Source organism: Alnus glutinosa, chromosome 8 (genome assembly GCF_958979055.1).
Source record: "Alnus glutinosa chromosome 8, dhAlnGlut1.1, whole genome shotgun sequence".
Classification (NCBI taxonomy): Eukaryota; Viridiplantae; Streptophyta; class Magnoliopsida; order Fagales; family Betulaceae; genus Alnus; species Alnus glutinosa.
The window spans coordinates 5530985-5675163 of record NC_084893.1 but is presented as its reverse complement, the minus strand read 5'-3'; the positions used below and the strand labels follow the sequence as shown (position 1 = coordinate 5675163).

At 37.7% G+C, this 144179-nt stretch overlaps 1 protein-coding gene and 1 long non-coding RNA gene across 2 annotated transcripts; one reads left to right on the top strand and one right to left on the bottom strand.

Moving 5' to 3' along the window:
* Positions 1-31533: 31533 nt before the first annotated feature.
* LOC133874481 (uncharacterized) lies at positions 31534-33342 on the bottom strand. The gene is made up of 2 exons (XR_009901303.1): positions 33255-33342; positions 31534-31832 (listed from the first exon to the last, which is right to left on the bottom strand). It is a non-coding gene; the product is annotated as an uncharacterized LOC133874481 (long non-coding RNA).
* A 3900-nt stretch (positions 33343-37242) lies between these two features.
* LOC133875070 (serine/threonine-protein kinase ATM) lies at positions 37243-143645 on the top strand. The gene is made up of 79 exons (XM_062313067.1): positions 37243-37558; positions 38394-38502; positions 38601-38744; positions 39461-39622; positions 39728-39923; positions 40062-40218; positions 40730-40869; positions 41390-41477; positions 41945-42048; positions 47695-47793; positions 48454-48510; positions 48767-48851; positions 51433-51507; positions 51818-51859; positions 52020-52090; positions 53966-54014; positions 54861-54932; positions 63269-63424; positions 63520-63609; positions 63690-63877; positions 64464-65076; positions 65187-65258; positions 65391-65555; positions 65898-66023; positions 66869-66996; positions 68077-68233; positions 74408-74454; positions 74540-74603; positions 75172-75246; positions 79831-79950; positions 80214-80399; positions 81272-81393; positions 81478-81547; positions 81744-81871; positions 95402-95543; positions 95636-95776; positions 95877-95975; positions 96083-96129; positions 96404-96596; positions 96681-96902; positions 98247-98318; positions 100074-100143; positions 100452-100569; positions 100688-100811; positions 105972-106106; positions 123892-124002; positions 124154-124201; positions 124319-124423; positions 124619-124705; positions 125856-126173; positions 126313-126428; positions 126842-126908; positions 126990-127064; positions 127404-127526; positions 131396-131560; positions 131632-131730; positions 132541-132692; positions 132784-132985; positions 133061-133108; positions 133234-133317; positions 133615-133698; positions 134028-134108; positions 134217-134306; positions 134382-134444; positions 134751-134891; positions 134996-135052; positions 135188-135247; positions 136491-136585; positions 136701-136809; positions 137377-137466; positions 138052-138131; positions 138221-138299; positions 140784-140830; positions 140932-141031; positions 141585-141716; positions 141835-141969; positions 142056-142121; positions 142662-142805; positions 143287-143645. Exons 1-79 carry the CDS (start codon positions 37490-37492, stop codon positions 143362-143364), a joined length of 9120 nt encoding a protein of 3039 aa, XP_062169051.1. The 5' UTR covers positions 37243-37489; the 3' UTR covers positions 143365-143645.
* Positions 143646-144179: the final 534 nt, after the last annotated feature.

Here is a 144179-nt window from a genome sequence, read left to right as displayed (position 1 = left end):
CACTTTTTATAAATCTTAAACTTTTGTGGTAAGTGGTGAGCCACTTGAGCCATAATACTATCAATTAACGTGTTGCATGGAGAAAGCATTGATCCATTCGCATGGTAATTGGTATCCCTATGTTTCAAACGAGTAATGATAGAAGTTTCTTTTATCTTATGTCATTTTTATGTTCTTCAAAAAATAAGGTGACTTGTAAAATCATCATTGAACTTATTATTAATCATTATTAAATTTTAATTAAATAATAATTTAAAAAATCACCTTATTTTTAAGGGGACACATAAAAAAAAAAAAAAACTCTTAAAATTTCTCGTTCCAAAGGCCTCCATGCGTAATTTTCACAAGAAAGAGAAGTTTGATGTATATCTTCATAATACGTCAATGTAGCCAGCCCATGCATGCAGCTATTCAACAACAAAATTGACGGCTAATTGGATCAATCGTACGTGGTGGAACCCATGGATTTGGTTCTTGGTTTTGACACGCATTAATTATATCGTAATTATCGTCCAATTTGGCTAAAAATATAAAAAGGCTAAACGACAAATATGAAATCTTGGTCTGTTTTCTTTTGGTTTTAGAAAGAAGAGTATGTCACATCACTAATCACGTCTTAATTAATTAATTATTCCAACTACTAACATTTGTTATTAGAGTGTATAATTTTTGCGTGTATTTTTAAACATGTTATAAAGGCATATTTCAGTTTTTTTTTTTTTTTTTTTTTAAAAAAAAAAAAAAAAAAAAAAACATTTTTACCAAATTGTACTGCTACACCAGTCTGTGTTGTCGATAATGTCAAGCCCATTGGGCTATTGGTTCCAAACTACAGTTCTCTAGCTTCGAGCTTTTTCCTTACTCCTTGGTACTATACCCACTTGTGAGTATTCATTTTCAAAGCCCATTGGGCCATTGCTTGTTGTCACCTTACTTATTTTTAAGCCCATCCTTAGGCGCGCAACAGTATTTAATTGTCTCTAACAATTAGTTGTCCAAGTGTAGATAGACTTGCATTTGAAATTCCTTTCTAGAAAGTTTAGTTGTATTTTAACACAAACTTATGTGATGCATGCAGATGCTCTATAAATATTTGAATAATATAAGTGTTGCTTTGGCAAGTTGACCTAAACACTTCACAATCATTTTTTTTCGCATATGCTTTCCCAATTTTCTGCTAGCACATTTATTTAATGGTTGATTCTGAATTGACATTATGCTATTGATGACATTTTCGTCACATCAAGAGATGTCTAATACATGTAATACAAGGAGTGCCAATTTTGGGCTTGGCCCCGGAGACGCAATAGGAGGTGGTGGTTGAGGTACTACGCTTGCGATTAATTTTGTCAAGAGCAAACGTCGGCTTTTCCCTTGTTTTATGGTAACATTTTTGATCAGACAACTCTTCTGCATCCCTTGCATGAACTAACTTCTTCGATTTCTCACCTGATTAAAGTAATCACCACCGACACAAGAAAAAAGTAAAGAAAAGGTAGTGCTAATTGGTGTTAAAAGATCATAAATATAGGGCAATTAATTGGAATTAGCAAACATGACATAAAATTGAGTGTCAAGTTTATCATTGTTGATTGCAAAGTAAAACATGCATTGTAAATTATCTTCCGTTCTAGTAGCCTTCAAATTTCTAGTAGCCTTGTATTATTCGATCTTCTGCATAAGCTTTCACTATATTTTTTGGTTGTATGGCTATTCTGCCTCCGGTGCCACAAATTTTACTACACATTCCATCAAGTTACATATGGAGGTTACAGGTTAGACTGACATATCAAGGAGAGAAATTCTTGATGAATATTGATGGAGTGGTGACATGGCATGTGGCTAAATCAATATTATACGCTATTCATTAACATCTCTACTGTTCACAGTTCACACGCACACCCACAAGTAAATAACACAAAGTGTGAAGCAATAGCCTATCCATTTACAAAATTTAGAGAGAAAAAGGTGCCTTCTCTTACCGGTGACGATCAACAAGCTCCCTGCAAGGAACAAGGTAGTAAGCCCAAGAAAACCAAAGAGGAAGTGTCGACATGCACTTGACCTCAAACCCCATATATGTTGGCTTGTGGAAGCTAGAGAGTTGCGAGTATCACGTACACTGAATATATATAGCCAGTACTCCTGTTTCACGCCTACCCCATCTTTATTCTTTAGTCCTTTTCCCTAGCTAGCTTGCTCGATCGGTCAAAGCGATTATTTTGCATCGAAGACAAAGAACCTCTGATCATCTCTGTGACTGGCTACGGTCTTCGTAGTGTTCGCTTTTGGGACATTGTATTTCTACAGCCTAAGAGTTGTTGGATATATATATATGTTCAGTTAAAGAGTGAGTTGTTGGGACGCAAGCATCATCGATCATTTATAAAAGCAACTAATTAAGGCAGTTGTTTCAGACCATCCCTCATCTCCTTCCTTCCCTTAATTTTCTTTTACCTGGCCTAGTCGTGTTCAAAAATCATAATCTAAAATCCAACAATAGAAAACATTTTCTTATTAAATTGTAAGAGTTTTTTTTATTTCAAATCTTCGGAGTTTTTTATTCTCATTCACCAAGTCAAGTTGAAAACCCATTATCTAAATCCAACAACAGAAAATATTTTCAAAAGGTTCAATGTTCAAGAGAGAGGGAGGTAAAGCCTTTTCTTTCAACTGGCTCTGTGTACATATTAACTTTGAAGCTTCAGACCTCAACAAAGATAATTGGACTGCTTTCTGACCATCCAATCAATAAATAGCATATATAATATTGAAGGATACACTTTTAACCACATGACTCCATTACGTCTGCTTTTCCCAATCAGCAATGATGAACCTGATCCGTTTATTTCATGTCTACTTCCTATTACACTTTGCTTATGATCTTTTTAAATCCAGCTGCTACTTATGGTTTCTTTTCTTTATATTTTTGCTTGTCTAAACATGTGATAATTACTTGGTAGTTGCTACACCCAGTTGGGAGGATGGAGAAGTTAGTCTATGCAAGAAGAGCTCACAGGGCCAATCCCCTAATAGCTAGGCAAATCCCTGTATTTCATATATATTAGACATCTCTTAGTGTGGCATAAATGTCATGGATAGGCAAATACCAAAATCAAAATACCGTTCAACTGTAAATGCCATTTCAGCATCACCGATTTAATAAAGTTGTTAGCAGAAGGACCATGAATTTAATTCTTTGCATTGTGACATATTTTCTCCTAGTTAATTGTACTTTGAAGCAACGAATTCGACTCCAACAACCTATGGGTCCAATATTGCCGTATCATGTGTCCCTCCATATAGGTTATGGGTCTATATATAATTCTTCTCCTTTTTATGAGATTGTCATAATGTATCATGTCCAACGTAACGTGTGCGTGCTGATCCTTTGCTTTCAGCATTTGAGTCCTTTGTGATGTTTGGATACTCGAGCTTGCACAAGGTGTTTTTCTTAGTGAGGTGAGCCGATTTATGCTTTTAATTAATACTCGTCTCAAGTTCGAGCTAAGTTCAAGTGTGAGTATAGTGTAAACAAGCCGAGCTCGCACGGCCACTATTCACCCAAATTCGGCTTGTTTATAGCCCTATAAGTTGTACTTACTATCCCTAGCTAGCTAGTAACATGCCTCGGCCCAACACATAGTGTGTCAATGTTGGCTCCAAGGCCATTCACACCCAACCCAAGCGTCAAGCGATACAAGCCAAACGTACGTGAAGCTCATGGCTTTAGCTTCTTCAACCATCCGCTCACTGAACCCTTTATTCTCAATAACATTTTTGACCCAATTAAGTGTCCACAATCTGGTCCAAGTTCCCCAGCACCTCCTCCCTTTCCAAAGCTTCCTCGAGTCTCATACAATCTCCAATCCTCCATTACCTTTTCTAGTTCTTGGGTCCTAATCACATCCAATTCAAAAGGCCCAGCAGTCGAAATTGGATCCCATAAATCATAATCCACTTGGTGCATCCGCCGGTTGATTCAATTTAGGCGTAGACATAGGCATTAATTGTGAATGTTTCTTTTCAATGGACCTACGTTATTACAAAGAAGACAAAGAAGAAAAAAAAATTTAAAAATTATCTTACATTTTATATTTAAGATACACAACATCAAGAAATGAAAATAAACGAAAAAATATTAATAATCACTCTTTTCAAGAAAAGCCCGTGGCAACAAAGGTTACGCATACATGCAGAGTACAATGAGAAGTACAGAATCAGAAGCAGAATCAGCTTGATTATTAATATTTGATTTGGGGAAAGTTACAAAAAGATTACGAGCCCAACGATCGCCTGTATCTCTTTACTCTAATTCGCTCAAATTTTACAAATCACTAGAGCAATCCGCTTGATGTTTGGTATGCAAATCGAGGAAAATTATGAAAGGAATACTATTGTGTTCATTTTAAGGATAAACAGGATGCAATTATGTTACGATTCTAAATTGTTGCAGCTTTAATTTTGGTGAGACTGAGACACAAACAGTTTAAGGGTATGTTGTAGGGCGGTAATTAAGGTTGTAATCGAGCTGAGCAATGAATATAATGTTCATGTTTGGTTTGTTCAAATTTTTTTAAACACAAGACGAGCTCGAGCTTATCAATAAACTAGATAATTTGTTTAAGCTCTGTTTATCTATTTTTCAAACGAACTTGTGCAAAAAAATAAATAAATGTCATTATGATTTAATTTTTTAAAAAAATTAATACTAATTATTAGTTATTTAATTATGGTTAGGATTTATTGTTAGAGTAATAAGAGAAATTAACTCAAATCTTAAATAATGTAATCCTAATTTCATATGTTTATCTTACGGTTTGTATAGACATTCATATACACACATATATACATAAACAAGCTCACTCATATATACACAAAAGTATTTATATCTATATTTAGACTTACAATTACAATAATTCAACTTATATCTATTACATTACTAAAAAAAAAAAAATCTTAAATACTAAACATGTTCTCCTTACAAATTCAAAAAAAAAAAAATAAAGTTGTACGATCTTATACGAATCGAATCGAGCCGAGATAAATGAATCGATTCCGAGTATGTTCATGTGTATATTGCCCACTTACAACCCTGGCGGTAATCCAAAGAAAATGATGCCAACTGTTGTCTTCCAAAAACTAAAAAAATAAATAAATAAAACAAAGAACACAGTGGGCCATTCCTTATCCTACTCCCACCACGCTAGTCCATGTTATCAAGTCTTCTTGATGCCAAACTTTTCCTTATTGTGGACCTAAATTAATTATTCTTGCACATACCTAACCTCGGGATTTAATGGAGGCGGCTGGTATGTTAAACATAATGAATCAATAAGATAATGTTTTCTTTGAGGGCAGTTCAATTTGTTAGAGATTATGTCTCATAAAGTAGAGATTATTAGTTTGAATTTTCCTCCCCTCTTATGTGAACATGTTAAAAAAAAAAAAAAAAAAAAAGTAAATTCTTAGGCTATAGTCTATTAAATTGATATATGCAGTTAAAAGTATATGATTTTTAAAAGAAAAGTAATCTTAAAAAATTATATTTTTATTTCACAATACTGTAATTTTAATTTTAATTTTATATATATATATATATATATATATATATATATATATATATATAATGAATGAGTAATTTATATTGATGAAAAACTTATCAACACCACGCAATCTGCATAACTAACTCAACTTCTTCAACCAACAAACCAGCAATTCTGCAACCCAGCAAAAACAGAGCACATAGCAAACCACCAAATGACCCATTATCAGAAACATCACACTCTCACCGCCCCCAAAATCTTCAATGATAAATTCCAGTTGTGACATAAATCTAAATTCTTTTTTATTAAATACCCAATTAATCAGTTGATCAATCTTTGTTTTCTTTTTTTAAAAAAAATATCAAAATATTGATTAGAACTGTCACGTCAATATTGTAGAATAGTTGTGACATAAATCATTTTTAGCATTACTTTTTAAAAAATACACGTGAAAATCACATACTCTATTAAAAATACATGTGAGAATAAACACATGTCAATCCTTTAAAAAAAAAAAAAAAAAGCGTATTAATTTAATAGACCGAATACTCTCCTATGTTATAAATGACAAGAGAAGCTTCTTATGTCATTTCTTTGTTACTTGGCAAAGAAAACAAACAAGAAGACATAAAATTTTCAAGAAGTTGTTTGGCAAGCAACCTTAAAATTTTCAACACATTTTTCACTTTTTTCAAAAAAAAAATCAAATAAAAAATATTTTAATTTTTTTACACTTTTTACATCACGTTAATAATTTTTTATTACTATTCAAATAAAAAAACTCACTACAAAAAAAAAAAATCACTTTTAAATAAAACATTCTTTAATTTTATATTACATCAATTACTTATTACCATTCTTCAAATAAATATTTCATTATACAATACCGAACATCATTTGAAAAAGAAAAAAAGAAAAGAAAAAAAAGAAAGGGGTTCAAAAAGAGGTCCAAAAGGACAACTGTCTCTACCAATTAAATCTAAAAGCAAGATGCCATTGTTGTCAGGTGGAAATTCTAGCGAGTCCGCGTTTTTAAGATTATCTCAATCATCAAAAGAAGGAAAAAAAAAAAACAAACAAACAAGAAAAACAAGAAGACGTAAAAGAACTGTCTCTACCTATTAAATCCAAAAGCAGGATGCCATTGTTGTCAGGTGGAAATTCTAGCTGGTCCACGTTTTTAAGATTATCTCAATTATAAAAAATAAAAACATATTGGTGTTATAATATAAATGATTAAATTAATTTCTTTTTATCGCTTTAAATTTTTATAATAAGTAGTAATTTAACATAATATTAGACCAGGTGTCCTGATCGAGTTCGAACACTGTCTCTATCATTCACTTCTCAATTTCAATTAAAATATCTAACTATTCTCCTAAAAAAAAAAAATCACTATTAAAGAGTATTATAAGAGTTTGAACTCACACGTGAAGGGGGTGTCGTGATTTAACATTTGATTGTAGGGGTTAAAGTCCGGTCATTTTGATTGTTTGGTTGGAAAATATTTTCCATATTTTTTAGTGTTTAACAGGAATGAAAATCGTAGTCAAACCGGAAACATTTTTTGTTGAACAGAAAAACCATCTTTAATTTTCATAAAATAATTTTATTTTTTAAAACCGTAAACTATTTTTCTAATAAAAAAATATTCCATGTAAAACCACTAGACTTGTGTCATATTGGAAGGAAAGAGGAGGGTTGAGAAATGCTTTCTTGTATTCTCTTATCTTCTCATTTTAAAAATTAATCATTAGAACTGTTACATTTGAGTCATACATAGGTCCAACAGATCCAATAATTAATTTTTAAAATACGATGATGGAGAAACCCACGTACACTAAATAACATGCCTTACTTTTTATTCGTCACCGGTAAGACAGTAATTAAGGGTCATTGTGATCAATGACAACTCACTACTATCCTTTTCACAGTCAATGAATTTATATTGTCATTTTAGTATAATTTGATAGTTGTAAAATAAGAATATAATTTTTAATCTTAGAATAAAAATATAATTTTTTAGCATTACTCTTTTTAAAAAATGGAAGGTCGATCACTAACCATATACTAAATGAATTGTAAATTAATGGGAAATTCTCCTACTTTGACCGAGTAAAGGAAAACGACTGTAGTGGATAAGTTTGAAATTGCATGGAATAATCAAGCAGAAGTGGCTGTATAAATATATAATATAATTGTGATATTCGCAAGTCTCTTCCACAACTACAAGGCAACATGAGGTTTGAGGTAGTCAAGAGACGTTTCCTCCTTGGTTTTCTTGTGCTTACAACCCTGTTCCTTGCATGGAGCTTGTTCGTCGCCGGTAAGATTCTGTATATATTGTTTGACATATATATATATATATATATATATATATATATATATATATATATAGGCTATTGCTTCACATTTTTTGTTGTTTACTTAGATCATGATTATTTATAATTATATGTCCAAATTTAAAAGAATTCGGACGGGTGATTGTGAGAGATTACTTATGTTCAAATTTAAAAGAATTCGGACGGATGATTATGAGAGACTACTTATGAAACTCACGTGACCGGAAAAGTGATTGGGTAGTCCAATTTTTAGTTGGCTAGGTAGATCCCATAAATAGTTTCTTACAATCACTTACTCGAATTCTTTCAAATTCAGACAAATAATTATAGAGATCTTAATCCGTTTACTTGTGAGTGGGGGGGGGGGGGGGGGGCGCGGCGGCTAGTGCTCTGTTAAACCTCCATACTAACGCAAATGGTAAGAATTAAACATGACTAGAAAAAAGACAATTATCAAATATTTTCTCACAGTTTTCTTGTAGGAATAATAAATGATATGGGTTTAAATTAAGCAACTCTGAAGTCTCAGGCCTCGAAATAAAAATATGTCAAATTTTGTCCTGACTTCTTGATATATTAGTCTAACCTCCATAACTCGATTGAGAAATTCTTGATATATCAGTCTAATTTCTAAGTTGGAACAAATAACTCATATTCTCTTGATTAGAGAGAATAATACGAGAGTACCAATATACTAGTAGCCATAGCTGTTCGTATTTTTGAGATTTTTTATATCTATCCATACAGTAGGGTTTTATTATAAATATGTTATGCTGTAACCCTAAATATTATTATTGAATATAGTCGCACTCCTGTGGACGTAGGCACATTGTCAAACCACGTAAATCTATATCTTGATTTTTTCTTACTCTCTCTCTTTTCATATTATTAATTCATTATTGTTGTGGACCGTAACAACACTCCATAACTTGATTGAAAGTGTGGAGAAATTTGTGGCACGGAAGACAGAATAGTCTCATAACAAAAAAAAAAAAAAATAGTGAAAAATTATGAAGTACAATACAATGCTACTAGAATTTGATGAACTTGACACTCACATTTATGCATGACACGTTTACTTCCAATTGCACTGAATGATGATCCATCTTTTAACACCAATTAGTGCTATCTATTATTTTACATTTTTCTTACCTCAAACTGTTGGTGGTATTTACGTTCTGATCAGGTGAGAAAATGGAAAAGTTAGTTCATGCAAGAGACATGGAAGAATTGTTTGGAGCTACACCACCTCCGCCGGCTAAGTTGTGGAGACGCCGAGAACCTGAACCGCCGCCGCCGCCTCCTGGAGCGTCCAAAGGGCATCACCCCTAATAGGCATTCTTGGTATTTCATATGTATTAGACATTTCTTGATGTAGCGGAAATGTCATCACTAGCATAATATCGAAATCAAAATAATATGTACTCTACTCTATCACTATGTGTCAGTTCAACATCAACTATTGAATAAATATGTAAGCATGCAGAAGACCTGTGATTCTTCTTTACATTCTGAAAGCCTATGCATGTTAGAAATAATTAAATAACAATTATTTCTTTAACTTAACATGCGCAGCAGAAAATTAAATAGAACAGTTTTAGGCTTACCTCTAGCCATATTTGCTCAAGCGTTTCCACGATCCATCTGAAGAACAAGAAAATATTATTTGAGGGATCTTCTAACCTATGCCTATTACCGAATTGACGTACTGATGGTGTACACAGGTTGTTTATTTATAGGCTAGGTCAGGGACCCTCAAATATGGTAAGTACCGTATTGTTCCTCCCATCAAGGAAACAATATTATTAATTGATTTTAAATCAATTAATCGATTCCATTACGGTAATTTAATTAATTAAATTACCTAACCGTAATACCGTATATACTATTCATTTATTAAATTATTAATAAATGTTTCCTTATGCGGCATATAGGCCATATATGGAGATAAAATCTTACATTCTCCCACTTGGCCTTTATGACACATGACTTTATGGTATTAGGTTCCTTAGTTTGGCCAAATCACTTATGGAATCCTCCCACTCAGATAATAAATGTTTCACACGAATCATGGCGGTAAAACCATTATAAAATTAGGTCGTCACTTCCATGTATCACGATGTAAAACACTCCTTACATGAGTACCTTATGGATAATCAAGCTTTATGAATGAACTTCCTATAAGTCATTCGGGTCCAACTTTATTTATCCTCATGGATAAAATAACAAATGTGTACAAAATCTTTATAATAACTTTATGTCTATAGACCAAAAAAGAGACAAACCAAACAAAAAATGAATTAATGAGTCTCATATATTCCACATGACTTTATTCTTTCTTTACCGGTAAACTTTAAGTCATGGGATCCGCAATCATTAATTCAGTACTTATATGCTCAATAGACCCTTTATGTCTCTTAATGTTATCTCTCGTACTGAGATACTTAATGTCGATTTACTTCTGCTTCTACTCTTTATTCTTATAAAAGAAGATTATAGTAGAATTACCGCAGAGTATCTTTACGGTCTAAATGTAAAAAAATCGACAAGATTGAGACTTTCAACAAAATGTCTCAACCATCATGCCTGTGTACTAAATCCATAGCACGCTAGAATTTTAGCTTTCTTGGTAGACGTAGCAACCATAGTCTGCACATTGCATCTTTAAGATATATGTCTCAATAAAAAGATATATACCCTAAAGTAGACTTTCTACTATCTACACAATCAGCATAACTCAAATCAGAACAACTAACCACCTCCAAATGGAAAGTGTATCTTTATGTTAAGTTGTACTTCTTGGTTCCTTGCATATACCGCAAGACTTTATTTGCATCACTTTATTGACCCAATATTCTTATTGTCAGTCATATGGTTATGCATAATGCAGACGCTTAAAAAACTTTTCATCTGCCCTTATTCCAATACCTTTTTGGACATTAATCTGTATTTAATTGGTCCCTCTTAATTGCTACTGAAGGTGCATAATCCTTCATTCTAAATGTTCCCAAAACTTTTTCAATGTAGACCTTCTGAGACAATGTTAATATTCTTTATGTCTCTGTGAATCTCTATGTCAAAAGACATAAGAGGTTTCACCCAAATCCTTCATTTCAAAGTTTTGTGAACTTTATGTAGCAAACTTAAATCACCACTTGCAAAAATAATATCTACATATAGGACTAGAAAGATTACTGTACTCCCACTGACCTTAAGGTATATATACTAATAAACAAGGTTTTCTATAAACAATAACCTTGTAAAATGTATATTACCATTGAGAGATCTATCACAGCCCATAAATAGAATTCTTTAATTTGCAAGCTTTCTGACTGTTATTTATAAAACCTTTTGATTGTTTCATGTAAACCTCGTCTTTAAGATCCCCATTCAGAAAAGTCGTTTTCGCATCCACTTGATGTAGCTCTAGATCAAAAAATGAGCTACTAATGCTATGATCATCTTGATGAACCATCCTTAGACACTGGAGAGAATGTTTTACGATAATTAATGCCTTCCTTATGAGTAAAACCATTAGCTACGAGTCTAGCTAGATTGTTGAGCAATGGATTTAACTCTTACTTCATGGCACTGAATCTCAATGTGGAGTTTTCTCCACTCATAGCATGTGAAAACAAACTTGGATCATCTTTATGTCCAATGTCAACATCAGACTCTGGGAGATATACAACATGATCACTAAGAATTGTTGATCTCCTTATTCTATAGGATTTTCTTAATTCTACTTCCTCTGCATTTTTGCAATGGAAGAATAGACTTTTGAACCTGTTCTGTATGAGTTGGTTGTTCTAGAAATGATTGTGGCTCAGGATAATCAATCTGATTTTCCCTGAATACAATCAATCATCCTCTATGAGGAGGAGATTTGGCCAACTCTAGTGCTTCCTCAAATTCCAATTTATGTGAATGAGCACTCCCACTAGGTTCTGCATCCTCTAGAAATTTTATAATCAACAACCCTAGGATTATATGAAGGATAATAAAACATTAAAACCCTTTAAAGTTTACTAGATAGCTTATAAAAGATCCGTTGGTTGTCCTTGAATCTAATTTCCTAAGGCGAGGATTATAAATCTTCTCTTTAGCAAGGCAACCCCATATGTGTAAATAATTTAAACTAAGCTTCCATCTATTTCATACTTTAAAAGGTGTCTTATGGACAACCTTAGATGGAATACTGTTTAACATATACACAACGGTCTTCAAAGCTTTACTCTATAAGGGTAATAGCAGATTAGTATTACTAATCATTTCCCTTTGTGTGTACCTACCTTAATACTCTATGCCTATATTAGATCTTATGATCTTCATATTGTTTCTCTTCTTCTTCCTTATAGATATTGAAAGCATTCAATACCCCAGCTTTAATATTTAGAGGATAGAGATACACAAAATTTATATGGTCATCACTAAAAAAGATAAAAAAATATCTCTGACCATTTAGGTAATGAGTATGAAAAGGTTAACACCTTTCAATGTACATGATCTCAAGAATTTTAAAAGGCTCTCTTTGGCACCTCTAATGGTCTTGTTGATATGCTTTCCCTTATGCAGTCCACACAAGAACCAAAGTCAGTAAATTACCGACTTTTATTTACTGTATGGAGATATATTTCAATCTCCAAAGCCATAACCAGAGCATTTTAAATTCTCAAAGACTCTACTTTACGTCAACATCAGTATGCAGAAATAAACAAATAATTTTGTTTCAAAAATTGGGATGTAGGTCAATTTTAAATAGACTTTAAATAAACCCCAACCAATATTCCACCAAAAATAAGAAAAATTTCAAGTTAAAAATTGAAATTTTTAATAAGCCAAACTAGTAAATAGATTTCAAAAAGATTATGGAATATAAATCATTTTTGAGGTCAAAATTATAACTGAATTTTAAAATTAACCTATAGATCCCAACAAGCTCAAATTATAAACACGTGTTATCCATTTTAAAAAGGACTTTGCATTTGTGTTGACAATGTGAATTGTTAAACCATAATCAATCCACAATATATTTGATTGAGTCACTAAAAGAGATTCACGACATACTAGATATGGAGATTATCTTTATTTTAAGTCATTTCTCATACTTCACGCAATCTTTCTTTATATGCCCTTAATTTTTCTTATTGCATGAGAAATAGGTATCTTGATTGCCATAATACTTTATTGGCACCTTATTCTCATGCTTTAAGTGTTGGGCATGATTGCATTTATCGGTCTTTCCCTTAATATGAGTAATCATGTGAACACTTTATAGATTCTCTTGAACACACATGGTTAGAAGTTCACTTACTAACCATTTATCCTTATGTGTAGTAAAAGATAAAATTATACACTTAGAAGAGAGAATTCAAAAATGAAATAGACCAATAATGACTCAAAAAATCTCAATCTTTAGGGACTTAAGCTAAACTACAATATCCTTCATTCCCATAATGGAATTAAAAACACTCAAATGAAAAAGTATATTAATTTTTTTCCAGTCAAAAATATTATCATAATGTATTGGAATATAAAACTACTAAAAGGTAGAGTAACAGGAATAGCTGCAATGACCAAGAATATAAAAAATAAAAAATACTTTAATGCTATGAAGTAACTTTATTTTAAATTAACCAATGCCAATTTAAATAGTAAATTTCAACCTACCTTTGGGCAAAGGTTGCATCACGCATGAAATTTACTCTTTATTGATAAGACTAATAAATTTAAATATTAATAAATAAAATTCTTCGTACCTTTGGGCAACCGAAAGAAAATTTTACTTTTAATACTAAATTTGTTATCTTATTCTAATTAAGTCATAAAAATAAAAACTTCCCTTTGGGGATAGGTAATTAAATTTATGAGTTAATTACAATACGATGTTAATTTTTCTATATGAAGTTTATGTGTACGATCCTTATGTAATTATTACAAAATTAGGATGTTTTGGCTCTCCCAAAATCATAATAATCACGCTGTAATTCATGAACATCTAATAAATCTTTATGAGGTTCATGCGTGTAATCCTGATGTAATCATCATACAAAAATGGGATGCTTTGGCTCTCCCATAATTATTATGATAATTACGTGTGTGTAATCTTGATGCAATTGTCATTCAAAATTGGGATGCTGTGGCTCTCCCAAAATTATCATGATAATTGCTACTTCATTAACATCTAACAACTTTATAGATGCCCCCTTAATAGCCCTAGGAATATAACAAACCAATACTTAAATGGGGTAAACAACATTTTTCAAGGTGCAAACAGATGAGCTCCCAGGAAAGTGAGGGGGGTCACACCGGACACACTTAAATCCCAAGACTTTCCTTGCCAGAACTTTCCCCGACATTGTATTCTTAGATATTACTGTAAACACACCAGTATAGATGGTATTGTTAATTATTCTTAGGTCTAGGCATCAAGCAATTTATATTTAAACAATATAAATTCAACAATTAAAATATATTCCTCAATATATGTATTAAAGAAACAATAATCTTAAAATACAACACTGTAAATAATAAGTGGAATAAAACTGCAATATGAGGATATAATAAAAAACATGGCCCAATGGTTTAGTAGGTGGCCAAGGCCATTTACACTTGGTGAACCCAAGTTCTAAACACCATAAGGCCTAAGTTCCCCTTTTAAAAAAGAACTTGATGGGTTGTTGCAATGGGCTAGTGGATCTCTTTATAGGGCTGGGTCAAACCCACTTAAATGGGCCCTTTTTTTTTTTTTTTTAATAACCGGATAGGGCCTATTGGGTTTCTGGATTGGGCTGACCCGAATGGGTCAACCCACTTAAAAACTGGGTGGGCAAATGGGTTTAAACCCAAGCCATATATCCGATACCCGACCCGGACCTTATTCCTTTACAGGTCGAAATCATACCCGGTGGCCCAGGCCCTGAAATTAAGTCCCAGCCCGAAAAACCCCAAGACCCGAAATCAAACAAACCCTAACCCATTAACCCGCTTTATGACCCGGAAAAATAAGAACCCTGCGCCGCCACCCTGCCTCCTTCCTGCCGTGTATCCTCATGCGGCGGCCACGGGAGGCCGCCGCTTAGCAGGCCACGGCGACCCATAGGGGTCGCCAGTTGCCCAGAACCCAGGCGGCTCGTAAGAGCCGTCGTTGCTGTCACGGGAAGGTCACGGGCAGCAGCCTAGCCGCGCCACCACCCTGCCTCCCTTTTAACTTTCCTTATGCGCCGGTGCTCGCCCCCACTGCTTTTTCATGTCGCGGCCACAGGGGCCGCCGTTCAGCATGCCACGGCGACCCTTGTGGGTCGCCGTTCACCCAAGTGCCAGGCGACCCGTGAAGGGCCTACTGGCCGCCCATCGCAGTGATGGGTAGAGGTTGCAAGAAGTGGCCTCCCCTCGCTGGGCAGCGACGCTGCTGTGCCCAGCGGCCAGCGCGTCTCCTTATGGCGTCCGTGATGGGGAGATGACGCTCGACGCCAGCGGGTGGTTCTGGAATGGCCGGTGTGGAGGAGATGATTCTCCCGGCGGTCTCTTTCTCACTGATGGGCTTCTTGAGCATACGAGGGCAAAATTGTAAATTTCACAACAAAAACAGTAAATGTCACAGCCCAAAATTTCCGAAATAATGCGTTTCTTTTGGTACAAAAAGCCAAAATATTGTTTATGACAAACAATAATGCACCTTCAAAACCAGAATATGCGAAGTGCCAAAATATTCTTTTACTCCAGAAAATTTTGAACCACTTTCAGTGGGCAAAATATGATTGCAGAAAATACTCGATTCAACAGCATCCAAACAAATCGAGAATTAAAGACAAAACTTAATGCTGAGCAAAATAGCATAGAAGTTGGCTCTGATACCACATGTTAGAAATAATTAAATAACAATTATTTCTTTAACCTAACATGCGCAGCAGAAAATTAAATAGAACAGTTTTAGGCTTACCTCTAGCCATATTTGCTCAAGCGTTTCCACGATCCATCTGAAGAACAAGAAAATATTATTTGAGGGATCTTCTAACCTATGCCTATTACCGAATTGCCGTACTGATGGTATACACAGGCTGTTTATTTATAGGCTAGGTCAGGGACCCTCAAATATGGTAAGTACCGTATTGTTCCTCTCATCAAGGAAACAATATTATTAATTGATTTTAAATCAATTAATCGATTTCATTACGATAATTTAATTAATTAAATTACCTAACCGTAATACCGTATATACTATTAATTTATTAAATTATTAATAAATGTTTCCTTATGTGGCATATAGGCCATATATGGTGATAAAATCTTACATATGCATGTTCTTCCAGCTGGCACTTCTGATTAACTTGGATGCATGCAATGGCCTTCACGTCAAAAATATATCCTGTGTGACTGTGTCCCTCGATCGCCGGAGATCCTAGTCTATGGGTTTTCCGAAGCGGTCAGTACTGTACTACAAAGGAAAAGGCCGGCCTTTCCAAATGATAAGTTTGAAACTATTGCAGCACCAATACCACCATAAAAAGCCGCTGCCGAAACGACCTTGGCTAATATCAAATTAAACAAAAGAAACATTGCACCAAGCACACAACCACTACAAAAAAAAAAAAAAAAGGAAATTCTGGACGGTTTTAAACCGTCCAGAAATGCAAAAAAACCGTCTGGAATCAATTCCAGACAGTTTTTTTTGGACGGTTTAAAACCGTCTAGAATATAACGTCGTTAAATAAATTTCTGGACGGTTTGGGCAAAACCGTCCAGAAAAATTATGGACGGTTTTGCCCAAAACCGTCCACAATTTGTTATTTTTTTTTAAAAAAAAAAAAAATTGTTTTTTGTTATTTTTTTATTTTGTCCAGTGGTCAATAAGCTTCTACGCGTGTTCTACCGGGAAATCCACCGGAAAATTCATCGGAGAATCAAGCTTCTTCGGTTCAGCTGCACCATATCTCCTAGCTCCCTTATTTGCACAACCCAACAACTACAGCCACGGCTAAACACCCCCCCTTTTCACAAATCAACCAAAAAATATACCAACCCAAAACGACCCAGAGCCGGTTTCGGTCGGATCTGGCCAGAAACCCCAACGGCCTCGCCAGATCGGCTAGAAACCCATGCACTGATCTCTCTTTCAGAAATGAGGAAGATTATTCTCGTGATATGGGCAACCCATTCGACTCTGTAATAGACGCAGTAATTAGGGGAGAAAATATACCGATCCCTAATCGCTTTGATGGCAGAGGCGTGACTCCGGGTATTTATGGCGTGCTAGGCGGAGGCAACGATCTTTCCTTCATAAACGAGGATGTTTCTTCGCGTGATTTGGGCAACAATTTCAACTCTGTAAACGGCCGCAGTACGTAGGGGAGATGATATGCAGATTTATGGCAAAGGCATGATTGAGGGGATTTCTGAGGGAGGTAGCGTGAAGACAGGGATAGACGCAGATGGAGGGTTCAATGGGCCGGAGGAAGAAGAAGAACGAGAGAGAGAGAGAGAGCTAGAGAGAGAGAAGAGATTGATGGTTTTAAGAATACAGTGTGCGTGGGTTTTCAATACAGCTAGTGGGCGTGATGGTTTTAATCGGACGGTTGTATTTTGGTTAAGAAAGAAATCGGAAGGCTGCGGTGAAATAAGGGGTATCACGCGGATCGATGACATGGTATGTGCAAAAAAATTTCCAGACGGTTTGTTAAAAACCGTCTATAAAATTTCAGACGGTTTTAACTAAACCGTCTGGAAATAATATTTACAGACGGTTTAAAAAAAACCGTCTAAAAATTTATAGACGGTTTTTATAAAACCGTCTGGAAATGAAAATTTCCAGACGGTTTAGTTAAAACCGTCTGTAATTTTATGGACGGTTTAATCAAACCGTCCATAATAAATTTTTTACAGACGGTTTTGAAAAAACCGTCTGCAAATTTTGTTTTCTAGACGGTTTTAGAAACCGTCTAAAAAAAAACCGTCCATAAATGCCATTTTTTTGGTAGTGAACGCCGACTTCAGTACGTACTGCAGCCAATTTAGTCTAGATCATGAGTTATTAGTACGCTAAAATCAGATTGTCCTAGGTAGTACTCAAGGTCAATGGTATGATCGAGATCTATCTTCGGGAGGCCAGTGGCTTGAATTCAGAGGGAGGGTCCATGAAATTTCATGCACCACATGTACACCGTAACACCAACGTACGCATCAACATATTTTATTCCTAGTTCTGCCGTGGAAAAAAGGCTTGTTAAAAGTCCTTCAGGAAAAGTTTTAAAAATACTCATGCTTCCTCAAATTATTCTGATTGATTGCCATTGTATCCGGCCGGCCCAAACTATCAATTGCTCTATATCGCTTATAAGCATAAAAAAAAAATGTCAATATTTTCTAGCGACAAAAATATTTTTAATAAAAATTTAAAAAGACACGTTAATAATTATTGACATGTTAAATTTCGCCATGTTACTAATCATTTAAATTTCAATATATTTTTTTAAAAAAATTCTGTTGACTTAAAGTTTAGCAACGTGACAATATTTGACACGTCACTAATTAGTGATGTGTCAAATTCCATAGGTCAATAAATATTTTATTGACGTGCCACTTTTTGACACGTCACTAATTAATGACATGGCAAAAAGTGGATAACTGTAAACACGTCAAAAAATACTTATTTTTTTTTGTAGTGATTCTTGCATATACCTCGGGTTTCAATGGAGGAGGCTAGGATGTACAATTGGTCTGAGTAAATTCTTACAATATAATCTATTAAATTGATTGTGCACTTAAAGCATGCAATTTTTACATACATTTTAAAAACAAAGTAATATTATAAATTACATTTTTATCTTACAATACTCACTTAGCAGTCCTAAGTTTCAACACTAGTTTTTAAAGGTCATTAATGGTGGCTTTGGATTCATTTTGTATTTGATTGATTGAACGTGTGGCCTAAGATTATCAACATTTTAAACTAGATTGATTTTATTTATTTTATAGACACATTTTAAAATTGGTTTATTTAAAAGTTTACATAATAGGATATTTCTTAAACTTGTAAAAAAAACATGTCAATATTAATTTCATAAACATGGTTAAATGTATCCGCTTTAAATTTTTATTCTGTATTTTTGGGGTGGGATGCGATTAAGGCATCAAAACATGTCTACCCTTTGTAGACATTCATGCGTAATTATATTAATTTTGAAATTATTTTAACATAACACTAGTGCGGGAAGCAAGATTTTTTATTTTTTATTTAATTTCACTTGATAAATGATTTTTCTTAAAAAAAAAAAAAAAATCTATGTTTTGGAGACATACTAGCTAGGGACGGTGCAGAGTCTGCAGACGATGGGAGTGGCTGGAGCGATGTTATATCACCATGTGATATTAACTGTTTTACTGCTTCATACTATATGGGGTTTGAAGTTATATATATATAAAATGTGATTTGCGAAATAGCTATAACGTTCAAGTCAAGAGTCTCTACAGATTGCTTTAAATACAAAAGCAATAAAAAGGCTTTATTTTCTTGGTGAGAGAACGTCTGAAGCTTCTAGAGAGAGAGAGCTTAATGAGAGATGATTTAGTCGGAGGGGAGGCATGGCGCTGGTTTTCCCCCTAGCCTTCGTGGGCTAGGGTGGCTTTTGTTCCCCCTAAGTTGTGTCCAATGGTGGCTATTGTCTCTCCCAACCATTAAGGTTGTGGAGCTTTTGGTCCTCCCAGAGCAAGATCCAATGGAGGTTTTTGGTTTTTTCTTTGTTTTGTTATTGTGTGTTGGTGCAAACAGGATTTTTCTGGTTGAGGTCCGTGGAGAACGGCGGGTGTTGGTGGTTTCCAGTGGAGATGTCGTCAAAGCTAGATCTACAGGACTCAGCTGGAATTTCTTCAACAAGGACCTTCCTGTTGCGGTTGCCGGCCTTCTTTGGTTATAGTGGTCGCTCGATGTGTCCATGTGGTTCGCTCCTGTTCGGCGCGTGACCAACACGAGCTGGGAGTTTTCTCTCCCTGGTCTTGCGCGTGTGGGTCACTGTTTGCTTCTCCAGTCTCGGTTGGTGATGATCTGGACTCCTGAAGGTTGTCCGACGTAAGGGGGGTTCCCGAAGAAGGCCCGTGCTTTACACGCGTTGGCTCCGGCAGCGATTTTTTCTGGAGCTTGTTTCCGAGGATTTCTATTTGTATTTGGTTGTATATTCTTGTCTTTAGTTACAGTCAACCGTTTGGTAGCTACTTTAAGTCAGGTTTTTTCCTGGCTTAGTGGGTAGAGATTATTTATCTCTAGTCACTATATTCGCCTTCGGGCATTGATGTTTTGCCTACGGGCTTTGTAATCGTCTTCGATAGCTTTGGATCTTGTATTTGGTCTCTGGTCTTTGTAACCTTTTGGGGTCTGCTTTTCTAGTAATGAAGAAGGTTTTCGTTCAAAAAATAGCTATAACGTTCAATAAACCCATTTGTGAAAATTTGATCTTTAGTTGTCTTTTCTTATTTTCCTCTTTTTGCATTATCATGATATATATGTTAATAAGTATTGCCCATATGTGTGATGAATCAATTTCCTTCTTTTGTATGGTTTTTGCAAGTTTTGTATTTATTTTTAGTTTCATGGATTTTCAACGTCATTATTATCTTCTTCTAAGGCGATTTCTCGAGATATAAGTTGGTAAATAGTTTTGTATTGTTTCTATAGTTATTGAAAAAAAGAAAAAAAGCGTGAGAATGTAAAAAGGAACAGTATATTAAGCTGAAAGTTAAATAAACCTGGTTAAACTCAAATATTTCAATGATAATAATATTACACATAATCACTAAAGAAAATAGTGCACTAAAAATAATAATAATAATACATCCACAATAACCAAAACTTAACGTTTTAAATGGTTTTAGAGTGACTAAAATTGTTAAATAGGCTAAAACTTTCCACAAGTTTTATACTTGGATGCCTATATATGCATTCAGTAGATCTGTAAAAATTTAACTAAGAATGATTAATAAAAGGTAGGTGGAAAAAGAATAAAAATTTAATATATAAAATGAATTTGGTGTGGCTAAATCTGTGATAAGTAGCATTTTATGAATAATATTTCTTCTTGTTTAATTCGATCAACCCATCCGTTACTATACGACAGAAATCAACAATTATTTGAATTTCATGAATTTCTCTAAAATATTTCTTTATTTAATTTTTTTCACAATTATTTTTTTAAGACATTTTTACAAACAAAAAATAATAATAATAAATTAAATTATTAGAAAAAAAAAAAAAAAATTCATTATTATTCACAAGACGGTGAAGAAGCAAATCAAAATATCTACTTCATTAGGCTTAACATAGAATTTGGAAGACTTTCGTGGCAACAACTTGAGCAAGTAACTGACAATTTCAATAAAACCCAACTTGCTAACCAATGATAAGTAATAGATGGGACGACTAAGAAATTTCTGTCTGGGAGTAGGGACCACCAAGAAGTTTCAGAGTAGAAGGGAAATTGTCATCGAAATTGTTTGGAAAAATTATCATCAAAGTTGAGTGTTGATTGTGTTGAGACGCCGGACTTGACATAAAAAAATGAGGATGCACACTACATGCAATATGGATCCCGTTGAGGAAACTCTCTTCGACTGTATTCATTGGTAATCGAGAAAACCCTTAAACTTTTGATTAATTAAGGGAAACTCTTATCCTACTGTATCGATTGGGAATGAGGAAACTTTTACTTTACTGTATTTGATGAGAGAAAACTGATCTTATTCTACTGAAATTTATTGATCAGTGAGAATTAAACTCTTTTTATACTGTTTTCATTGATATCCGCAAGTGTCTTACGCAGGTTATCTTTTGATAGTTATTGTTTTACATTACCATGGGATAATGGATATTATATATATCTAAATGATTAGAAAAGATATGCTAAGAAATTGATTCTTGATGTTGCCAATTTGAAAACCTTTGTATATCATGCCAAAACCAAGGATAAGTAGGTGCTAACGACAAGGGTTTATATATATACGGTTGTGATTAATTCTTACGCAACAAGATTTATACAATTTTTACGTAATACATTTATATGGGTAGATCCCACCTCATGTATATATATAGGACGACCATTGCTGTTAAGGACTATCGACAAGTTTCAAAGTAGAAAGCTAAAAAATTAATGCCTGAACTTGTATTAGGATAAGATGCAATTACTTGTAGATATTTCAAACTTTCTTCTTTTTCTTTTCTATTTTTTTTCTAGATTTTTTATTCTTCTTTGCTTTTGGTGCAGGAGTATTTTTGCTTTGCTTTTTAAATAGTTGCTACAATGCAATCTGATTTTTATTTTTTTTCCTTTAAAAAAAAATTTATATATTTTCCTATTACCTTCGGCTCCATTAGTTTAGGGCCAAGGAACATTTTCTTTGGACTGAATTTTTGAGGTCTAGAAAACCAAGAATTGGTACGATGACAAGTCATTGTATTTCAATGGTTTTAGTTTTCTATTTAAAAGTCACTTCATTTTTTAGTAGACATTTAACGTATATATATAATTACTCCTAAATACAAGAAAAATCAGAGTAATTCACCATGTGCATTAAGTGTCCATAAAAAAATAAGGTGGCTTTTAAAATTATTATTTGGCGTGTGATTGATCAAATGATAATTTTAAAAGTTACGTTATTTGTTTTTATGAACACTTAATATACATGTATAATTACTCCAAAAATGACATACCAAGTTGCCAACTATTGTCTTCAATTAAGGTCCACAGTGGGCCATTCCTTGTTCTAGGCCCACCCAGGCTAGTCCGTTATTTCACATTAGGTTGTAAAAGTCTTCCTGGTGCCAAAATTTTCCTGTTGTGGACCCAAATTACATATTCTTGCATATGCCTCGGGATTCAATGGGAGGAGGCTAGTACGTTAAAGATAAATGAATTAATAAGATAAAGTTTTCCTTTAAATTCTCACAATATTGGGGAGATTAAGTTGTCAGAAATAGCTAAAAAAAAAAAGACATTGGGAAGATTAAGTTGTCAATAATGTAGGATCAAGGCTAGAGTTTTTGCAGTGGATTGCTGACAAAAATATTTTTGGATCAGCCAGAAGCTCTTGGACCAGTTCATCATATCCTCTTTTAGTTGAAATTTTTTGTTTACTTCACATTCTCTTTGTCTCTCTTCATAAAGGTATAAATTAAATAGACTTTGGGTCATTTATGAGGATCCGAATAAAAAAATATAAACTAGAAAGCTCTAAATTTTTTTGATTATATATTGGAAAATATACTTGTTACCAATTTATTTGATCATATCATTTTGTAAGAACTAATAAGAATTTAAAGAGATATAAAGAAAACAGGGAAAACACAGATTTTAAGTGGTTCAACCTATAGCCTACATCTACACGTCAAAATCTTTTGTTGGTTACATCTTTTCTTTATTTATTTTATTGTATACAGGACTCTATTTATAGAGAAAATAGTCTAAACGTTACAAGTCTCTTCTACTTCTACATTAACAACAATAAATTTAATTTATCATCTTGTAACTCTTGTCTCTTGAGTACTTGTACCTCTTGTCTCTTGAGTTCTTATAACTCTTGTCCCAATACGCTCCCGCAAACCCAACGGTAGATCACGAATGTTGAGGTTTGATCTTGAACATCAAAGGGTTAAAAAAAAAAAAAAAAAAGAGGCTACTATAGCCTAAATTGAAACATCGATTTATATGACCAAAACTTGGACTACGACGACGTTGGCCGGCATCGGCTACTATGGCCAGAACTTGGACATCGAAGACTTTGGCCTGCATCGGCTATTATGATCGGAATTTGGACATCGGCAACTTTGGCCGGAAGCAGCTACTATGGTCGGAATTGAGCCAACTATGGGCATGAAACATCTTTGGCCACTTTTTTTTTTTTTTTTTTTTTTTTTAACAAGAGAGAATTGGGTAGTGGTATTTGCTAGTAGAAGAAACAATGACAATGCGGCATGTCATCTTTACAAAGAGTGAGACTCATGTGGGTATGTGAAAAGAAATAGCTCGGGTATAGGATGAGAAAACTGAAGAAAAGAAAAATTTGGCACACAATAAATATTTGTGGGCATTTTGACTTTGTTTATAATTGAAGATGCAAAATGAAGTGTGAACGAAGAAAACAAAAAAAAAAAAAAAAAAGGCATCTGATCGAATACTGGCTTTAGGGTTTAATTTTAAACATCAAAGGGCTAGAAAAGAAAATATGGCTACTATGACCTAAATTATAACATCAGTTTCTATGACCGAAACTTAGACTTCAGTGACTATGCCAGGACTTGGACATTGACGACTTTGGCCGAAAGCGGCTAGCATTGCCAATTTGTCACCAATTTATTAGTTGAGTGGAATTTCCGAATTTATCACCAATTTGTCACTGGCTAAATTTTGTAACGGAGAAAATCAATTTGAAGAAAGAAACAAGTGAGACTGTGTGGTAGTGGAATTCGTTGCGTCAAAGTTAACCGGAAGTGTCAAGTTGGAGAACATGTGCTTTCATAATGTGAAGAATAATCCAGGTCTTCTGCGAATACATTTATTTAATGGCTCAAGAGATGTCTAATATATGAAATACAAGCAATGCCTTTTAGGGGTGGGGTTGTGATACATGCATTACAAGTACACAACTCTAAAGCACATTGAGGTGAGATCTACACTTGTAATGTACTTATTGTAATTTTAGCATGACCCATTAGGGGTGATGCCCTCGGGGGCTTATAGAAGATGGCTGTGGTCGTTCAGCCCTTCGGGAGGTTTTAGTAAGAATTGGCAATAGTCGTCTGGCACTTCAAGGAGCACTAGGAGGTGTACAGCCCCTTTGTAGTTTTGCTAAGAGCAAAGGTGAGCCTTTCTTTTGTTTTAAGGTAATAGCTTCAAAGTACAATTTTTCTGCATTCCTTACATGAATTAACTTTTCAATTTTCTCACCTGATCAAAGTAATGGCAACCGACAGTTTCAGGCAGGAAAAAGTAAAGAAAATATAATACTAACTAGTATTAAAGAAAAAAAATATGTAATTGGAAGTAAAAATCACATAAACTCAGGTGTCAAGTTCTGCGAAGTAAACATCACATAAACTTCATTTAGAATAGCCTTCAAATTGCTAGTGGCCTAATTTTTCACTATATTTTTCGGATGCAAGGATTTCACCACACATTCAATCAAATTATATTAAGAATGACGAGTATTTTGCGAACGTTTTGATTAATGCTCCGTTTGTTTCGACGTAAAATGATTTCCGTCGTAAAATAATTTCGACAAAATAATTTTCAGGAAAAATGATTTTCTTGAAAATATTTTTCGGTGTTTGGTTCGCACGAAAAAATTACGAAATGCAAAAATCAGAGTTTGGCAAATGTCGCCGGAATCCGGCAACGTCCGGTCGCCATCGCTGGATTCCGACGAAAAGTTTGACCGGATCCGGCCAGAATCTTCCAGATCCGGCCTGATAAATGGCCGGATCCTGGCCATTTTGGCCAAATCCGGCCGGAATCTTCCGGATCCGGTCATATCCGGCCGGATTCTGGCCGTTTTGGCCAGATCCGGCCGGCTTGCCTGGAAACCGGTAAATTCCGGCCGGAATTTGGTCATCCCGTGGCCGGATTCCGGCGCCGGTACAATTTCGGCGCCAGCAGGATTCCGGCGACCGGATGTTCTCAGACTCCAGCGCCGACTGGATTCCGACGACCGAATGTTGTCAGACTCCGACGCCGACCGAATTCCGACGACCGATAATTGTTAAATTCTGACAATCGGATATCAAACATGCATGTAAGGACGAAGAGTTTCATTTCGGAAAACGATTTACGGTTTTAAAAATCGTAAATCGTTTTCCGAAAATTAAAGAAGCTTTTACGGTCAAACCGAAAATGATTTTCGTTAACCATTATTTTCGCCCCTACCAAACACCGAAAAATGCTGAAATCGTTTTCCAGAAATCATTTTACACCGAAACAAACGGAGCATAGTTTTCTTGAGATTGCTGTAAAATTTTGAGCAACGTAAATAATGAAGAATTTTGCTTGAAACAGAAATTTGTAGAATAAGCATACGCGTCACGCAACAACAGAATTCATCAAAGAGCCACCAAACTTTAATCAGCTAATTAGCAAACGTAACGTAATTATCAGTGTTTTCTTCTTTTTATCTCGAAGAAATTTATACTCCATTTTGTTCGACGTAAAATGGTTTTTGAAAAAATATTTCAGCATTTTTTGTGTTTGATGGGGGTCAACATAATAGTCAGCCGAAAAATAATTTTCGTTTGACCAAAAATATTTAGTAAATTTTAAAAAATGATTTACACTTTTTAAACGACATAGACGCAATCGACCATCTTTTAAACGACGTAGTTGACCTTCACGCTCAAGCAATCGACCATCACCAGAATTCGGCAACCATCGCTTAATTCTGGCATCGGTCGGAATCCAGCAGGTACCAAAATATGAAAAATTTTGCCGAAATCCAGCGACGTTCGGCCACCGTCGCTAGATTCCAGCGATACTGTCCCAGATTCCAGCCAAACTGGTCGGAATTTGGCCAGAATGGTCAGATCCCGGCCATCTAGCCAAGATCTTGCCAGAAGATCCAGCCAAGATGGCCAGGATCTGACCATCTAGACGGATCTGGCCATAACAGTCAGATCCCTGCCAATTATGGCTGGGTTCTTGCCAAAACGGCCAGATCCCGATCAGTTGGCCGAGATTCGACAGTTCTGCCCAAATTCGGTCAGCTTCAGGCCAACTGGCCGAGATCTAGCACAAATGGCCAGATTCCAGCCACTTTAAAAATAATATTTTAAAATAATCCCAATTTGTAAAATATATGATTATTGTTAGTCAATGTGTATATCTTAGTTAAACATAATTTTTTAGTTGTTTTTTTTAATATTTTTATGTTGTGAATACAAATTGATTTTTATAAATTAATATGATTGAATGAAAATATAAAAAATATTTATGATTTTTCGTACAAGCCAGATACCGAAAAATGTTTTCGGTGGAAAATATTTTCCTGAAAAATGATTTCCCATAAAATATTTTACGATGAAAACCCATTTACGCCGAAACAAATGGAGCATTATATTCAATTTTGCATTTTAGTGTTAGTTTTTGGAGTATTTTATCAGGCCTCAAAGGTAGTTTTTGGACTATTTTGTCTCTAAAGTCCAAAGTGGAATTCACTAATTTGAATTCTTTATTCTTTTTTTTTTTTTTTTTCCTTAAAGACAAAAAAAAAAAACGAAAAAAAGAAGGCCTCGGCAGAAAGAGCTACTGCTGAAAATAGTGCCTTAGAGCATTCCAATAAGCTCTCTAAACTTTAACCAAATTTTAACTAAAAAATCTACTTTTGTTATTTTAACTATTAGTTTTAACAAATTTCTTACACCAAACTTTCCAAATATTTTTTTATTTTAACTAAATATTAATTTTTTATTAATTTTAAGCAACTACTCCTAACAACTTTAATTGTCATGAAATAAATAACCAAATGGTTTTGCCTTACAATGTATACGAGAGAGAGAGAGAGAGAGAGAGAGAGAGAGAGAGAGAGAGAGAGAGAGAGAGAGAGAGAGAGAGAGAGAGAGAGAGAGAGAGAGAGAGAGAGAGAGAGAGAGAGAGAGAGAGAGAGAGAGAGAGAGAGAGAGAGAGAGAGAGGCATAGGATTGTGAAACTTGTGTTTACTTGTTTTTAGTACAGTGAAAGGGAAATCAACTTTATCTCAAAAAGAGATGAAAGAACATAGCCATAACTCACCTCATAGGATTGTGAAACTTGTGTTTACTTGTTTTTAGTACAGTGAAAGGGAAATCAACTTTATCTCAAAAAGAGATGAAAGAACATAGCCATAACTCACCTCAAAGATTTGAGTTTAATTCATGTGCATGACTAAATTGTTTGTCAGTTGTACAAAGCAAAAAATGTAGAGATGGAGAGAACAGCAAGTAAAAAGTAAGAAAAGTGAAGTGAAAGGTGAGAGAAATTCTAAAAAGTGATAAAATAAAAAATTGAATAGCTCATGGAATTTGTGAGCCAATTTTGGAGTGGAATTCTAACAAGAGATAATAGAAAAATTATAAAGAGTTTGCTGAAATGAGTTTTTTTTTTTTTTTTTTTTTTTAAGATATTTACCAAAATTTAGTGAAAATTTTGAAATTGAAAGCTTGTTGGGGATGCTCTTAATACAATCTTTAATATTGTGGTTGTCAGTTGTGCAGATGACTTATATATATATATATATATATATATATATATATATATATATATATATATATATATATATATATATATATATATATATATATATATATATATATATATAATATTTAATAATAATAATAAAAATGAATATTGCTGGAGTTGTGTAGTGGTTAATTAAATATTAATTAAACGAGTAATGCTATATACTACACAAACATCTTACAAATATCTCGTAAAGTTGATGTGATAAAGTCTAATGACCATTGAATATATATATATATATATTTATATAAAAGCAATGACTAATCAAAGTGTTACTAAACCTTATTGAAAAATGTTAGTTTTTTATTGGCTGTATTCTGTTGACAAAATCACTATTATGTAATGTTGTTACTTTCACATGGATACCTTTTAGTTCAGAGTCATTCAGAGTTTGTTTCTCTATTATGGAAATAGCCTCATTATGACAGTTGCAAGTGTCATAAGCTTTAAGAAGGCTATTTCAGTGTTCAAGGAAGATTCTGTGCAGATTCTTACTCAGAAAAGTCGGATCCCAAGCTTCCGTTCGGACGACGTGGTATTCCGTCCGGACGCTCATCAGTCAATAACATTCGTCCGGACGAAGAGAACTTTCCGTCCGAACGCCCATCAGTATCTAGAAACTTTGAACTATTTAAGATTGCATCCGTCCGGACGTAATGGCAAATTGTTTGGACGCCATTTAGTGTTTGACAAGCATTAGAGTTTCTACCTCAAGACACAATTATGGGAAGACGGCTGCAACCGTCCGAATGATGTGTGATCCCGTCCGGACGATGTCCTCCATAAGGCAAGTCGTGCATACCAAGTTCAACCATCCAGACATCAGTCTTCAGGGTCCGGATGCTCAAAGCCTTATTATGAAAATTGGATTTTTCAATTGTTAAAAATAAAAAATACATAAAACTAAAAAAATTAAAAACTTTAAGAATTTTTAATTTTAATAAAAATAGAAAGAAAAAAAACAGGAAAAAAAAAAGAGAGAAAAAGGGGGGGGGGGGGGGGGGCGGCTAAGCCACCCCCAGCCCATAGGTGTGGCCGATGAGCCACCCCCTTTTTTTTCTTCTTCTTTTTTTAATTTTATTTTAAAATAGGTTTTTAATTTGTTTAATTTGTTTAGTTTTATATATTTTATATTTGTATTTGTATTTTTTCTTTATTAAGTGTGACATGTCGCCATTTTATTGAAGCTGGTGTGGTATGCTAACGGAATCCATTAAGTATTTGACGGAATTTGACTGCAGGGAGTGATTTGTTTTTCAGCATACCACATAGACTTCTGACTTCATTTTGATACCACATAGAACTAATTAGAAATTAAATAAACTACACGGATTGATTTTATATTTTTCCCTAAAAAATATTGGATAAAAAAATAAAAGTTTTTTTTTTCGTTTTTGATGAATCTTGTAGTATCCTGTCTTTGTCATAAAAAATGAAAGTCTATTTCATTTGAAGAAAATGGATAAGAATTAAAAGAAAAAAGTACGGAGGAAATTAAAGGAATTTTCGTCATTTTCTTCGAAGAAAGTAGAGCAATCATTCATAGGAATATGAATAAAAGAAATATTTCAATATATTTTGAAAATTATAACCTAATATCTTGATCTTTGGAAATAATTTTGAATTTATTTTGAAGTAGTCAAATTCTAGTTACATCTAGGTTATAAAATTGAGTTTTTATATCTGTTGAAAATTTGATCATGTTTTTGTTGAAAATTATCTAAATCTTTCATATTTTTCACCATTAATTTCGAAAATTGGAAGCCATACAAATTTGCGTTTCAACAAGGCTATACAAGTTTGTGTCAAGCTCCACGATCAATTACTGAGGTTGCTTCAAAATAATCATTCAGTCATATGCGTATGCAAAGTGCAAACAGTCAATCTGGTGATCAATATTCACCAAGATTTTTTTTGATTAGTTGAGTTGAATTCATTACCAATTTGGCACTGACTAAATTTTGTAGCTAAGAAAATCAATTTGAAGGAACAAGTGGGTCACGTTATATAAATTATCACATCTTAATTTATGATAATGAATAATAAATCAAGACTGTTATGCATGGCAAATAATATTATTGTATCCTTTCTAAAAAAAATTTAAAATATCCACAAATTGAGTCTCTCACGGTAGGTCATACCTACGAGAGAGAGAGAGAGAGAGAAATTGAAGGCTGGAAAAAAGAGGGGCCAAAGTCAGCAGACAAGTTCTTCTGCATTTGGAGAAAAAAGAAGGGCGGATTGTTTTCCACTCCAAGGTTGGCTAGGATTCGTTTTTACTTTTTAGGTGTAATCAATGCATTTCCACCTGTCAGTCCATGTTGTTTTTGTGTTTTTGAGTATTATTGCTGTTTTTATGTCTTTTTATCTTACGTAGGGTATTATTTTCTTTTTAAAGAGGCTTTTGTATTTGAATATGTGTTGATACTTTTTTTTTCGTAGTTTTAGATTTGAGCTTTTACAGTGTTTTTACCACTTCAACTTCTTTCGAGTAATTGTTGTTGATTTCAAGTGGAGATGTAGTTAAACTTGTCTTATTCTGTACCTCTTTGACTTATAAAATCGCATTGTGTGGCCTCTTGAAATGACCAAGTCATTTATTTGTTTCATTTCCTATTTTTTGTAATTATTTTAATACGATTTTAATTTGTTTTAAGTCTATTGTTGAGAGCCTATTCTTTTTTCTCTTACTCATCGGTTAGTTCTTATTCCTTTCTGATTAGGCGTGGAAAGTTTTTCCACGTAACCTTTTTCTTAATTTAATTAAAATAAATAAATAAAAATGCATTTCTACCGAAAGGAGAGGAAAAACTTTACGACTCTTTCCAAGCCTTTTCCAAGCAGAACTAGGATTAATAAATATGTTGTTGTGTGGGTGTGGGTGTGGTACATGAAATTTCATGGACCCTCCCTCTAAATTCAAGCCACCTCCTGAAGATAGATCCCATATCAATTATCTTGAGTATGTACCCTTGGATAATCTGTTTTTAGCGTACTTAAGAGTACTAAGTAGCAGATTTTCAATCATTTTTTTTATATTTAGGGAACAAACCTATTTTTTACTTTCCTATAAAAAAAATATCACAATAAATTTCCTTACCTTTCCCTATATCAATTAAATATTATTATTTTACTCTTATTTTATTATTTTTCTCTATTTTCTATATCAATTAAATATACTTTTTTATATTAAAATAATACATAGGGAATGAATAGTAGACATGTATACATAGGAAATTACTATTCATTTCCAACCCCTTCATCTAAATACAGAGCATCTGTTGTGGGAAGTTTTTTTTTATGTTTTTCAAGAAATTTTCTTTAAATATAGAGAAGGGAACCAATATAGAGTAACTGCTGCTAATGCTTTAATTCATAATATAAAGAAGAATCATGGGTCTCTTTTGGTAACACATTTATTCAGTGTTTGATGCTGAACTGACATTTAGAGTAGAGTACATATTATATGGATTTCGATCTTATGCTATTGATGACATTTTTACCGCATCAAGAAATGTCTAATACATGAAATACAAGGAATTCCTACTATTGGTGAGGCCCTGGGGGTGCTGTAAGACGTGGCGGCGGCGCTGGAGGTGCTCGTTTTATCGTGACTGGTCCGGTTATCCTTTGTTTTACGATAACAACTTTAGGCAATTCTTTTGCACCTCTTGCAAGAATTAACTTCTTCATTTTCCCATCTGATCAAAGTAATTACCGCCAACAGTTTTAGGTAAGAAAAAATAGTAAAGAAAATATGCATTAACACTGGTGTTAAAAGATTATAAATACAGTGCAATTGGAAATAGACGTGACATAAACGTGGGTGTCAAGTTCATCAAATTCTAGTTCATTGGTTAGGCTAATTAGGCAGCCCCTGCTCTCAATTGGCAATAATATAATTAAGTTTTGTTTAACAAAAAATCTTTTAGGGCCCCATTGTGGTAAAATAGTTAGTCAATGCTCTTTAATTAAGGCTCAATTATGGTAAAAAAAAATTAAATCACAAGATATTGAGATTTTATAGGGAAAGAAAGAGAAAAATGAAAATTTACATTGATGGCACCTTAAAGCAGTAAGTAATTTTGTTTTAACATAAAATTAACATATTGACTAAGTTCCTTCGTTAAGATAATGTTTAGAATAAAATAAATTTCGTTTCGTGCAAATTAAATTCTATATAAAATGTATTATATGCAAAATGTCATTAATTGAAAGTAAATGTCTTGTAGAAGAGATGAATTCTATATATTGTTTGGAGAAAATTAAGAGCAAGAAGCAATAAAAATGATTTATAAATAAAAATATAAACAAAAAAATAAAATAATATTATTTAAATATTAAAAAAAAGGTATCACAACAATTTTGCCGCCTTATGTCTCAAAATTTATTGAGTTAATCCTGATTGTACTTTATAATTTTTCACTATATTTTTTGGTTGTGAACTGACTCAACTGAGGCTATTCCGCCTTTGGTGCTACAAATTTCACCACACATTCAATCAAGTTATATATGGAAATTAGATTTATATATCAAGAAGAGAAATTCTTGATGAATATTGATGGAGTGGTGTGGTTAAATCACTGTACGCTATTCATTAATGCATTGGAATTTAATGAGTAATGCTATAAGGAGTCTTCCTTGTGTCCTTCTAAATGTTATGTGGCTTTTAAAATTACCATTGAATTTGAGATGATTATTATTTAATTTTGATCTAATAATAATTTTAAAAGTTAACTGAGATTTGGGAAGGTAGGACACAAAGAGTATTCTAGTCCCCCTTATAACATTACTCAAATTCAACATATATATCTATATGGAGGCTTGAGACTTCAAAGTTACTTTGAAGCCATATCATTTATATTATTCCAACTAGAAAACTGGGAGAAAAATATTTGATTATTGTCTTTTTTGGGGTCATGCATGTTTAATTCTTACCATTTGCGTCTGGTATGGAGGTTTAACAGAGCAGTTCAAAGAAAAGGGTTCTTCTTTCGATCCTCTCTCTCTCTCTCTCTCTCTCTCTCCAATGTTCACCCACACACCCACAAGTTAACAACACAAAATGTGAAGCAATAGCCTATACATATATACACGTAAAAACTAAATATACAAAATCTTACCGGTGACGAACAAGCTCCATGTAAGGCACAGGGCAGTAAGCACAAGAAAACCAAGGAGGAAGCGTCTCTTGACCTCAAACCTCATGTTGCATTGTGGAAGAGACTTGCCAATATCACAATTATTATATAGCCACACCGTTCTGATTATTCCATGCAATTTCCACCTACCCACTTCGGTCCTTTTCCTTTTGCTCGGTCAAAGATGGAAAATTCCCCATTCACATGCAATTAATTGGCCTGTAGTATATAGTTAATTAGTGACCTCTATTTAGAAAGAATAATGTTGTAAATTACATTTTTATTATATAATTATTTTATTTTGTTGACATGATCACACATGAAAGGGATGGTCTGAGTTATGTTGATCACCGTTTACTTTTCTTTTCTTTTCTTTTTTCTTTTTTTTTTTGAGAATTTGGAATAAATCCACACAACTAAGTTGAAAGAGCAAAAGGTTTTGAGGCAAGTACTTTACAAACTTAGTCCGACACATCTCACCGAAAGGGATCTCCGTTTACTAATGAAAAAAAAAAAACTCTAATTTTCTTCCAACATGGCCCAGGTATAGTGGTTTTACATCAGCGCGTGTAAGAATTTTTTTATGTTGTTTTTTTGGTCTGAATTTATTTATGTTTTGAGCTGCCATGAAAAGGCTGTGAAGATAGTTTACTCGTTCTTTCTTTTTAGTCTGTACAAGTTGTGATAGGAATGTGGACGCACTGGTTGAAACTTTGGCCTTGATCGGTAAGGGAAGGAGAATTGGTAGTGGGAGTTGAAAATGATAAATGTGATATAAAGTAAAAATAATTTATATAGAAAAGTGAAAAAGTTTTGTTTTGTATTAATTTTTTTATTTAAATAATAATAATAAATTATTGATGTGATATAAAGTTATAATGTTTTGAAGTTGATTATTTTTTGAATAAGTGAAGAGGGAAAGGTAAAATTTTAATACCCTTACCAAACAAGCCCTTTAGTCTTGTAACTGTTGTGTTTGCAAGAAGTTTATGGTATTGGAATTTCAACCGGTACAAACGAGTAACTTCTCTCTCATCTTGTGAGATGGTCGACATATTTTGATATGGAGTGAATACAGCTCTTTCTTCTAAATTCTTTGGGCTTTTTTCAAAAATTCTACAAAATCAACAAACCTAAGAAACCCTTTTCAGGAGTCTGCTCCGATGCTTAAGTTAATTTATGTTAAAGAAAGAGAGTGCTTAATTCTCCAAAATTCAGTTTGAGTTTATACTTGGGGTTGAAGCCTATTTATGGGCTGAGATCTGTATCCCTTTTTTTTTTTAGATGGATAAAATCTTTCATTGATCACCAAACAAAATACACTTCAAAAAACCTGGAATTCTGTCCCAAATGGAACACAACACCCTAAGGCCATAAAACAAGCCAAACTCCCAAAACAACTACAAACCTCACAGGAAGTAGAACACAAACGCCCAACCAACACCAATCAAGGCTCACGTCTCAACAACAAACTAAGCACTTGATCACAAATACAACAACTACAACAAAACAATAGAGACTCAAACGCGCACCAAACTTCAAAACAGAGCACACTAAATCAAATTTTGCAGATTCCATCTAAAAACAAGAAACAAAGATTTCCAGAGGTTCTTGAAATACCCTTTAGCCATGAGCCTAGCCCGGAATTCCCACCTAATTTGAGTCAGGATTGCTTCCTCAGTGCATGGAGTATTGTTATGCAGAAGATCATTTCTCTGCCTCCATAAATTGTACACAGTAGCCCTAAGACACAATCGGCCCAAGCTAGCCTTTGAGTTTTTACCTTGCAGCACCTTCAAACTCCATTCCTCTATATTCTCCCAATCTAAAGGCACATTGAAAATAGAACAATCAGCCGTGATTCCAATCCAAATCTGACGACTGAAGTTGTACCTAAAGAAAAGGTGTTCGCGGCTCTCTTGAGCGCCATAACATAAAAGACACAAAGTCTTTTCGGTATAACCCCATCCACTAATTCGCTATTTTGTGACCAACGCATCCCGGAAAACAAGCCAAATAAGGAAGGAGTGACGATGGATAGAATTGGGAAACCAAACTATCTTCCACCAACTGACAACCGGATGCACCTCTCTTAACTTTTCTCAAGTATTTGCACAATTATATTGACCACTTCGAGAGTTCCACACAGGTAAATCAACATCCCCTAACTCAACTGCATGAAGCTTGACCTGCACCTCAACAAGAGCATCTGATCAAGCGTGAGGCCAAAACTAATTTCCATTTTTAATTATAACATCAAGCTTGGAATGCAGAGATAGGCCAGAATCATAAACAATCCTATATCTAAAAGTATCTAGGAGGTAGCCTGCAGGGTGCCAATGGTCCAGCCACAAGAACACTTGAAAACCATTCCCAACCTTAAAACGGATGACACTTTTGGCTATATCTCGGAGCTTAAGGATTTTCTTTCAATTCCAAGAACATGAGGCTGGGATAGAAACCTTCCAAAAACTTCTACCCTTCAGCCAATTAGCTTCAGTCCATGCTACCCACAAAGAACCAGCTTTTGAGAATAAGTTCCATATATGATTAAGCATAGAAGCCTGATTCCAAACTTCAATGCTTTTGATCCCAAGACCCCATTCTTTATTATGAACACAAATCTTACTCCAAGCCACCTTAGCATGTGCCTTAGTGTCTCTACCACTCCAAAGGAACCGATTGAGTTTATGCTCAATCAATTGGATAACCCTCTTGGGCAGAATGAAGACCTTAATTAGCCCAGAAGACCTGCATGCTTAGAAGAATAAAAGACAAAAGTTGAAGGTGGCCAGCAAAGGATAGATTCTTTACAAGCCAAGAATCGATTCTAGCTGTAATCTTATTCACCAAACACTCACAATCAGAAGAAGATAATCTTTTGGTGATGAGGGGAACACCAAGATATCTAATTGGCAGAGTACCTTTCGGCATGTGGAGATCTGTATCTTTGCTGTTAAGGTTTTGGGATTTTTGCCAACAAATCCGCGATTAGCCTCGATCTCGAATTTTCGGGTACTGGACACGATTTCAGGAGATCGTCCTCGTAACGTCTATCTTAGTTCGTGGGATTCTCATTCGGATTTTCGGGGCTGCGGTTAATATTTGAGTTCCTGGGACAAGCCTTAATGAGTTCTTAGGACAGGCTTGTCTCGAGCCTTAGCTATAGCTTGATAGAATATTGGTCCCCAGATGTCTAATTCTCGGGACCCAATCTGACTATACCTCTTGTTCTGTATTCTTGGGAATAGCTGTTTGGTATCTATGTCTTGGGATTAGATTTTTTCGGGAGTTCTACTATTTCTCCTTCTTGGGCCGATACTAATCCGGAGTCTGGTCTGATTGGAATTATTCCCAACACTTATTATTCTTTTACATATATACAATAAAAAACACTTTGCACCAGTACCTAAAGAAAATTGTTTTGGTGCTGACCTCTACTCTATATGGATCTTGTATTGGTGAAATTTATCACTTTTTTGTCCGTGAATTAATGTCTCACCCTTCTCCATTATCTGCGCACCCTCAAAAGTTTAGAGCCATCACCGCATGGTGGTCCAAAGTTCTTAGAGGCCAATGCAGAATTGTTGAAAATTTATAATAAGTATTTTCGGTTTTATTTTATTTGATATATTTTTGTGAAAAATAATTTTATGTTTCGAGAAGAATTTTGTGATTTGTTTTAAAAAGTGTGTTGGTATAGGGGCACATCAAAATTCTTTTGCTTAACTAAAAGAGTTTTCAACTTTGAAAAGTGAAAAAGCTTTCTTCAAAATAAAAGAAAGAATAAAAAAGAAGACATTCTCCAAAATTAAGAATGGCATGTAAAGCATTTTTCAAAATAGAAAAAATGTGGTTATTCTTCAAATTTGATTTTATTTATTTATTTATTTTTTTTTGTGAATACTCTTTTGAAATTTCGGAAGACAAACGAAGAGGAGCTTTAGGGAATGAATAGGGGACCACTGTTAGTGTAATTTTGCAATCGTCTCTCCCAAGAATCGTCACACCGTAGTAAATAAATACCTACAAAACACGAAACTCAGCAAAAACGTCCTCGTTCTGTCTCTCAAAAACCCTTCACACTAACAAGTTCTGTCCCTTCTCTGAGAAAGTCCAAACCCTCCCCCATTTTCCCGCCATTTCTCGCTAGCCAAACACCTGAGGGACACTCTGCGATTCCATCGAGCATCGCTTTCGGAGCTCCGAAGGCGGCGATGGTCACTTCGAGGGATGTGCAGGAGATCGTCTCGAAGCTCTCGTCCGATAAGGCCAAAGCACGCGAAGTATACTCCCGTTTCCTTCTGTCGATTTTCTTTCCCCGCTCTCCGTTTGGTTGCCGAGAAAATGCTGGAAAGGAAAGAAAATCAATCATGGTTTCTTAGGAAAAATGTTGACTCAACCAAGTTAAAAACGAGTATAATAGGCTAATTTAAGTGGATGTTCTTATTTATTGGTATGTTATAATGAAATTTGAAATTCGGCAAATTTGCTTACCGAAAATTTTTGGTGAAATTTCTCGGGAACCAAGCAGCTCCACTGTGCGTTTATTTTTGATTATTTCTTACGAAGAAATTATTATTAGAGTGAAATATTCTGTTGTACGAAACCCTATAAGGCTCCGTTGAGTGAATGCGGTTGTTTTCTCGGGGTCATAGATTTTATCAGGAACTAAGAATCTCATTTTGCTTGGTTTTACTACATTTTATTGTGAACAAAACAGAAAACGTGTACTTTTGTCTCTGCTTGATTTCATTCAGAAACCTAAGAAAAAAAAAATCAACTCAATTATGCCAAATAGTTGCATGGTGCTCCGTCCAGTGAATGCTTTTGTTTATCGGGTCCCAATCAGCCACATCGTGATACAAATCCTCATTTATTATCTATGTTTTTCTTGGCTAGCAAAAAAGTTTTTTCGTGTTAGCTTTATTTGGAGGAATGAATACAGTACTCTACTCAATTGAGCCAGTTTGCTTGGCTGTGTAAATGATTATGTTTTCTTAGGAGAAGAATTCAAAATATGAGTTTGGCATGATTTCCTTTAAATCAATCGTATCAAATGAATGTTAGTCTATGTTTCTTTTTGTTTAATTCTTGTTCTGATATAAAGTGTGTGTATAGGAAGGGATAAAGTTGTTGAATACGTGGTTAGAAGGAGAAAGTTCGGTTGCCTTTTCTAAATTTCTTGGTCAGAACACTGCAAGGCTAAGACCTGATGAAAGCCCTCACTGTAAGATGTATTTTTCATCAAAAGCACACCTATTTTAATAGGCATTGCACAAAGAACTGTCAAAAGCAAACGTGAGTGGTTTTATATTGTTTTTGCAGCTGAAACATGGCCTTTTCTTGTTACTTTGCTGATTCAATGTGCATTGTCGGAAATATCCTCGAGCAAGCGACGATTGCCGAAACCGATCTATGCAAAGACTCTTCGCATTGTTGTGCAACGAGCTGAGGATACTAAATTTTCAGGTAGTGATTGAATGAGATAGTTTTATATGGTTTATATTATTATTGAACTATGTGTCAAGTAATTTATATGAGAAAAGTTGTCTGCCTCAGTCATTGAAATGACAACAGGTGGCCAGTTTTGGAATCTTATTCATTCAGCCTTTTTTTAATTTTTTTGTTTGAAGAATTATTAGACCTTTTTATTTGTTTTATTTTTGTTTTGCTTTAAGAGTTATTAGGGGAATCATTTTTGCTGTTGAATTCTGAAAATTAATTTCAAATGTGTATTAAATTGACTTATAGATTGATATACAATAAATGTTTGTTAGGAAACCGCTTGGCTTCTCATTGGAGAAGGTCTTTTGTACATTGCAAAACTTTGACATTGGAAAAGGTTGAATTGAAAACTTTTGTTTCTGTGAAACATTTTAATCAAACAAATGAAGTCTAACAGGGTTGCCAGTTTTTTGTTAACTAATGCTCCGTTTTCTTACTTACAGAGCACAGTGTATTATAATCTGAATGTGACTTAGTTGATGGTGGTTTCTTGTATTGTAATCGAAACTTAAGATCACAATGTTCAAAACACAAAATGGGGGATCGTTTAAAGAATTCTATGTTTCATCATCCTGACATGCTTATTATTTATGGAGCTATATGTATGCTTTAATAGATTTAATTTCTTCATGGTATTGATGTTAGGAGAAAATTCATAGTTTTTGTGTTTACCATTCCAGGAAAAGTGTTGCCTTTGTTCTTTGTGGTAAAATCACTTTTTAATCACATCTGGGATGTCTTAAGCAATGTTCCAAGCTTTCAGTCAGAGTATGGGATTGTTCTCCGGCATCTTTTGACAGTTAGAGATTATCGTTTTCACATGAGAAAGCGCATATATTGCAGTAAGTTATTCTTTTAAATTAATACTGAGGCAAATTTCTTTTATAGTTGTTAAAAGAAGTGCCATTGTTGAATCTTCTCTCACTTGGGTAGTTTCATTTTCAAAGGCTTGGTGCTTCTTTACATGGAGAAGGTGGAAACTAGCTTGGCTGGGAAGAATGATAATCAATATAATCCCAAAGAGGAGGTATTTCGATGCATCCTTACTCTCCATTCACTGTTGGAGAATCCTCCTGGAGATTTCCCTGATAATCTTAGGGAAGATATTATTAAGGAGTTTGTTGCGATTTTCTCTTTCATAAGGTAAGTCATGAATTCTGCCTGCTCTTTTTTTGTTTTTTTGGTTGGGTTTCCTATTGAAATGTAAATGTTTTATTAGGATTTCTTTTTGCTGATAATGGCTGTGTACATGCTGTCTTTCCCTTTTTGTTGCTTGTACAGGGACGAGGGAAAGATTTCGCGCAAGCTTATTGAGTGTATCAATACATTCTTGTTAAAGGATGGTCCAAATTTAGGTTGTCAATCCTTGGAAATCCACAATGCTGTGCAGCAATTTGTATTCCGTTGTTGGCTGACAACCCATGATCGAACACTTAAGGTTTTTATGCATATTCTGGTGCTTTATCTATTTTTTATGGCTGGAGTCTAGTTTTGGTCATTGAAATTTGTGATAGGTTCCAATTTGTGCATTCGATTTTAAAAGTTCAAATTTTTTCCTGATATGAAAAGAGAGAAATCAATACCTTGCTTGATCCATTAATGGTCAACAATTTTTCTTTGAAAACTGAAGTGGATTTTAAAATGTTTCAATTTTTTATTAGAATTTTGAATTTTTGAATTATGTAATCCTTGTTTTCAAATTGTTGACAATGCCGTCATAAGAATTGCTGATAATCTGACCATTAATTATTGTGACGGGTGGATGGAAGGATTACATTGCTCAGAATTTTCAGGGATGAAATTGATTTTTTTTTAAAACTTAGAGAGAAAAATTGGAAGCTAGCCTGTGTCAAAATATAAAGTTTAGCCATTTTTAAGTAACACATGAATGTTTCAAAATGCTAATGTGTGTGTATTACATATGAAATGGGCATATTTTTCTTTTGCAGGATGCTCTTATTCTCTATGCAAAGTTACAACTAAATTTAACTAGAGGTGGTGCAGATGGGAGTTCTTTGGTTGAACAACTTCTGGACGTAGTTTGTAAGGATCTAGATCAGAGCAATATATCCAGCACTGTTGTGCCTTGGTGAGTGTTTTTTTTTGATAAGTAATATATATTCATTCAAAGCGCAAAGGGACAAACCTTAGTACACATGGAGTATGCAAGAGAACCCCTAAATTATAGAAAAAGAAAAACATAACTCCAAAAACCCAAAAAAATTAGCGACATGCACACTATTCCAGACCACTTTCCATGTATACAGGGATTGTAGCATCATATTCTTTATCTCTAGCAATCCACTATCATGATTTTCAAAACTCTTCGCGTTCCGCTCTTGCCAAAGACACCACATTAAACACAAAGGAACCAATCTCCAAATTTGCAAAGCATGGCGATTTCCCAATTGTCCCCTCCAACTTCCTAACAAATCACTCACCCTTCGAGGCATAACCCAATCAACCCCAAACAACTGAAGAAACGCACTCCACAATTCCGTTGCAACCTGAGAGTTTTTATTACCTTTCTGATCTTCTTTTATTTTGTCAAGTTATTATTCCTGGAGTTTTTTGATATGCTCTGATTGATGTATATAATCTGTGTTCAGGAGTGATGCAACTAAAGACGATAAGTTTGGGACGTTAAGCAGTTCTCAGTGTGGTTTGGTGGAACTTGCAGCTGTTGTATTTTTTCGGGTAGTTATTCCACAAGCTCTGTATACCTTGTACCTGCTGGGTTTTTTTTTTTTTTTTTTTTTTTTTTTTTTTATGCTTTCTGATCTACTCTGATTTATCTGTATTGCGGACCTTCTTGTCGATCTGAAGGTTACATAAAGTGACTTCAAGGGCCTTTTTTAACAATTGGTGGATTATAAAATTGGCTAATTTATTTAAGGATTTAGATTTATTTGGTATGCTCTTGTAAAATTGCCCTTGTTGGTCTTGCAGAATTTCTGCTAAATTTCATTGGTTAAATTTTGTGTCCTGCAATTACCATCTTTATCATTTTTATATATTAATTCTCGACTCCCTAGTATTCTTCGTTTAGGTACGTTAGAGAAGGAGACATCTTAAGAAGAGTTATGAGTTATTTTTATTTGTCTTTTATTTCATGTGGTGGGAGAGAAACCCTGGTTGCTGCCTAATATGATTTCACTCCTCAGGCATGTGTTGACACAGCCAAAGCACCATCAACTCAAAAGCGGGTTAAGAGGGAGCATGCTTCTGCCCATCTAAAAGAGGCTCTCATGAAAGGAAAATGGCTATGGTAAGTTTTAAGTAGGTATGAAGTCTAATGTTGTTTAATATGCCATTTGACGTATTTATTTATTTTTGTCAGATGGATCAATAAATTTAGTTCTTATCCCATTATCTTCCAATGTGACACAAACGTTACTGCCTCCATCCCTTATTAGTTGTCCATCTTTGTAAACTTAATTAGGGACTTCATTTGTTGCTTTATCTCTTACAGAAAAATGCATAGATTTCCTAAATTAACGTTAAATTTTTTTCGTCTTTTTAAATAAGACGACCTCTAAAGTGTATTTGTAAACTTTACATGATAGTATACACTTGTTTTAGATAGTGGACATATGTTTTGGGACATCTACAAAAGGGAAGATTTACATGTAATATGGATAGAGGGAGTACTATGGATAACTAATGATTGATATGTCACTAACGCATTTATATATTGGATATGAGGACGTGCCAGATGGAATCATTATTTTATTGGATGCAGATGGAAGATTTTCCCTATCTGTATATTCTCTCCTCTCGATAAAGATGTAATTTGGTAAAGCTTGGTATTAGAAACAAGATATTGAATTAAAATAATTGAAGATGGATTAAGATAATCAGTTTATTTATTTATTTTTAATATTTTTATAATTTTTTAGATGAATATATATATAAGTAATAAAATCTCATTAAAAAGCACAGAGGAGTGCAACCCTAGCATACATGAAGTATACAAAAGTGTCCCTAATAAGAGGAAACAAAAGAACATGAACGTAAAAACTTAGCAAACATAATTTGATATTTTTAAATTAAAAGGGAAGCGGTTGCTCAATACTTTATATTTTTGGATAGCGCCCCATCATAGTTTGAGTGCTTTTACTTATGTAGACTTTTTAAAATTATTCTCTGTTCGTCCCTTTTAGGAGTTCTCTTGTATACTTCCCATGTATAAAGGTTGCGCCCCTTTGCGTTTTTTATTTAATAATTGCAATTACTTATCAAAAAAAAAAAAAAAACTTAGCAAACATAATACGACTCGGGCTATGAGTTGAGACCCATACATTTTTTTTTTTGATAAGTAAGAAGAACTTTATTAAAGAAAGCGTAAGGCGCTCCTAAGTACACAGGAAGTATACACAGGAACAACCAGTGCTAACCCACAAAAACCCGCAACACAAAGGCCCCAGAACACAAAAGAACCAAAACAAGCTACAAAAGAACCCAACTAAGAACAAGACTACCCACAACCCGTCAAGGCACAACAAACCTACAACATGTGTGCCTTGCCTTTCCTATGCCTAGAGGGATAGTTCGCGTCACCATAGTTGATGGAACTATGCAAATTTAGAAGCTCCCTTTTCCCTTTAGACTTCTGTGGCGCAAAAAACTGGAACTCCTCTTCCATGGCATCTTGAATAGCCAAAGCCTCCTCCCCAAAATCCCCATCCATCGCCCAATCTAAGGGCAAACCATCCCAATAATCATCTTCATCCTCCTCCCACACCACAATCTCCCCGTTATGATCAAAACCAACTGGCCAATTCCGAGATTGGGAGAAACCATTAAAGCAACCACTCGAAGGGGAAGAATGACCTACCACCCCGCCATTGTTGACCTCCTGAAGCGACACGGGAGGGACTGATATCGGGGGAAGGTTGAGAAACCCCTTCCTAAAAAGGCCCTGATTCACTGGCGTCACTGATTTCTTCATTGCAGGAGGCTTTGCCGCCTTTTCAGCTGGCGGCTCTGCACCTGAAACCCTCTTATCAACGTAGCCAATTGACATCTTCAAGGCTTCCAGTGAGTCAAAAAGAAGCACATCATTACACTTCACAGAATGCCCTTCCCTCAATTTTTTCGCCCTCCTGTAGTAACACTGAAAAGGCTTAGAAACCACCACAGGGAGGGGAGAATGCAGCTTCTCTCCTAAAAAAGCTGCTCCAGCGAGAGACGGAGGGACCGAAAGGGGTTTAGGAATCTGAAGCTTCCCCAATGGAGTGAACTTAAAAGAAGCAGGACCCGCCGGAAAACCCAGATCCAGTGCCGGAGAATGGGGGAAACCGAATAGATTAGAGGCTGGAGTCCGGCTAGAAACCGCCGGAAACACCTAGGAACTACTTGACTCACCCCCGGAAGAAGACTCCGTCCCTGTAACTGTCCCTGTGACTGCTGCTGACGAGGGCTCCAACCTAGAGAAATCCCAACAAAAGCCGATGAAGCTGGACTCGCACCCTCTTTGGCTCCCAACACTGTAACCTCCAAACCCCCAGGAGGAAGCCGATTTAGAACCAACCCAGAGGACACCTCCATTGACGTCTCTGGCGAGAAAGGCGGCGGACAAGAGACTTTAGGTTTCCGCTTGAGTCAGGCCACGCGAAAACCTAAGGGTTTTCGAAACAGCCCCGACCTGGCAAACCGGATCAGAACTCTCCTCACAGCCCAGCCCAATGCCAAATAAAAACCGGGACCCAACTTACGCCACGTCCGCAATCTCAAATTTTCAAAATTCAAACGAGAGTACTTACCCTGCGGACGTACAATCTGGTCTTTGTCCAACAGATCAAGTTGGTGAGACTCCAATGAGAAGCAATCCACCGCCGATCTCAGAACAGCCTCTGCATGCCACACCGTCGGAAGAAGATCAAGTTCGCAACGTGTCGCCAACGAACCCCTTAACCAGGAACGACCATCACCCACTATGGGCATCGTCTTCGCAGCAGTGGTCGAATCCGACCTTAAAACCTTCGCAAAAGAAAGCCCCGACCACTTTGGAGCCAAGCCCAGAGTCGGCCGAACATCCTTCACAACCCTCTTCTCCGATTTAGATGAGGAAACGAGCCCGCAAACCACCGAGACTGAGAAAAAGTCTACAACCTTTCTCAGCTCGTCGGAGAATTTAAGCCATCCCCACCCTCCACGGCCCTCTGGGATAACAATGGACCCTTTCCGACCGCCTAACCCGAACGTTGTCGCCTCTAAATAGCGCCCAACTTTTTTCCCACATCTCTGAGCAATTAGGACCTTTGAACCTTCTCTGAACGACTTAACACAATCTTGCTCTGCTGGGAGATCCAACAACACTTACAACGTCGACGCAAGCCACTCGGAACTCTGAGCATTCAAGATGACCACACCCAGGAAATTTATCCTCTTCTCCTCCACCCTCAATGTCGACACCCCACGCAAAACCGAGAAGGTAAAAGACTTCGACTCCACTAAGAAATTCTTATCCATCTATGACACACCCGGGACTAAAATGACAACCCAAAAAAACTACATCGCCGAACAAAGAACCACCCAACGAAACAGATGACCGAAACACAAAGCTAGAGGACCAAGCATGAGGCTATGAGAGAAAGAGAATGTGAGAGGACGGAACAGAAATCGAAATTCGCGCAGTGAATTAGAATTGAATTGTGATTTCAAAAAATTCAAGACCTAAACAGACAATTAGGTTTTCGTGTGGCCTGACTCATGCGGAAACCTAAAGTTTCTTGTCCGCCGCCATCCTTGCCGGAGGCGATAACGGAGGTGTCTTCTGGGTTGGTTCTGAATCGGTTTCCTCCTGGAGGTTACAACGTTGGGAGCCAAAGAGGGCGCGAGTCCAGCTTCATTGGTTTTTGTTGGGGATTCTTCTAGGTCGGAGCCCTCGTCGGCCGCAGTTACAGGGACAGAGTCTTCTTCCGGGGGTGAGTTAAGCAGTTCCCAGGTGTTTCCGGTGTTTTCTAGCCAGACTCCAGCGTCTAATCTTTTTGGTTTCCCCCCTTCATCGGCACCGGATCTGGGTTTTTCGGCGGATCTTGTTCCTTTGGCTCCTGTCTTTAAGTTCACTCCATTGGGGATGCTTCAGATTCCTAAACCCTTTTCTGCCCCTCCGTCTCTCGCTGGAGTAGCTATTTTGGGAGAGAAGCTGCATTCTTCCCTCCCTGTGGTGGTTTCTAAGCCTTTTCAATGTTATTACAGGAGGGAGAATAAATTGAGGGAAGGGCATTCTGTGAAGTGGAATGATGTGCTACTTTCTGATTCTCTGGAAGCCGTGAAGATGTCTATTGGGTACGTTGATAAGAGGGTTACGGGTGCAGAGCCGCCAGCTGAGAAAGCAGCAAAGCCTCTTGCAATGGAGAAGTCAGTGACGCCAGTGAATTAGGGCATTTTTAGGAAGGGGTTTCTCAACCTTCCCCCGATAATTTCAGTCCCTCCCGCGTCGCCTTAGGAGGTCAACAATGGCGGGGTGGTAGGTCCTTCCTCCCCTTCGAGTGGTTGCTTAAATGGTTTCTCCCAATCTCGAAATTGGCCAGTCGGTTTTGATCATAACGCCGAGATTGTGGTGTGGGAGGAGGAAGAAGATGGTTATTGGGATGGTTTGCCCTTAGATTGGGCAATGGATGGGGATTTTGAGGAGGAGGCTATGGCTATTCGGGATGCCATGGAAGAGGAGTTCCAGTTTTTTGGGCGTCAGAAGTCTAAAGGAAAAAGGGAGCTTCTGAATTTGCATAGCTCCATCAATTATGGTGACGCGAAATATCCCTCTAGGCGTAGGAAAGGCAAGACACACATGTTGAAGGTTTGTTGTGCCTTGACGGGTAGTGGATTGTTCTTAGTTGGATCCTTTTGTAGTTTGTTTTTGATTTTTTCGTGTTCTGGGGCCTTGGTGTTGTGGGTTTTTGCGGGTTAGCTATGGTTGTTCCTGTGTATTCTTTCTGTGTACTTAGGGGCGCCTTACGCTTTCTTTAATAAAGTTCTTCTTACTTATCAAAAGAAAAATTTGCATTAGAAGCTTCATTTAGACTGTTAATTATTTCATAAACTTCGGTCTCGTAAACTTTGTTCTTCTTCCTTGGAGTTCATTGTTCATTTTCATTGTGAATTAAGCAAGATGTTTTTATCAGAAGTTGTTTAATAGGTTTATCAAGCAACCTTCATATTTTGCTTAAGGTATTATGAAGTGAATCTATAACTATGATGGGGAAATCCTTCCTTAAAAGTGTAAACTACCAAGTTATTAGGGGCACATATTCTCGATAACTATGCATAATTATAAAATAATATGCTGTACATTTTGCAAGTACTTTTGAGTTTATAATTGTTAAAGTATTGATTGAATGATTGAATTTATCTCTTCTTATCAGCTTAAACTTTTAGGACTAGTAGTGATTTAACATGGTATTAGAGCAGTGGTCCTGAGTTCAAATTCTGTCTCATTCATTTACCTCATATTTCAATTAAATATTTCACGTGTTGAGCTTCACTTATTAAAAGGGAGTTTGAGCCTACACGTGAGGGGGAGTGTTAAAGTTTTAAATGATTAAATTTATCTATTTCTATCAGTTTAAGCTTTTGGGATAGGTGGTGATTTAACAATAATGACTTTCTATTGGTTAATGAGACATTTAATGATTTTTGTCTTGAGGTGGTTGTGGGTGATTGACGTGAACTAAGCTTCATTGATGTAATTGGAGTTTTTACAAATATAATTACATGTTGCTTGGATTTAGTCATATTTGATTAGATGCCTGTATCATCGACAAAGTTCTTTTGGACATCTTTTGATACATGCACTTATTGGTTTATTCACGGATGTAAGTGCTGACTGACTTTTTTTGTTTTTCTTCTTCTTCTTTTCATATGCTATATTTGTTATCATATCAAATTAATGTGAAGAACTGTACTATAGGAGTGCTGCATTCTGTTGTCTTACTCGCTACTACCACACCCGCATTAGCAAAGATCTTTTGGTCTACTGGTTCAAGGGCATATGTTCAAGCTTTGAAAGGTAATTCATTGCATATTATAGATAGGGGTGATGGTGCAATGATTGTGTTCTTGGCCTCTTTTTATTAGATTTATTGTCTCTTTCAATGTTTCTCTCTTCCCGGGCTTAATGTTGTTGCCCTTGAAAATAGTACTGTATATAAGAACAAAGGAATGCTAGAGTCTTCTCCAGTCTAGTTTTACGACTTCCGTTTTCTTCTTCTTATGAACTATTATCACATATGAAGTTTGAACTCATTAATAATTTCCTTTCATATTTAATTGAATATTTTTGGAGACATACAGAAAATCTTTGAACTTCATGATCTTTAGCAGATGAAAATCTGTTCTTGATCATGCTTGCCTTTGGTGAGAAAAGTTTCATATCTATGTATCAAGCAGTTAATTGAGTTGCATGTGTCCATGCACAATTTAACTTTTTGAGCGTCCATGCATGAATTTGAGCATCCATGCATCTTTGTTTAGATAATTGATGCTTGACCATAAATTGTTTAGGATTTTTCTTGGTTCTATGATGTACTAGATTTAGTGTAACACAGTTACAAAGGCTCATTTGGTTATGCATTCCCATGCTCCATAGCCATACATGTCACTATAAAAAAGAATTTGAGGTTGCTTTAGTTCTGTTCTTTATTGGACTGACAAGTGGAATATATTACAGAATTTTGAATGATGCAAACATGGGGCATGCTTATGATGGGTTGCTGTGGATACTGCGGTACATACTCTGATTTAGTTTAACCATTCATTACTTTTTATCTAAAATCTTTGTATGTCTTAAGCACGTCTGTTATTATGTGATGCACTGGTTGCTTGTTGGTTTCAATTTTCGATACTGTTAGGAGTTCACCCCCACTGTATGTCCATATGTCTGCATCAGTGGCTATTGGTTAATTTGACTAGCACACTTAGATTCTTCTCTGCACCTCACTTCTTCCCTTTGAGCTCATAGGTATATTTAATTGTATGAAAAGGAGTTTGCAGGAACTCTCTTCTGTACTGCTGCTTCCAGATTCAAAGGGGGAGATATCATTTATGTCTTCTTCTACTTTGAATGAGGTATTTTTTATTTCTGCCTTTTCTTGAATGTATCTATAACACAGCACCTGAAGTCACAGATTTTCAGCTTTTGATCTTTTTTTAAAAAAGGGTTTAGAGTGTTGATGTATTGCTGTTTAGGGGTGCTCGAAAATTGTTTGTGTGGAGAATCAGGAAAAGAAACTTGGGTTGGGCTATTTGTTCATCTGGTTGTGGGGTTTGTCAAAATCCTAATCACTTAAACAGTGAGTAGTTGCAGCAATTAAGACAAGGGAGAAGAATAAGAAAGCAAGCCAATGGCTTTTAGCCAAATGGTACTTCCAGCCCTCATAAGAATGGGGTGGTGGTAACATCATAGGTTCTAGTCTCATGGGTGTGTGAGTTGTTTACCAATAAAAAGAAAAAAATATTGAGAAAGAAAGGAAAAGAAGAAACACGAAAACGAGAGAAAGAGGGCATTCATCTCCAATGAGAGAGTTGACCTTTTGTTGGGCTAAAGCCTCCAAGAAAACTTGAATTCTAGTCCTTGAGTAAATTAAACCACAACCATTGATTAAACTCTCGACTATAAAGCCAAAATTGACAGAAATGCCCTAATATCATATTTGGAAAACCTTTAGTCCTTGCTTTATATTTGGGATTTCTCTTTATATTATATTGTCCTTTGTAATATTTTTTAGGGAAAAGTAAATATATCCCCCTCACACTACCACCCAATTTGTAATGCCCTCCAAACTAAAGATTGTATTAATGCCCCCCCAAACTCTCAAAAATTTGCAATGTAACCCCATGACTTGTAAAAAGACAAATGACCTTTATTATTTTAATATGAAAAAAAAACCTGTAAATTTTTTTAAAAAAAAGAAAAAAAGGAAAACTAAAAACTAAAACTAAAAATTTCAAATAAGGGGACTGTAACGGGGGTGGCTCAGTCCCTTTTGGCCAAATGGGGGGTGCTTGAACCACCCCCAACGACCACCACCCTCAAGTCCATGGGGGTTGTTTGGTCACCCCCTTCGGCCATATCTGGGGGTTATATAGAGAATTAAAGTCGGTTTAGCCGACTTTGTTTTCAATTCTTAGTCAATCCTCAGAGACTCAAGTTAAGCTCCGTCTTGGAACCTTGTGGGGTGGCCGAACCACCCATTTTGATTTTGATTTGTGAAATCATGATTTATCACAAAAGTTTAAGTTGATAGGAAGAGTATATTTAATCACAATGATCTCAAGAATAAAGATTTATGTTGAAGGATGGAAAACTTAACACCATTATAAGTTCGATTGTTTACCTCCAAAACATCCACATTATACATAGAGGAGTCATTTTTTTTTTTTGTTGAGTAATTTAATTTCATTGAAAAGTGCAAAGGGGTGCAACCCTAGTACACAAAAAACATACAAGAAAATCCTCTATTAAGTAGAAAAAGTAGAACAAAAGGTTCAACAAAAGTAAAAAAAAACTAGAAAAAGCAAACTCTTATGTGCTGCTATCCATGTGTAAAGGGAGTTGAATATAATTTTTTTCCCCAGCTCTACCACTGAAGTCTCTCTATCTTCAAAGCTCTGTGCATTCCGCTATTTCCAAATACACCACATTAAACATAAATGAGCCAACCTCCAAACTTAAAAAATGTTACTTTCCCACTCTTCTTGCACATACAACACCAATCCACCACAATAATGTTCCGCTTTCATAGGTTATCCAATGTCAATATTTTTCCTAATGCCTCCGTCCACACAAAGAACACTACTCTAGAAGGAACTTTAACTCTCCAAATACTCTTCTAAGGAAACAGGAAACCCGTAGATTTGGTTAACACATGATAATACGAACGGATCTATTCCATTTAATCCCTCAATTTCAGAACTGCTAATGATCCTCCACCCACGCGTCCTTACAACATTTGATACTAAACAAATTCGGATAAGATATCTCCAATGATTGTTCCCCACACCAAATATCATGCCAAAAACTGATATGTGACCCATAGCTCACCTCAAATCTAACAAATTTTGAAAAGGTTTCCCACCCCCTTCTGATATATTTCCACACACCCACTCCAAATGACCCTATTACCTCCTTGGAACGCCAATCTCCCCTTAAATTGGCATATTTCGTTTCTATCACCAATTTCCAGAAAACCTCACTCTCCATAGCATAACACCATACCGATTTACCCAATAGCAATTAAACCGAATCAGGTTTCTTACCCCCAACCCATTTGATTTCATTACTATGCCATCCAAACGAATCCTTCCAACAAAGGAACACATCTATAACTTTCAAAGGCATCACCCATTGAATCCCAAATATTGCCATGTATTTGGAATACGCAAACAATATTTAATTGATTTTTCCTTTGAGCTAGGTCTTTCATTTTCATATTTATAAGGAATTGTAAAATTCTATGAGTTTCTTTAAGGTATCCTTTTGTGCACTTCCCGTGCACTTGAGCATCTCTTTCTTTGCAATAAAAGAGTTCTACTTATCACAGAAATTATAAAATGCTATAAGTGAATAACTTCTTTTATTGCTCTTATTAATTATTTTTCCCTCTTACTGGAAACTACACTGGCTCAGATTTTTTGGAAATTTTTGCAGTATGACTGTAGTTGGCAAGTAATATGGAGCTGTTTAATGCATGGGTTGCCAATGTTCAGCAATGTAACTGGAGTTGTAAGTTTTGTTTGTGGTATTGTCCATATAAGCTATTGAGGGTTCTAATTCTTATGTATTCCTTCAACTGATTTTTCTTATTGCACTTTCTATAATGTTTTCTTTCAGTTTTGGTTTGATTGTTTTCTGTATGCCTTAATGAATTATAGTTATGATGATGGACAACCTTTCTCCAGCAGGTTCACACTATGAAATGAACACAGCCTAAAAGCTCTAATTATTGAGAAAATTTTCAAATATAGGCTACAAGTTTCTTCTACTCATTTGTTCTAGCTCTCACTTTAATGTTCATTTTGATATTTCCATGCAGGTAGATGCTGCTTTAGTACTTCTTGGAAACATAATTTCGTATGTGAGTGCAAGAATATATCCTGTTATACTGTGTTCTTGCACTTTTGCTGCAATAGTCTTTTTTCTTAGTAATTAGGAGATGGCTTCTGTAATAGTCCATCTGCATCAGTGTACATATTTTCAATCTAAAATTGTTTTCATTTCGCATTTTCTTCTTCCAGGATCTAATAAACATATATATCATACCTCAAGATGTGTGGGATCTTAGGTTATTCAAACGAATGCCATCAGTGTAAGTGCATTTTCCTTTGATTACATCTCAGTGGAAAGAAATTCCTTTAGTCCATATTTGCTTGCTTCTTTATTTGTCTTTTTGAGGAACCATGAGAAAACATCGACTAATTGAGAATGTTTCTATAATTTGTCCATTGATAGTCGGGTGTTTGATTTACACGAAATGTGCAGTAAGCACTTGTTTAATGTCGACTTTCCATCAAGTTGCAGCCACCATAAGGTGCTTTATTCTTGTGGAAGATTGAAATGTTTTCTTGATTGTGCTAAGTTTCTAAGGCAGAGGGGGTGAAGCATCACCAGGATAGCTTCACAGTTCATAGAATTGCATCTCCGTGAAAGTAATTAACTAACCAACCTTTTGATGTTGGCAGTTATGTCATGCAATTATTATATTCGATCCCCATTAACATAATGAATAATATTCTCTGTTGTAGCCTTTCATTCTTTTCGAAAAACATTTCTAGCACCGTTTGGGAAATCTTGTAAAGAATGACAGAGTGAATATTCTGTGCATTCGCTGTGGGAAGGCAGATGAAAAGAGTAGTTGGAGATTTACTCCTGGATTGATAAGTTTCCAACTTTGAGGCCCTTAGCCAGGCATTGTGAGCTCTGGATTGAGAGATCTGCAAGTCTAAGACCATTGGCCATTGAGGCTTTAATGTGATATATGGAATTGGATCGAGTGATCTGTAAGTCTAAGACCGCTGGCCATTGAGGCTTTAATTGCTTGAATGTTTTTACTTATGAAGACTTTTTAAACTTATTCTCTTCTCGTCCCATTTAGGGGCTTTCTTGTATACTTCCCGCGTATAAGGGTTGCGCCCTTTTGCGCTTTTATTAAATTGAATTACAATTACTTATCAAAAAAAAAAAAAAAACTCTGGCAGCATAAGTACTTCCATCGCTGTCACTGTCATGGTCAATCTCTGGCATCTTTTCTGTTTTTTTTTTTGATAAGTAAAGTATATTGAAAAAGTGCAAAGGGGCGCAGCTTGCGGAGATTTAGAGTTTGATTGGGTTTAATGGGTTGGAACTAAGGAGTGTGGATAAGATGAAGATGAAGAGGAAGAATGATTCAGAGTTTGTGGGTTTGAAGGTTGAAACTGAAAGGGACTTAGGTTAGGGAAGAAGAGGAAGAAGAAGCAAATCATGGCCATCTACGAAGAGTGCATTACTGTCAGCTACATAGACAAAAAGTTGATCTTTGTTGTGTTGTTTAGAAAGTTAGAGTGAAAGAAAAAGAACAAGAAATTAAAAACTAGTTAGAGTTTTATTCAATAAAAAGTATAAAATCAATTTATATAAAATAGGTTGGTAGCGTCTTGATGTCCAATTGGTTAGAAAGTCATGAATAGTTAATGTGTTGACTTTTCAGTTTGGTATTGACCACAAGGGGGTTGACTGTTGTAAACTTGAGGGGCCTTCTGAGTTTTATGGGCTTTTCACAGAGGAGCAAAATATATTTTCTCCTAGTTCAAAATTCTCTCTCACCCACATGAATTACATAATCAAGTGTTCTTTTTTGAGTTGACAGAGTTCCTAGAGATGTTAATGAGGAAACATAATATGCATGATTGCACACATGAGTCTAGATATTTACTATGATATATAACCTTGTTTAGCACCCTCATTAAGCTCATTCTGGATCCAAAATTCACAGTTTCTCATCTAAAAGCGAAAGGTGTTTTAAGTATACGGATCTCTTTTAGAAGAAGGCCAGAATGGTGGCAAGAGATGAGATGGTGGAAATGTCCAAGCTGATACATTATACTCTTCCTCTTTTTCCTTTTCTTATGGAACTTGAAGTCTAATGTATACTTGGCACCTTTTTTATTATGTGGAATTATCTAATTTTGTTTATAATTTTATTCAGGCCTCTTTTGTACTTCATTTCATGTTACTTTTCAAGGAAAGGTTCTCAAGTAAGTGGCTTAGCTGGCATCTTTTGGATTTTCTCGTCCATTATCCTTTTTTTTTTTTTTTTTTTTTAATTTTTTTAATTTTTTTTTAATTTTTAATTTTACCTTGTTTATTGAGACATGATTTTTCTTTATTAATTAAGTGAATATCGTTATTACTGTGTTTGGGAGGGGGTTTTTTGCCAGAAGAAAAGAGGGAGGGAGGGAGGGAGGGAGGGAGGAGGGTTAAAGGGACACTGTTTACCTCTTGTTCTGCGGATTTATGAGGAAGGAAAGGGAAGTATTTGGATGGAGAGCCCAATGATTTTGGTTCCTTTCCTTTCTACCCAATGATTTTGATTAAGTGCAAAGTCTTGTCTTTCTTCCTTTTGCGCGCCCAAATGGAAGAGAAGAAAGCCCCTATCCTTTCATCTCCTATCTCTTCTACACATCTATAAAAAAGAGGAGGGCTTTGCCTCTGTTATCCCTCTTAAACATTCCAATATTTTGTGGGAGAAATACAACTTAATATGCAAAAAGTATCAGCTGCAGGTCTTGCTAGCCTGATATGAATTAAACATGAGGTACTTGTTGATTTAGTTAAGCTTGGGCTGAGTTGCAGAACCTTCAAGCTTCATGTGGGTCTGGGTTTGATTACGTTTCACAGGAGTCTAGATATATTTATTGGCTTGGCCTCACATCAGGGACGGTTTGTATTTGCTTATCATAGTACAGGCCTCCTTGGAGTAGTTGAGAACAAAATGCACTGTAATGCTGATATATGTGGTTTTTGTATGTCATGAGGTTTGATTCTGGAATTTATACAAACATGTTTATGTGTTCATATCTACCATCTTCATGTTTGTGCAGGGTGATCTTCGTGACATTTTACATCTCAGAAAAGGTCTTTTGAGAGCAGTTTTAGGTCCTATTAACTGGAAGGTATGTTTGCTTTATATTCTTATGAATATTAAATACTTTTTGGGTTTCTGTTTGTTCTCAGTATCCTGTTATTGTTTCTGATATTATTAAAGCATAGATGTTGACGTTGATGCTAAAATCTGTTATAGTAATTGTGAATGTGATGTTAAGGACTGCAATTTTATATATTTTAGTTTACCACTTGGAAACGATCCTGCTGACTTAGAATTCTAAAGCTTGATTTTATTAAAGAGTCTTTTTTTTTTTTTTTTTTTGATAAGTAAGAAATATCATTAAAAAGCGCAAAGCGTAATCAAGTACACAGGAAGTATACAAGAAAGGCATGGAAGAAGAAAACAAAACAAGGAAATCGTTAAAACTAAACACTAAAGGTGCGAGGAACGCAGCCGACCTAGAGTACGAAGAATGAAAGAAAAAGGAAATGAGTTCCTCAATAGTTCTTTCTTTGTCCTCGAACTGTCTATCATTGCGTTCCCTCCACAAGTACCACAAAAGGCAACAAGGGACCATCTTCTACATGACCGCACTCCGAGAGCGACCACCGGTCCACCAACAAGCGAATAAATCTACCACCCGAAGAGGCATAATCCAAGACAGACTGAAGCGATTGAAGATGGCGTTCCATAGAGCACGTGCAACCTCGCAATGGAGAAGAAGATGGTTTACAGACTCCCCATTCATTTTGCACATACAACATCTATCAATCACAATGACACGCTTCTTTCTGAGATTGTCCAAGGTGAGGATCTTTCCTTGCGTTGCCGTCCAAGCAAAGAAAGTCACTTTCAAGGGAACATTGGCCCGCCATATACTTTTCCAGGGAAAATGAATATCCTCTTTGCAAGCAAGAACCTTGTAGAAAGATCTAACATCAAATTTCCCTTTATGAAAAGGAGACCACTAGAGCCGGTCTTCCCCATCACCATCCACTCTAGTTGAGTACAGCAAAGAGAAAAAGGAGGCCAAAATATCCACCTCCCAGACGTGGGCCGCTCGAAAGAATCTAACATCCCATTGATAGGATCCGCTCCCCCCAAGCAAATGGTCTGCAACAAGTACATCCTTGTCACGCGCTATGTCATACAAAACTGGGAAAGCAACCGTAAGGGGCATTTCGCCACACCACACATCGTCCTAGAAACGGATCCTAGATCCATTTCCCAAAATGAGTCAGGTATGGCTACAAAGCAAACTCCACCCCTTCCTAATATTAAAAAGTCTTGTGTTGAAGAAATGTGCATTATGGATGGGGAACTTTACAGTAAGGCAGTAAAGTTACTTTTTTTGGTTGTGCTTGCTAGTTTCCCTATACTAGATGTCTGGGTCTTTGAAAATTTCTCGGCATCTGGAGAAGATTCAGCGCAACTTTCCTTGTTCTAGTTTGGGTAATGAATGAAAGCATCATTTAGTTGATTAGTCAGTTTTCTCGTCCTTGAAATTTAAAGGGCTTTAAGCATTGGTGTTGTTTGGGAAGTTGACTAGTAGGTCTCTCTCTCTCTCTCTCTCTCTCTCTCTCTCTCTCTCTCTCTCTCTCTCTCTCTCTCTCTCTCTCTCTCCTAATCGGCGTGTCCAGCTGGGAGATCCTTCCTCTTTGCTTCTTAGCTTCTCGTTTGCTATCGGGGTTTGAGCTTCGAATTTCCGGTTCTTTGGGTCTTGCTTGTTTTGAGCGTAGGGGCGTCAGGAGGTGATTCCACTTTTGGGTCTTTCTCTTCTGGCGACAATGTGAACCTTTTTTGGGTCGGTCGCTTGAGATTTAGGTGTGTTTTGAGATGGAGAAGAGTTTTATCGTGGAGTCGAAGACTTTTGTCTTCTTAGTTCTGGATGGGGCGTCAGTGCTGAGGGTGCAGGAGAAGAGAAAAAGTTTTTTTGGCGAGCTCATACTGAGTACTCAGTGCTCTGAATGGCTTGCATCGATGTTGGAAATTCTCTTGGGTTTTCCGGAAGATCAGGATTTTATCAAATCATTCAGGGAAGGGTGGAAAGTCTTGATTGCTCGGAGAGGTGGGAACCAAGCTGGCCGATTCTTAGAGGCAGCCGCTTTCGGGATGGGTGGTCGGAAAGGGTTCATTTTGATCCCTAAGGGTCGTGGAGGGTGGGGTTGGTGCAAATTTTTCGGTGAGCTAAGAATGGCCATAGAATTCCTTTTAGCCACGGTGGGTTGCGGTTTGGGTTCCTCATCTGCAAAAGATGGGAAGGAAGAAGGGTCTAGGTCGGGTTTGGCTCCTTTTTGGACGGGGCCTTCTTTTGTGGAGGTGTTGAGGTCAGATTCGATCTTTGCTGTGAAGCCGTTGCCCATTGTGGGGGGTCGTCATTCCAGGAGGAGGGCTTTGCCGGTGTAGCCGCGTGCTCTTGATCTTCTTCCGGTGGTGAGGTTTGTAGATGATAATCCCAGGTCAGCGGTGGATTGTTCTACACTGGAGTCTCCTACGGTTGATCTGTTGGACAAAGACCAGCCTTATCGTCCACTGGGTAAGAAGCCTCTCCGACCTTCGAATTTGAAATTCGAAATTTCAATCTTGCGCATATGGAGTAAGTTGGTCATAGGTTTTAGCATGGTATTGGGCTGGGCTGCAAGGAAGTTTCTAGGTCCGATTACAAAGTTTGGCCTGGGTCGTAAATGCAATGGTCTTCGTTTGGGCCGTTTCCTGCCTAAATCCAAAGTCTCCCGGCCATCGAGACTTCTTTTGGAGATGTCGCCGGAGATATCTTCTGGGGTGTTTTTGGGTCTTTCTTCTCCAGGGGGTGGGTCGTCTAGCTATCTGAAGACCGGCCTAGCATCTTCTCTAGTCAAGTCGGCTTCCCTTCCCATCTTTCCCCCTCTGCCGGCTACAGAGCTGTCGGCTCCGGCTGGGCTGTTAGTGAGTTCGGAATTTTCCAGTAGCTTGTGTGGTGCAGGGCCTTCCGTCTTCGTTCCTCCTCTTCTCTCAGGGGCTTCTGTGTTGGGGGAGAAGATTCGTTCTTCCCCCCCCTTGCTGCATATCCATCCTTTTCAGCATTATTGCAGGAGGGCTAGGGAGCTTAGGGTAGGTCATTCTCTAAAATGGAATGATGGGTTATTATCAGACTCTCTGGAAGCTTCAAAGTTGTTTGCGGGTCTTGTTTACAATAAGGTTATGGGTGCTGTGCCTCTTGCGAAGAAGAAGACAGAGCCTCCAGTGAAGCAAGACCTTTTTAGGAAGGGATTTCTCAACCTTCCCCCGATAGTTTCAGTCCCTCCCACTTCGTCTCGGGAGGTCAACGATGTTGTGGTGGTAGGACCTTGCTCCTCTCCGAAGGGTTGCATCATTCCTCCTTCTGTTGAGGGAAATGGTTTCTCCCAAATTGGATTGGGCGTCGGATGGGGTTTTTGGGGAGGAGGCCATGGCATTTTGGGATTCTATGGAAGAAGATTTCTAACGGGATAAGATGATTGCACGCCAAAAGTCTAAAGGAAAAAGGGAGCTTTTGAATCTGCATAGCTCCATCAATTATGGCAATGCGAAAGATCCATTCCGGCGTAAGAAAGGCAAGGCACTAATGATTTATGTTGGTGTGCCTTGGCGGGTGGTGGGTTGCCTTGTATCTTAGTTGGGCGGGTGTAGGTTGGTGTGCCTTGGCGGGTGGTGGGGTGCCTTGTATCTTAGTTGGGCTCTTTTGTAGTTTGCTTTTGGGTGTTTTTTCGGCTTATGGGGTTTAGGTTTTGCGGGTTTTGTTGGGCTTTACGGGTTAGCTTTGGCTGCTCTGTGTATACTTTCTGTGTACTTAGGGGCGCCTTACGCTATTATTAATAAAGTTTTCTTACTTATCAAAAAAAAAAAAAGTTGACTGGTAGGTATACCTGCATTGCCATCCTGCACGCACCTTGACCACCATAGTCGTTGCCTTAATGTGGTCATGATAAAGAGTTGTCCATCATAACTCCTTTGAATTAAATGGGGTACCGATTTTCTTTTACTAGAGTATGAAATGCTTGAATTCTATTCTGGAGCATAGCATCTTGGAGACTCAAAATGCTTTTATTAGAGGTTGTCAGATTGTAGGTTCAGTTCTTATTGCCAACGAATGCATAGATAGTCATCTCAAATCGAGCAAGCCAGGAGTGTTATGTAAATTGGACCTAAAAAAAGCTTATGACCTTGCTAGCTTGGATTTTTTGCTCTACATGGTAAGGAAATGTGGATTTAGGGAGAATGACAAAGTTGGATTGAGCACTGCATTTCCACGGTTCGGTTCTCTATTTTGATTAATGGTACTCCTAGAGGCTTTTTTAGTAGCTTTCATGGCCTGAGACAGGGTGATCCACTGTCCCCCTTCCTTTTTGTGATTATTATGAAAGCTCTGAGTAGAATGATGGCTGCTGTTGTGGTTGGAGGTTTTATTTCTAGCTTTTTAGTGGGGGCTAGGAATGTCGATACTCTAGCTGTTTCTCATCTTCTCTCTCTCTCTTTTTTTTCTTTCTTTCTTTCTTTCTTTCTTTCTTTTTCTTTTTTTTTTTTTTTTTTTTTTTTTTTTTTCTTTTTCTTTCCGGTGGGGTTGCTCTGGATAATCTTCGGTATTTGAGATGTGTTCTACTTTGCTTTGAGGCCGTTTTAGGGACGAAGATTAACTTGGTTCCTGTTGGTTCCGTGCTGAATGTGAATGCCTTGGCTTATATTTTGGGTTGTAAGGTTTCTTCTTTGCCCTTGAAATACTTGGGCCTCCCTCACGGTGCACCTTTCAAAGCTAAATTTATTTGAGGTACAATTTTGAGAAGATGAGCGGGGTGGACTTTATCTTTCAAAAGGCGGTCGGTTAACGTTGATCAAGAGCACGCTTTCCAACTTGCCTACTTACTTCCTTTCCCTCTTCCCTATCTCGGTCGGGGTTGCTAATCAGATTGAAAAAAATGCATAGGGATTTCTTGTGCGGTGGCTTGAATAACGATCCAAAATTCCATCTTGTTAATTGGAAGAAGGATTGCACTCCCCTTAGTCTTGGACGTTTGAGAATGGGAGCTTGCTCACTTTTGACCATGCTTTGTTGGGAAAGTGGCTTTGGAGAAATGTTTTGGAGGGAGAGGCTTTTTGGCGTTAGATCGTGGATAAAAAATATGGAAGTTTGGTGGGCAGATGGTGCTCAAAAAAGCTGTTTTGGGGCCTTAAGAGGTGAGTCTTTGGAAACATATTAGGAGGGGCTGTAATAGTTTCTCCAAGTTTGTTACTATCAAGGTGCATGATGGCTCTTGGACACGGTTTTGGCATGACACTTGGTGTGAGGATTGTCCCCTGAAGGATTCCTTTCCAGAGCTTTTTTTCATTGCCAGGGATAAGGATGCTTTGGTGGCTGATCATATGCTTGTTCATAATGACGAGGTGCATTGGGACATGAACTTCATTACATTAGTGCATGATTGGGAAGTGAATATTGTATCTTCCTCTCTCAATGCTCTATATTTTGCTAGGAGTCGGGGAGATGAAGACAAATGTTGTTGGGTTCCTTCCAAAAGACGATCTTTTGAGGTAAGAACTTTTTATGAAGTTCTCCTTCCCAATGTTGATTACTCTTTCCCTTGGAAGAGTATCTAAAGATCTAAGGCTCCCTTGAGGGTGGTTCTCTTCATGTGGACATCTTCTGTAGAATAAAATTCTCACTGTGGATAATCTCTGTAAGCGGCACATCATAGCAGTAGATTGGTGTTGTATGTATAAAAATTGTGGGGAAACCCCAGATCATCTCCTTCTTCATTGGGATATTGTGAGAGACTTGTGGAATTCGGTCTTTAGGATGTTTGGAGTAGAGTGGGTTATGCCGACGTGGGTGGTGAAGCTCTTGAATGGATTTTTGTTAACGTCCGTTTTGACGCCTCTTAACTTTGCAGATTTTTATGCTCTTTTTCCTTGTTATTGATCTTGTTGGGTATTCTGTCTTGTATACTTCCTGTGTACTTGGGTTGCGCCATTGGTCTTTTTAATAAATTTACTTATAAACAGAAAATGAAATGCATATAAACCCCTAAGAAACTTGTAGGTTATGACTTAATTGTTTTAACCACCCCCAGCTTTATAAAACGTTAAATTTGACCTATCCTTTCAAAGGGCCACAGTTTTGACAACATGTTCTAGTTTGGCCCTCTTTGGGTGGTGCTCTTCCATCGTTCGTGGAGGTGGTGAGGTCGGAGGGTCCTGTCAAGGTGCAGATTCCGCCGGCTGAGAGGCGTTAGCTAGGTTTTCTCTCGGCAGTGAGGCTAGCAGCATCGGAGGAGGTGAGGATGGCCATGGACTGCTCAGTGCTGGAGAAGGAACTGTTGGGTAAGGACCGGTTGCTGAATCTGCAGAGCAAAGGATATCCAGAACATCTCTCCTCTGCCCAAGGCACACCAGGATCAGCGAGGAAGTTGTTGCCTCATTTGAAATTGCGGACGTGGAGGAACCTTCTAGCGAGTTTGGTGGGTCGAGTCGTTGGTTCGTTGTTGGGTTGCTCGTTTGGGTTCGGGCTGGGCCCAAAGCAAAGAAGTGGATTGAGGATATGGGTCAAGGGCACCCTTTGGATTTTGAAGCGGGTTTTGAGTTCTCCATGGGTTGTGGGTCTACTTCGGGTCTTCAACAGCCGGAGGTGACGAAGACGGTCGACTTGGGTGCTGGGTTGTCTTCTCCGATCAGTGTTGGGTTGTCTGCTATGACTAGTTCTGGGTTGTCTGTTCTGACCAGTGTTGAGTTCTCCTTTCTCCTGAAGACGCCGGTCCTTGTTTGATGGCTGTTGATCAACCTGGTTCAGAGCGATTTGTGAATCTCTCTGGGCGGGTTGCTTTTGATCCGGTGTCTGCCTCTGCGCCTCCAGGTGTGGCATTGCCAGTGTTCTCTTCCCCTTCGGCTTTTTCTGGGTCCACGGCGAATTCTTCGGACTAGTTTGGCAACCCATTGTCATTCCCCCCTTATTTTTTTTCACTTCTTTCAAAAATATCAAATAAAAAACATTCTAACTTTTTTACACTTTTTATATCACATCAATCATTTTTTATTATTATTCAAATAAAAAAATTCACCACAAAACAAAACTTTTTCACTTTTCTATAAAACATTCCCAAATCACTTTTTATTTCACAACACACAAATATTCCACAACCCAATCACTTATCAAACAAGCCCTTCTTCTTCCAAAGAACTCCTAGGTCAATCAAGAAGAACACAGGGATATAACAAGCAGCAAGATTCTCCCTTTAAGACCAACTATAACAAGCTCACAACTCTAAAAGACACAAACATCTCTAGTCCAGCTTCTGCTTCAGTGCCGATGGTTTCAAAGTCTTTCCAAAAGTACTACCGGAAGACAGATCTGGATTTTTGGATGAGAATTTAGTTGATGAGTCTTTGGTAGCAATGGGGTTGCCTGTCAGCTTTTCAGCTAAGGAAGCAGCAGCAGTGCTTCCATATTTGAACACTTCTTCTTCGATGAAGGGCTTCCTTTGGCGGGGGTTTCTTAACCCGAGTCCGGCTGTGAACGCTTCAATTACTTATACCTTGCTTTTAGAGACAGTTGTGGATGCCTTTGAAGAGGACTTTCTTAGGAGGGAGACTATGAATTTGGTGATACAAGCGCTTCCTCTCGTGTTGTAGTAGGGCTCTCGTGTTGTAGTAGGGTGTGATTCTTGAGGATTCAGGTTTGACGGCTTTTGGGTTTGAGGGTTTGTTGGGTTTCTTTCTTTGTTTGGGCTGTTTCTTTTTCACTTTCTAGTTAGGTGCTTTATCTTGTATACTTCCAATGTACTTAGAGGCGCTTTATGCTTTTAATAAGACCAGTTTATTACTTATCAAAAAAAGAAATTTAAGCAGCGTGATAACTTGCCAAAACTCTGTTATGAACCAATAAATAATTGGATAAAATTAAGCACTAATGTACTTATTTAAAAAGAAGAAGAAAAAGAATACACATTTGCATAAGTGAAAAATCTTACCTCAATTCCCTTAAACAATTGTTTGATGGGGCTGCAAGGCATGTGGAGTTCTACAATTTTTTCTGGTTGGAAATCTATGGGAAAGGATTTTAAGGGATATCCCCACGATTCCATAATGCATAACTCATTGGTTAGCATGAATTTTGAAGGATCTCCATGCCATTTCAGAGTGCGTAACTTATCATGAAGTTTAGAGTAGATTTACATTTTGATTTTGCATATGGATCATAGTTGTTTTTTTCATTGTCATTAGTTCAACATGCTTTATATTTTCTTTCTTCTATTTTGGTGTGTATTCTTCACTTTTGAAGCTTGCACACTTGAAAAATTGATAAATTATGTTAGTTGAAGTCTTATCTTTGATTATATTTTTGAATATTGTTGTATGATGTACTAGTAACTGGTTCTTTTATTTTATTTTATGCAGGAGTCTTCTATGTTAAATGAGCGGGTAGTGTTATTCTTGCCAGCAGCAGTGTATGCTCTTTGTGCTGGTTGTGACCCTTTTACGCAATACGACAAAGGGTTTCCGCTGTCTTACTCTTTTGTAGATGATACTGAGGCTCTAGGAGACGATGTGAAGGTATGTGTTGATTTGTCCTGATTACCATGCAACTTTGGATCTCTTACATACTTGATGGTTTTCACTGAGAATCCAAAATTTTATGGTGCTTGTAGACAGAAGACCTTGAACATGATAGCCTGCATGAACTGTTTGAGTGCTCTGTAGAAGTTCTTGCGAGAATTGATCAGGACTCTGGTGTTGAGGTGCTAAAATATTGTGTTGAGATGCGGTCCATCTATTTGGATTTTATCTGACAAGTTTTAGCAAATTTGATTATTTTCAGGTTTCTGCATCTCAAAGCCATCAGATTGTATGTCTTCCCCAGCAGTTGAGAGATCAGCTACTGCAGGAAATGGAGACTTGCATTCTTGCATCTCTTGTAGACAAGGAAATCGAAAAGAGCCCTATACCAGATATATTCTTTAGATGTGCACTATTATCAAACTTCATATATGGCTCATATTTGACGAGGTATGTCTCATCTTATTATCTGCTTTGAGTCTGATTGTACCAACTCAGTGTTTTTCTTCCCCTTTTTGTTGGTGAAGTAAAATTTCTGTTTATGCTTCCCATTCTAAAACTACTGAAGTACCATTTCCAGTGAAATGATTGATTAAATACAATATGAGGCTTTGCTCGGTGGCGTGTGGACAAGATGTACCTGCAAGCTTAATTACTTTAGTAATTTAATATCTGAAAATGTCAGCAGCAGCCTCATTGTTGTGTTTTTTCCTGCATCCGTGGTTCTTCTACCGTCACTCAGCTTTGGACTTGTGCTTACATGGACTATAAACTTTTTTTTTTTTTTTGTCGTGGACAAGATGTATTTGAACTGTGATTATTTTCAATGTGCAACATACATTATATTTGGATGGACTGATTTTAGCATTTCTTGCACTTTAACAAGTTTATACTATGCCATGTTGTACATTTGTGCAGTTGAAGAGCATTTGTATTTTAGCATTAGACATTGATATTTTGCAACTATTGGTATCTGTTGTAGGCCCGTTCTATTTCTTCTTTGCTGTTTCGTATGCTTACAGGTTATTTTTGTCAGGAAAAGTGAAGAAGTTTCACCATTTCTCTCTGAAATGGGCAATTGCTTGTTAGAGTTGCTGGATTGTGCTCTTTGTGTCATTCAAGGAAACCACAATGATTTCCGATCTCTTGGTTGCTTAGGCTCTGACACCATTTTTGGTGGAACAAAATCTCTTGCTGCATCCTTACGAAGTTTCATTTGCTGTCCAATATTCAAGAAATGGAGAGATCAAAATGATCCGGATGTTTTCCTTTATGGTTCGGTAGTCCAATCCATGGAAAAGCTTTTAAAAGCACTGGCAAAACTATATGAAGAATATTCTGAATGTTCGAGGAACTTTCATTCTGAGATGATTTTGCAAGACTTATCTGCATCTGATATACCTGTACAAAATTCTTTCCCATCTGATTGCAATAAAAGTAAGATTATGGATGTGGAATTGGATGTGAATGAGGTTTCAAGGGATGTGGATCTGTTGACCGTCGGTGGGAATTTTGCCACTGGCATATCCTTTTCTTCAGAGAAGTGGAAGTTGGGCATGATATCAGTTATTTCATGTTTTTTTCTAGTTTTACATGCTGTTACATGGGATACCCTATTTGAGCTCATGGGAAAAGAATCCGACAGGAAGGTATGCTCCACACTCAAAATTTGTCTATAATATTTTGGATTGTTGTATTAGAGGTTCTATTTTTTACTTTTTATGCTTTATTTATATATTTATTTTATCTTTTATTTCAGGTTTGTGAAAAAATTCTATACAATCTTTGTCGACATCCCTACTGGCCCTCTTCTGCAAAGATTATAGACTTGGTAAAGAATAATTGACACTAGATTCCATCTCGGAGTCTTTTGAAGATATAAATAATTTCGTGCAGCTTTTGGCTTGAGGTTTATGTATTCTTTTTTGATCGTTCACAGTTCTATACATGCTTTATTTTGCAGGTGAATTTAATTGATGACATGATTAAAATGCAAGCAACTCTTAAGCTCAGCTGTGTTAATATATTTGCTGCTATCCATGGGTTGCTAGCTTCTCAATTATCCTTGGACGCTGTCAGAAAGGATAATTATGCTGGCTTATCTCTAGAGGAGGTGGATTCTGAACAGGTATTTCAGATACTTCTTGTTGAATTTTGTATTCTGGGACGAATATGCATCATATGAAAAACATTATGTTATATTTTATTTTGATACTTTAATTGTGTAGTAAATAATAGCCATTTGGTTGACCCAATTAGTTGGGATTAAGGTTTAGTTGAGTTAAGTGTACAATAGATATTAAATGAAATATGCCGAGAGAGGAAAGAATGTATCAAATAAAAAACTTTAATTTGTTCTATTTTTGACTTATCACTATGATAAGATGTTACTAGATTACCTTTGCTTTGTGACTGTAATGTAGAGGTCATCTTATGCTCCAATTGAATAACTGATTAATTTGTTTTCCAGAGATTGACACATCTTGGAGATTTGGTGAACAAAGTTGCTGGCTTAGATCTTCTTGACTGGTTTGGTCGTATTAAGCTGATTGATTGCATATGCGATTTTGTTTTACTTCATCCTCAGATTGGTCAGGTGATTATATTTTGACACAAATACTAATATTTCTTTCCTATATGACAAATATGAAAGATAGACATGGTTACGAGACTGAATTGTCATGGGCATGCCATAGAGCAATCTTGAGCATTGTAGGACAAGAAGATGGCGAGGATTCAGAAATTTGGTCTAATTTGATGTGTGTATTTGTTTTTGAAATACTCGTTATGTCATCCAGAAGGGTTACTGTAAATTTAGGTTGGTGGAGGACCAAAAGAAAAATGTTGGATCTTTGCCTGAAAATATGCAGATTTGCTATCCTTCTCAGCTTTTTTTTTTTGTAAGCAAATAAGGCTTAAGATCACAAGCTTTGGGGCTTAAAAATAGAGCCCTTAAAAGATAGAAATCAAAGAAAAATAAAGAAGACACATTTGGCTCAGCAAAAAACTGAAATAGCATCATGGGTAGGACTAGTATTCTGGAATCCATCTTAAGTTGCAAAGAAGAGGTCAAAGGTATCTACTAGTGTCCACTATGTGTCCCTAGCTTGCTCTCCTGGTGATCTGTTGAGAAGGGTTCATTTTAATTATGGAGTTTTGTTGAACATGTAACTAATGAGCGTTGTAGTTGCATTATGTGACAATTATGCAAGTATTTGTATTACAAGTTTGGATATGAGTACTTTGGCACCTTGCTTGCCTCTTGCTTTGGAGTTTGTTAGTATTTTTCTTTTTGTTCATTTTCTAGTTGGTTGTGATTTTGATGTTTAGGCAAAGTGGGACCATTTTGGTTCTTTTATTTTTTTGTCAAATAATTGCATAAACTGATTCTATTATTTCTTTCAATTCTCATTATGTGGTCGCTGTGGCGTCTGTTTAAAGACAATGATTGAACAGTTGCTTTTGTTGCTCCGAGATCCTGATTATCGAGTTAGATTCTTCCTTGCTAGACGGATTGGTGTTCTTTTCCAAACGTGGGAGGGTCATGAAGAACTATTCCAGGATATTTGGTATGTTCTATTATAAAATATACTATATCATGTTGATTCCTGGGTGGGGGGTGGGGCAGTTATATTACAGAATGTGACTTGCTTTCTCGTCCCTCTTGGTTTCTTCTGTTTTCTTGAGGCCATCCTACTGGTAAAAATTGTAAATGAATTCTTGAACCAAGTTGAAATCTTTGTCTATAGAAGTAATGTCTCCGTCTCAAGAATGTTGGTAAAGTTCTGATATTTTAGTGAACTGAAATTTTCCTCTGCAAGGAATGCTAGTGATGTTGTTTTTGGGGAACCATAATCTATAAACACTAGCCAAATCAGATATTTGCCTTATCTCATTCCTGATAATAACACTCTGTCTATGTTATGATTGTCACAAATAGTACATTATGGCTATCTATGTGATATCATTAGCTGCAATCTTTGTTTCTCTGGAAAACAGAGCAGCACCGTTGCTACCCAGAGTATTTACTTTGATTTGATGCCTTAATCATGTCTCAAATAGCTACATAGATTTGTAATTTTTCTACATTTTCATGGGATAGATTCAATCATGACTACCGAATTCGCTGATTTTTCCTTGTTTGCTCTACATCATTATTGGTATTGAAGGTGCTATTTACAAGAGATTTTTGCAGATTGGAAGGGTTACCATTTAAAGTAATTGATCTAGGTGTTAAATAAAAATTTTCGATATTCAAATATTCAACTATTACTTTCACCATTTTCCTAAGCATTTCTCTATGAATAAGGTGATGTATTTTTCCAAAAAAAGTGGTTGTAATTTTATGGGTTCAAGACCCATTACGCATTTAAGAAATAAAAAGAAAAGGTAAGATTTATGCTGAAGAAAGATTTGTCCCTTTTCTCTGGGGAGTAGAACCATCGGAGAGGGCACAAAATCAAATAGAATTTTGCACCGCTGAAGCCTTATTCATGTGATGGTTTGTATCCATTATCATGTGATTGTAACCTTATTATTGCTTTTCTGTGATCCTTTCATGAATATGAGTGTTATTTTGGTTAGAGATACTGTTATTTAGATTACCAAAAAGTGATTTTTGATTCTAACATCTATTAATATTCTTCTAGTTCCAACGTTGGTGTTGCATTGGTGTTTACGTCAAAAGAAAAACTTGTTACTGCGAGGGAGGTCCTAGCTGCTGGTCCTCAGCCTCCTCCCACAATGGAGACTGTTATTATCACTCTTATGCATCTTGCTTTGTACAGTGAGAAAGTAGAGTTGGAGGTATATTACTTTCTTTTCAATATGTATTTGTATAAATTTTGGAGTCTCTAAGAGGGGGCATTTTGAAGTGAAGTAATTCTATAAAGCCTTAGCTAGTTAAGAGGTTTTCTCATTTCCTTGGAAGAGTATTTGGCTTGTTAAGTCTCTGTCGCGGGTGTCCTTTTTGGTGTGGACAGCAGCCTTAGGAAAGATCTTGACACATGACAATCTGCGTATGTGTAATATAGTGGTGGTTGAGTGGTGCTGTATGCGAAAGAAGAGTGGGGAATCCTATAATTCCTTAGGAATTTATTAGGATGACTAAAAATATTTTGGTATTAATATTGGTATTAAGTTAAATAAAATATATTTAGAAAATATATTTTATTTTTAATTTTATATCCTTAGTTTGAATTGAGAAGTTAACAGTTTGAACTAAGCTCTGATTTGCATTATGGATAATATAGCATTTAAGATTTAAACGCTCTGATTTAAAATAGATTAACTAAAATTGTGGAAAATTTGTATGTAATTTATTCAAATATTAATAAATGGGTATATAATTTAGAAAAAATAAAAAAATAGAAAAGTCCAAGTTGGTCAACGTCTGTAGACAAAGAAAAGAAAATCAAAAGAAAGAAGAAAAAGACTAATTGCTTGACTTTTCAAACAAAGAATACAATACTCTTTTTTGATAAGTAAAGTATATTTCAAGAAGCGCAGAGGGGCGCAACCCATGGTATACAGGAAGTATACATGAAACCCTTAATTTAAAGAGAAAAGAGAGCACTTATCTAGAAAATTTGAATAGAACACTCAAACATAGACTATAGTCCCACTCTCCACAAAAACAAAGTTTGTATCACTAATTTTTTCAAGTTAATCAAACTTGTCTCACAGTCTTCAAAACAGCATGCATTTCGTTCCCTCCAAACACACCACATCACACACAAAGGAGCCATTCGCCAAATCGGTATCAACGTCTGGTTGCCCTTTTGCCCCCTCCAACTCCCCAACATATCTTTCACCAATCGCGGCATTACTCACACCACCCTAAACAGTTGCAAGATCATACTCCACAACTCTGTAGCAACCATACAATGCATGAACAAATGATCAATGGACTCTCCAGAAGCCTTACACATATAACGTCACTCCATCACAATAATGTTCCTCTTACGAAAATTGTCCAAAGTTAGTATTTTTCCTAAAGTTGCCGTCCACACAAAGAAAGCCACTCTTGGGGGGACCTTAACTTTCCAAGAATACCATACTCTTTGTGTTTAGTGCATGGTAGAAAGGCTGAGAATCATGTAAAAAGTTCTAGTGTTTTAAAAAGTAAGATACAATCTGAAGCAAAGTGTGGAAACAAACAGATGAAAAACTGAATTTTGGCGCCTACAGTCTACAACATGTCCACCGACTAAACTTTTTATGATATTACCTAATAGATACCTTAAAATGTGCCTATAAATAGCACGGCAAGGCAATGAAAAAATTCACTCTTACCTTCTCACTCTCTTTCTCGTACAATTAGTGTATAAAGAAAAGTGTTAAAAAAATATTTAAGAAAGCTTTGGAGCTACTTAAAGTGGTAATGCTAGGTATAATTCTTTTATCCTTAGTTTGTGTCAATTCTAGTTATTAGAATTTAAATTATGTTTATATAATGCCTAAATTGCTCGGGAAAGTGTGATTGAATATCTCAGGGAATGATATTATATTCAATCATTCTTTTAAATATTACAAATGCGTAGTTGTGCTGCCTAAATATTATTAAGTTTTTTACAGTAGTGCCGTTGTAATACCCAAATAATATTAAGATATTTAGATATGGCGTTAAGATGCCCAAGTTGCATTATGACATTGTAAACATGGCGTTATGCTGGCCAAATTTTTAGGATTTAAAATGAGGCTTAAGAATGAGAAATAAAGAATATAGGCTAATATGGAGGTACAATATTAATGCAGAAAATATACGAAGACACAAAAAGTCATCTTAAGAGTATAAGCCTAAACGGTAAGTTCAAACTTACTGCCCCTGTATTATTTTACAAAAGCATGTCATATATGTTTTCTTGAGCCCTGTTATTTGGATTACAAATATGAATTTATTTTGAGATGTTTTACATGTGTTAAATGGAAATGTGTTTTCAAAGGATATGATTTATGAAAAGTGATTGAGGTTTGGAAAGAAAAATGTGATTTGCAAAAATGATAATATTATATGGAAATTATGTATGGATGCATGCAAAGGCCCAGCGGTTAGATGGGGATTATGCGCCTAACACCTCGAAGCTATAAGAGGAATAAATTATTAGCAACCTTGCGGTTAAATGAGGTAGCACTTAGCAAACTCCTAAGGATAAGTGGGAGTATAAATTCACTTATTGATATGATGAGATGATATGTTATGTTTTGCAATGTTGTGTGCTTAGCCGGGTGGAAAAGGCTGTATCTTTCTAACGGTGGGAGGTTAACTTTGATTAATAGTACTTTGTCGAGTTTACCTACATATCTTTTGTCTCTCTTCCCTATTCCAGCGGGAGTGGCTAATCGTTTAGAAAAACTTCAGAGAGATTTCCTGTGGGGTGGTATTGGAGATGAATTTAAATTCCATTTGGCTAATTGGCCTACGATTTGTTCTTTGAAGGTGTTGGGGGGTTTAAGAGTGAAAAATATGATTCAGTTTAATAGAGCTTTGATGGGTACATGGCTATGGAGGTTTGCTGTGGGTAGGGATGCGCTTTGGAGAAAGGTGGTGGCTATCAAATATGGAAGTATGAGGGGTGGTTGGTGCACTAAGGTGGTTGGGGGTTCGTTTGGAATAGGAGTTTGGAAGTGTATTAGGAGGGGTAGGGATGTTTTTGTAGAACATGTGAGATATGAGGTTGGGGATGGGTCGAAAGTCTTGTTTTGGCATGATGTGTGGTGTGGGGAGTTACCTTTGAAGACTCTTTTTTCAGAGCTGTTTCTTATTGCATGTGGAAAGGATGCATGGTAGACAAAATGGCTCAATTCTGTCGAATGTCTTGTTTATTCGACCTGTTCATGATTGGGAGGTGGAAGAGGTTAATAGATTTTTTGAGTTGTTATATTCTCTTAAAATTAGATGTGAAGGAGAGGATAAACTGTGTTGGATTTGAGGGCGCCATAAATCCTTTGAAGTAAAGTTAGGTTTTATCTAGTCTTGTACAGTCTTCGTTTCCGTGGAAAAGTATTTGGAAAGTTGAGGTCCCCCCGAGAGTAGCTTTCTTTGTGTGGACGGCGACTTTAGGAAAAATACTAACTTTGGACAATCTTCATAAGAGGAACATTATTGTGATGGAGTGGTGTTATATGTGTAAGGCTTCTGGAGAGTCCATTGATCATTTGTTCATGCATTGTATGGTTGCTACAGAGTTGTGGAGTATGATCTTGCAACTGTTTGGTGTGGTGTGGGTAATGCCGCGATCGGTGAAAGATATGTTGGGGAATTGTAGGGGTCAAAAGGGCAACTAGACGTTGATACCAATTTGGCAAATGGCTCCTTTGTGTATGATGTAGTGTGTTTGGAGGGAACGGAATGCACGCTGTTTTGAAGACTGTGAGACTAGTTTGATTAACTTGAAAAAATTAGTGATACAAACTTTGTTTTTGTGGAGAGTGGGACTATAGTCTATGTTTGAGTGTTCTATTCAAATTTTCTAGATATGTGCTCTCTTTTCTCTTTAAATTAGGGGTTTCATGTATATTTCCTGTATACCATGGGTTGCGCCCCTCTGCGCTTTTTGAAATATACTTTACTTATTAAAAAAAAGTATGATGATTTTAACTGATGTTTTACTTATTACGCTATGAACTGTTTTCTGCTTCATATTATAAAATGTGGAGTTAATTATGTAGTAAGAAAATACAAAGAAATATATTTATGTTTTATTACTATGAATCAAACTGTCTATCACATGGTTTACTATTTAGCCACACTTTTATTGAAAACAATATTGTGAAAACCTTGCATACGTGTTTGTCTAGTAAACACTAGTGATGAGATATTTTATAAACAACTGAGGGTTCAGATTATAAATTGTCATTTTGCTTGAAGTTGATGAGCTGTGGACTCTCTCTTCCACTTATAATTTTTATAGATGCGGTTGAGGAGGAGGAAGAAGAAGACGTGGATCTGTTTAAGTGTCGGAGATATGATGAGAGAGGCTGATTGGAAGCCTCAGTTTTTGGAAAGACTGGTGTACTTAATGTCAATTGTGAAAATACTTGTAGTTTTAGATGTGTGTATTTTAGTATGCCACTTATGGCAACTTCTAATCTACAATGTGCTATTAATAACCTTGTAAAAGATGTAGCCTACTGCCTGTAACAATTTTGGGAAAACTAAGTTCTTAGTTGTTGATATATATATATAATATGTGAAGTTTTAATTAGATGCTCTGGTACAATTATACTTTTGAGGAAAACTTTAATCTTTAAGAAAAGAAAAAAAAAAGTCATTGCTATTTTATGTAGTAGTGTTACGTGTAATTTTAGATAATTACAATTAGATGCTATGGTACAATTATACTTTTGAGGAAAACTTTAATCTTTAAGAAAAGAAAAAAAAAAGTCATTGCTATTTTATGTAGTAGTGTTACGTGTAATTTTAGATAATTACACGTACGACTTGCTTTGAAAGCTGGGGCACTACAAACCCATTGACCACCTCTTACCTCACTGTGATGTTGCACAGGATATATGAAGCTTTTTTTATATATTGTTTGGGGTGAAGTGGGTTATGCCGTGACGGGTGCTAGATTTGTTGAGTAGTTGGGGCAATTCGTTGGGTTGTGGTCAAGTTAATCAAATTTGGAAGCAGGTTACTTTATGTGTCATGTGCGGTCTTTTCCATGAGAGGAATGCTTGGCACTTTGAAGATGTAGAAATGCCGGTGTTGGAGTTGCGTTGAAACATGCTTAATACTTTATTTGTATGGGTCTCGGCTCATCATAGCCCGAGTTGTGTTACTTTTGCAGAATTTTTAATTTCATGCTCTTTTGTTTCCTATTTTTAGGGGCACTTTTGTATACTTCCTGTATACTAGGGTTGTTCCTCTCTACGCTTGTTAATGATGACATTATTTATAAAAAAAAAAATCTAATTTAGCGCTGGCTTTCCCTTTTTCTTTTAAACATATCTAGTATACAAGGCAAGGGGGAAAGAGTCCAATAAAAGAAAAATCAAATGTACCGTAACTAGAATGTGAACTAAGCTATCCCATTTAAAATTTTACTTGTACAAAATGAAAAAACCGAATATGCAACGATAGTGAGGATGTCCATTCTGGGAAAGCCTATGTGACACTCCAAAAAATTAGTCCTCACATTGGGAAGATGAATTGCCCACATTGGGTGGGTGCATTATAAAAAGTGTTTATGAGTGCTAAGTCCCACATTAGTTCCTTACTAAGTGAAACTAGACTTTATAAGTGATTTTAAAGAACTCCAATTGTAATTGGATTGGACTAGTCATTTTGGAATAATATTATAGATGTGACTAGCGCTTTTCCTACATTGTTACAAATGGTATCAGAGCAATCTAATAACATTATGTGGCAATTGAGGCGCTGCATGACATGGACTGTGATGAGGACGTTAGGGATTTGTGGGGGGAATTGTGAACCTCAGAAAGTTAGTCCCCCACATTGTGAAGATGGATTGCCCACATTGGGTGAGTGCATTATAAAGGTGATAAGTCCCATATTGGTTCCTTACCAAGTGAGACTGGACTTTATAAGTAATTCTAGAGAGTTCTAATTGTAACTTGACTAGTTCTTTTAGAGTAATAGCATAGATGTGACTAACACTTTTCTTGGGTCGTTATAGCGTAGCCTTTTGTTTTTCAAAAGTGTCAATCATGAAGGTTATGAGATCTCTGCCTAATAATTTCACCTGATATGTGAGCATGACTTCTGGTGACAGTTAGACAACTTCTCTGTGCAAATTTATTATAAATACTGTGTAAGTAGGCTTTTTCTCACCGATTTGTTTCTTTTTCATGGTCTGGTGCATAAATAATTACTTGGAACTTGGTTAAATCAGTGTTCAGCAGTAACTAAGTAGTAACTGATTGATGTCAAACCTGTTATTGAGCTTATAAATTCATGCGTGTTTTAAAAGAGATCTCTGTTTGTACTTATTTTGTAATTTTTGATGGCTTATGCAGGCTGTATTTATGATATGTGTGGTTGCTGCTATTGATCCTTGTCAGAGGTACAAAATTACGTTATATTTTAGTTCCTTGCATTATCATTTATTTACGGTTCGTTTCTTATAATTAGTAGTCTTTTTTCTTCAGGGAATTGGTGTATGCAGTACTTCATAATCTATCCAGACAGCTCAAGTATACATCTATGTTGAAGGTGATGAATATAATTCTCATCTTCAATTGATGCTTTATCTTAGCGTAAGAATTAGCTTTTCTTACTTATCAAAAAAAGAAGAAAGAATTAGCTTTTCTTGTGCAAGTAGTAAAATTTCGTGGGGTTTGGGGGAAAGGCATGGGAAAGGCAAGGCTCACGCTTGTTAGCGTTTGAGGGTTTTAGGTTTTGTTGACTTGTGGGGTTTGGGGTTGTGGGCTTTTTTTGGTGGGTTGGGTTGTGGGTTGTTTTGCTTTTTTTGGGTTTTGGGCTTGTGGGAGCTCCGTGTGTACTTTAGGGGTGCCTTACGCTTTTTATAAAGTTTTACATTATTTATAAAAAAAAGTTAGTAAAATTTCGTGAAACTGGTTGGATTGTTTATTGTGTAAAAGGTTCTTGAGAGCATTCATCTTAATGAGTTAAATTGCTTGAACCGTTTTTTTTTTATTTTTTTTTATTTTTTATAAGTAAGCAAAATTTTGTTAAGGAAAAAAAGCGTAAGGCGCCCCTAAATTACTTGACCGTTAATGTACTTCTCTGTTATTCTTGAATATCCTTTTTTCTTTTGCAGTACTTGGAGGAACTCATGGGACCAATTATCTTTTTCTGGGTTGCTTGTGGTGTAAGTTTAGTTGCACTTGTGGAGGTAAAGTGCTCTTTTTTTTTTTTTTCTTTTTTCTTTTTCCCCACTCTTTCACTAAGAACCCTTTATATTTGTCTTAGTGTGTTTGTACAACCCTCAACCCTCAACACGTAAATTTTACTTTTCTCCAAAATAGGTAGGGAATCGTGCCAACATAATTGGTATATGTTGTGCCCCATTTAAGTTCTGCACAAATTTTGTAATGATATGGAGACACAGTTTTAAGTATTCCAGTGCATAGCAAAAATTAAAGGTGGGGTCAACTTCATGGACTTAGCTTGGCGAATTTTTTTTTTTTTCCTTTTCAAATTTTAAATTTTTGATATTATGATTTCCTTTTTTGTATTTTCCAACTGAGACAAGGCATGGAACATCTGGAATTGACACTTCTGTTACATACAGCCTAACATGGTGGAAAAGGAGCAGCCATAAACACTCTGATCACCAAATAACTAGGGGCCAATATGTTGCCACAGTTTAAGATATGAATTAAGGAGTCAGACTGAGTGTCTACTCCATCAAGAATGAAATATTAAATTGTCTCGCCATTTTATATTATAAGCTTTGCTTAAACTGCGATTCACTGTCATGTGTTATGTTTGCATAATATTTCCAATACAAAGTAGGGTGGAAAACAGATCAAATCAAACTGGCTGGACACTGCTGGTCTGTCAATATTGACCTTTTTGTGAGTTTCGATCCATGACTTGGCAATCAATGTTGTCAATCTGATCAATGAGCATCCGTGAAAACCTTTTATCTATAAACATAAAGTGAGATATGGTATAGGGTGGCTAATCGTCTTGAAAAAATCCAGAGGGATTTCCTATGGGGTGGCATAGGGGATGAGGCCAAATTTCATTTAGTGAAATGGAACAGGATTTGTACTCCGTTGCATTCAGGTGGGTTGGGAGTTCACAATCTTTCCTTGTTTAACCAAGCTCTTTTAGGTAAATGGTTGTGGAGATATGGTAGGGAGAGAGAGGCTCTATGGCGTTTGGTGATTGACGCCAAATTTGGGAGCCTAAAGGGTGGGTGGTGCTCTATTGAGGTGTCGGGTTCCTATGGAGTAGGGGTTTGGAAATATATTAGGAAAGGGTGGGAGAAGTTTTGTAATTATGTTCGGTTTGTGGTAGGGGGATGGATCATATATCAGTTTCTGGCATGATCGGTGGTGTGGGGAGATTTCTTTGAAGCTTTGTTTTCCAGTTCTGTATAGTCTTGTGAGGAACAAAGCGGCTATGGTGGTAGATAATATGGCTGTTCATAATGGCAATATTCATTGGAATGTTCTCTTTACGCGGCAATTACAGGACTGGGAGTTGGAGATGGTGCTCTCTTTCTTCGAGCGGTTGTACTCCACTCCGATTCGACAAGGAGAGGGTGACAAGTTAGTTTGGAACCTCTCTTCAAGGAGCTATTTTGAAGTAAGGTCATATTATGAAGCACTTAGTCGGAAAGAAGGTCCATCATTCCCGTGGAAGAAGATATGGTGTGCTAAGGCTCCGACAAGGGTGGCGTTCTTTGTATGGACTGCAGCGTTAGGAAAAATTTTGACTCATGACAATCTACGAAAGAGGAATATTGTGGTTATTGAGTGGTGTTGTATGTGTAAAAAGAAAGGGGAGTCTATTGATCATCTGTTACTTCATTGCGACACCGCCCGTGAGCTTTGGAGTTTTGTGTTTTCTTTATTTGGAGTTGAATGGGTCATGCCACAATCGGTGATGGGTTTGTTGTCTACTTGGGGTGCTTTTCGAGGGCATGGCCTAGCAAAAAATGTTTGGCGTTTAGTTCCTCACTGTGTTTTGTGGAGCATTTGGAGGGAGCGGAATGCGAGGCTTTTTGAAGATGTCGAGACTGTAATGGTAGTTTTAAGGAAGCGTCTTATTAACACGCTATATCTATGGATAGCTCCCCATCTTTGCCACCTAGGTGTTTCTACTTTTGTAGACTTTCTTAATTTATTAGTTGTTCCTCCTGTTTAGGGGCTCTCTTGTATACTTCCCGTGTATTAGGGTTGCGCCCCTCTGCGCTTTTTTATTGAATTTTAAATTACTTATCAAAAAATAAAGTGAGGAGCCCACAAAATAAACCAGATTAGATGCTGCCATACAGCAACACGATGGATGAACCTGTTAGCATACGATGGGATTCTTTGATAAAATGTGACATACATACCCAAGATATTAGGAATTGAAAATCATAAACTAACTTCATGCTTAGGAAATGAGATGAAAGAACTGATTAGTTGAAACTCAATGCAGGGATTCAGAAGTTATCTTGTGCCTTAAAAGGCATTGATTGAAAACTTGGGGCTAGGGTTTTTCTTCTGGGAAAGACAAGGAATGCGAGAGGTAGAGATTTAGAGTAGCAAAACAAGAGATGAATAGATAGAATGGGGTGAGAATGGATATGATGCTGAGTCAAATAAGTCAACCCATTAAACAAATGGTTTGTAATGCAAAAGACATGGATATATTGAAAATTCGAAGAGGAGGTCATATATGCCTGATGGGAAGCATGACTGTTAAGTTTTAAAAATGTATCATAAACTATTAATTTTGTGCCCAATTCAGTGTAACCTTGTCTTGCTCCATCCCTTCAATGTTCCAAGTCCATCTTCTATTCATGGTATTGATTTGTGGTATGGGGAGAAGGCCCTTATGGAAGTTTTTCCAGATTTGTATGGTATTGCTTGTACTAAGGATGCTTTTGTAGCAGCTCACTTGAAGCTTTATGGTGGTTTCAATCAGTAGAATGTAAGCTTTGTTAGAGAGGCTTTTGATTGGGAGGTGGATGTTTTTGCCTCATTTTTCAATTTGTTGTACTCAATTAGAGTAAGAAGCGAATGTGAAGACAAACTTTGGTGGATCCCCTCCAAAAAATGGTTGTTCATTGTTAGCTCCTTCTAAAATGTCCTTGTTTGTAATGGTGACATTCCTTTTTCTTAGAAGAGTATTTGGCGGGTCAAGGTTCCTTTGAGAATGACCTTTTTTGCTTGGTTGGTAGTCCTAAGAAAGATATTTACCATGGATAATCTTCAGAAGAGGCACGTCGTTGTGGTTGATAGGTATTATCTGTGCAAGAGGGATGGGGAGTATGTGGACTGTCTTCTTCTTCATTGTGAGTTAGCTTGTGCATTATGGAGTGCATTTTTCAGTTGTTTTGGGCTTTCTTGGGTTATGCCTAAAAGAGTTGCTTATTTGTATGCTTGTTGGTGGACTGATGGTAGCACTTAGAGTGCTATTGTATGGAAGTCGGTGCCTTCTTGTTTCTTGTGGTGTCTCTGGGGAGAACACAATGATAGAAGTCCTGAGGACCGCGAGAGGTCGTTGGCGGAGTTTAAGTCCTTATTTTTAATACTTTTTATATTTGGACAAGCTATGTTTTTGGCTCCTTTTGTGCTTAGCTTTCATGATTTAGGTGTATTTTTTGTATACTTCCTGTATACTTGGGCTGTGCCTTTAACTTTTAATGATTTTTTGATTACATATAAAAAAAAAAAATCACATTCTAGTCCCACCATGACACTGTAATAAACCGTTATGTAATTGCCTTTTTTTTTTTTTTTTAAATGAATAGCTTCCATCTTATGGTTTATGTGTACTCGATCAAAACCATTAGGAAGAGGAATCAAATATAAAGGGAATTTATATTGTCAAATATTTGGAGTTGTGGGTGTTCCATTGAATTTACTATCTCAATTATTTGGTACTATTTTTAGATAGTTATTGGATTGTGATCTATTTGACTTATTTTGGTGGTTTCCTTGGAGTTGATGTCTTTTGATGTGAGATAATGTGTACTAATAATAGAGGGAAAACTTTATTTATAACCTCTGATCTTTCATAACTTTTGCAAAAAGGTACCCAAACTTTAAAAAATGTCAATTTAGGGTATCCATCTTTCAATGTTTTTCAATTTCAACCATCGATTACAATTTTTTGTTAAATCCTATCAAAATTCCCAAAATACCCATGTGTTTATTTTTTTTAAAAAAATTATAAAATTTTTAAAGATTCAGGTATGGATATTTTTGAAAATTCCGTTAAATTTTGACCAACACCTAAATTCTAGTAATTTTTTTCCCTAAAAAAAAGGAGGGGTATTTTGAAAATTTTGACAGGATTTAATGAAAAATTCTAACGAAGGGTTGAAATTGAAAAAAATTGAAAGATGGATACTCTAAATTGACACTTTAAAGTTTGGTACCTTTTTGCAAAAATGAGGAAAGATTATGAATTATAAGTGAAGTTCTTTCAATAATAAAGAGAATGCATTTTTAGACTTTATCTACAATGATGTTAACCTAAATTAAGATTTTATTTGGACGCTAATGTGTTATCGTGTCATATTAACAAGCAAAATTGATTGCAAACAAAATTGATGCTGTAGATCTTTATTGCTTGTGTATTATTAGTTCCACGTATGTGCATGCAATATTGGTAGCTCAACTCCAACCGGTATTGAAATTCCCTTGTTTCCTATATGATGCATCCTAATGGTAATTCAATTTTTTTTCTTGGTTTGGGGTAATACATCCATATGTGTTCCATCTGACCATATTGCAACCGTTCTTTGCAGATACGTCAACTTTTTGTCTTAGATGCCGAACCTAGTTATTTCTTGCAATATTGTTGCCATTGGCTTCTTCCAGCTCTGGTTCTGCATGGAGATAGCTCCAACCTAAGCTGGCTTTCTAAGGTATCGACTTATCTATCTCATTTTTGTAATGAGTGGACAGAAACCTCTAACGTCAGCTGGATATCAAGTTTTTTTGTTGAACACTTTTGAGTTTCTCCCATGTCATTTTTAAATAGTAGTGGTGAATGTATTGTGCACATTTCCCTTCTAAACATGAAACTGATATTGCATGTCGATTGTGCTTATCTTCGGTTCTTTTATCTGTGGTATAAATATTTTGGTCTTGTATATTTGCATTTTATCTGACGGTTATTTGATACCAGGTTGCGTGTCAACCGTTGGCGGTTCTGGTTAAAAATCAATTTGTGCCAATTTTTGCGGTCTGTATGGCATTGCATTGCAGTAAGAGATCCGGGTGGGAAAAGGGAGCCGTTGTGCTTCAGAGTTCGATTTTGCATCTTGCTGGGATATCTGAGAATGAACGAGACAAACTCATAAAGAAACAAATGGTTTGGTCATACCTTTCATCTCCATTTTATTTTCGGTGTCCTTAGTTTGATTATCTGGGAGTTTAAGATTGATGACATGCATAAAAAATGTTAAATCTAATTTAAAGCACCTTACATCACCTCATGGCTCTCCAAATAATGACTGACTATTCTATTTTACTGATACGTCAGAAGGAATCATGTTTTCGGTCTTAGAAATTACGTGAAAGGGTGATAGATCTGTTAGCGTGTTGGGGAAGTCAGGTGGGTACTCGTTCAGTTCTAGCTGTGTGGAGAATAGTCCTATTGTGCTTAATGTGGACCATATGGAGAGAGCAAAATGCAAGATGTTTTGAAGATCGTGAAAAGTCGAAGGACGAGCTCAAGAATATTTTGGTCAAATCCCTTTTTAATTGGATAGGGACTTTTAATATTTCTTCGATTTCTAACTTCTCTCTTTTTGTGGAGCTTTGTTCTTCTTTTCGTCTTTAGTGGGGCCTTATCTTTGTATACTTCATGTGTACTAGGGTTGCATCTCTCTGGGTTTTTTAATGATATGAATTATTAATAAAAAAAGAAAAAAGAAAAAAGGAAAAAGAAATTATGTGAATTTCTAGAAGGAATCCTTGTGATTATTTAATTTATTTTCTTAAGAAATAATTCGTAATCCTATTTTAAAGTGAGTGCTATTTGTAAGTATCAAGAGTGTTATCCAAATTTCTGTGTGCATCTTTCCATGTGAGTTTCATTATGCATAGCCTGGTTTGTTCTGATTTATTGCAAAGTTGATTAACATTTAGGTCTGATTCGTATTATTTGTCTGTCAGAATTAAGTGAACTTCTTTGAGGAGTCTTTGCTTATAATATGTCTTCATGCTTCTTTGTATTTGTAGGTATCTATCGTCAGCCACATTCTGTCTCTTGCCTCTTGTGCGTCAGATCCTCCAGTCCCTTTCTTTTTCAGGGATACAATTGCTCATGCAATTCAAACAGTTGTTGATGGTTTTTTGGAAATGTGCATTGCCTCTCATCACTTTTTGATTTATCTCTGTCCCTTTCTGGATTTTATGTTCATATTTTTCTTGCTGGATTCATGCAGGGAGGACAATCCTAGAGCAGCTTGTGTTATTGACAAGATTAACATTTTTCGCCCTGATAGAGTCTTCATGGTGATATTAAAATTTCATATAATATATATATATATATATATATATATATATATATATATATATATATATATATATATATATTTTTTTTTTCTGTTTCTTGATCTTTCAAATTTCCCTTTCGAACTCCAGATCTATTCTTCAGCCGTTAACATTTCCTTTGCCTTTTGTGGAATGAACTACTGTTTCGATCATGCAGTTTATAGTAGAAATGCATTATAAAATAGCAGCAGCAGTTCATCATAGGCATAAATGTCATCGGTTGGCTGGAGTTGAGGTGCTTATAAATATTCTTGGGCACAGAGCTGCTGTTTCAAGCACTTCAAAGTGAGTTACATTGAGAATCCTTATGTTTAAGTCATTGTGTGTTATTAGTTTGTATTACTGAGACATTTGTTTAATTATGATGTATTTTGGTCTATTAAGAGGTGGAGTGGAGGAGATTTTGTTTGAGGCCCCTTACATTTAAATTTCCCTCTCAAAAACTGTTCATAGATGTTGTGTGGCTTGTAGCTTTATCTTTAGGCTTCTAAAGGTGTTATTGTAATTGCTATGCCATCAAGATTTTGGAAGTCACACCTGTGGCCTCTTTTGTTATCTTCTCTTTGCTCTTCTTTCTTATGTTTCTAATTACTTTGTCTTTCTCCCTTATTTATTTATTTATCGTTCCTTATTTGAAGAAGTTTATCTCTTCAAGTTACATTAAAGATCAATTCTGTTTTCTCACAAGTGTTATCTTATGCTCAATGTGCCTCTTTTAATATGTTTGGATTGGGGTTGGGGTGGGGGGTTTGGATGAAATGTAAAGCTGTTTGGGTTTGTCTTCTTTGGATCAATTAGAAATGGTCAAGAAGATAATCTTTTGCTGGACATTCTTAATGTATTTAATGGTGGTTTATGGAGGTTGAGGTTTATGCAATGGGTGGTTGGAGAGGGCGTGTTCTGATCCTTGAGGGTCGTGAAGGGCGGGCATGGCATCGTTTTATCGCCGGGCTGAGAAGGTGAAGGCTTTTTTTGAATCTTCATATGGCCGTGTCGTTGGGTTCTCCGTTTGGTGCTAGCTTCTCGATGGGGGAAGAAGGCTTGGTCGGGGTTGGGTATGGAGCCAGAGAAGACCGGTGGGAAAGGGACCTTTGGGGAGGTGCACTCGCCGACGTTTGCAGAGGTGGTGCGCTTGGTGGTGAGCCATTTTGCTTTGGAGGAGGGTCCGTCGGTGCATCTTGGTGATCCATTGGTTAAGGACCTTGCTGACGCAGAGGGGACCTTGGGTCAGAAGTCCACTGCTCGAGAAATTGATGCTTGCCCGTTTGGTGATGTAGACAATGGTGTAGGTCTGCAGCGTGGAAAGGGAAACAAGATTTTTCTCCTTGGGGCATGGAAAGGAAAGCTCGAGAAGATTAAGGGGTTTGTGGATCGGTCGTTGGCATGTATTCTTTAAGCGCTGGAGGAGTGTGGGCCATTTTTTAAGCCCAATATCCCTAAGCCCGCTGGGCGCAAGAAAGTGGTAAATTTACTGGGTTTCACGCGTAAGACCTGCCCAGGTCAAGGCCAAATCTAAGCCCAAACCCAAGCGGGTTTCTACTTCGGAGTTAGTAGTGGATATCGAGCCCCGAAGTGGGAATGGAGGCTAGTCTCTTTGCCCCGATCTTTGGTTCGTCGGAGAATGTTGGGTATGCTCCAGCGAGGTTAGATGACGTTGGTGATATCTCTTTTTATTTCTGCCTAGGACGGAGCCCTCGCCTGCAGCGAACTACAAATCGCCAGTTGCAAAGGTTGTAGGGCTGACAATTTTTTACACGACCCGTGTGACAAAATATTATTTGAATGGCCAAATCATTTAGCCTTGAGTTCTGTGTATTATATAGACTTTACAAGGATGCTATATGTGGAAAGGAAATATGGTCCTGCATGATTCTAGCCCTGTACATGTAAACTATAATCTGTTAAATATATACGCTAACTATACAAAATAATAAATGTAGAAATAAGGAAACAATCGTGGGCTAAAAATAAGGAAACACGAAACAATTATGGACAGCTGTGTGTTGTCCATTGACAGCCCCCCTCAAATTGATGTAGGGTGATCAACAAGCATCAATTTGCTACTTAGGAAGCAATGTCGATGACGAGTGAGAGCCTTGGTGAAGATATCAGCAATTTGTAGATCAGTGGAAATATGTGGAAGAGTAATAATACGAGCTTCAAAGGCTTCCCGGATAGAGTGATAGTCCACTTCAATATGCTTGGTGCGCTCATGATAGACAAGATTGGCCGTGATCTGAATAGCACTGGTATTATCGGCATGTAGAGGTGTAGGATCGGTCTCAGAAAAATCTAACTCAGCAAGCAAACCGCGAAGCCAAATAATTTCTGAACAAGCAAGAGACATTGCGCGGTACTCAAATTCTGTAGATGACTTAGAGACTCTGTCTTGCTTCTTACTTTTCCAGGAGATCAAGGCATCACCTAAGAACACACACCAACCAGTGATGGAGCGACGAGTATCCGCACAACCAGCCCAATCAGCATCACTATAAGCGGCAAGACGAGTAGAATTGCTGGCAGGGAAGAAGAAGCCATTGGCAGAAGTACTGTGAACATAGCGTATGATCCTACGGACAGCAGTCAAATGTAGATGACGGGGAGTCTGAAGGAACTGGCTGACTTGCTGGACAGCAAAAGAAACGTCCGGTCTAGTAATGGTGAGATAAACGAGGCTACCCACCAACTTCCGGTATAAACTGGGATCGGCAAGTAAGTCGCCCTCCTCTTTGCGAAGCTTGACATGTAATTCCATGGGAGTATCAACAGAAGGAGCCTCTTGAAGACCAGCTGTAGCCACCAAGTCACTGGCATACTTATGTTGATTGAGGGAAATGCCGGAGGGACCACGATGCACCTCAAGACCAAGAAAATATGTGAGAGACCCAAGATCTTTCATATGAAAGGACTCCAAGAGATGAGTTTTGAGCTGGTCAAGTAAAGTGGAATCGGAACCAGTGATCACAATATCATCAACATAAACCAATAAAAGAACAATACCCATGTCGGATTTCCGAAGAAACAAGGAAGTGTCATACTTGCTCTGCTTGAATGAAAATTGTAATAAAGTGGTGCGGAATTTATCAAACCAGGCCCTCGGAGCCTGTTTGAGACCATAAAGAGAGTGACGAAGCTTACACACATGTGAAGTCGGAGAGGGAAACAATCCTGGAGGTGGCTTCATATAAATACATTCTTTAAGATCCCCATGAAGAAAAACATTTTTGACATCCATCTGATGTAGGGGCCAATCACTGGAAGCAACAAGGGCGAGAATCGTACGAACAGTAGTCATTTTAGCCACTGGAGCAAAGGTCTCTTCATAATTGACACCATACTCTTGATTATTCCCAAGAGCAACAAGCCGAGCTTTGTAACGGTCCAAACTTCCATCAGATCGAACTTTGACTGAGTAAACCCATTTGCATCCCAGAGGCACAATAGTAGGAGGATAGGGCTCAATGTCCCAGGTGTGATTGGCCTCTAGAGCGGCAATTTCTTCCTGCATAGCGTGTCGCCAACAATCATGCTTGGCAGCATGTGAGTAGCAGGTGGGGATATCAAAATTGGCCAATGTAGCAGTAAGAGCTGAAATAGAATTGCCAGAGCTGGAAGAAGGAAATCCATACCTATCTGGAGTGACAGACACTCAAGAAGAGCGACGAACCAAAGGCACAGAAGGCGCTGCCACTGACTGAATCTGGAGCGTGGTAGGATCAGATACCGGGTGAGCCACTGGAAGAGACTGTTGGCGGGAGCGTCTTGTATACACAATACCTGGTTTAAATCGAGAACTGACGGGAGGAAGATCTGAGAGCTGCTCCTCAAAGGAGGGAAGAACCACAGTAGAAGATGATGGCAGAGAAGACACAGGAAAGAAATGTTGGTTTTCAAAGAAAATAACATTCCTAGAAATGCGAGTACGATGTAAGATAGGATCATAGCAAACAAATCCCTTTTGACACACTATATCCCAGGAAAGCACATCGGACAGATTGAGCAGATAATTTATGTTGCTCATGAGGAGGTAAATGAACAAAACATACACAACCAAAAATACGAAGGTTATCATAACTAGGTTGCTTAGCAAATAAGCGGAAATAGGGAGACTCCATATGTAGAACTTGAGAAGGTAAACGATTAATCAAGTGAGTAGTAGTTTTCATAGCCTCTACCCAAAACATGGACGGAACAGAGGATTCTAACAAGAGTACGTACCACATTGAGGAGATGACGATTTTTGCGTTCGGCTACTCCATTTTGTTGAGGAGTAGAGGGACATGAACGTTGATGAAGAATACCCTTAGACGCCAAGAAAGCCTGAAACTCAGTAGACAAATATTCACCACTGGAATCGGTGCGTAATGTCTTAATAGAAGAAGAAAATTGATTGGCAACATACGCAAAAAACTCAGTGAAAGTACGAAAGACCTTAGATTTAGAGCGAAGAAAGTAGACCCAAGTAAATCTGCTATGATCATCAATGAAAGTCACATAGTATTTAAATTTTTCATGTGAACTCACTGGGGAAGGGCCCCAGACATCGCTATGGATAAGGTCAAAGCAGTGAGATGCCCGACTAGCATGCAAAGGGAAGGGAAGAATTTTGCTTTTACCAAGTTTGCAAGAAGCACACTCAAGAGAGAAAGAATAACGGTTTGTATTACTAAGTAAACCAAAGTTCAATACATGAGATACGATCTGAGTATTGGGATGGCCCAAACGACGATGCCACACCATACTAAGATCAGAAACATTATTACAAGCAAAAGACTTAATTGAAGAAACTGGAACAGGCAAAAATAGTGGAAACAAGCGCCCCACTTTAGGTCCCTTCGCGATCTGTTCCCCCGTTACCTGGTCCTGCACAACACAACCATCACCAGAAAATTTAACATCACAATTGTTTTCAACTAATTGGCCAACAGAAATAAGATTCGTGGAAAGTTGAGGAGCACGAAACACATCAGTGAGCGTAGAAGAGGCATCTCCTACAGCAGCTATTGGCAAGGAACTGCCATTGGCAGTCTGAATAACAGATTGACCATCATAGGGCCGAACATGACGTAAAGAGGTGTGAGTAGGAGTCATGTGATTAGAAGCTGCCGAGTCCACGTACCAGAGTTGAGGGGAATGGTTACCTTGAAACCCCATTGCTGATAAGGCCGAAATGAGAATCTGTTGCACCATTGCTGGAGTGCAGTAATCTGGTGCAGGAGGGGCAGGAACAGAGGACGCATCTGAAGGAGAGACAAGAGCGACAGGAGGCGTGGCAAGAACCGAAGTCTGAAATGCTTGGGCCAGACGATTTTGGGGACGAATACGACAATCTTTGATAATGTGACCCTTCTTCTTGCAATAAGAACATAATTTTTTAGGACAATTGGCAGCAATATGCTTTTTTTTTTTTTTTTGATAAGTAATTGCAATTATATAAAAAGCGCAGAGGGGCGCAACCCTTATACACGGGAAGTATACAAGAGAACCCCTAACAGGGACGAACAGAGAATAAATTTAAAAATTCTACATAAGTAAAAGAACTCAAACTATGATTGGACGCTATCCAAAAATATAAAGTATTGAGCAACCGCTTCCGAAGCTCCACCATGGATGTCTCTACATCTTCAAACAGCCTAGCATTCCGCTCCCTCCAGATACACCACAACAAGCATAAAGGAGCTAACCGCCAAGCCTCAATAGCAAGACCACCCCCAAGCACCGCCCCCCAACTATTCAGCAACTCCAACACCGTACGTGGCATAACCCACTCGACCCCAAATAAAGTAAGGACAAAGCTCCAAAGAGCCTGGGCTACCTCGCAGTGAAGCAACAAGTGATCAATAGACTCCCCACTCTTCTTACATAAACAACACCACTCAATTACTATCACCTTCCTCTTACGCAAGTTATCATGTGTCAAAATTTTGCCCAAAGCAGCTGACCAAACGAAGAAGGCCACCCTAGTTGGAGCCTTAACACGCCAAATATTCTTCCAAGGAAAATACGGGACAACATGGCCACCTTTCCTAATAAGCTCTTTGTAGAAGGATCTCACCTCAAATAGACATTTTCTAGAGGGATTCCACACTAACCTGTCACCCTCCCCATGTCGAGCCGAACTGGAGTATAGACGATCGTAGAAAGAAATGACCATATCCAACTCCCAATCCTGAATATGTCGCGTGAATAGAACATTCCACTGAATAGCACCATTATGAACCACCAAATTATCTTCTACCGTGGAATGTTCATAATGGTGCTATTCAGTGGAATGTTCATAATGGTGGTTCAGGATTCTGAGGCTGGATTCTGACGGCTCTCGGCAGTCTGGGTTCGACTCAACGGCAGTTTCAGTGACTTCCGATCTAGGAGAGAGGGGTACTGTCGTTGGCAATGATCTCAGCTTGGCTGTGTCGGCAGAGGGTGGAGGTCTTCTGGTGACTCCTCAGGTGAGAACTTCACAGCCGAGTGTTGGAATGGGTATCTCTGGGCGTGTTGTGGACCCAGTGTCTCAGAGGCAGGGAGTAGGTAGTCTTGAGTTGGTGATGGTTTCCGCTGTAGAAGGAGAAGTGGGTATCGTTTCAGAAGCTTTTTTAAGGGGTCCTCCGATGGATATTTGCCTCTGGAAAGGATTAGGAGACATAATGGAGAGTGGGGCTTCTGTTGAATGTGTGGTGGATGAGAAGTGTGCTCAATTTGAATGTTCTTCGACGCTGCTTGAGCATTTTCATGAAGGACTCCTGCTGCAAGAAAATTCCAGAGACGGTGAGGGGGAATTTCAGAGCTATGAGCCGTTAGTTATTGCTCCACTGGCAGTGGAAGATGCAGACAGGCAGAGAGTATCACCTAGATGGGTGTTGGAAAGAATTAAGAGGTATTATCCAAGCATTGGGCTTTCTTGTGGTCACTTTGAGGACAGATTGTTGGCTTTGTTTGAGGAAATTGAAGTGGCTAGAGACCTCTCTTTGGCAGATTCCAAGTCTAAGTTTACGCCTGCTAAAGGGGTGAAGGGGAAGAGAGAATTAAATAGGCTGACTTGGTCTGTTAATTATGAGAAGAAAGGGGCTCAGTCTGAGAGAGGTAGGCAGAAGGGTAGGGGCACATCTCGATATTATGACGCCTAAAATTTTGTCGTGGAATGTTAGAGGGCTTAATGCGATCGAGAAAAGATTGGAGATTAGAGGGCTTCTAAAGGTTTGGAAGGCGGATATTGTTTGCTTGGTGGAGACGAAGATGGCAGTTATTTCTAGAGAGGTGGTGCAAAGTCTTTGGGGCTGCATTCACGTTGATTGGTGTTATTTAGGTGCCAACGGAGCATCGGGTGGGATTCTGCTAATGTGGGATAGAAGGGTGGTGGAGAAAGTGGAGGAGTGTATAGGTAGATACTCTGTTGCTTGTTCTTTGCGCAACACTGGTGATAATGTAATTTGGGCGTTTGGGGGTGTTTATGGTCCGAATGATGACAGGGAGAGGAGGGTGTTGTGGGATGAGTTAGCTGGATTGATGAGTTGGTGGGAGATGCCTTGGTGTATTGGGGGGGATTTTAATGTGGTTCGCTTTCCCAGTGAGAGATCTAGTGGTGCTAGCTTCTCGGCAGCTATGGAAGAGTTCTCAGACTTCATTTTCTTGCATAATCTGGTGGACTTACCCCTGGAGGATGGTCAGTTTACTTGGTCTAATGGTCAGGAAGATCTTATTTGGTCTAGAATTGATAGATTCTTAATTTCTTCGGAGTGGGAGGAACGCTATCCTGATGTGTCTCAGAAGAGATTGACAAGGCTTTTCTCTGATCATTTTCCCTTGTTATTGGATTGTGGGACAAATAGAGGAGGAAACAGGTATTTTAAGTTTGAAAACATGTGGCTGAAATACGAGGGTTTTGTTGAGCAGGTTCAAAAGTGGTGGATGTCTTATGATTTTTCTGGTTTGCCAAGCTTCGTTTTGGCCAATAAATTGAAGGCTTTGAAAGCTGACTTGAGGAAATGGAATGAAGAAGTGTTTGGTGATCTAGGGAAAAAGAAGAAAGAATTATTGGAGGGTATTCGAGAGCTGGATTTAATCGAAGAATGCCACGGTCTTGAGGAGGACGAAAAAATTCGTAGGGTGGATATGGCGAGAGAGATGGAGAAGACCCTTCTTTTTGAGGAAATGAGCTGGAGGCAAAAGTCTAGAGCGTTGTGGTTAAAGGAGGGGGATAAGAATACAAAATTTTTTCACAAGGTGGCCAACTCACATCGCAAATTCAATCAAGTGGATTCTTTGAATATTAACGGTATAATTTCAAGAAATCCTACGGAGATTAAGGAGCATTTAGTTAACTTTTACAACAAGCTGTACTCAGAGAACTGTTCCTGGCGGCCTAGGGTGGAGGGCCTATCTTTTTTATCCATTGATGAGGAGGAGAGCACCTGGCTAGAAAGAGCTTTTGAGGAGAAGGAGGTGTGGGATGTTATCAGGGACTTGAATGGAGATAAGGCGCCGGGCCCTGACGGATTCACTGCGGCTTTCTTTCAAAAGTGTTGGGGCTTTTTAAAATCTGACATTATGAATGTTTTTGCTGAATTTCATGCTCGAGGCAAGCTTGAAAAGAGTCTGAATACTACTTTTGTCACTTTGATTCCCAAGAAGACTGGTGCCATGGATGTGAGAGATTTTCGCCCTATTAGCTTGATTGGGGGGATTTACAAGATTATTTCAAAGGTTCTTGCAAACAGATTTAAGTCCGTTGTGGGCAAGATTATCTCCAACACTCAGAATGCGTTTATTGGTGGTAGACAAATATTAGACTCTGTGCTTATTGCAAATGAATGTGTGGATAGTCATATTCGATCGGGGGAACCTGGACTTCTGTGTAAGCTGGATTTGGAGAAGGCTTATGATCATGTGAACTGGGACTTCTTGCTTTATTTGTTGCAGAGATGTGGTTTGGGGGAAAAATGGAGGAAGTGGATACGCTTTTGTATTTCTACAGTGAGATTTTCTGTTCTTGTAAATGGAACCCCAGCCGGTTTTTTTAGTAGCTCTCGTGGGTTGCGACAAGGAGATCCTCTTTCTCCTCTGTTGTTTGTGGTGGTTATGGAGGCTTTGAGTCGGATGTTGACTACCGCTTTGGATCAGGGTAATTTGACTGGGTTCTCAGTGGGCTCCAGGGATTCCGAGGCCGTAGTTGTGAATCACCTGCTGTTTGCGGATGACACTTTGATCTTTTGTGGCGCTCAAGAAGAACAGATTCGACATCTGAGATGTATTTTCTTATGCTTTGAGGCAGTTTCTAGCTTGAGAATTAATTTAGAAAAATCAGAAATCGTCCCTATTGGTGGAGTAGAGGATGTCGAAAGGCTGGCTAATCTTCTTGGATGTAGGGTTGCTTCTCTGCCTATGACTTATTTGGGTTTGCCGTTGGGTGCTTCTTACAAGTCCACCTCTATTTGGAATGGTGATATTGAAAAAATGGAAAGGAGGTTGGCGGGTTGGAAGCGGATGTACTTGTCGAAGGGTGCTCGGTTGACTCTTATTAATAGTACGCTCTCCAACATCCCCATTTATTATTTATCATTGTTTCCTATTCCTGTGAGGGTGGCTAATCGTCTCGATAAAATTCGAAAGGATTTTCTTTGGGGTGGCATTGGTGACGAGACCAAATTTCATCTAGTTAATTGGAACAAGATTTGCACACCTTTGCCTACAGGTGGGTTGGGAGTTCACAATTTCATCCAGCTCAATCGAGCTCTCTTGGGTAAGTGGCTGTGGAGATATGGTAGGGAGAGAGAGGCTTTATGGCATTTGGTGATTGATGCCAAGTTTGAGAGTTTAAAGGGGGGGTGGTGTTCGAAAGAGGCTTCGGGTTCATTTGGAGTAGGTGTATGGAAGCATATTAGGAGGGGGTGGGAGGAATTTCGTAATTTTGTTCGGTTTGAACTGGGGAATGGATCAAATATTAGCTTTTGGCAAGATTGGTGGTGTGGGGATAGATCCTTGGAGCAATGCTTTACAATTGGCAGCAATATGCCTAGATGCCTTGTTGCAGAAACACTGCAAGGTTCGAGAATGCATAGGTGGTCCACGTCCTTGGGCAGAGAAGGCCACAGTTGCAGGCCCAGAACTGCCATGAGATTGCTCCAAAATAGTTTGAGTGCTAAGACGTTGTTCTTCGCGAAGTAACTCACCAAAACAAACATCAAGAGAGGGAACAGGAGATCGATTCAGGAAAGAGAAGCGAACAGATTCATATTCTGGACGAAGTTTCATAAGAAACTGATCACGCTGGGTAGTGGCGTGAAGAGTCTGAATAGTGGAAAGGGCAGCATCAGGAACTTCCGCGGTAACCAAGGTAGCATATTCGTGCCAAAGAGTCAAAAATGCCGAGTAATAGTCTTGGATGGAAAGACTACCACGCTGAAACATGGCAATTGCATGTTCTAACTGAAAGCGACGAGCATCATTATCCTGATGCTAAACCTTCTTTAAATAAACCTACATGGATTGAGCAGAGCGATGGGGCCGCAAGTGGGTGACAATATGAGACTCCACTGAACCAAGAAGCCAGGACATGATACGTGCATCAAGCACAACCCATGACGGAGAAGACTCGTCAGCCTTAGATTTTTCAGAAGTGGATGATGGTTCAACATCCGTGCCATCAATATGACCCCAAAGAGCTTTGCCCTTGAGAAAAAAATCAAACTGAAATGCCCAGGTAGCATAATTGGTGCCTGTAAACTTAACACACACAGGAGCAGAATCCATAGAGAATAAATAGAACCCGAGACAAATCAAAAGGCCCAAAAACAACTGTGCTGTAACGTAGAGAAGTCGAAAAAGAACAAACCAAAGGAGAGGATTGCTGAGAAATCCACCGAGAGTGACAGACTGCACTGTTGCCCAGAGAAGTGCCGAGAAAAAACCACCAATACCTCAAACAGAGGCTGCCGAAAACACCAACACAAGCTGCAGAAGACTATTCCGAGAGACTTGGGCCGAGAGGATTGTGTCGAGAGTGACAGACCACTGTGCGGTGAGTACCCAAACCAGCGAAACACCAGAACCACCAAGGGGAGACGCATCGACACCACAGGACCACACAGACTGGTCCGATAGACTTAGACTAGACCCAACGAGGAGAAAAAAAATCATGGGTACACCACAGACCTGACCGAAATCCACCAGTGTCACGTTCGAAACCGAGAAGAAAAAATGCAGGGAAAGGAAAACTTAGCAATTGGGCTCTAATACCATGACAATATATTATTTGAATGGCTGAATCATTTAGCCTTGAGTTTTGTGTATTATATAGACTTTACAAGGATGCTATACGTGGAAAGGAAATATGGTCCTGCATGATTCTAGCCCTATACATGTAAACTATAATCTGTTAAATATATACGCTAACTATACAAAATAATAAATGGAGAAATAAGGAAACAATCGTGGGCTAAAAATAAGGAAACACGAAACAATTATGGACAGCTGTGTGCTGTCCATTGACACCGTGAATTCGACATTAAGTTATAGGTTTCGGGTTTATGTTAATCGGGTTCGGGTCATAATCGGGTCAATCCGTTTATGACCCATTTATAATTGTGTCGAATGGGTCAACCCGTTAAAAATAAAAAATAAAAAATTACTACACGAAATGGTCAAAACCTCCTAACCCAAACATCATTTCACATTTTATGATTTTCACACCTGCTAAGTCATAACCCTCCAGCGGCGTCGTCATGCACTTTGCTTTATCTTTACTATTGTGGATGTTTCTTGGTTTTGAATTCCACTCCTCTTTTAGTATTACTTGAAGAGAGTAAATATTGTTTAAGAGGATGTGACCCCGATTCCTAGTGATAGTACTTGTAGAAAGGGTGGCAAAAGGGGGAGATTCCTTTCCATGTTAGATCAAGCCGATTTAGCTGCTATCTTTCTTTGCTTGGACTTGTTCAGTCTAGATATATCCATGTTTCTATCTTCCTTTTGAGAACAATACTTGTAGTTTTGATTCTTGTTAGGTTGAGATCTGATCATTTAATTGAAACAAAATATGTTTTTTTTTTTTTTTTTTTTTTATTTTTTTATATTTTTGCCTGTGATCTTTTGAAGCAAAGTTGGATATGGAACTTAATTTGCGATTCTCTTGATGGTTCCTTTTTTTTTTTTCGGAGGTCAAAACCTTTTTAATGATTTTGTTTGGCAGACTAGACAATCATCTTTCTGCTAGTATTAAAAAAATTAATTTTAATTGGTAGACTAGACAAACACTTTTTCATGAACTTATTATTATTAATATTTTTTTAAAGGATCAGGTCAGATAGGTTGTGTTGAGTCGTATCAACTCAGCACGACCCATTAGCTAAACGGGTCTGTCATGTCTTGTCGGGTTACTCGGTAAATTAGTGTGTTGTGTTCGGGTTTAGGGTGCCATCCTGTTTAGCTAATCATATCGGGTTCGGGTTCGGGTTGACCCTAATAGGTTGGCGGGTCAACAAGCCAACCTGTTTCTGACATGCCAACCCGTTTTGCTAGCCCTAAAATGTTATTCCCTTGATCTCGCTGGTATTAGGTTCGGGAGTTTCTATGGACTCAGCAATGAAGTCTGGTGTTTTCCGGTATGATGGGTCTGCTCTGACTAGGTTGAAGCTAGCAAATTTTGCCGACGGTCATATCCAGCTTTCGCCGAGGCCTTGTTCCCCTATAGGTATGTCTACCCTAAACCCGTCAACAAATCGGGGACTCCCACAAAACTCTCCCAAGCCCTTGAAGTTTTATAATTGCAAGTCCAAGGGCAAGAGGGCTTCGAAGATGGAAGTTGGCCTTCTTGCAGGAGTGTTTGCTAGGTTTTAGTGCCCTGCCTGGGTGTTCTAGGCTATCTTCGACTGTGGAGCCTAATGGCTCGCAGGAGGTCACGCCAAAGGATGTTTTGGTCCGACGATATTGTCTGACGTGCTCTGGCATTTTGGATCTATTTCAGCGAGGTCGAAGTTGTCTGATGACGCTGGAGGTCATTTTCTGCACCCGCCATTGCCGGTGTTAACAACAGTAGCATGGTGCTTCCCCCAAATTTTGTCGGGTATGTTGTCAGACTTCTTTCAACATCCATCTTCTTCTTTGGGTGTCTTTCGGTTCGATTGGCCAGCTCCAGCTAGGTTGATATGGTGGCCTCCCTTCCCACATGGTGGCATTTTTCCGCTGCCATTTATCCTTGATCCGATTGTGGTTGACGTTTTAATCTCTCCTCTAACCGAATATTTAGACTTGGGTGAGACTTCGAAGGGGGGTGATTAGCAAGAGGGAGAGTTAGGGTTGGATGGAGAGGTGGGTGATTTCGGCTACTCCGAGGGTTCTTTTAGTGTTCTGATGAAGCCTAGTGCTCTTGGGAGGGGGTCTGCTTGTGGCTGTGTTGTTGTAGTTCTGTTGGGACTTTGGGTCTTTTTGTAGTCCTTTCTTTTGGGTTTTTGTGGGTTTCCTTGGATTGGTTTTGTTTATTCTTTGTTGGTGTTCCTTTTGTATACTTATTGTGTACTTAGGCGTACCTTACGTTTTTTATAATATTTGTTGATTAGCTATAAAGAAAATGTATTTAATGGTGGTTGTTTGCTTGTTGGCTTTATCCCCTTCCGCTTGCAGGGGTTTCTTTTTCTTGGGGCGCTTCAGTAATTTTATATATTTGATGGATTTTAAAATTTTAGCTTGATGCTCTGAGTTTTTGCGGTATTATTTCTGATTGGACGATTAGCTTTCATGTTATACAAGACTAAAAATTAGAGTTATGTGACTTTGCAGTCGTATGATTTGTCTTTGAGGTTGTCTAATGTTGAATTTGTGCAGCTATCTTTTCAACTTGATTGGGCAATTCATTGGTTGTCTTGCTTTACAAGAGCAATGCTGTCGTATCATCTCTGCATTGCTGAGGATTTTTAAAAGTAACCCTTCCAAAGAAATTATCAGTGTGCTGGGTGAGCAACTTCAGGTATGTGTCATGTGTTAATTATAAATTGTCATGTGTTTAGCTCCTTTCTCCCTCAACATTCTCTGCTCTCTTCTGATTTTGTATCAATGCAGTTTTTGGTGTCAAAGTTGGTGGCTTGTTGCATTCCATCTGAAGCTAATGGAGAACATTCCAGCACCAGATCCTCTCAAGTTTTGTCGTTGTTACTCCAACTAACTGTGGATTCTGATCCATCTCTTTATGATTACATCAGAGTAGGTTTTTCTGAATCCTTAGAAGTAGATTTATTCAAATTAAGGCTTAAACTCAGTTCGGTGGAGATGTTGCTATGAATTGGCAATTTCTTAATTTCAGGAATTGGAACCCTTCCCTGAAATAGATATCTTCGATGAACTACGAAAGTTCCATCAGGAATTGTGCCGAGCATACTCCCCAAGAGACCACTTATTAAAGGTAGAGCGTTTTCAACTTTTAGAAGGTTTGCATCACTGTTTAAGTAATTTAAATATTCTTCACATCTCATTTTTCATGTTTTTCCTTTGTATTGGGCCCATTTTCAGTTTGTGAAGAGATCTTCCTACCTTCCACCAAGGCTACTTTTGTGGAGGTGATCTTCTTATCGTTCATTCTTTTCTGTTCTTAAATAAAATTCATCAAATCTGAGGTTGTAGACTGATGTTGCATCAAATTGTAAAAAAATTACTAGAATTGCAGAACATCAAATTTTAATAAATTACTAGAAAGTAGGTTTGTTTTTAAATTTCTTACTATTTTAATGGTTCAATTTGCATTGTTCTAGTTTTGTTAATTGAAAACTTGTGATCTAACATGGGTTGTAAATGTGTGCTGATATGCTTTATACACATGGTATATCCTTTCAGTCTCCAAGCACTGCACAAGAAGTTACTCACGGATGAAACTTGTTGGAGTGGAAAGAATGCGGAAGATCTTGTGGCAAATAGATATTGGCATGGTGACCATGAGATTGTGTCTGCAGTCTGGACACTTGTCCGTATGTGCGGTTTAGATGACGCCAATAGTTTTAGAGCATTGGTGTCTGATTTCATTTCTAGGGTATGACTAGTGGATTGTTTCACTTCATATTTAGGTTTCATATAATTGGGCTTGCAACATTTTCTCTTTTGATTGTGACTGCAGGTTGGTATTGGGGACCCACATTGTGTTGTTTTCCATTTGCCTGGAGTCTCTGGTCACATTCATGTTTGCCAACCTATTAATCACTATACTGCTACAGAAATCAACTTCAACATGGTTACTGGCATATCTGAAGAACTTTTGATTGCGATTTTGAGACTTCTGAAAAAGTACCTGATGGATGAATCTGTTAAAATAGTTGATATGACTTCACAAGCTCTTCGGGTGAGTGAATACAGGCCCATATGGCTTTGCCCTTTGATGAAGCGTATGAGGCTGGAACACAGTTACATTTTGCTATGGTTTCTTATATTTCAATGTGCATGATACCTGGCTGGTAATTTGTTTGTATAAATAAAAAAAATTGTAGAAACCAGCGATTATCATTAGCTATTGAATCTATGAAATCTATCGTACATAAAAAGAATACAAGAGATGCAGCCACCCTAACGACCAGGTTTTTTTTTTTTTTTTTTTTTTTTTTTTTTTTTTTTCCAGTTGGGTGCTATTATATTGATTGCTTTAACCCCCCCCCCCCCCCCCCCCCCCCCCCCCCTTTCCATTATGTTTTTGTTTTTATTTTAGTATTTTTTTTTTTTGGCTTTTTTTTTAAGAAAAAATGGGTATTTTAGGAAGTTTTTAGTCAAAATGGTTACATGCAAGGCACTTTACCACTTTTTCATCCAATATAACGGGCGGGGCTAACAAAGTAGCTTTTTTGACACAAAATGGTAGTTTGATATATCCAAGTGTCACACTTGTCAATTCGTGATGCTTTTTTTAAAATAGCTGGTAGTTCAGGGGGCTTAAATATATTTTCCTCTATATTTAATGGCATTTGGGGCTTGTTATTTATTATAAGTAGATATTTGTCAACCTAAGAAAAGGGGAAATGACAAAATTAAGCTGTTAGACTAGAATATGGTAGAAGTGCAACCCACCTGAATGGTAAGACAAAACATGACTACGAAGAGAAATGTAACCTTAAATCATTGCAGAAGTTGGACCAAATAGAATTTGAATTCCATTGTAAAAGTTATACGAAAGTAAATTGTCAACATAAAAACTCGATGGAAAGCAAGGGGTTGGTTAACGGAAAGTGTTAGAGAGCTTAGGAGGGTGGGAATAAGGTAGAGGAGAGGAGTTATTTTGATAAAAATGATGAAATCCTTGTCAAGGATATGAATTTTGGACTAAAAACTATATTGAGTCTAAATGATATGGCTTTTCAGTTATATTGTTATTGTTCGAAAATTTAGACCTGGTGAACCTGTAAAAAAAAATGAAAATACAAGGATAGTATATACATATAGGAATGGGTTAGTGCTCTTAGTTTAAATGATTACCTAGATGCTTTATATAAAGATCTAAGATATTGGCAAAGTAATCTACTGCTGGGTAGTCCTTAAAGGTATGTTGGGTGCTGTTATAATGATTGCATTATTTCCTGGAATTTGAGGTAAGTGACACGTTATTTTCATTCATTTGATTACTTATGTTTTTATGATTTGTTTTGGTTCTCTAGTGTATTACTTATGTTTTTATGATTTGTTTCTCCCCATCAACCAGGGAATACTTTCAACTGAAAGTGGTCAAAGAGCTTTAACGTCATTTGATTCTTATGAGAGGTCTCTTATTGAGGCAAGTATTCTTCTATTTATTATGTCTACTTTTTAATATCAATTTTAAATTTATAAGATGCTACAAGATCTTTTTCAGCAATATGGGTGAAAGATTCTTGTTTTTGGTCTTGACGCATGAAGTATTACTGTGGTAGGGTATCCTGCTACATTTATTTCTGGCATCATATCAGCTTCCTCAGCATCACTGCTTTTTCATTGATTTACATTGGAATTTCCACATGAAATGATTTAAAGTTATTTTTGGGGAGTGAATTTCGGTGGTTAAGAATTAATTTTATTATTGTAATACTGGAGGGCATTTAGGTACTCGTACTATGTGTGGCCATTATAAATAATACTTGAGCACTAGAACTCTAAATTTCTGGCGTTCTCTTTTCAGAATCTTTTCTTCTGTCTTATTTTTCTCTTGTTTCTTGATATACTATTTGAACTTGGTATCAGAGCAAATCGAATCTTACCAAACAATTCAGAAAAATATAGGGAAACACAGTGTTTTACAGTTGTTGACGTCAGCCATACGGATGCTTCTGATCCGTGGATTAGAAGTGAGATTTAGTTTGTTTTGTTGAATCGAATTGATAAAGGTAGTCTTTTTTGGGTTGTTCGGTTGTTTCTGGGTGTTGTTTTAAGAACACAGTTTTTTAGTGGCAGCAATGCGATCTCAGGCGGCTGCACATGGAGGTTTTGATCAGGGACAAAAACAAGTCATATAACACTGAGCAAAATGGCAAGTTGTTCAACAGTGGGTGAAACAGCAGGTTGTTTAGCTGTAGACAAAAAAAAAATGGAGATGTTGCTTGCTGTTTGAATGTGATGTTTTTGTTATCTGGATTCTAGTTTTGATGCTGAACTCAGGATGTCTGAAACAAGTCATTTCTCAGAGAATAAAAAAAATGGATAGAGAGTAGTGACCTTCCATAGCGAAAATTCAACTTTCCGAATCACAACAGTGAAGTTGTGATTTGTATAATAGATCGAGGAATGCAGCAAAGGACTCAAGCTCCCAATCCTAAACCACCCTAAGAAAAGTCGGGTTCCAATGGACATAAATGCCGGAAGAGTCCATGTAATCCGACACTAAGGTCTCTATAGCTATAGAATAGAGTTTTGGGAATAGGGACTCAAGAGTCACTTTTCCACACCACAAGTCCTGCCAGAAATGAAGGCGAGATCCGTCTCCTACTGTGTAGGACCAAGTTCGAGAAACTTCCCCAGGCATTTCTAATAATCCTCCCAAGACCCACTCCATATGGCACTCGAGTTTCCTTAGAACACCAACTCCCTCTCTAGTTCTCTTACTTCACAATCACCTGTCTCCATAAAGAATTATCTTCTTGAGCAAATCTCCAAAGCCATTTACCCAGTAAAGCTTTATTAAACAAAGCATCATTGGAATATTTTGTTTATTCGACATGTGTATGATTGGAAGGTGGACGTGGTCTCTAGCTTCTTTGAGGATGCAATTTTTGGAAAGCCCAAAGATGATGAAAAGGTGATTTAAATAGAAAGGAAAGCCCAAAGATGATGAATTGACTTTTTTGGAAGCTATTGGACTCACATCTACATTCTCTTTCAACATTTTGGGTTAATTGCTGGGAAAATAGGTTTAACATGCTTTTTCTGCTTTCTTTTTTCCCACCATTTTATGGTTGTAATTCCATTATATTGTCCTTAACTAAATAGTCAACATTTTAAGTACTCTTTTTTTGGTTTTGTCTTCTTTACTGTCCCTACCTACATATTCGTCTTGTAGGTTCACTCCAAGGGCATTAATATTGAGCTAGTGGAAAAGTTCCTTTTGGATCTGGAAAGGAAGTTCAAAGGTACATGGATACTAATTTTTGTAGCTTATTTATTTTGGTCACGGGATGTTTGGCAAGTTAATGTAAAGTTGGAAGCTTTTTTCCTTTTTAAGTTTTCTTCTCTTGCTCCCTTCTTTTTGTCCAAAACCTTTATAATCTATTTTGATTTTTTGTTCTGTTCTATCTATTGAGACGACTAAATCTGGTATTTCCTTGTTTTTTGATCCTTAACCTCCCATTTTGTTTTTGCTTGGGTTTTATACTTTTTGTTCTATGATTAGTCCTTTGAAATTTTGAATATGCATCAATATGATTGGTTATATTATCAGCTGAAGCAATTTCGTTGGATAAATCTACTGTATGGGTGACGCATGGTAAAGCTTTTGACATGTGGATTTGTCCACTTGTGTACACGCTTATTGGCTATTGCAATGATGTAATTCTAAGGTATTGCATTTATACTTCAAAGAGACAACCTGAGGATTCCTAAATCAAGTTGTGTTTACTATTTTTTCTTCATGATTGCCTTACATCTCGATTAATAAGGTTCACATCTGGATTGCAGATTATGTCAAGATATTGTGTTGCTGAAAGCTGAAGTTGCTGAGCTTCTGTTGCCAAGTGTTATTGTCAATCTGGCTGGCAGGAAAGATATGGATGTGGATCTTCATAAAATTATCTCATTGCAGGTTGTATTCTTAAGTTATTTGGTCGTTTTTTGTTTCTTGTTTTTAGAGTGTGCCTCTTTCTGTGTTCATTATGTTCTGATCAAATATAAAGGGAAAATATCATGTTCTGTAAGGTCAATCATGCTCTATAAATCCCATGCCTTGTAGTCAAGCAGCTAGATAATGCTATATGAGATAGCTGAAAGGAGGATGTTGATTTGGACAAGTGATAACTTAAGAAAAGATAAGAAATTAACATATTCCAGGTATGGTGGATATGGCTCTATTTGAGGACAAGATGTAAGTACTTTAGACATGAGCAAACAAGTAGTAGTGATATTGCACTTGATGCCTTTCAAGGACAAGAGGACGGGGGAAATAAACTTGAGATGTACACTTGTGCATGTAACTGAGCCCAAGTGGCATGGTATATGGTTTTGTTGTTAAGTTGTTCTTTGGTACATGTGCATTATTGTTATGGTTAAATTACCAATTATTTTCAAAACCTTAATTTGATAAGATATGATGAACTTAATCATTTAATTAATAGTTTAACGCTCTCTACATGTGTAGCTAGACGCTTCCTCAATAAATGGTGACTAACATGTGGAATATTTAACTTAAATGGGATGTATGATGTGGAAGTTATGGTTTGAACTCAGGACTTCCATTCTGATACCATATTAAACTAGCAGTTATCCCAAAATATTTGATAATAAATCGTGAATTTAGTTATAATTAATATTTTTTAACAGCTATAAAACTTAAACCAATAACCTTCTCTCTCTCTCTCTCTCTCTCTCTCTCTCTCCTAGTCAATATAATGTCACTGAAGTGTACATGCTTCTTTCTTTTGCTTGAAACCTAGGACATAAAAATTGTCTTTTGGTTCTCATTCGGGGCTGGCGGGGACAGTGGAGCACGGATGGCTGTCGTACGTGGATGTGCTGAACAGGAAAGGGCAATCTCAGGAAAGAGAGCATTTGAGCAGGGGTATTATGGGCATTTTTGAGAAACAGACATTGAAGGCCATACAAGGTTTTGAAAGGAAGGAGGCACAAACATTGCCTATAGATCACACGGTTCCAGCTGGAGAAGACGCTTTGAAGGAATCTATGGCTGTTTTGGAAGGTGTATTGAATTTTCATCCGTTAGAAGATATGTTGCAGTCTCTTAAAAGGGAAGTAGACACATATTTGATCAAGTTAGAGATGGGCTTGGAGTTAAATGGGGCCAGGTTTGTGGGAGGGCCAGAGTAAGAAGGAATTTCGAAAGATACAAATGTTAAGACCTTAGATGTAACTTTCGAAGGTGAAGATAATATGGTGATGGGTTGAAAGGATATTGGGCTTCACAAATTAAAGAAAAAGGGCCTGAGTTTGTTTAAAAGAGGGGAAGACGATAAGGATGGTATGGAAGCCCATTTGAAAGCCTTTGAGCTTGGTGCAAGTAAGGTAGCTGTGTATAGTTGTTAGAAACAACCCAGCTAGGCGGTTCAATGGAGAGTGAAGACAGGAACGCCTGGCTCCACGTCTGGGACATGTCAGACCACGGAGACGGCAGCTGCGAAGTCAGTTTCTGTGAGAGATGGAGCTGTTAAAGCTTCTGGGCATTCAGGTTGCACCATTGACGGAGACGTGTCGCGAGTTGTTTCTTTGGTTACTAGTTTGATGTCGTTTTGGTTGAAGGAAATAATGGGCTTTCTTTAGATAATGCCGAAAGGTTTAACATGAGTGATTTTGAGGGTATTAAAGCAGGGGAAACTTCTTACGCGGGAGGGAGCTGATGCTGAAATTCCGGTAAGCTCGGAAGTTGCACAGAAGATGTCAAAATAAAAAGTTTCAATGTCTGGGTGTCACCCAGACAAGAATGAAGAACTGGTTGGTATTGGCCAGGAGGGATGTGTTGCTGACGTTCTGGGAAGATCGGTAGTTGTTAAAAAGAGATTGAAAGGTACAACAACTATATATGGGTGTTGCACAAATAGGAACAACGAAGTACTGTTTGAGGTGGGTGGGGAAGGAGTTAGACAGTAAGAGGGTAGTTTGGTGATATCGAGGCGCAGTTTGGATTGTGGTCAGAGAGTGAAAAGGAATGATTTGGGGGTGAATGGGATGTTGGAAGTGGGGAATGTTCTTGGACAATGCTTCAAAGCAGAGGGTCGAATCTGTTTTGAGCAACCAAATTTTGTATCAGGTGGTAGGTGGATAACTGAATACAGGACCCATCTTAAACTTGGGCTATGGGAATTCTATGGAAAGTTTGGAGAATGGAGTGGGGGAAGGAGGTTTTGAGGTTGATAAAGATAGGTGCTATTGTGGGGATGTGTTTCATCCATCTTTGGCCATGGTGACGTGTAGATGAGGAGAGTAAGAGAAGTGAGATGGTGGATGTTCACCAACTTGCTGTAGTTGAGGAACAAGGAGTTTAATGTCTTCAGATTGGGTGGTTGAGAGGGTAATTTTTTTTTGTCATTTAGTTGGATTGTAATTTGAAGTTTTGAGGTTCAACCGATGACTTTGCTCACTGCAATTGAAGCTAGTAGGTTTCAAAGTGCTGTCAGCGGTGGTGTTCCAGATTTAAGTGGGAAACTAGGCAATATAGGAAACTCTGAATTAAAGTAATTCTTGGGTTCAGTGAATTATGATGTCAAGGGAGGTCAGTCTCATAGAGTGGCAGGGAAGGGAAGGGGTGGAAAAGGGTTCATTATGAAACCTTAGATTGTATCATGGAATGTGAGAGGCCTGAATGATGAGGAGAAAAGGCTACGGATTAGAGGACTTATGAGCGATTGGAAAGCAGATATTGTTTGTTTGGAAGAGACAAAAATGGAGGTTATTACTAAGGAGGTGGTTCGTAGTTTATGGGGTTGTCATTTTGTGGATTGATTGTATTTGGGTTCGAAAGGGGCGTCATGGGGTATTTTGTTAATTTGAGATAGGTGGGTGGTGGAGAAGATTGAGGAGTGGGTAATTTTGTGGTAGCGTGTTCTTTCAGATGCATTACTGAGAATTTTGAATGGGCATTTGCAAGTGTATGGTCCAAATGATGATGTGGAAAGAAAGATGTCTTTGGGATGAGTTGGTTGGATTGAGATTCTGAGGCATGGTCTAGAATTGATAGGTTTCTGCTATCTCTGGAGCGGGAAGAATATTTTTCGAATGTATCTCAGAGATGCCTTCCAAGAATCTTGACAAATTACTTTCCGTTGCCAATGGATTGTGGTTCCAATGTGGTGCGGGAAGAAGGGTTAGTAGGTATTTTGAGTTTGAGAATATGTGGTTTAAATCAGAGTGTTTTGTGGAGTAGGTAAAAACATGATGGGGGTTCTATATTTATCAGGGTTCTCCTAGTTATGCATTAGCACAAAAATTAAAAGCATTGAAATCAAATTTGAAGAAATGGAATGAGGAGGTCTTTGGTAATGTAGGGAAGTGAAAGAAGGAGATGGTGGATGGTCTGTGTGAGGTGGATGGTCTGTGTGAGGTGGATATGATTGCGTAGGAAAGATCATTAACTAAAGATGAGGGTTAAGGAAGGAAGATATTTGTAGAGGGTTGGAAAGGAGTATTCTTCTTGAAGAAGCAAGTTGGAGATAGAAGTCTTCGGCCCTTTGGTTGAGAGAGGGAGACAAAAATACTAAATTGTTTTATCTTTTGGAAAACTCAAATAGAAGAAATAAGTCGGTGGAGTCCCTAGTTGTAAATGGGAACATGACGTCTGATTCCATAGAAATAAATGAATATATTTTGAACTTTTATAAACAATTGTATTCTGAACAGTATAATTGGAGGCCAAAGTTGAACAACTTTTTTTTTTTTTTTGAGGAAAGAAATTGGATGGAAAGAGAATTTGAGGAAAGTGAAGTGTTGGAGGTGGTGAGAAATTTCAATGGAGATAACGGTCCAAGACCTGATGGGTTTTCTATGGCTTTTTTCTAGAAATGTTGGGAGGTATTAAAAGAGGACATTATGGCATTTTTTTAAGGAGTTTCATAGCCAAGGGAAGTTTGAGAAGAATTTCAATGATACTTTTGCGTCTCTTATCCCTAAGAAAGCTGGGGCGGTGGAAATGGATCTACGGTGTGGTTTTTGCATGATTTATGTTGTGGGGAGCAACCTTTGAAGTTTTTATTATCTAGAATTGTTATGTTTTATACATTGTAAGGATGCGTGGGTGGTGGATCATATTCAATTCCGGAATTGAAATATTCATTGGAATATTTTCTTTACAAGATATGTGCATGATTGGGAGGTGGTAGTGGTTTCTGCTTTCTTTGAGTTGTATTCTCAATGAGTATGGTAAGGAGGTTAGGATAAAATTTGTTGGATTCCTTCTAAAAGGAAATTGTTTGAAGTGAAGTCTTACTATCTAGTGTTATTTTTTCGCCGATAAGTTCCCCTTTTCTTTAGAAAAATATTTGGAAAGTTAAGGTTCTCTTGAGAGTGATGTTCTTTGTGTGGATCGCCACTTTAAGGGAAATTTTGACTTTGGATAATTTACGAAAGATGAATGTTATTGTGGTGGATTGATATTGTATGTGTAAGAAAAGTGGAGAATCTATTGATCACCTCCTTCATTATGAGGTTACAAGAGAACTATGGATTTCGCTTTTCCAGTTGTTTGGTGTTTCATGGGTTATGTCTCGAAGGGTGAGAGAGTTGGTGAGTTTGAGAGGGCAATTGGGACATCTAACTGCTTTGGAAGTGTGGAGGTTGGCTCCTTTGTGGTTAATGTGGTGTGTATGGTGTGAGCAGAACCGGAACGCAAGAAGCTTTGAAGATAATGAGAACGAGATGTTAGAGTTGAAGATGTTGTTACAATGCCTTTACACATAGATAGTAGCATTCAATAGCTTGCCCGTTTATAATTTCTTTGAGTTTTTGGACTTTTGTTCTTCTTTTTATATATATTAGGGGTTCTCTAGTATTCTTCCTGTGTACTAGGGTTGCACCCCTCAACCTTTTTAATGTATTTGAATTACTTAATATATATACACACACACACACACACACACACTAAATCAGTCCAATATTGCATGTCAGTAACAAACAAGTATGAGTTAATTATATTATTAGCTTAATCTAATGGTTAGTCGTGCGTGTGTGGTGTTCTGGTCTGCTATATCTTTTGCGTTGTTGTTCAAGCAAAGTTACTTTGTTAACTCGGTCTCACATGCAGGTGCACGAAAATATATTCACAGAGTCCAATAAGCTGATCAAGTCAATTCAAATTTTCTTGAATGCCCTTAATGAACTTAGATTATGTCATGTCATGGAAAGATCTTCTCTACCATCAAAGAGAGAAAGCTCTAAGGTGAGTTTCTTGAACTATCCTTTTAGTTGGTTGTGTTTGATGCTTCTTGAGTTCTTAGTTTTTCTCAGATTTTAAGTTTCAAATTTGGTAACTTGTGATAAATAAAATATTGTTCTTTCAGACATATCTTTCCTTATTCTCTTAATTCATGTCTATATGATGCCTTTGTTGTTTCTAATATATAGTGCTTTATTTATTAAATCTACTTTGAGTTATCAGAAATGAATGAACGAGAGAAAAAAATTTAAAAGGGGTCTGTTGGATTGTTGAAGAAAGATTTTGTTGTTTTGAAGTTATGCTTATTGAGAAAGAGTTTAGAGGAAAATAACTATAGAACATTTTGTAGGCAAAGTTTTCTAATTTTTGTCTTTACACTGTTCTTGAAGAGCTAAGGGTTTTTTTTTTGTTTTGTTTTGTTCTTTTTTTTTTCCCCTCCCGTATAAATAATGTAAGAGTCACAAGACGAAGACATTCATCCCATCATTTGTAAGTAGAAAAGTTTGTAAAGGTCATTACCTAGTGCTGGTTCATTAATAAAGCGCTGAGGGACGCATCCCTAGTACATACAAAGTATATAACAAAACTCCTAATACGAACGAACATAAAATAAATTTAAGAAATCTGCATAAGTAAAAATACTCAAGCTATGATGAGCCGCTATCCAAATATATAACTTGTTAAGCAAACGTTTCCGTAGCTCCAATATCGATGTCTCTTCATCTTCAAATTGCCGCTCATTTTGTTCCCGCCAAAGACACCACATTAAATACAATAGAACTAGCTGCCAAACTTCCTTAGCTGGACCGTACCCAAACAAGTCAACAATTCCAGCACCCTTCGTGGCATAACTCACTCTACTTCAAATAAAGTAAAAATGTAACTCCATAGATCGTGAGCAACTTCACAATGAAGGTAGCAGATGTTCAATGAACTCCCCACTCTTTTCACACATACAGCACTACTCAATCACCACGACCTTTCTCTTTCGCAGATTGTCATGTGTCAAAATTTTACCTAAATCTGCTGTCCATACAAAGAAAGCCACCCTTGCCGAAGTTTTAATACGCCAGATACTCTTCCAAGGAAATTAAGGGCCATCTTTCCTATTTAACACTTCATAATAGGACTTCACTTCAAATAGACCCATTTTGGAGAGGTTCCAAACTAACCTATCATCCTTTCCGTGTCGAACCGAATAGAATAAAGCCGAGTGAAGAAAGAAAGTACCATCTCCATCTCCCAATCCTGGACTAGACGCGTAAAATGACATCCCACTAAGTAACTCCATTTTGAACAACCAAATTAGGTGGGTTTTGCGACTGGGTGGTTGTTTTCTCTGGCGAGAATGCGTTCCTTTTCTGGGTTGGTTTTTTGAGCTTGGGTGTGCCTCAAAATGGAAAGGAGATTCCTTGTGGAGTCGAAATCCTTTGTCCTCTTGGTCTTGGAGGGGGCGTTGGTGTTGTGGATGGAGGAGAAGAGACAGGGTTTCTTTGGCGCGGTCATCCTGAGCTCCCAATGTTCTGGGTGGCTTGTTTCGACGATGGAAATGCTCTTGGGCTTTCCTGGAGAACAAGAGTTTATCAAGTCATATAAGGAAGGACGAAGTTGTTTATTGCCCGGAGAGGCGGCAACAAAGATGGCTGGTTCTTAGAGGCGGCAGTGTTTGGGCTGGGCGGTTGGAGAGGGTTCATTCTAATCCCTGAGGGTCGCGGAGGTTGGGGTTGGCGCAAGTTTTCCGGCGAGTTGAGTAAGATTTCTACCTTTCTCTCTGCTGCAGTGGGCTGTGGGAGTGAGTCCTCGGTTGCGATGGTAAGTCTGGGTGGGAAGAAGGAAGGGGAAACGCTGGGCTTATCAAGCAGCTTTGTTCTCCTAGGTTCTCTGCAAGAGGTGGGGCGATTTCAGATAGGGGGTCTTTTTTGAATTTGAACTTGCACACGTGGAGAAATTTGCTCGTTAGCCTTTATTTGGCTTTGGGTCAGGTGTTTGGGAAAAGGTTGGATCGGTCTACTAGGACTAGTAAGGGCCTTAAACGCAAAGGCCTTCATTTGGGTCGGTTTCTACCGAGACCTAAACCCAAAGTCTTGCACCAGCCGAAAGCTCTTGTGGGTGTTGTTCTGATGGTTGTTCTTGGGTGTCTTCTTCAGCTGAAGATATCAACGGCGGCTGAATCTGGGGTGGGTCAAGGGGTGTCAAGCTCTGGGGGTGGGTCGTGTTTTTCGGCGGTCGCACCCGTCGTGCCTCTCTCCCTTATCGTTTTCCCTTCTTTGCCAGCTCTGGATTTGCTACCTCCAGCGACCTTTGACATCGCTCCGGCTCCGGTTAGGTCTAAAGTGGGTTCTAGATTTGTTCATGCCTCTTTACCAAACTTTTCAGTCGAGGTTGGTGCTGGTTTGGCCCCTATTCCTTCTCCATCAAGGGCGGCTATGTTGGAAGAGAAGATCTATTGTTCTCTTCCCATTTTGCATCCTTCTAAGCCCTTTCAGAGATACTACAAAAAGGCTAGAGAACTCAGGGTAGGCCATTCTGTGAAATAGAACGAGGAGTTGTTAGCTGATTCATTGGTAGCTCTGAAGACGCCTGTCTGTAAGGGTACAGTTGCAGCGCCTCCAGTGAAGTCTGCGGGTTTGGCCAAGAAGAGCTCCCATCGGAAGGGATTCCTTAACCCTTCGCCTCGGGAGGTTAAGGATATTGGAGTGGAAGGACTTCCCTCCCCCCACGAGTTGTCACATTTTTCCTCCACCCGTAGAGGGCAATGGCTTTTCCCAATCTCAGAATTGGCCTATCGGGTTTGATCAAAATGGGGAGATTGTTGTTTGGGAGAAGGACGACGAATTTTGGGATGGGTTGCCCTTGGATTGGGTAATGGATGGTTTTCATGATGAAGAGTCTTTGGCTATCTTGGATGCCTTGGAAGAAGAAATCCATCGGGACAAGATGATTGCTCGTCAGAAGACAAAAGGCAAGAGGGAGCTGTTGAATTTGAAGAGCTCTTCCTCCACGTGTTGGAAAGGAGAAGCTCTCATGACATAGGGGTCTTGTTTGGGGGCTTTCGGGACAGGTTTAGGTGCTTGATAAGGGTTTTTATTGTATTGGGGAGCTTCTTATGTTTCTTGGGTGTTTGTTGGGGCCTTAACTTTGTTTTTTTGGGTTTCTTGTGGTTTTTTTTTTTTTTTTTTTTTTTTTTTGATAAGTAGGTTTCTTGTGGGTTTGGGGAGCTTCTTTTGTTTCTTGCGTGTTTGTTGGTTTTGTTGGGGGCTTACCTTTGTTTTTTGGGTTTCATGGGGCTTACCTGTGGGTTAGGTGGGTTGTTCCTGTGTATACTTCCTGTATACTTAGAGGCGCCTTACGCTTTTTTAATAAAATCTTCTTACTAATAATAAAAAAATAAAAAAAAAAAACCAAATTATCTACCACCCTCGCATCTTTTTCCCTCACAATACTAAACAAAACTAGAAAACATTGCTTCAAAGATCTATCCCTACACTACAAATCATGTCAGAAACTTACAAGTGACCCAACCCCAACCTCAAAACGAACAAAGTTACGAAACTTATCCCACCCCTTCATAATATGTTTCCACACACCCACTCCAAAAGTACCCAACACCTCTTAGAACACCATCCACCCCTTAAACTCTCAAATTTGACGTCAATTACCATCTCCATAATGCCTCTCTCTCTCTCCCTATCATACCTCTACAACCATTTTTCCAGGAGAGCTCGATTAAATTGGATGAAATTGTGAATTCCAAACCCACCTGATTGTAATGGAGTACAGATCCTGTTCCAATTCACTAAATGAAATTTTGCCTCATCTCCAATGCCACACCATAAAAAATCCCTTTGAAGTCGATTAGCCACGTCCACTGGAATAGGGAACAACGACAAGTAATACGTAGGAAGGTTTGAAAGAGTACTTTTAAGGAGAGTCAGCTAACCACCCTTCGACAAATACATCCGCTTCCATCCATCCAGCCAATCGCCGTTCCATTTGGCTTTATAAGAAGCACCTAACGGCAAACCCAAGTATGTCATAGGCAAATATGTGACCCGACATCCAAGGAGTTGAGCCAACCCTTCGACACCTTCACCTCACTAATAAGAATAATTTTTGATTTTCCTAAGTTAATCCTCAATCCTGAAGCTACCTCAAAGCATAAGAATATACAGCGCAAATGTCGAATTTGTTCTGCTTGCGCATCACAAAAATTAGCATGTCATCGGCAAACAGTAAATGATTCAAACCTAAAGCATCAGAATCCCTGGATCCCCACTGAAAGTCCTATCAAGTAACCCTAATCCTTGCTGTAATCAACATCCTGCTCAATGCCTTCATAACCATCACAAACAATAAAGGTGAAAGTGGATCCCCTTGTCGCAACCCACGAGTACTATTAGAAAAACCAAACGGGGTTCCATTCACAAGAATAGAAAATCTCACCGTAGAAATAAAAGTTTATATCAAAGCCCTCCATTTCTCCCCAAAACCACAACGCTGCAGCAAATAGAGCAAGAAGTCCCAATTAACATGATCATATGCCTTTTCCAAATCCAGCTTACACAACAACTTAGATTTCCCCATTCGAATTTGACTATCCGAGCATTCATTAGCAGTAAGCACTAAATCCAAAATTTGTCGACTGCCAATAAAAGCATTCTGTGTGTTGGAGATAATCTTGGCCAATACTAACTTAAACCTGTTCGCAAGAACTTGGAAATAATCTTATCCATCCCCCCCACCAAACTAATAGGGCAAAAATCTTTTACATCCATAGCACAAGTTTTCTTTGGAATCAAAGAAACAAAGTAGCATTAAGACTCTTCTAAAACTGGCCTCTATTATGGTATTATGCAAATACAGCCATAAGTCCTTTTTTTTAAAAAAAAAAAAAACTTATCCAAAAAAAAAAAAAAAAGTCCTTTTTCAAAATTTCCCAAGACTTCTGAAAGAAAGCCATTGTGAAGCCGTTTGGACCCGGTGCCTTATCTCCATTCATATGCCTGACCACATCCCACACCTCCTCGTCCTCAAACTCTCTTTCTAACCAAATAATCTCATCTGCATCAATGGATAGGAAAGATACACCATCCACCCTTGGCCTCCAAGAACACTGCTCAAAATACAATTTGTTATAAAAATGTACTATATGCTCCTTTATCTCCAAAGGATTCTTGGACATCGCACCATTTATATTCAAAGAGTCCACATGATTGAATTTACGATGTGAGTTGGCCACCCTGTGAAAAAATTTGTCTTGTCCCCCTCCTAGAGCCATATAGCACCAATCCACATAATGGCAGCCCCATAGACTCCACACCACCTCCCTGGAGATAACTGTCATCTTCGTCTCCACCAAACATGCAAAATCCGCCTTCCAATCCCTTAGCAACCCTCTAATCTGCAACCTTTTATTAAGCTCATTTATCTCTTTGACGTTCTACATTAAGATTTTAGGCTTCATAAAAACGAGATGAGCCCCTTCCCCTATCTCGGCCTCTAATAGATTGTACCCCCTTCTCATAATTAAGGGACCAAGCCAACCTATTTAATTCCCGCTTACCTTTTGCCCCTGGTGTAAATGGAATAGCAGTCGTATATTTTGCCATTGATTGATCTCAGGCAGCTTCAATCCCCTCAAATAACGCCAACATTTTATCCTCATAACCTTCACACAATAACCCTACAACTTGATAAAATCCCTTAGCGCTTTCCACTACCCTCCTAGGTGACACCCTAGGATGATACCCATCTCTCACATCCACTACCAGGGGTGTGAGTAACAAAGGTTCGCACCCCGTCCAAATCTCCCCTTATTTCATCTTCTTCATGCTGTAAGAAAATGTCTTCAGGTAGATACTCTTGCATGTCCAAAGAATACTAATACAATACTCCCTCCCCTCTCCCACCTCACCCTTGGACTTAGACCCAATCTCCATTTTGCTGCCACCACTCTCCCTAAAGAAGCTCCCCCTTGCTTCCCCACGAAAATGACTTCTTCTGTGTTGCCTCCCACCTTGACCTCTATCGACGGACTATTGACCATCTTGACTTTCGGGACTTCTCCGCCATCGACCAAAGTCTCTTCTACAAGCCTCTGATTAACAAACTCTGAACCAGACCCAAAAGATTTCGTCATAGTAATCGATGGCAAACACTTGGAGAGTTGTGGAGCTTGCAGCAGTCCTCCACCAACTTCCTACATCTCTTGGGCAGGTCTCTCTTCGGCGACAACCAAGCCCAAACATACCGGTGGCCTCATCAGTGTCTTCTGAGCCAAACCTAGACTGGCCAGACGCTACTGCAAAACATTCTGACTCCGACCCATTCTTTCCACCCACCAGTGAGCTTCTGACTAACAACGAGACATTCTGTACTCCATCGTCCAACGCACCCTCAGGTACATGAACAATGGGATCTGCCCTAACTAAAGAGTGAACCGCAGCCTTCTCCAAGCTCTGTCTCGTTCCCAGTTCAGTATTGTCCATCCCCTGCTTCACTCCCCATAAAGCCTTTGATTGTGGGTTGCGACATTGATAGACTAGGCCAGAAAATCCTGGCTTTTGACGATGGGCCAACTCATCCTACCACAACTTGGACTGTGGAAATGAAACTTCCCCACACGGGGCCTTTACCTTTAGATCGAAAATGCCCACATTTTTTAGTCCCCTCTTCCTGTTCCATATCTGTGCAAATCGGCCCAGTCCGAGATGCTCCATACACTTGTCCACATCGTTCCTGAGTGATATTAACAGATTTTGTAATGCTTGAGCAGTGAATGCTCCTTTAGCAAACTGCAACGTCTCAGACCATAATCAAACAATGTGATCTTCGGGTGCACATATCTCCTTTCTAGTCTCATTTGATACGCTACCAGGATGGATGACAATCTTCCCCACACTACCCTTGCTCAGTGACTCGCTTTCCCTTTCTACCCTCTGCCCTGCCACCACTTCTGCGAAAGTCCGACGGTCCTCCACCGGCCGCAGCTGCCCCTGAATATGCCTACTTTGCTGACCTGCAATTCCTGCCGGTGCAAAGTGTTTCACCAACCTCAACTGCGAAATACATCTCCCCCATCCACAGCTACCTCATCCTTCCAGTATGAGAGCATAGCTACGTCTCTCTCCCTTGCCATATTCTGTAATCTCCAAAAATTGCCCATAGTGATTCTGACGTTTCTGCATGATGGGCACCGTATCTCCCACTCGACGAGGCCTACAAAACTCCTTTGACGTCAATCCATTCATCAACTCCTCCATCATGTTCAACATTCATACCACGCTCTGGAAACCCATTACCACCGACCGAAATAGTCCTCTGCTCCATTCGGCAAGACGAAAGCCCCTGTTCCCTACTCCCGATTGTAACTCAAAGGACTTTGATTCAACGCAGAAATAACCGAAATAACCCATTGATAAAACTTACAAGACCAATCTAATTCATTGTTTCACATTATCCATGCTACAGATAAGAGTTGAGGCTGGAATACCATGAGTTGGATCTAAAAAGTACACAGCATCCTTCATAAACCCTATGCCACAATCAAATCCCAATTTCTAGAGCAAGAATGTCTTGCTGACATGACTCTTCAACATGCTTACCAATGATTAATAAGCAGTAGACCCTAAAGCAATTTTAGCAGACCTAGGTTGTAATGTGGAGTGGGGAACGGTGGAATTGGTTGGTCCTAGTTTTATTTATTTATTTTGTGCACAATGTGTTTGCTCTAAAGAGTTGATTCTGCATATTTATGCTTGATAGCATGATTCTTTGATTGCGAGAAGACAAATTTATATCTGTTGTTTTATTTTCTTAAAGAGTAATGTTATATGCAAGACTCATATCCCTCCAATGGTGATTTTCAAAGCCATATCACATTTGGGTGGATAAAAGAGGGATAAGAGCCTTGCATATAGCATTACTTTCTTAAATCCCTCTTTCAGTGGATCTATGCTAACACCATTTTCAATATCTATAGTGTTGTAGCTTGCATGAATGGTTTAGACAGAAGGTGGAGGGTTTTATTTATTTATTTTGTGCACAATGTGTTTGCTCTAAAGAGTTGATTCTACATATTTATGCTTGATAGCATGATCTTTGATTGCGAGAAGACAAATTTATATCGGTTGTTTTATTTTCTTAAAGAGTAATGTTATATGCAAGACTCATATCCCTCCAATGGTGATTTTCAAAGCCATATCACATTTGGGTGGATAAAAGAGGGATAAGAGCCTTGCATATAGCATTACTTTCTTAAATCCCTCTTTCAGTGGATCTATGCTAACACCATTTTCAATATCGATAGTGTTGTAGCTTGCATGAACGGTTTAGACAGAAGGTGGAGGCTTGTTACTCTTATGTACCCTACCTCACACATCATTTTGAGAAATATAACAATGAGCAAAATACCCACAACCTTAATAACTCTCACAAACCCTAATAAATCTTCTAACACTCTCCCTCAAGCTGGAGCATATATATCATATAAGCCTAGCTTGGAAGAAACAAGCAAACAAAAAGCATACTCTAATACTCCCTCTCAAACTGAAACAACTTGGAGCAAACAATTATCTCAAGGAAATGATTTCGTAAATGAGAAGGCAAGAAACAGAAGCTTCTTGGATGAAATGAGATTGATGATAATTCAAACTATGTCTCTTGCTAATTTGAGGAAGGCATCTAAAATGTACAGAGAAGAGTGCTGTTTCACATATATGGCGAAAACAAATGTAATACTTTACTGGGGTCTGTTGAGTCTGTGAGTCAATGGTGAGGTCTGTGAGTCGTTTGTCTGTTGAGTCTAAGGACTTCGACTTGTCGGTGGTGGGAGGTTGTACTGGGATTCGGATACGAGAGAAATGCAAAGGAGTGACGAGGTCTATCCTTCTACGTAGAGATGAGGCAGTCTGGTTGGTCAAGTCGTTTGATGAGTTAGTTTCGGTTCAGGATTCTAGAGTCTTTTGGAATCAATCCGTTGCTGGCTTCCCACGTATTCTTGGACAGCAATGCTCTAATAGGCATGGTTTTTTCCTGCTTATTGAAGAATATGAGGGCAGGAAGAAATATGGTTCCATTTTAGTGCCGAAAGGGAGATACGGTGAGGGTTGGGAGAGGTTTGAGGTGGAGCTCCGCCTAGCCATCAGTCATCTTCAAGCGGATCAGTCCAGGGTCACAAAGCAGACTAGTGCACCGAAAGTTCTACTAGCTGGGACTAAAGCGGAGACAAGGAGGAGTTTTGCAGAGGTGTTAACTTCGACTCGGCCAGGGAATGAAGAGCTGTTTGGTCCTTCCAGTCAGCATTTAGCAAGAATTCCAAGGTGGTTGGAAGGTTCAAAGGAAACAGGGAAGAAGGAACTTTGTCAGGTGCAGGATCCGGTTAAGGATTCTCGTGCTCATGCAAAGGCTCCAGTGTGTCCGGCCCCTTCTTCGTCGATGGTTCCTCCTACGGCGGCTCACGATAGCCTGTCCAAAGAAGTTTTTCCGGCGAAGGACTTGAAGAAGAGACCAGCTCCGATGTCTCACGCATCGGGAAAGTCGCAGGACTCATTCCCAAGGAGAGAAGCTGCTGGGTCTGCCAACACGTCTTCCGCTGCTTCACGCAATGTCTTCTCTGGTGATAGGCTAGGGGTTCGTAGGCTAAGGGAGTCGTTGGCAGTTCTGCACGAGGAGATAGGCCGTTGTCTCACGGATCTTCTCTTGCTGGAGGAAGGACACCTGGATTTCAGTCAGAAGCAGTTTGCTTCTCACGCTGCTCCTAAGACCAAGCAGGCCTTTTTGGGCTTCAAGGATACCCGGCCCATCTCCAAATCCTCTAAAGTGGCCCATGATTCTAAAGGCAAAGCCCCACTGGGTTTTCCCATTAAAAAGCCCAAGTTTATTGTTAAAACTAAAGCTGGATCATGCCTAAGACCCATTCCGACCCCTGTGTTTTCTATGCATGCTGGAGCGTCAACATCCGCAGCACATCAGGTGCGTAAAGCCAAGGATTCCGGCGCCTCTGCTCATGGGTCTGGTTCTGATCATTCCAGTCGTGGTTTTCAACGTGTTTATCAACGCCGGAAGTCTGGAATTTCTAAGGCTGTTTGGACAAGAAAACAGGGACAGGTCACGGTAGTGGGTCGGAGCGTGAGGGATGGGAAACCAGAAAATTCCCTTCGGCTGAGTATGCCTGAGGTCGTGTTGTGTGGTGAAGAAGAAGAAGATGCAGAAGTGGCTCTTCAGGTGGACGATGGCTCTTTGAAGGGTAACATCTTTACTGAAGTAGGGGAGCAGGTTTCGGGAGTCTTGCCGGAGCTCCTGGTAACAGAATGTTCTTGTAAGGAGATGGGTGCTCCTGCTGTGGGTACAAGCTCAGTGACAAAGATGATGGACATTAACAATTTGCAGATGGTGATATGTGAACCTGTTTTAGTGGGAAATCGAGGGGAGAGCTGCCTTGGGGAAGATGCTGGTGTAACAGATGAGGGAGAAGTTCTACTGGACAGTGGTACACAGGATGTTAGAAGCGATCTCCTGTTAGAACTAGAAGAAAAAAATTCTAACGAGGAGGGGGCGAGTGGTGTACCGCTGGAAATCACACCTTTGGCAGCAAAAGGGGGAGAAAAACACAGGATATCACCTAGATGGGTGGTGGAAAAAGTTATGAGATGTTATCAGGCTATCGGATTATCTTGCGAAGGATTTGAGGACAGAATGTTAGCTATGTTTGAGGAGATAGAAGCTGCTGGAGGAAGATCCTCGGCCAGTCCTCAGACTTTGTGTCCGTTGAACAAAGGGGCAAAAGGGAAGAGAGAACTAAACAGGTTGGCTTGGTCCTTGAATTATGAGAAGAAAGGGGCTCTATCGGCTAGAGGTCGCATCAAAGGTAGGGGTTCTGTATGCAATTATGATGCCTAAATTAATTTCGTGGAATGTTAGAGGGATTAATGAGATGAAAAAAAGAGTAGAAATTAGAGGGCTTCTAAGAGAATGGAGGGCGGATATTGTTTGTTTGGTGGAGACTAAGATGGCAATAATCTCAAGGGAGGTGGTGCGGAGTTTATGGGGGTGTAATCAGGTTGATTGGTGTTATTTGGGAGCCAATGGAGCATCGGGTGGGATCTTACTTATGTGGGATAGGAGAGTGGTGGAGAAATTGGAGGAATGTATAGGTAGATATACGGTTGCTTGTTCTTTCCGCAACATTGGTGATAATGTTTCTTGGGCGTTTGGGGGGGTTTATGGCCCTAATGATGACAAGGATAGGAGGGATTTATGGATTGAGTTAGCTGGATTGATGAATTGTTGGGAGGTGCCGTGGTGTATTGGGGGAGATTTTAATGTTGTACGTTTTCCGAGTGAGAGGTCGGGCATGGCCAGTTTCTCAGCTGCTATGGAAGAATTTTCAGACTTCATCTTCATGCAGAACTTGGTGGATCTACCTCTTCAAGATGGCCAATTTACATGGTCGAATAACCACACATGGTCTAGAATTGATAGATTCTTAATTTCTGTGGAGTGGGAGGAACACTATCCCGAAGTAGTCCAAAGGAGGCTTCCAAGACTTCTGTCCGATCACTTCCCTTTGTGTTTGGATTGTGGGGCACCAAGAGGAGGAAAAAGGTCTTTTAAATTTGAGAACATGTGGCTGAATTATGAGGGCTTTGTTGAGCAAATCAATAAGTGGTGGTTGTCTTATGAGTGTTCGGGTTCTCCAAGTCACATTTTGGCATTTAAACTGAAGGCATTGAAGACGGACTTGAAGAAATGGAATGCTGAAGTGTTTGGTGATATAGGGAAGAAGAAGAAGGAATTATTGTAGGGCATTTGTGAGCTGGATGCAGTTGATGAAGGCCGAGGCCTAGAGGAGGAAGAGAAGGTTCGCAAGATAGATATGTCTAGAGAGCTGGAGAAAACTCTTCTGTGTGAGGAAATAATTTGGAGACAGAAATCCAGAGCTTTGTGGTTGAAGGAGGGGGACAAGAACACAAAATTTTTTCACAGGATGGCCAACTCGCGTCGCAAATTTAATCAAGTGGATTCTATAAGTATAGATGGTGAAATCTCCAATGACCCAAAGGAAATTCAGGAGCATATAGTTCAATTTTACAAAAACTTGTATGTTGAGAATTCTTTTTGGCGGCCAAGGGTAGAGGGCCTTTCTTTTCTTTCAATTGATGAAGATGAGAGTAGCTGGATAGAGAGAGGGTTTGAGGAGAAGGAGGTGTGGGAGGTCATCAGAGATTTCAATGGAGATAAGGCTCCGGGCCCCGACGGTTTCACTATGGTTTTTTTTCAGAAGTGTTGGGATATCTTAAAGCATGACATTATGGCTGTTTTTGCAGATTTTCACTCTCGAGGCAAGTTTGAAAAGAGTTTTAATGCTACTTTTGTCTCTCTGATTCCAAAGAAGAATGATGCTGTGGATGTGAGTGATTTTCGGCCTATCAGTCTTATTGGGGGAATTTACAAGATTATTTCCAAAGTCCTTGCGAACAGGTTTAAATCAGTGTTGGGTAAGATTATTTCAAACACCCAAAATGCGTTCATTGGTGGTCGACAAATCTTGGATTCAGTGCTTATTGCTAATGAATGTGTGGATAGTCAAATCCGTTCAGGGGAGTCTGGGTTGTTGTGTAAGCTGGATCTGGAAAAGGCCTATGATCATGTGAATTGGGACTTCTTACTCTACTTATTACAACGTTGTGGCTTTGGGGAGAAATGGAGAGCTTGGATTCGTTTTTGTATCTCTACGGTGAGATTCTCCATCCTTGTCAATGGAACTCCGACGGGTTTCTTTACTAGTTCTCGCGGGTTGCGACAAGGTGATCCTCTGTCGCCTTTATTATTTGTGGTGGTTATGGAGGCTTTGAGTCGGATGTTGGCTGCTGCGATGGAGCAGGGTTCGATGACAGGCTTTTCTGTGGGACATAGTGAGTCAGAGGCAATAGTAGTGAATCATTTATTGTTTGCTGATGATACGTTGATTTTTTGTGGAGCGCAAGAAGAACAGATTCGACATCTGAGGTGCATTTTCCTTTGTTTTGAGGCAGTTTCGGGATTAAGGATTAATTTAGGAAAGTCAGAAATTGTTCCTATTGGTGAGGTGGAGGATGTTGAAGGGTTGGCCCAACTTATGGGTTGTAGGGTTGGATCGCTACCTATGACATATTTGGGTATGCCTTTGGGTGCCTCTTACAAGTCCGTTCTTACTTGGAAAGGGGTGATTGAGAAAATGGAAAGGAAACTGGCTGGTTGGAAGCGTATGTATTTGTCAAAGGGTGGTCGGTTGACTCTTATTAAGAGCACGCTGTCCAATATCCCCACGTATCTCTTGTCGCTGTTCCCTATTCCTTTGAGGGTGGCTAATCGTCTTGAAAAAATCCAGAGGGATTTCCTATGGGGTGGCATAGGGGATGAGGCCAAATTTCATTTAGTGAAATGGAACAGGATTTGTACTCCGTTGCATTCAGGTGGGTTGGGAGTTCACAATCTTTCCCTGTTTAACCAAGCTCTTTTAGGTAAATGGTTGTGGAGATATGGTAGGGAGAGAGAGGCTCTATGGCGTTTGGTGATTGACTCCAAATTTGGGAGCCTAAAGGGTGGGTGGTGCTCTATTGAGGTGTCGGGTTCCTATGGAGTAGGGGTTTGGAAATATATTACGAAAGGGTGGGAGAAGTTTTGTAATTATGTTCGGTTTGTGGTAGGGGATGGATCATATATCAGTTTCTGGCATGATCGGTGGTGTGGGGAGATTTCTTTGAAGCTTTGTTTTCCAGTTCTGTATAGTCTTGTGAGGAACAAAGCGGCTATGGTGGTAGATAATATGGCTGTTCATAATGGCAATATTCATTGGAATGTTCTCTTTACGCGGCAATTACAGGACTGGGAGTTGAAGATGGTGCTCTCTTTCTTCGAGCGGTTGTACTCCACTCCGATTCGACAAGTAGAGGGTGACAAGTTAGTTTGGAACCTCTCTTCAAGGAGCTATTTTGAAGTAAGGTCATATTATGAAGCACTTAGTCGGAAAGAAGGTCCATCATTCCCGTGGAAGAAGATATGGTGTGCTAAGGCTCCGACAAGGGTGGCGTTCTTTGTATGGACTGCAGCGTTAGGAAAAATTTTGACTCATGACAATCTACGAAAGAGGAATATTGTGGTTATTGAGTGGTGTTGTATGTGTAAAAAGAAAGGGGAGTCTATTGATCATCTGTTACTTCATTGCGACACCGCCCGTGAGCTTTGGAGTTTTGTGTTTTCTTAATTTGGAGTTGAATGGGTCATGCCACAATCGGTGATGGGTTTGTTGTCTACTTGGGGTGCTTTTCGAGGGCATGGCCTAGCAAAAAATGTTTGGCGTTTAGTTCCTCACTGTGTTTTGTGGAGCATTTGGAGGGAGCGGAATGCGAGGCTTTTTGAAGATGTCGAGACTGTAATGGTAGTTTTAAGGAAGCGTCTTCTTAACACGCTATATCTATGGATAGCTCCCCATCTTTGCCACCTAGGTGTTTCTACTTTTGTAGACTTTCTTAATTTATTAGTTGTTCCTCCTGTTTAGGGGCTCTCTTGTATACTTCCCGTGTATTAGGGTTGCGCCCCTCTGCGCTTTTTTATTGAATTTTAAATTACTTATCAAAAAAAACAATACAAAGACTTATAAAAAAATAACAAGAAAATTCTCTAAACTAAACATAAACAAGCTGAAATTCCAGAAAAAGACAAAACCAAACAAAAATTCACCAAAAACTTCAACGCTGGTCGAAAACTTGTCGGAAAACTACCACAGGTGGTCGGATATTGCCGCAAAACACCAAGGCTGGTCGGATCTCATTGGAAAACACCAAGAACCTTGGTCAGAACCCACCGCAAAACACCAAGGCCGACCAGATCTCGATAACCAACTACGATGATTGATTGATGATCAATACAGCCAACAACGGACAACCAACAATAATGTTGGATTAATCATCAATGCAACCAACAACAATTGACCAACAACAACGACAACTTGTAGACATTATTCTAGTACTCCTCATGAGCAGTAAACCCTATGGTGGCTCCATGAAGCCCAATCGACCGATAAACCACCTGAACTGATTAAAAAATCACTTGAAGGGCTGAATAACAACTGAATCGGGTAAAAAACTAGTTGACTATTCTAGTACTCCCCATGAGCAATAAACTCAATGGTGGCTCCATGAAGCCCAATCAACCGGTAAACCACCTGAACCGATTAAAATATCACTTGAAGGGCTGAATAACAACTGAATCGGGTGAAAAACTAGTTGAACCACTCAAGAAATAGCAAGAACTGGCCAAAGAATGTACTGAACTGAAAGGAAAACCACTGAACCGCCCTATATAAGCTCTGAACTGGTCAAAAAACACATTGAACCGGACGATAAATGCATTGGGGTAGGGTGGGTTATGCCACGATCGGTGTTGGAGTTGTTGAATAGTTGGGGGCCGGCGATAGGGTGTGGTCGTGCTAAAGAAGCTTGACGGTTAGCTCCTCTATGCTTATTGTGGTGTATTTGGAAGGAGCGGAATGCGCGGCTTTTTGAAGATGTAGAGTCATCTATGGTGGAGCTACGGAAGCGGGTGCTTAATATGTTATATATTGGATAGCGTCCCATCATAATTTGAATGTTTTTACTTATGTAGACTTTTTAAAATTATTCTCTGTTCGTCCCTTTTAGGGATTCTCTTGTATACTTCCCGTATATAAGGGTTGCGCCCCTCTGCGCTTTTTTTATAAATTGCAATTACTTATCAAAAAATAAATAAATGCATTGAACTGGCCAAAGAAGATACAGAACGGCTGAAAACCACTGAGGAACACTGAGAACAAACCTGAATCGGTCGAGAAACACAAAAAACCGGCCAGAATCGGCTGAAAGACACTAAACCTAAACTAAACCAAAGCTTCTTATCCTCAAGAAGGATATCATTATTCCGATAAGGAGTAGCGAGCACCAGAAATCAAACAAGGTTCCTCGTCTTCAACAACTTGTCGGGAACTTGTTGGCGATGATCAGACCTTGCCAGAAATGATCAGAGCTCGCCAGCAACACTAACTACGACCACCCTGGAGCCAACCAATAACCACAGATCAACTTTTCAAAGAGAACCCAACCTGCCACTGTAGCAAACTTTGTAACCGATGACCACTACAACTCTCTGGCCACCTTATACGTCACCAACCACCGCAGGAAATGCGGACCAGCGCGAAAGCACCCACTGATGCCACCAACAAAGCCAAGGACCACTGAACGATAGCCAACCACCTAGAAGCACCGTGAAACTACACGGTTTCAAGATTTTTTTTTTTTTTTTGGTTTTTTTCCACCAGAATTCTGGTACCCATGAACAGCTCCCTGCCACTGGGACTATAATCACCTACCCCAAGATATCAAATGTCAACTAAAAGGAAGAAAAAACAAGACTACAAATAAGGGGTTTAGACAAGGATCCTAAACACGCTCTGATACCATGTTATAGTTTGCATGCGGTTTGGACAGAAGGTAGGGGCTTGTTACGCTTCTGTAGCCTACCTCACACATCTTATTATTTAGGTTTTGAGAAATATAACAACCGTAATAACTTTTCTAACATCTAGCTTTTTGGAAACATATAAGGAAGGGGTGGGATTTCAAAATTTGTTAGATTTGAGGTGGGTGATGGGTTCAAGATAAGTTTTGGCATGATGTGTGGTGTAGGGATAAAACATTCAAGATATCTTATCCGATTTTGTTTAATATTGCACGTTGTAGGGATGCATGGGTGGCAGATCTGATGTTGTATCGAAATGGTAGTATTCATTGGAATATAAGTTTTGCTTTTTCTAGTTTTTCTAACTTCTTGAACCTTGGTTCTTCTTTTTCTACTGATAAGGGGGTTCTCTTGTATACTTCCCGTGTACAAGGGCTGGGCCTCGCTGTGCTTTTTCAATGAGATTTTGGCCCCGTTTAATAACCCCCTCCCCTCCTCCTTCCCCTTATTTTTACCTTTTTCAAAAAACATCAACTCAAAACATCGTTAACATTTTTTACTTTTTATATCACATCAACAATTTTTTATTATTATTTAAATAAAAAAATTCACTATAATACAAAATTTTTCTACTTTTTCATATAAATTCTTTTTACTTTATATCACATCAATCACTTTTTACTCACACTCAAAAAAACAATTCTCCCATAAGGGAAGGGGAGGGGAGGGGAGGAGGATTACTAAACGGGGCCTTTATTACTTATCAAAAAAGAAATATCTCTAGCTTTGTAGATTTTTGTCCTCTCTTTCCTCTTTCTTGGCTTGCTGGCTGTCTTTCTCTTGTATACTTTTTGTCTACTTGGGTTGTGCCCTATGCACTTTTAATGAATTATTGTACTTATTAAAAAAGAAAAAAAGAAAAAAAAAAAAAGCATGATGCTTTGGACATTACTCTAGACAATAGCCCTAACTTTAAAATTTGTACCTCAGTGAAATTAGTTTTACAAAGTACAACATGTTATTTTAATTTGTTCAAATGGTGATTGAAACCTGTTCAAATAGTTCTTATTGTATTCAATCATATATTGATGTTGTTAGCTGTGAAAAAAAAAAAAGAAAAAAAAAAAAGATATATTGTTGTGTTCACATATACTTGACAAAGTTTTTGCTAATCATTATATTTTTACTTCTATTGTTTGGGTTAGTCATATCATAATCTGCCCACTGAGTGTTAACATTCAGTTAGGTTGTTTGGAGTATTTCTTTTTAAAATATTTGTTGGCCACAAAAAAATTAATTATGCTTTGGTCTCCAGTGTGCTAAGCCTTCAAGTTATAGCTCCAAATCCCGTTCCACATCTGCAAGGGCTAGGGATTCAGTTGCTACATCAAGTGCAGTGGCAATGTCAACAGCCTTATGGGACAAGGTATTCTCTTCTGTGCTACATGTAGTTGGAATATAGCAACAAAAATGTTTGAATTTTGGTTGGGATTAAGTCTTTGTTTAACTGAGTTCGTGAAATGTGTCAATTTCCTTTCTCTGTAGTTCTTTTCCTGACAAGTTACATTCATTCCCAGGTTTATTGGCTTTGCATTGATTACCTCGTTGTTGCTAAATCAGCAGTCGTGAGTATTGAAGTTTCCTTACTTTCTTGTAATTTATGTTGCATTTTGAATTTTGGTGCTGCATTTACTTTAGCATTTATCTGATAGCTTCTGTGACATGGATTGTGTACTTTATAGGTCTCTGGTTCGTATTTTACGTCTATGATGTATGTTGAGCATTGGTGTGAAGAGCATTTCAACAGCCTCACACTGGGGAGCCCAGATTTCTCCCACACAGAAATGGTAATTCCCATGGAGATATTGTGTGCCACACCCTTGCTGGAATGAATTTTTATTTCTGTTATTCATGATCATGTTTATGGTATTTTTTTTTGTAGAGAAACAGTACATTAGAACTGTTTTTACTTTTATTGCGGTCTTCTGTCTTCTTAAGATTCTCGTAATTCATTTTTTTGTTTGGGTACTCTTGATCACTAGTTACCACTTCACATTGGAATACTTGTCTCGGCAGTCACTAAAATCAATGAACCTGACAGCTTATATGGGATCATCCAGTCACACAAGGTTAGTCAATATATTTGCCTTTATGAAAGTCCTTTCTCGTCCATTATCAGTATCTGTTGTGCCCTAGAGCTTATCGAGTGTGTGTGGTACTACTTGGAATGTTGTGCTTGTGGAAACTATCACATTGTCTACCACATGATGAGATTGTTGTGTGCCATCATGTCGCCTCCATCCCTCCAAGCCCCTTGCCAAAATAATAAGGGCAAACAGACCTAAAAACGCAAAAGGGGGGAAATGGGAGAAGAAGGACCAATAGTTCAACCCTCACTTTCTTGTGTGTGTTGCTTGATTTTTTTTCGAGAATTGCAGGAGCTTTTCTCTTCGGTAAATGATTGATGACAAGCTTTTCCGAGTTGAATCAGTCTATGTGGGGTTTACCGAGTATCTAAATGGTTGTGACTACCTATTGCTCTTGAATAAGTGCCCTGTTGGCCACTCCTTTGACCTATTTATCGCATGTTTGCTTTCATTAAAGTCTGATGTATCTAGCTAATGTTGGCCTGCTGTTTCTATGTTTTATTTTCAAATCCTACTTTCAGGTAGACTTGACCACCTTTCGTTTGGTTGAGATTTTAGTTACCCTTGCAAAACTTTGTGGTCATATTTGAAATTTTGTCTCATAGGCTCTACACTCCTCCACTGAATGGATCTTCCATATTGGTTTGTTAATTAGTCAGCTGAAATACCGAAGTATACCACTTGTAGATGAGTTGGCGGTCTTATTTTGACCAAATTCCTTGGATAGTGAAATTTTCTTGGAAAGTTCTGAAGAAATCATTGTGTAAATAGTGATTGAAGTCATCCAATCAACTGATGTCTTTTTGACCTTATTCCAAATAGCATCCTTAGATTTGATTTTCATTACTAAATGGCCAAACTTTAGTTACAACTGTAATGATGAAGACTAGGAAGTTAATTTTCACAAGTTCTTCTGGTGTGATGCATAGCTGACTGGGACCAAGACATACACTTGTACTGAGTCGTACTATCCAAATGTAAATCAGACAAATGAAAATCTGAGTTTATAACTTTTTTCTGTGCATGATAATTTGACTGTATATGTTAGTTTGTAGTTAGCATGTACATTCAGAACATGAGTATATTCTCACAGTATGCACTTTTTGTGCTTTTTTGGTGATGGTGTCAAAAGCTGGTCTCTCAAATCATTACCTTTGAGCACGAGGGGAATTGTAGCAAGGCCCTTGAATATTATGACTTGCAAGTACGATCAGCTGCCTCAGCACAAACGGGTGGTGGTTCCAGATATTTGTCACTGGAATGTACTCAACCAACAGATCATTTATCAGAGTTCAAATTGGAAGATGAGATAACACAAAGAAAACCTTACAAAGGGCTGATTAGATCTTTGCAGCAAATTGGTTGTATGCATTTGCTGGATCTGTATTGCCAAGGATTGACATCTCGGAAGGGTCAGTTTCAGCATGATCAGGAATTTACTGAATTGCAGGTTTGCCGTGTTTCAATTTTTCTGCCTTGTTGTAAAGGGATAATTACCACTGTATATCACTTTTGTCTTTGTGATTTAGCAAGTTACTTTGATGCAAACTTTCTCATTTTTCTCATTTTTGTTTGTGAACTGTTTGCAGTACGAGGCTGCTTGGCGTGCAGGAAACTGGGATTTCTCCTTACTTTATATGAGAGCTAATTCTCCATCTTCAATTGAGCATATAAAAAATGATCATTTCAATGAAAATCTGCACAGGTAATTTGGTTTGATCTTGTGTTTAATAGCTGTATATTGTAAACATTTAAATAGTAAATATATTGATTTACAATAGATACTCCTGATGTATATGTTATCTAGTAAAGAAACCATTTTTCCCTTCAATATATTGCAAAAATTGACAATTCGATTGAACTATGCTGCAACAAGATGGTATATACTGCAGAGTTAACTGATTTTAAACGAAGCATAAAAAATATATGTAAGTAGCTCATGATGACATCGCACTTAGAACTATGATTTTCAGTGTTTCTCAGCACCCATAGAGATGGGATATTGTATAGATGTATGGACATGTCAATAGATATTCAGTGCCCTAAACAGGAAAAGAACATGTTTCCATTAACTTGTGGCTAATGCAATCTTTTCTTTTCTACTTTTTGGCAAATTAGCTGCTTGAGGGCATTGCAGGAGGGAGATTTTGAGGAATTTCATATTAAACTGAAAGATTCGAAGCAGGTAATATTTATCGACTTCTTTTCATATCTGTGAACCAGCAGCTGGACTTTATGTAATCTACTTATGTTTCATCGACTCTAGGAGCTTGTGTTGTCTGTTTCTCGTGCAAGTGAAGAGAGCACTGAATACATTTACTCGACAATAATCAAACTCCAGGTATGCAATACACCTTGGATACAATGCTCCCTAACATGTAGGCCAATTGCAAGTGTGGCGGTGTAAATTTTGAATCATATGTTAGTACTAACTCTTTGGAATCTAGTCCAAATCATATATGGTGATACTTTCCAATATTGGCATGCTTCTCTCGGATAATTAGCAGAGATTTTAGTCAATCCTGGTAGTTGCCAAACTTCTAGAAAACCTAGGTAGATGCATCGAACAGCTTTTCTTTTAATAAATGTTTTATTGATCGTGATGGAAAGTATCTTTACTTTTTTCTACTATACAGTTCCTGTTTCAATTTTCTGCTATGTCAATGTGCCCTGTATGCAGATCTTTTATCATCTTGGCATGGCTTGGGATTTACGTTGGACAACATCTCCATGTGGGAGAATAAAATACTATCCAAAGAAGCAAAAAGTATTTTCTGAACCTGTAATTCCAACCTCAGACCAGGTACTTTGTTATACACCTCTTTCAGGATAAATGAGAAGCAAGCATCCGCTTGTGTTTTCATTCTGGTCCTTTTCTATTTTCTTAATATATTGAAGACTTTGATTCCTTGTAATAGATCTTTTATTTTTGTTAGAATGTTAATTAGATAATTAAGTTCACCATTTCCTATGAATTTAGAAACTTTTGAGACAACTGCTGATTTAACATAGTATTAAAGCAGTGGTCCTGATTTTGAAACCTAAATCCATACTTTACTTTCCATTTCAGTTAAACTTTCCATGTGTCATTTGATTCCACACGTAAGTGAGAGTAGGAGAATATGAATTAGATGATCTAATTCACCATTTCTTATGAGTTTAAATTTTTGGGACAACTTGCGATTTAACAATTCTTAACCATAAAGTGCAATACCTTCAATTTCACTTATATTCTAATATTTTTTTGGGTTAAATACAAAAAAGCTCCCTAAACTACCACCAGTTCTCCGGATGGCCCCTCGAACTACTAATGCTTGCATTTCGGCCCCCCAAAGTACCAATTACTTGTTTTTTGGCCCCCTCCGTCAGTTTATGCCTTCTAAGTGGATGGAAAGTGATTCACGTGCACGACACGTGACTTTTTTAGCCCAAAAGCCTTAAAATACCCTTCTCCTTACACTTTGAAATTTCCATTTCGCCCTTCTCAACAATACAACAATAATGCGAACAAAATTAAACAAACGTGAACTGGGACTCCCTTGCTGGCAGTGGCAGACCGAATGTGGACCATATGGAAGACACTAGGAGGGAAACAAAATCTTTCAATGACCCAGATTGGTTAAACGCCAGCTTCATCTTCTACGATGAAAATGCTCAGCCTGTTCTTGTTTATGTCAAGGGCTGCCTTGAAACTAAGAAGCTGGGTTATGTTTATAAAGATGTGGAGATTCCATGGCTGAAAACTAAGCCAACTTCTCGCAAATCTAAGGTCAAGAAAGTAGCGACACTTTTTTCTTCAGGACATAGGGGTGTTGCGCATGCTTGCGGCTGAATCATCTGCAAGCCTTGCATTTCCAGTTGTTTTGGACAAGGTGATAAGCTTTTAATGCTTTTCTAGAACTGCAAGAATGGCAGTGTACAAGTCCACAATTATAGCAGTACATGAGGGAGCTATTAAGCAATCAGCCATTGATCACACTGATGCCAGCATTGAAGATCACGATCAGTCAACAAGCTTTCCTAATCAAGTTACTACCAACCAGGTGGGGCCTAGCTTCCCAAACCTGACCACTGCCAATCACGAAGATCATGCTAGGACAGTTGAAGCCTCAGGTTATTATGGGAAAGGACCAGGACAGCTAGCAAGAGAAGATCTTGCCACCTTGCAAGAAAGGAAGGTCCAGCACTCCACCATGCAGGAAAGGAAATCAGTGATGGACGTCTACTATTATCACACGCATCAAAGGAGCTGAATCATAAAAGCTATTATCACACCTACCAAAGGAGCTGAATCATAAAAGGCAATATGTCTATTCTACAAGGAAATAAATTATTCTCTGTAATTAATCATCCCACAAAATATGTTTTTCTCTGTAAATACGCACTCATGAATTGTGTATATATAGCATTGTAATTCATCATTTTTTTAATTCAAGGAAAGCATTTCACTTTCAAATCCCTTTTCTTTCAGGAGGGAGTTTATCCCAAGCTCGGGCTATGACAGCGGGCTCAGTCACTCCACAATTTGTGTAATTCTAGAGTTTTGAACATGACTCTGTTTACCTCTGTTTTCTTGTACTAAAACAGAGCTTCACACCAAGTCATTTTAATTTATTACTTTTTTTGTCTGGATTTGTTGGAAACAACAAATACTTTGAGCACTGTCAAAGGTGGAATTGCAAAATGATCTATCAGAAACTGGATGCAAATGGGTTCCACAAAATACAGACAGTAAAAGCAAAAGTGAAGAGGGAGTCCTCCTCCTCGATATCCCGTCCCCCATAGGCATACGGCAGCGCGGAGAGGGAGTCCTCCTCGGAGGAAGACATTCCGGCAAGTAGGCCGTTGAGGGTGGTGGTGGCACCGCCACCGCCCTCGGAGTTGAAGAGAATCGCACGTTCTCATCGTCTATGTCTTTGTATTCAACAAGGTTTTCTACTATTCTTGATGTATAGGGAACAGGTTGAGCTGGCATTGCTTCTGGTACTGCTCATGGTGGTTGGTTTTGCGTTGTGGGTCATTTGGCTAGAGATCTGCGTGTTTTCTGAGGAGAGTTCTGGGCGGAGATTGAGGAACTTGGGCGGGTTTTTTTTTTTTTCTTAAAACTTAAGAAAACTCAAAAAAAAAAGAAGCGGATGACTTTCAAACCACAGGGAGAAGGGTATTTTAGGGCTTTTGGGCTAAAAGAGTCACATGCTGTGCACGTGAATCACTTTCCATCCACTTAGATGGCATAAACTGACAGAAGGGGCCAAAAAATAAGTAATTGGTAGTTTGGGGGCTAAAATGCAAGCATTGGTAGTTCGGAGGGTCATCCGGAGAACGGGTAGTAGTTTGGGGGGCTTTTTTGTATTTAACCCTACTTCTTTTTTTTTTTTTTTTTTTTATAAATAATGTCATATCATTAAAAAGTGCAGAGGGGCGCAACTCTAATACATAGGTAGATACAAAAGTACCCCTAAAAAGAGGAAACAGAAGAGAAAAAAATTAAAAACTCTGCAAACGTAATACGACTCGGGCTATGTAAGCCGAGGCCCATACAAATAAAGTATTAAGCATGTTTCGACGCAACTCCAAGACCGGCATTTCTACATCTTCAAAGTGTCGAACATTCCTCTCACGCCAAAGACCCCACATGACACATAAGGGAAGCCTGCTTCCAAATTTGCTTAACTTGACCACGACCCAACGAATTGCCCAACTACTGAACAAATCCAACACCCGTCGCGGCATGACCCACTCTACCCCAAACAAACTATAAAAATAAAAAAAAAGCTTCATATATCCCGTTCAACATCACAGTGAAATAAGAGGTGGTTAATAGATTCCCCACTCTTCTTGCACATATAGCACCACTCAACAACCACTATATTACGTCTACGCAGATTATATCATGTGTCACAAGCTGCTGTCCACACAAAAAACAACACCCGCAACAGAGCCTTAACAAGCAATACTCTTCCAAGGACATGAGGAAACCTTTTGACTAGCTAAGGTTTTATAGAATAACTTCACTTCAAAATGCCCCCTCTTAGAGAGACTCCAAACTAACCTGTCAACCGCTCCATGCCGAATCTGATGAGAATACAACCGCTCATATAAGGAAATGATCATCTCCACCTCCCAATCCTGTGCAAGGGGCGCAAAGACAACATTCCAATGTGCAACTCCATCTAACACATGCAAATTATCTACCACCTAGGCATCTTTAGATCGAACAATGCTGAACAAAGCTTCAGCGGCCTATCTCCACACCAAAGATCATGCCAAATTTTCTAATATTATATTTTCTCACAATCTACTTCCTGAACCACTCTTTAAGTTCGATAGTAACATGTCGAATTGCTCTGAGTTCTTACTAGAATATGATTTAAGCCTGATGTATAGTTAAAGGCAATGATAGTATGTACCTAGATTCTTAAGAAAAGCTTTGTTACCATATTTCCTGTAAAATTGTCATTTTTATTCCCTTTAACCTGCTTGTCACATAGAGATAAATAGAGATAAGCTGTGTGACTATCATGATAATGTATGTTTATAGGGAAGGTCTGTTGTGATTGAATCTTCAAGCATATTTTCCAAATTCACGCAGAAATTATATGTAGGAATAAAAATATCAGGACTGGAAAAGATATTCAGGTCTTCTGATTGAATATTTTGACTGTCAACTAGTTGTCATGGCTGAATACGGATTGGAATTCCATTTTGGAAAGAACACAGCTACATATGAATTTGTTGGAACCATTTATAGCATTCAGGCGAGTTCTACTTCAAATCATAAGTTGTAAAGACTCTAAGATGCAACATCTTTTGCAATCTGCATCCACTCTTCGTAAGGTATCATCAACATTTTTATATCTGGAAATCTGACTTTATTCCATTTTCTGAAATCTTTCTCTGTATTACAGGGCTCCAGGTTTTCTCAAGCAGCTGCAGCTTTGCATGAGTTTAAGTTCCTCTGTGTTGAAAGTGGAGGCCAATACTCATCCTTGTATTGGCTTGGAAGGGTAGAGAGTTTCCGTGAAGCTTTTGTTATTTTAAGGAATTTTGAAACTTTTTATGAATTGTACACTGTTGAGAGCTATAATTAGTATATTGTTATCGACTCTGCATGGCCATTGCTGGTAGTTGGTATTTAAGCTTTAATCTCAGTTTCCAATAATATGTTTTCATCCATGTTCTTTTCCCTACATTTGATTAATACATTAGTTTTGATGAAGTATATATTCAGTTGAGTAGTTTTAGACTAGTTGATCTTAGTCTTGAACCTGTAATAGGGTGAGTTCAGGTTACAAGTGATAGCAAGTGTTGGCGCTTCCTTCTGGAGGGATAATTTATCGTCTTTCATCCAAAGAAAAATCATCTTCTGGATTTGCAAATATTATATACTTGTTCATCATTTTGAGCTTCTGTAATGAGCCTCACTTGCCTAGTGCTTCATCTTACTGTCCGTAGATACCATAGTGCCTTGTATATTGTGGGCAACCGTTCCACAATTTTGCACCATTTCCACTATAACTATTGAACAGCGTAATTTTCTTCTTGAGAACATGGCTACCCTTTCGTAAAGAAGCTTTATATGGGCCCTTCTTTTTTCCTAGTGAAAAGAAATTAATTTTCCTAAGAATTATCCTAAATTGAAATAGAGAACAAACTAACTATCAAGAATTTTGATTTTTATAGAAACTTCGCTTTTAGCCATTTAAATACATGGATTTCATATTCAAAGTGTTACATGTCTCTTTTCTACGTATTACTGAGACATTGCTCAGACATAGTTATCACTTGCATGGCTATAATTATTTTTATAATGGCAGCTTGAAGAAGCAAAGCTTTTGCGTGCCCAAAGTCAGGATGGGATGGCTATCAGTCTTGCAAAATATATCATACAGAATTATGAGTCAAATGAAGAGGCTTCAGATGTATATCGCTTGGTTGGGAAGTGGCTAGCAGAAACTCGATCTAGCAAGTTAAATACCATATTCATATATTTAGAAAATTTGTTTTGCCTGCCATCTTTGTGTGCCATTTTCATATACAATGTCTGTTGAAAAATGCAGCTCCAGAACTATTTTAGAGAAGTATTTGAAGCCTGCGGTTTCACTTGCTGAGGATCAGAAGACTACAAACAAAAAGTCCATCGAAAGACAAAGTCAAACTCATTTTCATCTTGCACATTATGCAGATGCTCTATTTAGGAGTTACGAGGAAAGACTTACCTCTAATGAGTGGCAAGCGGCGATGCGTTTAAGGAAACATAAGGTACCAAACTTAGACTTTGAATTCTAAGTTACGCTTTATATTTGTACTATTCTCATGTTTATGTTGATTTTGCAGAAAATAGAGTTGGAGGCACTTATTAAACGTGTAAAAAGTTCATCAAAGGTAAACTCCAACCCTTAATCCATTTCCATTTCTGGCAATTCCTGTATAGTTGGTATCATAGTGGTATTAATTGCCTACTAAGTTGCTTTTCCTTTTTAATAAGATTTGCATATACAAAATTTTAGGGGGAGAAGACTGACTACTCGTTAAAAATACGAGAGTTGCAAAAGCAACTTACCATGGACAAGGAAGAGGCTGAAAAATTGCAGGTATTGATGCTATTCCTTTGTTCTCTTCAAATATTGTGCGTGAATCTGTCATATGCTCTGCTGAACAGGACTTTGGTGACCTGAATAGTCAGAAATGGGGCATTTGAATCTAAAAAACTGTTTTTGTATTAAATCCACTAGATGGTGTAGCTAGCGAATCATATTTGTAAATTTGTTTTTAATTTGTACTACATGGATGCATGCTCATACAGACACGAACTTAAGCCTACATTCTACAATCTGTTGTTTGATTTAAGTCAATCCAAATTATTTTATTGGTCCCCTTTAACCTTGCAGGATGACAGAGACAATTTTCTCAGCCTAGCATTGGAGGGATATAAACGTTGTTTGGTTATAGGTGACAAATATGATGTAAGAGTGGTATGCACTTATTTGCCAAGGTCCTCTGTTTGATTAAATTGAAATCTGTTGTGCATTATATGGTTGGGGAAGTGAATGACGTTAAAAAGCTTGGAATCATGTTACATGAGAATATATGACACTGCATCTGATTTACTTTGAATAAGTTTTAATTATTCCATGACTAATGAGTTGAAATGAAGTTTTCACCTCTAGAATGCTAGTAGGATGTTTTCCCATTGATTATATTTACTGCGTGAATCTTCTTATTTCTTGTTGTTGAAAATATGTTCATCATTATTTTTTAGTGAATTTAACTTCCTTTGAGAATCTAACATATGTGTTTTCAGGTGTTTCGACTAGTTTCCCTGTGGTTCACTCTCTTTTCTAGACAAAATGTTGTAAATAGTATGCTTAGCACAATTAATGAGGTATGCAGTAAAGGCAGGGTTAATGATTAATTGATAAAAAAAATATTATTTTTTCTTTAAATAATTTATCTTCTGTGTTGTCTGATGCATTATTTGATATGTTTGTAGGTTCAGTCTTACAAATTCATACCTTTAGTGTACCAAATTGCATCAAGAATGGGTAGCTCAAAGGACCATTCTGGGCCTCATAATTTTCAGGTTTGAAAACTGAGGTGATATTTTTAGTCTTACGTGATCGAGGTTTGTTTTTAACCAGGTTGTTGTACTGTGCAGTTTGCTTTGGTTTCTCTGGTGAAGAAAATGTCCATTGACCATCCATACCACACAATCTTTCAGGTATAAGTTCTACTCCTTTTACTGATCCAAAGTATATTACATGGCAATATGGCATACAGTTTTCATTCCTGTGCTATTTGCTTTCTGATTTACTTCTCTATGGCAACTGATAAGTAGACTTTGAATTTGGACCTTACTTCACCTCATCACTGATAATTTATGATATTCACCCTACTTATAAAAAAAATTATTACTTATCAAAATTTATCATATTCACCCTTGCTTGTTTGACTGGATGTATTGTAAATGTGGCCTTTTGCAGCTCTATTTTTAAATGTTTTACTTATCTTTATGTGTCGACACTAGCTTCTAGCTCTGGCAAATGGTGATCGTATCAAGAATAAACAGCAAAGCAGAAACTCATTTGTCGTGGATTTGGATAAAAAAATTGCAGCAGAAAAGCTCTTAGAAGAATTATCAACATATCACGGGGCTATTATCAGACAAGTAACTTCATTTTGACTTTTATAAATGTATCTCTGTAAGATTCCATGCTTATGTAGAATCTTATATTAACTAACCATGATTTTTCTTTCTCAATATATGTATAGATGAAACAAATGGTGGAGATATATATCAAACTTGCAGAACTAGAAACAAGGAGAGAGGTTAGTAAAATAGATTTAGAATTCAGAATTTGTTTTCTTGCATTTTGGTAGCTAGAAAGTCAATTTTGTGGTTTCCTAGCATGAAAGCTGAATCTCTGTTTTGTTCACACCTACCTAACTAGATTGTGTCGACAGGATACCAATAAAAAGATGACGCTACCAAGAGAAATACGTAGCCTTCAACAGCTGGAACTAGTAAGATTATTACTGTCATCTGTAGTTTGGTGTTTTTGTATCGATATGATGATGGGTTGTGAACCTGACACTGTTTCCATAATGAGAGAACGATAGTGTAAGGAGAGTTGTTAAAAGAAAACAAGGTAGCTTGGTAGATACCTAGGTAGCTAGATGCTGTTATTTGTTTCTCTCGCTGTACTATTTTAGCCATTCTACTACCCTGTTGTCTGGTTTCTAGGCCTTCTGTTTTATAATTTCATCAAGTACAAAAGGTAACACAAGCACCTAAAAGACATGATGCAAACCTTCACTCGGTCTATACCCACATCCACGTGTACAGGCACATATCCTTGGGCTAGTTTGTATATACATTGTAAAGATGCTAACCAAAACAGTCAGTTACAGTTTTCCTTGAATGATATTATGAAACGTGTACAGGCACATATCCTTGGGCTAGTTTGTATATACATTTTTTTTTTTGATAAGTAATAAAGAGTTTTATTAAAAGCGTAAGGCACCCCTAACTAGTTTGTATATACATTGTAAAGATGCTAACCAAGACTGTCAGTTACAGTTTTCCTTGAATGATTATGAAACAAATTCAGATGTTTGGTTGGTTGGGCATGCATGTCTTCCTTCTCACTCTGTACATAAAAATATTTTGGCATCTACTCTGTCAATTCATTCTCATGTATCTTATGCCAGGGATTTCCTGTACAGATCATACATTTGTCAGCAATAGCATCATTAGCATCATTACATGATTGTTGGATGACTGCTATGAAATGCAGGTCAAAGTCTGTTAAAAAGACCAGTTTTAATTTGTTGCAACACTTCTATGTTAAACAAAAAGCCCCACGGAATGTAACTCAACTCAGCCCTATCTTTTTCAGAACAGAAAAGAAGGCACTCCCAAAGTATAAACCAAACATTATTTTAATTGCTTTGTCAATTTCACCTTTCGCAGATGATTCATTTTTTGTACTTAGAATGGAAAACGTTAACCTTAAGCACTACCAAATTATGCTAATTCGCCAAAGAGTTCGTTGGTTGATTTATGTGATTCTTTTGAGATTCATGCTTGATGATGTGTTGTGTATGTCAAGAAGCACCCCCTTTCTTTTCTTTTTTTTCTTTTTTTTTGCTTCTCATTTGGCATTTTGATGCAACATTGTGTCATTGATCTTGCATTACTTCTCTTTTTTATCCCATAGTTAAGGTACTAAACTTTAAACCTATTGCATTTATGTCGGATCTTCAGGTACCAGTCGTGACAGCTACCTTTCCAGTTGATCGTAGCTGTCAGTATCATGAAGGCTCTTTTCCATACTTCAAAGGATTAGCAGATTCTGTTATGTATGTTGTAGCCATATAAGTCAATTTAGTCAGTTCATTATTCTCTTCTTCTTTTCCTTTAACAGAATTACTTGATGTGATGCTAATATCTAGTTTACATTGGTGAGACATGCAGGGTAATGAACGGTATTAATGCTCCAAAAGTGGTTGAATGCCTGGGTTCTGATGGTCACAAATATCGACAGCTTGCAAAATCTGGAAATGATGATCTGCGGCAAGATGCTGTAAGAATTCCAACTCTCTCTCTCTCTCTCTCTCTCCAATTTGTGTGCACACGTGTGTGTTATACATATATCTATACACACTCACACACACACTAATTACTTTTTGTTTTCTGTCTTACCATCAAACATTAAAATTTTGAGAAACATTATGTAAAAGTCTAGAATCAGTCTGATCGGAAAGCATAAAGTTCCAAGCTACCATGCTTTGCAGAATGTGCAGTTCTGCTACTTCTAACAGTGTATGAAAGTTGGCATTACGTTTGTGTCAAACACCTGCTGAGTTCTTCCTTTTTTTATTTTTGAATTTTGGCACATTTTAACATCAGCATACCTGCTACTTTCCTGTGGGGATCGGTTCTGTGTATTGTTATGACAAGTTAACACATACTTTGTATTAGTACTGTCTTCACCTTAGTTTTGCTGGGCATTGCCTTTTTTCTTCCCTTGTGGAGATGCTTGTGATTTTTATTTTAAAAAAATACTGGATTAGCATATTTACTAGGATCACGAGATGCGTGTTTTATGTCTCAATTTACACTAATAGTTTATCTTCTGAATCTTTCACAGGTTATGGAACAATTTTTTGGTTTAGTTAACACCTTTTTGCGGAATCATCGGGATACATGGAAAAGAAGATTAGGAGTGCGTACATACAAGGTATCTTCTCCTTTCAAATATAATAGAAGAGATTGTTGAGACTAAATTTGAAGAATGAATTCAACGCATTTATCCTATGCATGAAAGTTCTGGTGAATGACGAGTCAAGTCCCTTCAAACTTTTCCATAAAAGAAAATTACCTCGGATTTCCATCGAGAAAGAATCCATGTTTACCACTAGGTTTCTATCACTTACTGTTAACTGTTGATAATTGGATTATCTCTTTCCTTCTTTCTTTCGAATGAACTCTTTTATTTAGTCAAGAATATAAAATAACTTATCTACAATTTCATTTGCCTTAGTTACTTCTACCTGTGCATTCACATTCTTTCTTCAATATTCAAGATTTTTCTGTCGATATATTGCTTATCTGATTTTTAAAAAACTTGATAGAAGGACTTCACTCTGGTAGTGCTCAGCCTTTACTGATTCTTTCGTATATGGGATCTTGTGAACAAAAGAATGCAATTATTACTTTATTGACTCTCTGAATTACATAGATATATGCGCATAAATTTTAATGTTCATTGTAACAATTATAGTGTTCATGAAGTTTGGAAAATTACATCTTTAATATGAAACAGGTTGTTCCTTTTACTCCAAGTGCTGGTGTTCTAGAATGGGTTGATGGCACCCTTCCTCTTGGGGATTATCTTATTGAGAGGTCAGTTAAATTCCAACAGGTGCAATCTTTTAGTTTATCCCCGGGTTATGAGATCCTTAGATGATATTATTATCATCTTCAAATTACAGCACAAGAAATGGAGGTGCTCATGGTCGCTATGGAATAGGTGACTGGTCATTTCTCAAATGCCGAGAGCACATGATAAATGTAAGTGCCATATGTTTCTTTGCTTTTCATAATAATGATAGTTGGTTTACTGTATCATTTTTAATGGGGTTAGCGTTTTTTTGTACATTTTGTGAAACAATAGAAGGTCATCATTGTCAGAACACTCATCTCTTCCATAGCTATTGTTATCAGCTATCAAATGATTAGGGTCCCAACATACTAAGGTTTAAAGAGCACCTACTGAATAATATGGAGAATAATCGGTGGCCATAGATTATACAGTTTCTAAGCATTAGTTAGATGCACATAATAAAAGTGAATTTTAATGTTATTTCGTGATGTTAAATTCACAACCTGATATAAACACATATAATGAATTCACAATCTGGTCTATGTTCAAATTGGAGAGAGACCATTCTGTAGATGTTCAATGTCTAAGCTGGAACTGTTCTCCAATGCACAAGGAGAGGGGCTCATACTTGGTGTTTGAACCATCTCAGTGTCCTATCCAAGAAAGATATGAGAAGATATTTGTTTCTTCGATGGAAGATGAAAGAACAAGTCTTTAAGACTTGTGAATAAGTGTGCATAATGATCTATTCTGAGCAATGGAAGAATCTTGGCCTAACATTTATGATTTAAGGAAACTGAAAAATAGAAAATAAACCTTTCTGAAACCCTGAATTTACTCCCAATAACCTGATGAGTAATTTTAAAATGAAAAGAAAAGGCAACAATTTACCTGACTGGAGACCATATTTGTGTGCTTCAAATGCAATTTCAGTAGTAATTTGTGGTATTGAAACTTAGCTGACGCCTTATTTGGTTTTTTCAAGAAACATGATTTTGCGTCACTTGAGGTAAACCACTTTTTTGATAAGCTTTTAGTGCTTCTACTTAGTCAGCAACAAGGGAGAGTATTACATCTAGCCGGATATGTAAAGAGAGTGAGCTAAATATGCATTTTCTGAAATAGGATGATGTGAAATCTGGTTTTGCACTGTAACTTTCAGTTTCAATAATGCTTCAATCACCTGACACTGGGAGAACTCAACTATTTGTTTAGACAATCAGTTGAGTTCTTTATGGAAAGGATAAGGCTGCCAACAGGGTGTCCTTATATTCTTGCTAAGCTTTCTCTTCATAATTTGGTATAAATTTTGTAATACAATTTTGACTACCTTTTTTTTTTTTTTAAAACGAAAAAGTCTCCAGCCTCCTCTCAAACTACCATCGTATTGTCAATGGTCCCCCCAAACTTTAAATTGTGTCAAGGCCTCCTCCAACTTACCAAAATTTGTCGATGTGCCCCTTTTGTTCAGCAAAAAGACAAAAATGCCCTTAACAATTTTTCAAAAAGACAAAAATACACTTATAAATTTGGAAAAAAAAACAAAAAAATTGAGTTCAAGACCCACCAGCACTGCCCTTGGTCTGTTATTGGCAGCCTTGAGCATCTGAATCAAAAGCGCCTGAGAAAAGCCTTGCCTGCTTCGATGAAAAAGAACAAGCGGAATCTCTTAGAGACTTGACCGTGGGGTCACTTTGAAGCCTGATCTTTCATACCCTGCACCACCCTGCTCATGTAGCTCAAGCTCATGCCAACAAATTCACAAACACACCCAACTAAGCCTTTTCCAAGATATACCAATCTGAGAATGAGAAAAACCAAAATAGAATATGAACTTGACTTATTGATATGAAGATCGCTACAAGTGGTGGGGTTCTGGGAAGACCCACGGCAGTGTCATGGGTTACATTTTTTTTTAAAAAAAAAAAAAATTGTTTTTGATTTTTTTTGTTAGTGTATTTTTGTCATTGGGGGAATATTGACAATTTTTTGTAGTTTGGGAGGGACATTGACTCAATCCAAAGTTTGGGAGGAACATTGACAATCTAGTGGTAGTTTAAGGAGAGTATTTGAACTTTTTCCTTTTTTTATTTTTATTTTAATGGATGTAAAGACGAAGCGCTCTACCAAAAGGCAAAAAGTCCAGCCATAAAATTTTGTACATGCATGGCTCGACATTGCTATTTTTTTTTGTGGGGGGGGGGGGGGGGGGGGGGGGGGGGGGGTGGTTTAATCCACATGCATTAATCTAATGCTAAGGTTTAACGATAGTGCCATGCTTGTTCTTACAGACCAGCTAGCCATTCGGCATTTAAGCATTAGAAAACCAAATACGAATTACTATGGTAATATAGATAATACAGATTACAACAACATTGAAAACAAAATCTGACAATATAAACAAGAATAAAATCTGATCAGGAATTAAGTTTCCTAATCAACAGTTTGATGAATGCATTTCAAACCATGCCATTAATGTAATAATGAAAGAAAAGACCTGCAACAAAAGCATACATGACAGTGCTCTCATGACCATTACTTTTAGTGAAATATTCTGTTCCCAAAGCAAACAATTCCATACCTCAGAAATCATTCTATCACTTATTCTTATTGGTATTTATCGTTCACTTTAAGTAAACATATCGATATGATTACTTTGATCTTTTTGGTAGGAGAAAGACAAGCGCAAAGCATTTCAGGAAGTTTGTGAGAACTTCAGGTATCCTCTTTCTTGATGGAAGAAGCCAATTTCTTTTTTCTTTCTTTTGTCCTCTTTCAGGATCTCGACTTGGCCACGTTTTTCCATGACACCTAATGCAGGCCTGTCATGCATTACTTTTTCTTGGAGAGATTTTTACAACCATCTGACTGGTTTGAGAAGAGACTTGCTTACACACGAAGTGTGGCTGCTAGTTCCATGGTTAGTGTGATATACCCTCGCAGTGATGTTGATCTTGGTCTATTAATTATTTGCAAATTATCATAGTTTCCTTCTAGGACAAATACTTTCCCCCTCCATTATTTAGTGAAGATTGTTGTATACAGCTTGGAAGCTGTTAGACCTTTTTTACTTCTTTCTTCTTCTTTTTTTGGTTTTTTGTTTTTTTGTATTGAATACACATGGTTCTTGTAGCACAAGCAACTGGAAAATAGAAGAATTTTCCTAAAAGCTCATCTTGCATGTCTTTTTTTATGACATTGCCTGCTAATTTGTGCCAAACTTCGAGTTGCCAAAAAAGTTTCATCATTGATGATTCCAATCATGTAACCGAATCAATGTGGATATCGTTCTCTCTGATACACTATATAACTCTCGAACCTCAATGCGCTTAAGTTTAAATCCAAATCCCCCTCCCTCCCTCCCTCCCTGAAAAGATCTCTTCCTAATAAATTCAGCCCGATCACATATGCAATGTGACTATTATCTTATCTTGCACCTGGATGAAATAGTGACTAATTTGCTTCATATTCAGGTTGGTTATATTGTTGGCCTTGGAGATCGACATGCCATGAATATCTTAATTGATCAAGCCACTGCCGAAGTTGTTCACATAGATCTTGGCGTTGCCTTTGAACAGGGATTGATGCTTAAGACACCAGAGCGGGTTTGTTTTTCCCAATCCTTATGAAGCTTTCTCTTCTCCTTTCCCTTTGTTTGCTTACGTCAGTTACTGCATAATATGTCTCCTCATTTTTCATCTCTTATTACATCAACTTTGGCAGGTTCCATTCAGGCTTACAAGAGACATAATTGATGGCATGGGTGTCACTGGAGTGGAAGGCGTATTCAGAAGATGTTGTGAGGAAACTCTTTCTGTTATGCGGACAAATAAAGCAGCACTGCTGACCATTGTTGAAGTATGATTAGTTACCCAGTGTCTTTTAATAATGAATAAAACTTGCAATCTCTTATTTCCTTGATAGCAGATGGAAATTCTGTGCAGGTTTTTATCCACGACCCCCTGTATAAGTGGGCACTATCTCCTCTGAAGGCTTTGCAGCGTCAAAAGGTATTCCAGACATTTCTCTGATCATATGCATATGTATTGTGTTCAGGACCACCTTGCCTCAGAATGAAAAAAAAAAAAAAAAAAAAAAAATGAATTTTTGTTAAAGAAGGTGAATAAAATACTGATAATAAAAATTATGGTAATGGAATATTGGTGAACAAAAAAGAAGCAAAGGCATTGCAGAACTATAGAAATGGAAAAACAGCTTAGAATTGCTCAAATGAACCTCAGACATTCTGAACCCAAAAAAATAAATAAATAAGAAAGCTCTAGGCAATGAAAGTGTAAGGAATATCCATGTAAAAAGGAGGGGAGGAAGCCTGGGCCAAACAGTATGGAATGCTGTCAAAAATAATGAACCTTGATAGTTTGTGAGTTAAATATGCAGCCTTTCTTGAATAACTCTTGCTATAATCTCATCTTGTGCAATGTCTATAAATAATTTGGATTGGTTGCATTAATATGTATGAATTGCCTTAACACGTGTCTGGCATGCTATACACAATTGCTCATGGAGCATAGCTTTTTTCTCCTTGATAGGAAACTGATGATGATCTGGAGACAATCTTGGAAGGCTCACAAGATGAATATGAGGGGAACAAGGATGCTGCACGTGCTTTGATGCGTGTCAAACAAAAACTAGATGGATATGAAGAAGGCGAAATGCGGAGTGTACATGGGCAGGTAATTTTCCAATGTCACTGCTACATGCATGTAACCATATCCAAATAAGCTTGTGAAAGCAGTTTTCTTGCTGGATGGTTCATATAATAAAAGGCTAGGTTTGCATCTAAACGCGATTAATTAAAGAAATGAAAAAGAAATTTTGAGTTGAACTGTTAAATTATCCAGTGAAATTTTAAATTTTTAGCAGCAAATGCAAGTTCTTGTTAGCCTATTGAACCAAGACACGGCAAAGCTTGTAGCCAAACTAGTCTCTTGGGGCTATAAACCAAAAGCGGAATATGAGATCTTAGGAAGTTATGTAGTAGCAAAATCAAGTCACTCTATTCAGGCGAGGAAACTTTTGCTTTTTTGCTATTCTGGTTTTTTTCTTCTTTCCGTTTCACCTGGGTGACCAGGATTCGGGCAAACAGGATGAAATCTTTATCTTATCATGTTTTGGTATATCTGATGTAAAATTAATCTGAATTTTCATTTCTAGGTTCAACAACTTATACAAGATGCGATCGATTCTGAGCGTTTGTGTCATTTGTATCCTGGATGGGCAGCTTGGATGTGATGACTGATGAGACCTGTCCTCTTCTGCCAATCACCTTGTACAGGCCGCTTTCCATTTTTGCGATATTGAGGTGTTTTTCTTCTGTAGTCTGATTTTTGTATTGGTTGCAATTGGTGTATAATAATGATATACGTGAACAAATCTTGCTGTACAGGGGGCTTTTTCTCCCGATGTATTTCTTTGCTTCTGTTCTGGAAGCAGCGTGTAGTTTAAAATTTTGATCAGCTCTTTTTTTTTTTTTCCTAAATATTCTGATCAAGTGTCGCATTCACTTCGACAAACACGTTAGCTCCATCTAGTTACTTCAATATTCACCTAGAAAGTGAGTTAAGAAGATCAGGACTAGGGGTTCAATGAGTTAGTTGTCCTTTTAAAGTCGAGTGGCGGTGCCATTTAATTGGATCACCTGTCTTAATTCTGATTTTGGCTTTGTTTGTTAATTTGAAAAAATAAAAAAATTTGATTCCTACACAAACCATCACAACAACTGCATAACGCCTCTTCACATAGGGGTGGGCTTCACACACTGGACTCCACTCCATATGAGAGGGTTTTGTGCAGTTGTTGTGGTGGTGTTGTAAATCTATCATTTTTCCAAAAATAAATACAACTGATAACAAATAAACATTCTAGATCTTGTAGCACATACCATTGAGGCCTATCGATTAGTGTTGCACTATAAATTAATTATTGATACTAATATAATTAGATTCGATTTTCACAGACAAACTTGGGATTTGTGATTCCAAGTAATATCGGTTCATGATCATGAAATACTTTTCTATTAGATAGGAAGGGTTGTTGCACGTACAAAT

Coding starts and splice junctions, on each gene's coding strand:
- LOC133875070 (XM_062313067.1), top strand. CDS start 37,490: ATGGTCACTTCGAGGGATGTGCAGGAGATCGTCTCGAAGCTCTCGTCC. Junction 39,924..40,061: donor GCGATTTTCTCTTTCATAAG/GTAAGTCATGAA, acceptor TTGCTTGTACAG/GGACGAGGGAAAGATTTCGC. Junction 137,467..138,051: donor TAGGAGTGCGTACATACAAG/GTATCTTCTCCT, acceptor AATATGAAACAG/GTTGTTCCTTTTACTCCAAG.